Raw genomic sequence first — 144,179 nt, forward strand, 5'->3', positions numbered from 1 at the left:
GGTTGAGTTATAAAACAAAACGGAAACCACCCATAGTATATATTTTAAAACGAATGGAATAGAAATGTACTTACTGTTACTCCCTCCGTATATCTATACGCATAGTAAACGGATGTAAAAAAAAAAAGTTAAAGTGACTTATTATAATTTGGAATAGAGTGAGCAGTAAACAGGAAAGCTCATGTGTATAAATATAGGCAGCGCGAACGATCGAGCAGGTAGCTAAGCAGAGAAGAAAGAGGGAGGGGGAGCGGTTGGCACGGACGGACAGGCACTGCGCGCGCGCCTTGCAATCCATCATTCCAGAACCAATCATCAATCAAGCACATGATGGCGCAACCGGGCGGCCCAGGCGGGGAGGAGGAGGTGGAAGGCGGGGGCCGGCATCGGCAGCAGCAGCAGCAGCGGAGGAACGACGACGAGGCGTGGCGGCGGTGGGCGGTGCTGGTGGCGACGGTGTGGATCCAGGCGCTGACGGGGACCAACTTCGACTTCTCGGCCTACTCGTCGGCGCTGAAATCCTCGCTGGGTGTCTCCCAGGAGGCGCTCAACTACTTAGCCACGGCGTCGGACCTGGGCAAGGCGCTGGGGTGGTCGTCGGGCCTGGCGCTGCTCCACATGCCGCTCCACGCCGTGCTCATGGTCTCCGCCGCCATGGGGCTCGCCGCCTACGCCGTCCAGTACTACTGCCTGGTCGCGTCCGTCGCCGTCCCCTACCCTCTGGTACGTGCGTGCGTGCGTGTCGTCGTCATTGTCATTGCTTGGCGGCGTGTCCAGCTGATGTTCGATCGTTGAGGTTGAGCCGTGCTTGGCAGGCAGTGCATATACGAGTATATGTCGGTCACCCTCATCAATTACCGGCCGTCTCGATCGTTTCGTTTAGTCTATGCGACAGAAAGAAATAAATAACCAACAAAATAATAAAAGAAGATAGGAATAGACAGAGACGACGATGGAGACTGATGAGGATTGGACCGGAGGGAGCAGCAGCAGCAATAGCTAATGGCCGGTGGAGCAGAAAAACGATGCCGGGTCCGGCCGTTCGGGTGGTGCTTGTGCATGCCGCTCGTCCTGGTCCTTCCCTCGGTCGCCACGACCATGCCGGCCCCGGCCTTTAGGCTGTGACGGTGACCGACCAGCAGTCCAGCACCAAGGAAGCACGCTACTCCACTGTGGGCTGTGGCTGGGAGCTACCTCCGTCTGCCATCTGCTCCTTTTTGCTTAGCTGCACCCATCGGTCTCCATCTCCATCTTCTTCGGGAAAAAATTCCGGTTCATGCGTTTTTCCTGTTAAATTAAACTAATTCTTGTGAAATTCCTATGAAATTCTTAGCGTTCCAAACAGGCCCTTAGGTCTCTGATCCGATCCCATCCTCACCTTCCCTCTGCTTTGTTTTCCCTTTCCTTGCGTTTATGCAGCCTGTTCGCTTGCTCGTAAACGATCGTAAATTTCCAGCCAGGAACAGTGTTTTTCTCTCACATCAAACCAGCCAGCAGTAAATAATCCACGATCGTTTACGGCCTCCCGAACAGACTGATGATCCATCATCAACCGGCAGAGTATCCAGCAATAGTTAAGATATATACTTCATCAACAGCCACCCAACCAACCAGTATATATATTTCAAAGTCTGAACTGAATGTTATCTCCAACTAACTGGACTCTGCTTTCCTCCTACCAGTCTACCTCTGCTCTGCTTTTGACTGCTAGATGAGCCACCTGCACAACACGCGCGCACCCACACACTTCTGCTTCTTTATTTGTCTACAACAACAACAACAACAACAAAGCCTTTAAGTCCCAAACAAGTTGGGGTAGGCTAGAGTTGAAACCCAACAGAAGCAATCAAGGTTCAGGCACGTGAATAGCTGTCTTCCAAGCACTCCTATCTAAGGCTAAGTCTTTGGGTATATTCCATCCTTTCAAGTCTCCTTTTATTGCCTCTACCCAAGTCAACTTCGGTCTTCCTCTGCCTCTCTTCACGTTACTATCCTGACTTAGGATTCCACTACGCACCGGTGCATCTGGAGGTCTCCGTTGCACATGTCCAAACCATCTCAACCGGTGTTGGACAAGCTTTTCTTCAATTGGCGCTACCCCTAATCTCTCACGTATATCATCGTTCCGAACTCGATCCCTTCTTGTATGACCGCAAATCCAGCGCAACATACGCATTTCCGCGACACTTAGCTGTTGAATATGTCGTCTTTTCGTAGGCCAACATTCTGCACCATACAACATAGCAGGTCTAATCGCCGTCCTATAAAACTTGCCTTTTAGCTTCTGTGGTACCCTTTTGTCACATAGGATACCAGACGCTTGCCGCCACTTTATCCACCCTGCTTTGATTCTATGGCTAACATCTTCATCAATATCCCCGTCCCTCTGTAGCATTGATCCTAAATATCGAAAGGTATCCTTCCTAGGCACTACTTGACCTTCCAGACTAACATCTTCCTCCTCCCGAGTAGTAGTGCCGAAGTCACATCTCATATACTCAGTTTTAGTTCTACTAAGTCTAAAACCTTTGGACTCCAAAGTCTCCCGCCATAACTCCAGTTTCTGATTCACTCCTGTCCGGCTTTCATCAACTAGCACTACATCGTCCGCGAAAAGCATACACCAAGGGATGTCCCCTTGTATGTCCCTTGTGACCTCATCCATCACTAAAGCAAACAAATAAGGGCTCAAAGCTGACCCTTGATGTAGTCCTATCCTAATCGGGAAGTCGTCCGTGTCTCCATCACTTGTTCGAACTCTAGTCACAACATTGCTGTACATGTCCTTAATGAGCCCGACGTACTTCGTTGGGACTTTATGTTTGTCCAAAGCCCACCATATAACATTCCTTGGTATTTTATCATAAGCCTTCTCCAAGTCAATAAAAATCATGTGTAGGTCCTTCTTCTTCTCCCTATACCGCTCCATAACTTGTCTTATTAAGAAAATGGCTTCCATGGTTGACCTTCCGGGCATGAAACCAAATTGGTTCATAGAGACCCGCGTTATTGCTCTCAAGCGATGCTCGATAACTCTCTCCCATAGCTTCATAGTATGGCTCATCAACTTAATTCCCCGGTAATTTGTACAACTTTGAATATCCCCTTTATTCTTGTAGATCGGTACCAATATACTTCTCCTCCACTCATCAGGCATCTTGTTCGATCGAAAAATATGGTTGAACAGCTTTGTTAACCATACTACAGCTATGTCCCCGAGGCATCTCCACACCTCGATTGGGATACCATCCGGTCCCATCGCCTTACCTCCTTTCATCCTTTTCAATGCCTCTCTGACCTCAGATTCTTGGATTCTCCGTACAAAGCGCCTATTGGTGTCATCAAAAGAGTCATCCAACTGAAAGGTTGTGTCCATATTCTCACTATTGAACAATTTGTCAAAATACTCTTGCCATCGATGTCGGATCTCATCCTCCTTTACCAAGAGATGCTCCCTTTCATCCTTAATGCACTTAACTTGGTTGAAGTCCCGTGTCTTTCTCTCACGAACCCTAGCCATCCTATAAATGTCCTTCTCTCCTTCCTTCGTACTCAAATGTTGGTAAAGATCCTCGTACGCTCTACCCTTTGCCACACTTACAGCTCGCTTTGCAGTCTTCTTTGCCACCTTATACTTCTCTATGTTGTCCACATTCCTGTCATGGTACAAGCGTCTATAGCATTCTTTCTTCTCCTTAATAGCCCTTTGGACTTCCTCGTTCCACCACCAAGTATCTTTAGCCTCGCGTCCCCTTCCTTTGGTTACTCCACATACCTCTGAGGCTACCTTCCGAATGTTGGTTGCCATCTTGTCCCACATATTGTTTATGTCGTCTTCTTCCTTCCAAGAGCCCTCTTTGATAACCCTTTCCCTAAATACCTCTGACGTCTCCCCTTTCAGTTTCCACCACTTTGTTCTTTCAATCTTAGCTTGTTTATCCCTACGGGCACGCACCTGAAAACGAAAATCTACCACCAAAAGCTTATGTTGAGAAACAACACACTCCCCTGGTATCACCTTGCAATCCAAGCATGCTCGTTTGTCCTTTCTTCTTGCGAGGACAAAGTCAATCTGGCTACAGTGTTGTCCGCTACTGAAGGTCACTAGATGAGATTCTCTCTTTCTAAAGAAAGTGTTGGCTATCATCAGGTCAAAAGCTACCGCGAAGTCCAGAACTTCCTCCCCCTCCTGATTCCTACTACCATACCCAAAACCTCCATGAACTGCCTCGAAACCTGCGCTTGTAGTACCTACATGCCCATTAAGATCTCCTCCTATAAAAAGCTTCTCACTACTAGGTATAGCTCTAACCAGGCCATCTAAGTCTTCCCAGAACTGTCTCTTAGCACTCTCGTCGAGGCCTACTTGGGGGGCATACGCACTAATTACGTTCAAGACCATATCACCAACGACAAGCTTGACTAAGATAATCCTATCTCCTTGCCTTCTCACTCCCACCACACCATTCTTGAGGCTCTTATCGATCAAAACTCCTACTCCATTTCTATTCGCGACTGTCCCTGTGTACCAAAGCTTGAAACCTGTATTGTCCACCTCCTTCGCCTTCTGACCCTTCCATTTAGTCTCTTGAACGCATAATATATTTACACGCCTCCTAGTCGCGGTATCAACTAATTCTCTTAACTTACCTGTAAGTGACCCTACATTCCAACTACCTAAACGGATCCTAATTGGTTCGACTAGCTTCCTTACCCTTCGCACCCGTCGACTCTGATGCGAAGACCCTTGCTCATTTTTCACTACACCCGGGCGCCGATGTAGCGCGCCACTAAGGAAGCGACGACCTGATCCTTGGTTACTTGACACCATGCCCAGATCACGACACGGCGCGTCACGGGGGTGACGACCCGGCCCTTGCCCATTTAACACCATACCCGGGTTCCGATATGGCGCGTCGCTAAGAGGGTTACGCCCCAACGATTTTCTTTTGGGTTTCATCTCCATTTAAGTGGCTAAGTTTTTACATTGGCTCGCCACGCCTAACACAACCCTCCTCCTTTACCAGGGCTTGGGACCTGCTATGCTGGGACACCAAAGGCGCCCCACCATAGGCGGAGTTTGCTTCTTTATTTGTCTAACCTTACAAAAACACATCCTCCAAACTGTATACATTTCTCTTCTTTTTTCTGGTATATATCTTGTTCATTGACAGGTGTGTCAAATCCTAAAATCCTTCTCCATCTCTCAAACAGTGACAACATATTCCATCAACTGGCATCAGGGAATCAACATCCTGGGGAAGTGTACAATGTTCTTGCTTCTGTTAACAAGCAAACCACACAAATTCATTTCCCCACAGTACCAGCAGGACACTATCTTTATACAAACTAAAAAGTCTTGAAGGACTAGGACTAGTTCATACACACAGCTAGGTAGGTTCTCAGCCACTGCCAAAAAAAAAAAGTCACCCCCACCGGCATCACACACGCATGAGGCATGCCATTCCATTCTCACAAGTCAGAGCTGCATCATTCACCTACTCCACACCTTCCTTCAATACATTCAGGAGAAATATGTGGCATGTCACAACACATAAATGGAATCACAAAGTTTTAAGGTCACATTGCCACGGTGCCATTACAAAATACTACAGTATTTGATACCTAACCTCAATTCCCTGCTCAGCTACTCAATGCCTACCACATATCTGGGTACTGGGAATTGTTGAGGAAAATGAGATTAGATGTCCCATTCCAAGCACGTTTTAAAAGCATTCATCACTACATCTTCAGAGGAAAATAAAAAGGATGTACATTCTTCTAGTAGTAAAATGCATTCCAGACCCTATAGATAGGCCTCCCAGCATGGAAATCAACCCTGCAGTTTTCAGTAGATAGTCTATATTAGCACACCGGTTTTCTTGACAAACTGATTGCAAACACTTCACTCGAATGTATTCAAGCCAAGATGTAGAGACGACATAGGTTAAATTGTCAATTAAAGCCATAACATGCAAATGCAATTTATATTAAACTTAATTATTTCATCATATTCTGATTCATATGTTGGGCTGCAGGTGTTCTTGGTCTGCTTGATAGCAGGGTGCAGCATCTGCTGGTTCAACACAGTATGCTTTGTTCTCTGCATACGCAGCTTCTCTGCAAACAACCGCTCCCTGGCCCTCTCCCTCTCAATAAGCTTCAACGGGCTCAGCGCTGCCTTCTACACTCTCTTTGCGAATGCCCTCTCCCCTTCCTCCCCAGCTGTATACCTCCTCCTCAATGCAATCCTCCCTTTTGGTGTCTCTATTCTTGCACTCCCAGCAATCCTCCTCTGCCACACAAATGACAACCACCTCCAAAGTGCGCCCAGGCATGACAGGCGTGTCTTCCTCGGTCTCTACATCCTCGCATTCATCACCGGCATATATCTGGTGGTCTTTGGATCTTTCACCGCAACCGGCTCTACTGCATGGGTCATCCTCACAGGTGCCATGGTCCTCCTCGCCCTTCCTCTCATCATCCCTGCCTGCTCCAGTTGCTCATATGTGGATACAGATGGCCCTGACCCTGCATCACCACTAAACCATGATGATCCACATAAGCCACTCCTAATCAGTAACAATCATCAGATGGAGTCCAATGCGATGGTGCAAAAACCAATGGAGCACCAGACGCAGGGCAATTGTTGTGGAACAATAGTGGGCAAGGGCCGCCTGGCGGCGCTCGGTGAAGAACATAGCGCAAAGAAGCTCATTCGGTGTGTGGACTTCTGGCTCTACTACACAGCCTACTTCTGTGGAGCCACTGTTGGCCTGGTATACAGCAACAACCTGGGGCAGATTGCGCAGTCATTGCAACAGGAGTCACAGCTCACCATGCTACTTGCTGTCTACTCATCCTGCTCCTTCTTCGGTCGTCTTCTTTCTGCACTACCTGACATCCTTCACAGGTATCTGTTTTGCTTTATACAACATATATCTCATCATATCACATGCTTCCTAACTAAAATTTGTATACAGGAAGGTGTCACTTGCTCGCACAGGGTGGCTTGCTGCTGCATTGGTCCCCATGCCAATGGCCTTTTTCCTTATGTGGAACCAACAAGATGCAAGCACCTTGGTAGCAGGAACAGCACTAGTTGGCCTAAGCTCAGGGTTCATCTTTGCTGCAGCAGTGTCGGTGACCTCCGAGCTCTTTGGACCAAATAGCGTTGGGGTGAATCACAACATCCTAATCACCAATATCCCGCTGGGCTCACTCCTCTATGGCCAGATTGCTGCCATGGTATACGATGGAAATGGCCAAAAGATGACAGTAATGGATAACAGCACTGGCATTGTTGACACCATGATTGTGTGCATGGGGATGAAGTGCTACTCAACCACCTTCTTCCTGTGGGCTTGCATCACATTTCTGGGGTTAGCATCAAGCATAGTTCTATTCATACGAACAAAACCAGCTTATGGTGCTGCTGCTAGCCGGTCAAGTTGTAAGCACCTTCACCAAGTTTCCAGTTAATAGAGAAACTCCTTTATCAGTTCCTTACTGATTTGAAACCACAGTTAGCTTGTACAAAAAAATTGACTTAGTTCTAGGTGAAATGGGCTAGATACAATACACGAAATGAATACCATGACAAGAGACATCAAGAGGATAGAAAATTATCAGCTGGTATGTAAAGTACAACCAGTATTACCTTTACAACTGGGATTAATACTAACAAGTAGGCCCAAGGTTGGATGAAGTCGGTTTGGAATGTTTATTACTGGTTGACTGAGACATGTGCAAAATCCTCTGTATTTACTGTTGTTATGTACGTTGAAATTTCGACCAATGAAAACATGGCATTTCAAAGGAACGAATTATTTTTTTTAAAGTACTTCTCACGGTAAATCTAGTAACATCAATACCTTAAATAATCAACCTAATAATTCTTATACATTTATGATCAAAGTTAAAAAAGTTTGATTGACAAGAATATTCAGACTTGGAGCTAGTGCTACTTAACGACGTATCACATGGTAGAGTTCAGAGCAAATAACTTATCTTTCAATCTTTGTCAGGGCAATAACGTTTACATTAAATAAGGAGGGCAGCGAGTTCTCTAAATAGCAGCAAATGACATGAAAGTTCTAAATTTTGGAAGGATGTCCCAGATGGATCACTCCAGTGAGCTGTAATAAAAAAAAGAAATATAATTCAGTATGGAGCCCATGGAGCATTCGATTCAGGCAAAGAAATGGACCTTTGTCACCTTTCTGAACCTATAATTTTGTTATTATATTGTTAAATAGCACGGTAGAAAGCGAATCCAGTGTGGACACATGCCTATGAACCTTTAAACATTCCTGGAAGCTACCGTCCAGCAATTTCAGATTAGTAGGAGAGAATATTCACTGGAATGCAAAAAGAATCACATTTGTATTACTTCATTTGAGGGGTTACAACTGGAGGATGTGAATGCAAATACTTGAACAAAACAAAGATGATCGGAAAGTAACAGCTTAATAGCTGATATGTTAAAGTACAAAACCAACACACCATTCACAGTCCACAGAGCATGAATACTAACAAGTTTGCCCAAGATAGCATGAGTCAGTTTAGACTGTTGTTGCCAGTCAAATAGAATTGTGTGCAAAATGCTCCATGTTTACTGTTTTTTATGTTATACTTAGTGGCTTAAAGTATGCAGGACTTCGGAGATTGGATCTGATTGGCATTTCAGCTTTCTGCCTAAAATGAAGTCAAATAACTTCTCTTTCAACTTTCAATCTTTATTAAGGAGATACTGATACAGCAAACAGGGGATCAATGAGCTCTTCAGATAGGACAATATGACAGAGAAAGTTTAACTTTTGCAAGAATGGTCAGGTTGGACTACTCAGGTGTTGAAAAGGAACTAAACTTCATTGAGCAATAGTTGAAAAGGAACTACACTTCAGCGCGGGATCCACAGAGCATTCAATTATTGTACAAACAGACATACAACTTTCACCTCTTTCTATACCTACAATTTCGCTGTTATAATGTTAAAATAAGTAATAACAAATAACAAGTGAAATCCAGTCTGAAAGTGTATAGGTTGTCCCCTCGAAAAAAGAAATAGCTCCGTTACCTATAGGCCTTCAACCTTTCCTGGAAGGTAACATCCATCCAGGCATCCAGCAATTTCCGAAAAGTAGTACAAATTATTCACCAAATGCAAAAGACTCACATTCATATTACCTCATTCAAGGGCCTACGAATGGAGGATACAATCACTTGACAGGACACATGACTCATGACTATTTCTTCTGTTGTTCATCATGCTTGCGCCATGGGTTCAGGGCTTCCCTCATAGCTTGGGCCTCTGGACTGCTTTCCCAAGCTCGTTTTTCTGACTCCAAGACAACAACCTTATCATCTGTACATATAACCATGGAGAAAAAAAAAGATAGATATATGTAAGATGCCTTCCTATGCAGAAGACAAAAAAACAGAGAGCCTGACAGGATGAATGGTACTAGGCAATCTGAACTCATTGTGTGGACACCAAAGTATCAGAAGTTTGGATTGTTGTTACATGGGAAGATGCACTGAACCAACAACTGGTGATTCGTGGTAAATTTGGGTACTTTGGCAATTAACCAATGACTTAAACAAGCCCATTAGTTTCATCGTCAACCATCAGCTGGTCTGAATTTGGATGACGGGAAAAATGCAAGTGCCAATTGGATCTAGAAGTGCAGCAATGCTGCAGTTGAAAATTCGAAAACTTCGCAATCTGCCTAAAGCTACCTACAGGTTAAAAAAAAAAAAAAACTGGGGTCCGGATGTATGCTCTCAGATGGACAGCCAATAATAATTGATTCAAGTGTGATTGACTATTAGAAATCAGAAATATAAATTATAAGGGTGAGGGGAGTTGGATGCTGAGCAGAGCAGTGAGGGAGAAGCGTACAGAAGCCCGTGTGGATCATGAAGAGCTCCATGGCGGCGCCAATAGAGGCCCCGACCGCCGCGATCTTCAGGTACCAGCCTGCAAACCTCATGCATGCACCCTCTGAGTTCGTCCTTCGGTCAGGTGGAGTTTGCTCCTAAAAACTGCAAGCGGCGACCGACGCACAACGCGGCATGAATCAAAAGGCCAATCCCATGGATAGAATGGATGACTCTCACATCGAGAACGAGTGTGCTTGTGGGGGATAAGGTACCGTCGAAGGGGCGTGGGTACTTACGGGTCGGAACTCGGAAGCTAGTGCCTAGTGGTGGCCGGAGTTGGGCACGGGGACGGGGACGGGGACGACGGAGATCAAAGCAGCGGCGGCGGCGGCGGCGGCGGGTTTCTGGTGGAGAAGAGTGGGGGCAGGGGCAGGGGCAGTGGTGTTGGGCTGATTGAACTAATTCCACATTGGCCCATGGCGGCCTAGTAGGGAAGCCCACCACGACATGTACATACTTGTCGACATGTTTGTTTATTTATTATTTATTTTTCCAATCAACGACTCTTTGAATATTGTGAATCAACTTCTAGAAAAAAAAAATGGCACGGTTGGTTTTGTCCATAAATTTTTTAAATATTATCAATTTTATTTTTCTTAAAATGGTACGGTTAACATCCTTAATACGTTTTTTGCGATCAATTCTTAGTATTTTTTTAAGTAAAAGACAGGAGCTCTGCCGCTCAATTAAGAAAAAAGAGGTTTATGTACACGTGGTACCCACTGTGCCAAAAAGACCGGTCTTAAGACCAAAGAGGTACACACATGTCACTGCTAGTAGGGATGGCAACAGGGCGGATTCGGATCGGGTGGAGTCTTCGTGCACCCGAATCCGAAACCCGAAATCGAAACCCAAAACCGCACCGAACACCGATTCGGGTGATAATCCGTCCCCAAAACCGAACCCGCGGATACCCAAAACCCTAATGGATACCTGAAACCCACTTTGTATGGCAACATAGTAAGAGAAATAAGGATTTTCTATAAATATATGCATGATATATATACACATATTCACATGTATAAACAAGAGGCAACAAATAATAAATATTTTTATGAGTCAACTTAGAATAAATTTAATAATATAAGTAAATAAGTTATTATTAGCATATTATAAAACATGAGTTTTAATTCCAAATGATTTATTTTGGATATCCATTGGATATCCACGGGTGGAAAACCAAACCTGAAACCGAACCCGATTGGTTTCGGGGCCCCGAAACCGAAAACCGTGGGTGAGAAATCATCCCCGAACCCGAACCCGTAAGATCCGAAACCCGCAGATATCCAACCCGAAACCGTCCCGTTGCCATCCTTGACTGCTAGTTCACCTCTCCGGCCACAACCATTGCCCTACGTCTCTACGCTATGTCCTCTTTGGTCATAGAGGCCGCCTGATACCTATCTTGTGTATATTTTCGAAGATCCTCCTATTTCTCTCCTTCCACAATTCTTAGTTTGTTTATACTATTATGATTAATCGTTAGAATTAGTGTAGTGCTGATTACAGCGAGTATACGCTTCTTCATTGGAGTGTAACTGAAAATAAGATAGCAAGGGGCAATATGACTGAAATTATTTGAAATGATCGTTGAAGGCGAGTAGCAATCTCGAAAGATCTATTGGGCAGACTTGCTCCAAGAACCACACGCATCATTTGATTCATCTGAAAACCTTCTCCTCATGGGGCCATTGGAATCCAGTTGCACGGCCATGGTTCACACAAAACATTCCAAAATTGTCAGGTTGCTGACGTTTCTACATTTAAGCAGTCAGTATCAGCATCGCCAAGACCACTTGCCCAAATGAATACGATGCTTTGAGATGCCAATCGGTGGACAGCAAACGACCCTTGGTAATTCTGCACGATTGCAGTTTGCAGGGAAGAAAAAAAAAAGAGTCGTTTTTCTCTATCCACCGATTTAAATCCTAGTTCAAATATAATATGGATCATACATATAGTGCTTTCTACAAGAATTACACCGTATTTTTTGTGAAATTCATGCATTTGTGGCCACATGTCCTGTCCTGTCTGTCTGGACTCTGAAGTAACCATTTGGCTGAATAGGAGGCTCTCGCTCTCGCGCGCATGGCGACCTCGCCGCCGGTGACGGTGAGGGCGGTCGCCTGCGCTCTCACCCTGACCCCGTCATCACGGCTCAGCCGCGCCTCCTTTCGCAACTGCCTCGCACAGCGCCGCCGCCGCCGTTGGCCCCCTCGGTGTAGCGGGAAGCAAGCCGCCGTGGTCGAGGAGGAAACAGCTTCTTCGCGGGAGGCCAAGAGCGGGGAAGGGGACGAGGGGCGTGGGGTGCAGGGCTGGTTTGCTCTGGATACGATTGGGCTGGACATTCTCAGCATCGCTCTGCCCGCCGCCCTCGCGCTCGCCGCCGACCCCATCGCGGCGCTCGTCGACACCGCCTTCGTCGGTCACTTAGGTGAAGTAAATCTTTCCCCTTTTCCTCAATTTCTGCCTTTTTCTGGGGTCAGTCTGTGGACTGCTGAATGCTGATACAAGCCTCATACTGTACTTCAGATGGAAACATTTTATTGATCTTTCCTGTTTTTCCTAGTCAATGAGCATTCACTGATGTTTAAATACCCACAATTTTACTGTCAATCAGGTTCAGCCGAACTTGCTGCTGTTGGTGTATCAATTTCAGTCTTCAATTTGGTGTCCAAGCTGTTTAATGTACCCTTGCTTAACGTGACCACATCCTTTGTTGCTGAGCAGCAAGCAACGGATGATGGTTATACTGGGACAAGAGAAGGTAAGCTGCTGAAGATTTCGGAACATCTGTTAAAAACAACACCACTATTTGTGTTACACTAATCTGTTATTTAGTTCTCGCTTAGGATACGACTTTCCAAGGTCTCCTGAGGAGGTGACCACGAAAAGGAAGTTTCTTCCAGCAGTATCAACATCACTGGCTTTAGCTGCTGGTATTGGACTGTTGGAAACTGTGGCGCTGATTTTTGGATCGGGCACACTAATGGACATGATCGGCGTGCCTACTGTAAGTATAAGAATAGCTTCATTTCTTTCAATTCTCAGAACTTTAGTATCGACTACTTGACGCCCAGTTGGTTATCCGCTTAGCCAGTACTTTTTTTATCTTCATGAGGAAATGTGTCAAGTTAATATGATATTGCATCAGTTAGATAGTTTTTTTTTCTCGAAAACGCAGGAGAATTGCGCTTCATGAAAAAAGGGGAAGAAACCGCATACAACACACACCACACCAAACCCAATTACAAAGACTTACACATGCGCCTGTGAGAATATAGAGCCATAGAGGCGACCAGAACTAGAAAAAAGCCTTGTGATCTGAAACTGGCTGAAAAACACTGTTCCGGCTGAATTGTTGTGAGAGAAAAACACTGTTCCGGCTGAAAAAAGCAGCCGAAAAAGCCGAATATGGGGTAAGCCGAACAGGGCCTAACAGAATCACAGGGGGGAGGGATGGGGGTGGGGTGCCAAGAAAGACAGCCCCCAAGCCCCAGCTAAAGCCCACAGCCGACACTCCTCCAAAGCAAAACCCAAAGTACCAGCTCAGTTTGGAGCAGCCCCATCAAAAACACAACTATTACAATGATTCCATAAGGTCCAGGCTCCTAGGATCACAAGAGAGTTGAAACCTTTCTTTGTTAACCCAGCAGTAGCATTGCTTGATCTTTCCCACCACAAATCAAAGGATGAATCTGTAGGCTGTGGGGAAAACTGATGGATACCAAAATGCTGAAATAGAGAGAACCAGAACTGCCAAGTGAAGACACAAGGTACAAGGAGATGATTGATGGTTTCCTCCTCTTGATCGTAGAGAGGACACTGCTCCGGTAGTGGCAGCCCCTGCCTTGCCAGCTGATCTGCCGTCCAGCACCTATCATGTGCAACCAGCCACATGAAGAAACGGCATTTGGGTGGAGCCCAAGATTTCCAAATCCTCTCATAAGGTCCAAACTGAGTAGACCCAATGAAAAAACTTTCATAAGCAGACTTGGCCGAGTACTGTCCACTAGAAGAAAAACGCCAAATGTGAGAATCCTCAATATCTGGCTGTAGCTGAAAATCATAGATGAGATCCCATAGACAGAGAAAATCCAATATTACTTCAAACTGATAGGTCACCACGAATATCCATAACCCAAGAACGGTCAGCCATAGCTTCCTCAACCGCGCGTCTATTTGCTATTCTCTTAGGAACAACAGCAAGAAGACGAGGGGCAAGGTCCGCAATGGACTGGCCATTCAGCCACCTGTCCGTCCAGAAAAGGGTGTTTGCCCCGCTGCCAACTACCGAGATGACGGCTAATTTAAAGAAAGTTTGAACCTGTCCGGGCACTTGGACTGGTAAGTTCTCCCAGGGCCTGTTAGGTTCAGTTTTCTTAAGCCAAATCCAGCGCATCCGCAGCGCCCAACTGACGCTTTTCAGGTCTGAAATTCCCAAGCCCCCTAGCTCAGGTGGACGGCACGCCTTGCCCAAGCCACGAGACAATGCCCCCCTTTTGCTTCTTTTCTTCCCCTCCAAAGGAATCCACGCCTGAATTTATCCATAGCTTTAATGGCCCAAGGAGGGAAGTCAATGGCCATTACAAGATATACAAACATAGCAGTGAGCACAAATTGTACCTGCACTCTCCTTCCTGCCCTTGTCATGAGGTCCGCTTTCCAACCTGGCAGCTGATCTGCAATCCTATCGATAATAGGCTGAATCTGTCCCTTGGTGAGCTTCTTAAGGGAGAGGGGTAAACCCAAATATTTGCATGGGAATTCTGAAATGGCACAAGGCAGCAGGTTTTGAATGGTGAGCAGCTCCGTGTCTCCGCACCTGATGGGTAAGACGTTGCTCTTTTGTAGGTTGGTTTAAGCCCTGAAGCATCACCGAAAAGGCTGAGAATTCCCAAAACCAAATTAATGTCACCAGCTTCCGGTCTAAGAAACAACACCACATCGTCAGCATTGAGAGAGATTCTATGCTGCAGTACCCGCCTTGACAAGGGTTGTAAGAGCCCCTCACTTGCTGCCTTAGAGATCATGAGTCCTAGCACATCCATAACCAGGATGAACATCATAGGAGATAGGGGATCCCCCTGTCTCAAACCACGCTGGTAAAATATAGAGTTACCAGGAATTCCATTGAGCAGTACCTGTGTGGAGGAAGAAGCTAGCAGGCCACTGATCACATCTCTCCAAATTGGACCGAAACCCAAATGTTGCAGCACCTCGAGGAGAAAAGGCCAAGAAACTGAGTCAAAGGCTTTAGATATATCTAATTTGAGGAGAATTCGTGGCTGTTTTTGCTGGTGGAGGAATCTTGCTATTTGCTGAACCAACATGAAATTATCTTGAATAAAACGACCTTTTATGAAGGCACTCTGGTTGGGTGACACCAAGTGTTGTAGCCGACATGCAAGGCGATTGGCCAGCAATATACCTCGTATTACTTGTTGAATTGAGGGCCATGACTAACTGTAATACTAACTCTTTATTTTAGTTTTAACATTTGACCCCAAGTTTTTTTATTATCTGTAGTTCTTAAAGTATCTGTACTCACTGTCAAACCTCATGTGTTGTATATTATCTATGCAGGATTCTCCAATGCGAATACCAGCTGAGCAATTTCTTACATTTAGGGCATATGGTGCTCCACCGATCGTGATAGCACTTGCTGCACAGGGTGCATTTCGTGGGCTCATGGATACAAAAACACCTTTATATGCTGTGGGTAAGATTATAGAAACTCTTTTATCTGCTAAAATGAACAAACTGGACCATGTGAAGTGTTGCAATTTATGTATTTCTTATAAGCAAGTTCCAGGATGAAATGTCTTGTGCATGTAGTTGCCACTGCAGTGGTCTGTGCACCTAGTCCAGTGGTCATCTAGAAATTTAACAATAACAGACCTGTCAATGTTATCAATTTTAGATTTAAAGTTCCCCATTAATGAGTGACAATAAGATTTAGGAAGTGACAGCTACCACAAATGCAAGTTCTGAGAAGTTTGTTGGCTTACCAGAGTTTGTTGTACTATGACTGCTTCTGCTTCCTCTTAATGAAACACATGCCATGAGGGCACGTTCGCGAAAAAGTTCTGAGAAGTTTGCTGTATGATTCTCTTAATTATGATGCTTTATGTAATTATGTTCCTGCAAATGACAAAAGTAAATATTTAAGCACTCTGGATGCAGGTGTTGGCAACCTGGTAAACGTCATACTTGACGCCATACTTGTTTTTCCACTTGGTTTAGGAGTTAGAGGTGCTGCCTTGGCAACAGTGACATCAGAGTATGTTGAATTCATTTTAAGAATTTCATATGTTTCCTTTGTTGGATTGTCTTAATTCCTCCTTTTTCATCTCCATAATTGCACCCATGAGAACTAAATCATTGGTACAACTATCTGCCTGTTGTCAGGTATGTGATTGCTTGCATCCTCCTCTGGAAGCTGAATAGTAAAGTAGTAATCTTTTCCCGAAATGTAATTGGTGGTGGAATCATACGTTATCTAAAATCAGGTTGGTGGATGCTCCAAATTTTTACTAACAAGTATTGATACAGGAGAGGTTTCTTTTGTTGCTAAAACTTTTTGTTGCAACTTTATTAATCTTTACTAGTTCAGAGCGGAGCTCCATGAGGCCATGATAGCCACTTTAACCAGAAACTATTCTGTAGGTGGACTTCTGATTGGCAGGACTATTGCAGTACTCCTGACCATGACACTGTCGACATCGCTGGCTGCAAGAGAAGGGCCTGTTCCAATGTCCGGCCATCAGTTGTGCTTGCAAGTGTGGCTGACAATTTCTCTGCTCAATGATGCACTAGCTCTTGCTGGGCAGGTCTGTACATTTTACGTTACGTGACATTTCTCGTTTAGGGTCTTACATTACAAATCTGTATGTCTTCTGCTTTAAAGTGTCCATAGTTCAATGCAGGCTCTACTTGCGAATGAATATGCAAAAGGGAATTACAAGCAGGCTCGTTTGGTTTTATACAGAGTTCTGCAGGTTAATAATGCACTTTGAAGTTCAGAAATGCTGCTGGTCTCCAGTCATGAGCTGCTTGCTGATACGTTTTGTTATAAATGTAGATTGGAGGTGTAACTGGAGTTGCACTGGCTGTGGTTCTGTTCTTTGGGTTTGGGTCCTTCTGTGTGCTGTTCACTAGTGATCCGGCAGTTTTAGACATTGCCAAATCTGGAGTCTGGGTAATGAAGAATAATTGGAATAAAGCAACTGACTTTCAGAAGTAAAGCATGATATTGTTTATGCTCATTTTGACAATATGAACTCTTGCAGTTTGTCACTGTTTCTCAGCCGATAAATGCTATTGCGTTTGTGATCGACGGGCTGTACTATGGCGTGTCTGACTTCACCTATGCTGCATACTCTATGGTATGGATATCGTTTTCTATTGTATCCACCATTAGGTTGTCATAACTAAACGTAGCGGGATTATGGCGTGCTTACAATTTTTGGCATCTGTGTTGCTCAGTTCTTTGTTGGGGCTGTTTCATCGGCATTCCTACTTGCTGCTGCTCCTAAGCTTGGTCTTGGTGGTGTTTGGTCTGGTCTAGTTCTTTTTATGAGCTTGAGAGCAGCGGCTGGATTTTGGAGGTAGTGCCCGATGTTCCAGCTGCTCCTTTCTAGAAATTTGGATAGCGTAAACCTTGGTGACTCATAGCATTTTGCTGCTGTGTGCAGGTTAGGGAGCAAAGGTGGACCATGGAAGCACATCTGGTCAGATACTAAACTGATAAATGACAAGAAATGACCATGTCTAGGTGATTCGACGGGAAGATGGAAACAAAGATCATTGACAGCTAACGGCAATTACATGTAAATAACCAGTAGAAGTTGTGTATGAAGTAGAAGAGTATTAACTGTCTAGGTCCTTATCTTACAATCATATAAATTGTGAACTACTACTAAGTTCAGACTTGAGGAAAAGGAAATATTCGTGTACTGGAGTCTTGGGGCACGTTTGGTTGGTTTGCGCGGCCAGCTCGCCTCGCCTCGCTCGGCTTTGCCAGCTGCGGAGAGCAGTTTTGGCTTGCTTGTGCTGGTGACGGAATTCTGGAAAGCGCATGAGGCTGGAAGCAAACCAACCAAACGCTGTGTCTTGATGCCCAGCCAAGCAAAAGGCAGAGCGAGACATCCAAACGTGCCCTTGAACAGAAGCAGCACGGAAGTCTTAAATTTTACAATTGTTTGTTTTTTCCTTGTTTTCAGGTTAGGGAGCAAAGGTGGACCTTGGGAGTCTATCTGGTCAGATAGTGAGTAAAGCACAGATATGACCATGTGGATTCGATTGTTCAATTGATCTCCCACACTCCCACAGCCAGCAGGTAAAGGGTAATGGTAGCAAGAAATGTGCATACTGCTGCAGGTCATATATAGACCTCCGTAACAGGCAGCTGATGTAGCTCTGTCGAAGATGTACACTTGTAGTTGGTGACTTGGTGTTGGATGGCTGGGCTGTCTTGTTCTGGCTGTTGTAGGAGACTAGTAGGAGCTCACAGCTTTCAACTGTACTAGGAAGCTTAGTTATATTATATAACAAAAAAGAAAGAAAGAAAACTGTGTTCAATAGAAAATCCCTTCCTGTAAATTTCGTTCCGGAAATCCTCCCTGTAAATGAAATTTTGTCCAACATTCTAGGATCTGTAAATCTGTAATCATTTTTGGCACTATATAAACTCAGTGATTATCTGAAATAGAAGAATCTGAGTTGGTCGTTCCAATATTGTGCACGTGCATCTGTTAGGTACATGGGCCTGGAGAGACATAACGTCAATCTTATAAAAACAGGCAACACTGCTAGCGTTGGGGGCATCGAAGATTCAGGAGAGAACAATTCGTCTTCCTCATACATCTCTCTTCACTCAAAGCTTCCTCTTCTTTACTTGGAACCTTCTAGGACCTTCTTGGTGTTCTTCTCTAGATCCTCCATCCCCAATTGCTTGCTGAACCCCGAACCTCCCTCTTCACTCGAAGTTGTTTGTGAACCAATCGAGAAGGGATCATCGGACATTGCAAATTTGCTACGATGGGCTCTGGACCGACAGGATGCTAGACCGACAGTAGGCTAGAGGCCCATAGTGAAGTCGAAACAAACAGGCCAACCCAAACAGCCAATTATTAGCCCAGGCAGAGCAGAGGATATTCCTTTTCCGTGTAGCAGGATAGAGAGGGAGGGGAGCCGCAGAGACCAGAGAACAGTGAGCGGAGCAGAGGAGAGGAGAAGGCGGCCAGCCGGAGGCAGACGCGGAGAGGAGGAAGAGGAATCGAGCGAGGATGCCGTGCCTGAACGTGTCGACCAACGTGAACCTGGAGGGGGTGGACACCTCCGCCATCCTCGCCGAAGCCTCCAAGTCCGTCGCCAATATCATCGGCAAGCCAGAGGCTGTAAGCCTCCGCCTTTCCCTTCACCCGGACTTCTCTCTTCCCCTCTGGTTCTGCTTCCCCTTCCGTCTCTTGTTGCTTGTGTAGATAGGCTCTTGTAGATTGTGGGTCTATTTGGTTGGTGGAGATTATGCTTCCTTTTTTTTAATTGGCACTTGACACTTGGCAACCTGTTAGGGTTTTGAGCAAGATGTGCATCGCTGTATGACACCTTTCTGTACGTTATCAATCAATTGACCGTGTTTATTGATGCTAGTTTAAAGAGAATTCGTGTGAATCAGTAAATCTCCCAATTTTTCTACATGGGGAATTTTTTTTTACCTCTACTAGGCTTTTATTTTGGGGGAATATCCTCTAGGTGCATTATGGACGCCCCGATGTTGATTTTCACTGAACTCAGTGGAAAACTTTGTTAATATTCACATTACAGCCTAGAATCCCTAGGATGAGACTGCAATTTCCTGCATATCCTGGCCATGCTTAAATTGAATTCATATATAAATAAATCGTAGTTTTTTTTTTCATTTTAATAGTTTCAGCATTGAGGGAGACAACTATAGATAACTCAAGTATGAGACTGAATCCCTAGTCTCTATCTAAGAACTGATATACTGACCATTGTCATCACGCAGTACAAGGAATGCCAAACCATTTGCCTACCATTTTCACTATCCTACCAATCTGATTATGGAACGGAAATGCGGTATATTAAGACATTGAGAACAGATGCATTTACAGCAAACTAACTGATGAAAGTTTATGCTCACAGTTTTCTGGAACAGATTTCTATCAACCAGCAACCCCTTAGTGTACCATTCTTCAGCACTAATCTCTAGTTCTGTTAAATATGTGGACCATGGGCTGCGTGTGCTTTTCCTTTATGTTACCCTAGTACTACAGCCATCAATTTTACATAGATGAAATTTGAAAGTTCATGTTTATCAGTCACTGTGTTACTCTTACTCAGGCAGCTGCTTTAGTTCAGTACATAAATTTTTATGCCCTGTACTAGAGGTCACATCTTTTCATTTTCTGTTAGCCGTTTAGTCCATTTAGTGTTAGTCGGGCAGCTGCTTTGCTACTATCAAGGGCAAAAAATGACCTCTCTGAATACATCATATTCATAACCTGACCATGCTAATCTCATTCTCATAGTAACAATTGTTGGATTCCTTTTTGGGTGACCTGTGGTGCTAGGCTCAAATTACTGAACTTTAGCTTTTATTGTTTCTCTGTCTTGACTTATTTGGATGAAGCCATTTCTCTTGAGTACTATCATCTTGAGGAACTAATATCAAGTAGGCTGTTAAATATGTAGACCATAGGCTGCATGTGCTTTTCCTTTATGTTACCCTAGTACTACAGCTATCAGTTTTACATAGATCAAATTTGAATGCTCATGTTCATCGGTCACTTTGTGTTACTGTTACTCATGCAGCTGCTTTGCTATGTAGTTCAGTACCCAATTTTTTATGCCCCGTACTTGAGGTCACAGATTTTCATCTTCTGTTAGCTGTGTAGTCCATTTAGTGTTAGTCAGGCAGCTGCTTTGCTACTATCAAGGACAAAAATGACCTCTCTGAATACATCGTATTCATAGCCTGACCATGCTATTCTCATTCTCATAGTAACATGATTTGGATTCCTGGTTGTTGACCTGTGGTGCTAGGCTCAAATTACTGAACTTTAGCTATTATTGTTTCTCTGTTCTTGACCTATTTGGATAAAGCCATTTCTCTTAGAGTACTAACATCTTGAGGAACTAACTGGAATGGTTGTCCTCCCACAGTACGTGATGGTTGTTCTCAAGGGTTCGGTGCCTATGGCATTTGGAGGTACCCAGGAGCCTGCAGCTTACGGTGAGCTAGTTTCCATCGGAGGCCTGAACCCTGATGTGAATAAGAAGCTTAGTGCTGGCATTGCTTCTATCCTGGAGTCAAAGCTATCCGTGCCCAAGTCGCGCTTCTATCTCAAGTTCTATGACTCAAAGGTAAGCGACCACTGTTTCTTATTGAGCAAGTGCTCGCTCAGTCATGGGTCCTTTTAACCTTCACCAACGTTCTCATATTAATTTTGTTGTTTGTTAGGCTCATCCAGCACAAGAATATGCTCAATGTTTACATGCTTTGCATCAAGAATAGATGGTTCATTCCATCTTCTTTGTTTTGCATCTTCTTGCCTACATAGATGGCATTAAGATCTTCACCGTCCAGCATATTTTCAATGTCATGCTATCCATGAGCACTCATTGATACATTAATTATGTGATGATGCAGCGCTCGGACTTTGGTTGGAACGGCTCCACCTTCTAGACTTGAGGTCTGCAGCTTAAATAAAAGAAATCCGTGTTACCTACTGCCATGGCTATTGCCTATTAAGAACAATGTCATAAGATGTGTCTTAATTGGTGCTGAACTGAGAATCAGTAACTGCTGTTGTGGAACTCGAAGTGGGATGCAGACGTGTTGAGTGCCTTCTAGCATGCTTGTGCTATCTTATTGTTGGCTTGAGATCAGTCTATATTATCTTGGGTTGGTTCTTTCTGTATTGTAACCGTATCTTAAAATGGCGTGTTCTTTGTTAACCTAGCGAAAATCTGCCAAAGCTACGGTTACAGGGGACATTGGCTGGTAACTGAAATTTCTTCATAGCCACTATTTGTTTCAGACTAGTCTTTGCCGTTGTGATTTGCTGGCCTAGACGCCTAGTGGTAGTAGTATACATTCAAGGAACAACGCAAGGGAGGTTTGGTCAAGTATGGTGCAAGAACTTTGCTGGTGTGCTGGCTGTTTCTTCTAGATCCAAGCAAAGTACATGGTGGACTGGTGGTTGATTGATATTGAAAAAGGAGAAGGAAGATGCATTGTAAACTTGTTGCTGTTGGTGCTGGACCTACTCTTTTGCTGCCTAACCTGGAAAAGGACACTTCCTTGCTGCCCGAGCTTTCTAGTGTGTCACAATTTCAGAGCACATTGCGTCGTTACCTTACCTAACCATCAATGTTAGCTGCATCTGCATAAGCACTTTGCTGTTTTTCCTGGCAACTGGAGCCTGGAGTACTGCCCAAGTGCCCATGCGACATTGCTCGTATGAATTTTGAATGAATGTAATAAAAAAGGAACTTTTGATGGAGCCAAAGGAAAAAAAAATCTCTTCTTTTTAGCTGTTATTACAATTGTCGTCCAGCCACAAATTCTAAGTGTAAAATAAGAACTTCTTGATGGACTGGAGCCAAAGAAACCAACAAATTATTTCTCGACAAAAAAAGAAAAGAAATAAAAGGCAGATTTTTAGGCCATTTTTCACAAGAAAACGTGCAGCTGGTAACTGTTGACCCGTGTGTCGGTGCGGTGCGGCTTGTTTGGCGACCATGACGGACGGGGTCGGTCAGGCCACCATTTGTACTCGCGCCCATCTCCTCTCACTCCGCGTCCTCCCTCTCTCCTCAGATCCGCCAAACCCGCCGGGACAGAGAGATCGCCACATCGCCATGGCCGCGGCCTCGCCTCCGATCCTCCCCACCACGGTGGTCCCGGCCGCCGCACCATCCCCCGCGCCCACGGCCCTCTCCTCCGCGGACGCCACCGACACCAACCCAGCGGCGATCCGGGCGTTCCTCTCGCGCCTCCTCGACACCACCCGTCGCGCGCTCTCCGGCGCGCGGCCCTGGTCCGAGCTGGCGGACCGCTCAGCTCTCTCCCGCCCAGACTCCCTCGCGGAGGCCACGTCCCGCCTCCGCAAGAACCTGGCCTACTTCCGCGTCAACTACGCCGCGGTCACCGCGCTGTGCCTGGCCGCGGCGTTGCTGGCGCACCCGTTCTCGCTGGCCGCGCTGCTGGTGCTGCTCGCCGCCTGGTGCCTCCTCTACGTGCTCCGCCCCGCCGACGCGCCGCCCGTCGCCGCGTTCGGCCGCACCTTCTCTGACCGCGAGGTGCTCGGCGGGCTCGTCGCCGCGTCCGCCTTCGTCGTCTTCCTCACGTCGGTCGGGTCGCTCATCTTCTCCGCGCTGGCACTGGGTGCGGCCGTCGTCTGTGCGCACGGCGCCTGCCGCGTGCCTGAGGACCTGTTCCTCGATGAGGTTGTTGACCAGGGTGCTGGTGGCGCTGGTAACCCGCTGCTGTCGTTCATCGCCTCCGCCCCCGGGGGGCGTGTCTGAGTCTCTGTGATCTAGATGCACACCCTCACGAGTGTGAGAGGTCATTATCATTTCTTTAATTTCTTTCGATTATGCGAAACTATACTACAACACAAAAGATACCTTAGCTAGAGCACACAAGAAAATGAAACATTGGGTTTACTAGTCTAGTCGATCTAGTGGTGTCCCCTGTATGAGAAACCAGAAAAGCAGAAAAATCTTCTTGTTATGTTTTTTTTTTTTGACAAATCTTGATGGCTCCGTTCGGCTTGCTGAAACTTGACTGAAACTGACTGAAAAATACTTTGAATTGGTGTGAGAGAAAAACACGGTTCCGGCTGAAAAAACAAGCCGACCAAGCTGGTTTCTGGATAAGCCGAACGGGTATGTCTTGTTATTTATAGCATTATTATATATCTGTATTTTTATGATTACCTATTATGATAATAAATAATCAGTAAACATACAAATTTTGTGTTCAACTCGCACCAATAAAATATATGGTTGCCAGGGCGGTTTGGTTTGCCTCGGACTTAGGGCGTGTTTAGTTTCTAAATTTTTTTTTTGCCTCCTACAGTAAAAGAGCATGTTTGGATACATGCATGGAGTACTAAATATTGACGAAAAAAACTAATTGCACAGTTCTCGGCAAAATCGCGAGACGAATCTTTTAAGACTAATTAGTCCATGAAAAGCCTTAAGTGCTACAGTACCAACATGTGCTAATGACCGATTAATTAGTATCATTAGATTCGTCTCGCAGTTTCCTGATGGGTTCTGTAATTTGTTTTTTTATTAGTATCCAAAAACCCCGCCCGACATCCTTCCGACACATCCGATGTGACACCCAAAAATTTTCGCCTCCCTAACTAAACACACCCTTAGAGTTGATGCCTTGCCTTCGTGGGACCATGGACTACACTTAAATTGCTACTGTTGTGCAATAAGGACCCTCCCATGCTGCCTCAGGTATGATTTTCTCTATTATGTGGTGTCTTTTGAAAGCACACAATGATCATAGATTCAACAACATAAAGGCCCCGTTCGCTTCGCTGAAAAAACAGCCGGAACGCTGCTCCGACTGATTTGTTATGAGAGAAAAATACTGTTCTGATTGAAGTACGGATTATAAGACAAGTGAACAGGACCAAATTGGTCGGTTTCTAGAGTCCTACATGAGGCAAATGCAATTGACAAACTTAGAGCGTGTTTAGTTGGGTGAAAGTTGAAAATTTGGCTACTGTAGTACTTTCGTTTTTATTTGGTAAATAGTGTTCAATTATGGACTAATTAGGCTCAAAACGTTCGTTTCGCAATTTCCAACCAAACTGTGCAATTAGTTTTTTTTTGTCTACATTTAATGCTCCATACATGTATCGCAAGATTCGATGTGATGGCTACTGTAGCACTTTTTTGAAATTTGGGATGGAAACTAAACACACGCTTATTGTATGGCTATTGAAGAGGACCCTGTTACCCATATTCCTCCACAACCTAGGCCCACGTGCTTACAGATTTCAGTTGGTCCTAGAATTATTTGTGATGCCTCTGTAGGCATACAAGGAGCCACCACGCCAAACCAAAGAGACATTGGGATTTTCATTCTCACAGCCCTTGCAGAAAGTGTTTTCCATTGTCGGTGTTTTGTAAACCTGACTAGTAAATTTATATGATTGCCACGCTGTTTTAGAAAGATGATGGTAGCATCTAAATGACACGAGGATTTATACTGATTCAGGCCGGAGCCCTACGTCCAGTCTCAGAGATGATCGATTGCGTGTTCCTCTCTTAAATGCTCTGAAGTTCTTACAATGGGGATATAAGAATGGTGGAAAAAGGTTGGAGAGCTAGAGCTAGGAGATGGACTGCCTGAAGGGAAGCTTCTAGAGCCCTACTACGATAGAGAATGAGTAAAATGGTAGAGGATCAGAGTATCCCTAGATAGGTGCCCTGACTGCCTTTATATATAGTTCGGAGCCAGGACGTGTACAGAGAAGGAGGTTCTCCTGACCGAAGGGTCGTGAGCCTGAGGGAGGTCCTAGCTAACTTGGCTTGCAAGCTACGCCGTCTTGTGGTGCACGTTTGGGCGTGGTTGTCGTCATGGTCCTGTGGCCACGTCGCGGCATGGTGTGGCATGATGTTACTGTGCCGGCCGTGGCGGCACTGTAGGCACGGTGGTGGTTCGTCAGCCGTCCTGTGCGACGTGGTCTCCGCCATGGTCTTCGTCATCGTCTCCTGATTTCCTGGGCGTCATACAGGAGTTGGTAGCCGCCCCGGGTCATTGATTGCCTCGTTGGCTTGAGGAGTGAAGGGCCACGATCCCGATCATTGGGGTCGTGGCTTCCGCCGGTCTAGCTGACCTCTAAGTCAAGGCCCTCATCGTGGATCCCATCCCCTAATGGGTAGGATCGTACATGCGTCTTGTCGAGCCATATCTGGCTGGTGGTCATTGTACCAGCCGTCACCGCTTTGGGCGGTATTGTCTTTTCAGGATTGCATGGTGCAGGGGTGGCGTCTGACCAGACCGAGGTGGCCGATGTCCCCTCGGTCCCTGCGAGGTCAGTGCGGCGTGCTTATTCTTGTCAAAGCAGGCACACTTGGCTTCGCTCGACCTCTCTCTATTCCTCCTAGGGGTTGGGACGGGGATAGGTCGTGCGCCTACCAAGCGTTGTGTGGCTAAGGCAGGAGGAAGACGTCGTAGCTGGCCCTAGCCTTAGTGTTCGGCCTGGTTTACTTAGATTAGCTGGGCCTTGGTCGTTCAGGCCTTCGCTAGCTGATATATTATAGGCCACGTGGCCTACTAACTAATCAGTGTCTTGAGATACCTCGGGGTTATAACCCTGATAGTAGCCCCCGAGTGTTTTTGCGATCATGAAGTGATCGTGAAAGCACTGAGATGTGTGTGCGTTTGTGCGCGGGTTCGTAGTAGTGGCCTGCTCGAGCTTCGTCGCTCGACCCCTCGTGGGCTAGCGCGTTCAATGCAGTAGGTGGCCATTGCGTCTCGCCACGTCAAGATGCCCTGATGATGCAGTACGCGACTGCAGAGCCCGGCCATGTCAGTGTGCCACGTTTCGGGGTTAGCGACCCAGACGGATCCGAGTGGTCACATCGACGCTGTACTGGCCCTGCCTTTGGGAGGGTCTCGATTTCCCCAACCTCACGTGGGCATCTGACATTGGCTATGACCTTCCGTAGTTCGCCACATGGCACGGGGGTCTCAGGCTGCTGAAAGCTCTAGTTTGGTTTTGGTTAATTGATGAAACCCTAAGTGCTAACCTAGTTTATCAAAGTAACTATGAGATAGGTAGCACTACTCCAAGTGATGAAGCAATGGCGAAGATCATGACGATGGTGATGATCAAATGCTTGAACTTGGAAAAGAAGAAAGAGAAAAACAAAAGGCTCAAGGCAAAGGTATGAATAGTAGGAGCCATTTTGTTTCGGTGATCAAGACACTTAGCGAGTGTGATCACATTTAGGTTAGATAGCCGTACTATTAAGAGGGGTGAAACTCATATTGAAATGCGGTTATCAAAGTGCCACTAGATGCTCTAACTCATTGTATATGCATTTAGGATCTAGTGGAGTGCTAACACCCTTGAAAATGTTTTGTGAAAATATGCTAACACATGTGCACAACTTGGTGGTTGGCACATTTGAGCAAGGGTTAGAAACCTCACCGGTGGAGTGTCCACCCGTAGAGTGTGGACAGTCCGACGGTGCCACCGGCACCCTAGACAAAAAAGACGAAGGTCACTGTAAGTGACCGGACGCTGGTCTTGGTTGGACCAGCGCGTCCAGTCAGTGGTAGCAGAGGGCACGTGTTTCGGTCTTTGACCGGACGCTGGTGCTAGAAGTGACCGGACGCTGGCAGGGTGCGTTCGGTCAATGCTGACGTACGCTGACGTGTGGTGCAAAGTGGAGACATTGAGTGACCGGACGCTGGGTGAGTCCGATCGAGCATGACCGGACGTGTCCGGTCGTGATTTTGCGCGAATGGAACCTTACTGGAAACGACCGGATGCTGAGGTCCAGCGTTCGGTCACCTCGCAGCAGCGCATCCGGTCATCACTTAACCGTTGGGATCGGGCGCTCAGTATTTGAAGAGAGGGGACACATGGCGTGTATCGCGCGACCGGACGCTGGGGTCCAGCGTCCGGTCAATCTGACCGAAGCGTCTGGTCGGCCCGTGTTCAGTGCAGTGAGTAGCCCAACGGCTCTATTTCGCAGGGGCTTCTATTTAAGCCCCATGGCCGGCTCAAGCTCACTCTCTTGGCCATTTGCATTGATATAGCAACCTTGTGAGCTTAGGCAAAGCCCTCCCACTCATCTCCATCATTGTTTCATCATCATTGTGAGATTGGGAGAGAATCCAAGTGCATTGCTTGAGTGATTGCATCTAGTGGCACTTGGCATTCATGTTTTGCTATAGGATTCACTTGTTACTCTTGGTGGTTGCCACCACCTAGATAGCTTGGAGCAGCGAGGATCATTGAGTGGAGGTTGGTGATTGTCTCTGGCTCCGATTATGGTGATTGTGAGGGGTCTTGTGCCTTCCCCAGTGGAGAGCCAAAAGGTAACTCTAGTGGATTGCTCATGTCATTGAGTTACCTCACTTGTGGGTAGGTTCTTGCGGTGTCCAATTGTGTGGACGAGGTTCGTGCAACACCTCTTAGCCGCTGAACCACCAAGTGTTGGTCGACACAACGGGGACTAGCGTGCCGACAAGCACGTGAACCTTGGGAGAAAAATTGGTTGTCTCTTCCCCTTTGGTATTCTTTCGGTGATTGATTTAGTATTCATCTTGTAATTGGTTCACTCCTCTACACGGCGGTATAATCACCCTACTCACTCATTTATATTCTTGCAAATTAGTTGTAGCAAGCTCTTTAGTGTAATTAGAATTGAGAGCTTGCTTTGTTATTTTAAGTTCATCTAGTGGAGCTCTTTAGAGTAGCAAGATTGAGAGCTCTTAGTGAGTAGTAACATTGCAAGTTGTGTGCCTAGTAATCATTGCAACTAGAATTGTTGGATAGGTGGCTTGCAACCCTTGTAGAGCTAGAGCAAGTTTGCATTTCGCTATTTGTCAAATTGCTCTAGTTGATTTGTAGATTTTTAAATAGGCTATTCACCCCCCTCTAGCCATATTAGAACCTTTTAGCTGCTCAGTCCGCCCTTGGGCCTATAAATATAAGCCTTCCTTCTGTTTGAACCACTCATGGTTGTAACTTCGAATCGTTCCCTACCTTCCTACTAAGAGAGTGAGAAAATGGGAGAGAAACGTTCATGGGGAACTATGTGGTTCCCATCATACATCATACTGGAGGTCGCAGGTAGCGCTCGAAAGCTAGTGGTGCCCCTTCAACAACTGGTACTAGAAGGAATCTTACAAGCAGGGAAGGATATGCCCGTGGTGCACATGTACTATGGGGATCAGGCAATCCCATCATGGGCGAGATGGGTCTTGCTTGATTCCAAGGCTCTCTGCCTGTGCCCCGTTGGTGCTTGTGTAAGCCCATGGGTGCCCGTTCAGGCGTCCTTGAGTTGGTGCAACCTCCTGCCCCCTCCTATGCTCTCGTGTCCTAGGAGTCGTGTTGCTACAGGAAGGTCGGCGCGATGCCTGTCCTTCCGTGGTAGTAGCAAGGCCTCCTAGGACTTACTAGAGATGTCACCGGTGTGGTGATTTCCATATTTGTATTTTGGTGCATGGCTTGGCCGTGCCCATTTCTGAAGTTTGATAATAGAGACCCTTTCTTTGAGTTTACTTGCTTCTCCGAGGTCTCTTGATGGTGGTTAAGTCATGGTCGCTTTTCCTGATAATGGCATGGGCCAGGATGCCCTCATCAGCCGAGGATTACCATGTGGGTTTTGAAGCATCTCTTGTCGTGCGTAATTAGGGAGCAATCCACATAAACATGGGTGCGTCCCTTGTGGAAGTACTTTTGTGAGTCTTTTTTGCCATTCATTTGGTTAATCTCCCGCAATGGGGCTGCCAGCCTCCACTGGTTCACGAGATTTCGAGATGGCAGCGGGTCGGCGGCCCAAGACGCGGGGAGGAAACGATCGTAGCTTGGCCACGGTCCTTATTGGGGCCGCATGGACCCTGTTCCTTTTTCCTCCGGTATCTGTCTCGACCCTAAGGGGTCATGATGCCTGGTCGCAAGCAACTTTGGTTTCACCCCACATGGGGAGAGGCTTGTCCACCGTAACCACATGGTCAGAGCAGTGCGCCTCATCGAGGTCAATGGGTAATTCGAGTGGGACCCGATATCCTTCCCAATCGATGTGGACCCAATACATCATTGGCCGTCAAGCCGGTTGGTCCCCCACCTCCTCCATAGCGGCCATAGGGCAAGATGCCTCCCCCCAGAGGGGGTCAACTCGGGCGACTTCGAAGCGAACAACTCGGACACGGGAGGAAATGGTCGCAAGGTTCCACACCACCGATTAGAGCCACAGGGGCCCATCTCGTCCTGCCCCTATCTCTTTTGTGGCCAAGAGCCCGTCTAAGGGCCAGCCTAAGAGTGGATTTCCTAAGTACGACACGGGGGCATGGTTATGATGGGCTCCTCTACGCGTGGACTTAGGGGCTCATTGCCTCCTCGGTCATGACGTGACTTAATGGCGCTCGCCCACGCGTGAATACGTGATGCGCCACACTGCGTGGTTGCTGTGGTGCGGCGGCTCGCTTGTTAAGGATCCGTGGGACTCGTTCCAGGATGGATTCCACAAGGGCATGGTTCGCACTCCTAGTCGCCACCACATATACGACCCCTTTGACTCAAGTTCCCTTACCTTGTTTTCGCCTTCTACTGTTGCGCGCTGCAATCGAGAGATGGGTGTAAGGGAATTGCACTCAAGGGATTTACCTGGGAAGTGCGTAGTCGCTAGTGACCGCTCGGCGCCGTCTTCCTCCACCACCACCTCTGCCTTTGCCCTCGCCTTGTGCCCTGCTTGTGTTGGGGATGAGTGAGTGGGTACATTCGACAGTGACGGAGGTGAGGTTGCTACGACTCATTGAATATGGTCTTCTCCTGCCGAAGGAAGTCAGCAGGTGAAGGGCCGCCGTCAGTGTTAGGGGATTTAACTTCGCTAGGAAAACTCAGCCCCTGAAACTTTGGAGTTGAAATTATGATTTATAAAACAAAGTTTACTTGCAGGAAAAAGAAGTAAAGCGAAGGTGGAAATTTGACTTCGTCAGAAAGATTCCATCTTCGCTGAAAAGATCTCGACTTCGCTAGAGAAAAGAAGAAAGAAAGATCAGGGGAATTCAAAAGTTTGACTTCGCCTAACATTCTGAGAGAAGAAGAAAATCAGAGCATAAATCAATTAAGTGTAGAAGACGAAGACATCGATGAAGTTGATGTACAAAAGTTAAAGAATGAAGACTCAAAAGGGAAAAAATACCACTTCACCCTTGTAGTTGAAAAGGGTTGTAACTATTTGAGTTGGGGGTAAAAAAGTCATTTTATATAAAGTACGAAGACTAGGACCCCTATAAATACCCCCTCTGATATGTACAGCACCACCATGAAATGAATACGACTTTGTCTTGTGTTCAAACTTTGATGCTTGTGTAATTTCTTACCCAACATCTGGCGCCCACCATTTGTGTGTGCTCGAAAACTCTCACGACCACGTGAAGCTAATGGGCAGACCTAACAAGAAAGTTACCACTAGGGTAACCGAAGATGACCCACCAACAGTCGAAGACCAAAGCCTCAAAAAAGATGCACCCCAAGACCCAAACTCTTCAAAGGCAAGCAAAGCCAAAGAACAAAGACTCAAAGAATTAGAAGAACAAGTACTGAGAAAGCAAAAGGAACTTGAAGAATGTCACGCAAGAGCAAGAGAAAAATATCTCAAACAAAGAATAGAAGAAGCCAAAGCCACCCTTCGTGAGCTGAATGAACAACTTCAAAGCGCAAGCCACGAAGTCATAAATGTAGAAGAACCAAATTCAGCAACAAAAGCCTCTCAAGAAAAGAACTCCCAAAAGTCATTCATATCAATTGACACAGGCTCTCCCCTGTCAATAAACTTGCAGCTAGCACAATGGCCTTGGAGTACAAATTTAACATGATACCAACTTTCGATGGCCAATCTGACCCAAGGCAATTTTTGATGAGTTTTGAAGCCGCAGTAATTTCTGGAGGCGGCGATGAAACCACATTGGCAAAATCTCTTGTCATGGGAGTTAAAGGACCGACACAATAATGGTACTCTTCGCTAAAAGCAAAATCCATACATTGATGGGATCAACTTAAAACAAACTTGCTTGTTGACTTCAAGGATTTCAACTAGCTGGCCTCAAAGACATAGATCTGTTCAATTGCAAGCAGCAAATCAAAGAACCCTTGAGTCAGTATTTCAAAAGATTCATCCAAATCAAGGCATAAATTCTTAATATCCCAGATGAAGTGGTGATAATAGCTGCAATTAAAGGGCTTCGAGTAGGCCATTGCGCTTCTCATCTCGCTTGAGAAAAACCAAGAACAGTTGCTAAGCTTTATGAAGTCATTCAAAAATATTGCAAGTCAGATGATGACTAAAGAAAAAGAATTGAAGAAGAAAACAACTTCAGAGCTCAAATCAAGCAAAGCAACAACAACTTCCATCCTCCAAGACCAAACAACTATGAGCGAAGACCATTTACACCACACAATCAAGTCAATCAAATTGAGAATGACAACAATTCAACAGTCGGAAGTGATTGGGCTTTCCGATTCTGATTCCATTTGGAAAAAATCTTATATCTACTTTCACGACCGTCCCGTTTCCCTCTGTTATTTATAAAAAAACTGGTTTTTGACATCCATATCAATTTTTGAAACCATTCCTTTAGATCCTATATATATAGGAGGTTTTGGCGGTGGTTTTTGCTGACCTGACGCAAGTCAGCCAAGAGGTAGGGTCAATCAAACTACGTTGATAGTAAACATTTTTTTTTGAAAATTATGTAATAAATAAATCTTAAAATCTAGTTCAACCTTAAAGAATTATAGAAAATTTTAATCTAGCTACAAATATGAAAATAGTTTAATATTTTACATAAAATCATTCTCTATCTTATGGTGTCTAATTAAATTAGAATTATTTGAATCTTATATGGGCTCTTTTTGTTGCTTATATATAATTAGTTTGTGTAGATGTCCTAGTGTCGGTGCAAAATGTAGCCAACAAGTAAATATTTATAGTTTTGCCGTGCGTTGTAATCGGATGTGGCCTAGCACTCGATAACACAGGATTTATACTGGTTCAGGCAAGCCCTACGTCCAGTTGAGGTCGGTTGGTGACTTTATTCCTGAACTCAAGTGCTCAAAGTTTGTTGTGGGGTTACAAACGAGTAAGGAATGAGAAGGGGGTGTTAGAGGCCCGGTCGGACTCTGAGCCGAGTGGAAGAGAGTGACGAATGCTCAAACGTGCGCTAAGTATCAGAGCATATGCTCTGTATGTCCGAGCTTATCAGCTGTTGAGAGCGTGTAAACTGTGTAGCTGTCGAGCTCTAGAGCCGCTGTTGTCCTCAAGTCCTCGAGTCTTTGGGGCTTCAGAGCTTCGGAGCTTCTGTCCTTCTGGTAGAAGAGAGCGCATCCCCTTTTATAGTTGAAGGGGATGGCCTTACAAGTCAGAGAGGAAGAGAGAGTTCATATGGGCGCTGCCTAGTCTTGTTGCCCACGTCATCGGGTAGGGGATGGTCGTCGACGCCCATAATACTGTTTATGTTTAGACGCGTCTAGCAGGCTCTACCATGTTCGCTTGGTACGGCAAACGACGGCGCCCACAATACTGTTTATGCTCGGACGCGACATGCCCCGATGGCACCGTCCTGCAGGTGCGCAGAGCATGGCAGGGTACAGTCCTCGGTATTGCGGTTGGCTTGAGCGCCTTACCTTATCTGCTCCACCTACTCCCTGGGCCCATATCGAGCGGGCGTCCCCGGTTGGTCGGTCGCTCCCAGTCGTCCCCAACCGTGTCGGTCCGGAAAGAGCAGCGAGCAGAGGTTCTGGCGTATTCTCGGTCAGAGAAAGGGGGTCGGAGTCGCACTGCGGTCCCACCATGGCCAGGCCTTCCGGTCACACCTCCGATCAGATCTCCTGGCCGGAGGTGCCGGTTGGGGACCGGATCGTGGTCTTGACCTGTCATTGTGTATCTGGGCCAGCCCAGGCACGTGCTGTCGCTGCGCCGCCTATTGGGCCGAGTTTTGCAGGGAAGCGGGTCCATTGGGGACCCCGGTTTATGAACCTGACACCTAGCAATGTTGATGACAACACAAGTGTCATATAATTGTTTCATACTTAATGCTATTTAGTATGAACATAAGTCTCAGCCAGTCATGTTCGTGTCATTTGATCCTATCTGTACAAACATCATGTCCCGTGTGCTACCATATATATATTTTCAGGGTGCATGCATGCATATGGGTGGCAGTGTGCATGAAGTCACTCAAACTAACAAAAGTATTTTTAAAATTTATCTTGGGGATTGGCGCCCACTATGGTCCTAACAATGCTTCACTCGTGTTTCTATATAGTCCGGACAATCAACATCGACTTACTGCAATATATTGATTATGACAGCTTCTACTAGAAAATAAACACCAAAATAAGTCCATGAAGATTCGAATAGTTTTAAGCTAGGCATCATAAGAAAGAGCATGGTTTTAGAAAAAAAATTCTAAAACTAGTGTAATCATCTTTAGAGGGCCAGAGGGGGTGAATAGTCTAGATTAAAGTTTCTACAAACAACACACTTGGCAAATACGGTTAGAAAATAAGGAGGCCCTAATAAACTCTACCTCTAGCAAGTCTTGCAAGCATAGAGTGAAAAATTACACAACCTACTCATCAAGAGTAAAGCAACCACGGCTATGTCACTAGGAAGATAAACACGCTAAACAAGAACACTAGCAAAAACAAGTACACAAGATAAGCACACTACTGTACAAAACCAATATTTCTACACTATGAATTGAATGCGCAATAGCAAAACACAAGTGTAGAATGGGAAACCACAAAGGTGGAGACAAATTACCCTTTTCGCACCGAAGCACAACTAAATAAAATCCACAATCTTATTTAATATTTTAAAGAATTTATAGGAAAACCATTTAGCTTAGAATTTATTTTTACCATCAATATTGTAAGAGGGGACCAGGACCAAAAACCACCGAGAGTTAGAGGAGAAACTGAACTTACAAGAACAACAAAAGCGTATGGAATCTAAGTAATTGTGTCGAGTGAGTTACTAAGCACGTGTTTGGTTTGAGGGTTGAGATTAGACCTGAGCAAATTTGGCTATGTTTGGACAACTTAGCGGACAGGGCCTGGACAGATTCCGCTGCCTAGAATTTTTTTCTCTGGTTGACCCTGGCTCGAAATATTTATTTTAGTTAGTTGTTTTACGATAGAAACTGCACAGGCAGACAGCCCAGGCAGCTTGGCCCAAAAAATCTGGTCCGACTCGTCCAATGGGAGGGTCATGGGCAGGGGTTTTCAATCAAAAAAAAAAAAAAACGGGTGACCTTTTTTGGCCCTGTCCGGCCAACAAGATGCTCGGGCCTAGTTAGGATGGGTGAAAGTTTCAGATTAGTTTTAGTAACCGAATAACAGTCTTAGGTGGACTAATATGCTAAATATGAGATGAATAATTATTTAGTCTATAGGTACACCAGTGTAAGCAAGACCTAGAAGCCACGGTGAAGAGGTGGCTTGCTCAACTAGTGAAAGTTGACATGCAAAATCTATCATCTTCTAAAACTTATACGAACACTGCAAAAGTATAGCATGTTCTATCACTATGACATGAAACTTATCTGAGACGGGCAAAACTGCTTAATCGAGGCGGGCAAGCCGTCCGCCTCCGCTCAAAGGTCACAGTTAATCCGGCCTTACCGAGGCCAACCGCCTCGGTTAATAGGTTAACCGAGATGGGCTGCATAAAGCAATCGCCTCGGTTAATATGTATTAACCGAGGCAGTTACCCTAAGGCGACCGCCTCCGTTAAAGTATTAACAGAGACGGTTTGGTAAAGCAGCCCGCCTCAGTTAAACAATTAACTGAGGCGACTGTTATTATTTGCCCGCCTCCGTTAACCATTTTTAGATTTAAAAAGGTACTTTTTCGAATTCGGTTTTGAATTTGAATTTGAAATTGAATTTTGCAAATTAAAACACATACAAAGCAAAAAAAAAAAAAATAGGGTATAGAGGATAAACATATATTACATTCATTCACATGTCGTCCATATTGTTGCACAAACAAACATTAAGTTATTACATTACATAGGATGTCTTCATTGTCGTACCACAAAAACACATCACATTCGTACATGTGAAGCTAAGGTCACCTAATCAAAGACGTCTGGCAACTTGTAATCCGTCATGTCTAGAATGGTTCTCCAGTTTCGTAGCCTCTCGTATTTCTCCTCCATCGCCAACTCGTTGTTCGTGTTGAAGAACGTTCCCCCAACGTGCACGCAGTCGTCCGTGACAAATTTACAAATATCGGCTATTGTTTGAGTGGTGCTCTTATTGTCGACCTTTTCCTTTGTCCACCATCCTTGTGTTTTCTTGAGCTGCCGCCAGCTTTTGCTGAATTTGTTGCGCCCTGAAGTACTCACAAGCGTAGTATCCACACAAGACTGTTGCAGGAGGTTGTTTGGCGCACTGCACGATATATGTAATACACAATCATTAGAACATATAGAGAGCATATGCATGATGTAGTAGCACATATGACTTTTGATACGTACCGGGAATTGTCGCTTCACTTTTAGTTTCATGCCATACTTCTGCTTCTTCTTCTCAGATCTTCGATCGAAACACTCGGGATCTTGCACGTACTTCCTGTAAGCGCTGTATGAAAACCACTAGTGTCAACGACAAATTTAACACGTACGTTAAGTGTGTAAAAGAATAAGTAGCGTCACTTACTATCGCAAACAATTTTTGAAATCTTTGTACCCTTCTTTGTTTGTTTCCCCCAAGGAGTCGAATATACAGGCCATTCCATCCTGAGGATAGATTATAAATACAATCTAGTGGCCCATGATGCCCAAGCTGCACCATTCAAACAATACGGATTTAAAATCTTGAAATATGAAAAGTGGTGATCCTAGTAGCTATTGCAAGTATCTTTTTGACTTACCCGAAATGGTGGGTGGCAAGGATACACCCATTTCCCCGGACCTTCTTCATGGCTCGGTAGATGTACATTCCCGCGTTGTACTTGATTTCGTTGCGCATTTCTATTTGGACTTGCACTCTCACTATCGGGTCCAAGTTCACCGGCCTATGATGCGTGTCTGGTACATCGTAGCCCACGATGGCCCTCTGGGTAATACGCATTGGAGAGAGGTAGATAATATTTTTGCCCAGTTCCTTGCATACATAGGACTGCATCCTGCAAGCACAAGTCATAAGTCATTATTAGTTTCATCCTAATTAAAGTACCTACAATGATGCAAAGGTGTAGAAGTTGTAATTAACTTACAAGGCAAACAAGGTGATTTGGGTGACGTCGAGGTCCTTGCGCCACAGCAGCCTATGCATGTCGTGGAAATCTACGGAGACTTGAGCATCTTCGTCCAAGTGGAAGTACTCCGCCGGGGCCTTGACAATGAAAGTTCGCATGCCTAATTTCACAGCATGCATGTACCAGAGATGGAACCTCCATACTTCCCATGGCTCCTGGACAAGCTGGCCCAAGGGCAACATGAACTTGCCATGCTCATAGTTGTTGGGACAATCTAGAGAAAGGGGCCAAACCACCACCGGTGTTCGCGGCCTGTACTTGAGACTAGGAGGAGTGAAAAAGTCTGCTAGCATCTCCGTATACATTATCTATTGACTATGCTTGCCAGTAGCATACCTTTCAAACGTCGTTGAGCTTTGGTACTCCTTTGCTATTTGATAGGCCGCCCAACTCGTCTTGGTGTGGTTCCAGGGTACGGTCTCGTCTTCTTTTGTAGGCTTCCTCGGCGCGGGAGGACATTGCCCTTTGCCCTCCTTCAGACGACTTGCAGGTGGTGTAGCTTCGCTCGATGCTGCCCCTGTACCTCCCTGTGGACTGCTATGCCTAGAGGTGGACTGCGTCGAGGACTGCTGCCTTGGCCAGCATTGTCATTGTCATTGTCATCATCACTGCCGTAGTCATCGTTGTCATCCGCAGGAGACGACGAGGGCTCTAAGGGCTGTGATACCGGTGTCCGGTCGTCCAAGATAATGTCATCCTTATTCCAGAGCACTTCTTCGCCCAAAACAGCTCGCATGCACCTTAGCCCATGCGGAGTGGGAATGTTGATTTCATGATCCTCAAACTCTGGGTTCGTCCACGTCATGAGCAACATGGCATAGTCGGGTGGCATCGGCTTGTTGTCGTACATGGTGCCGCTTCTGGGTGGCATTGCCACTCCCCTGCCCACTTCCTTCTTCCTCGAACTCCTGCCGAAGGGCACCAATAGCGTGCAGGTTGTTTCTTTCACGATGTCGTCAACTGGGTACCTTGGGAGTCCTCTGGTCAGCGGCACCATCTTCCCTTGTATGGAGGCTTCACCTTGTGGCACTAGCACGCCAGCCTGATGAAACGTCTGTGACCTCTGCTCCACCATCTTGGGGTCAGTGCTAGTGAAAACGTCTTTTATCGACCCCATGATCATGTCCTTCATTGCCTCATCGTGGCCTTTCTGGATGAGCCCTTCCTTGTACGCCTGCCTCATGTGGTACGAGCTCACGTCAGATTGCCAGGACTTTACGTTCTTCCAGCTTTGTCTCAAGGAAATGCTACGAATGCGGCCACGGTGCTCGGGGTTTCCCAGCACTTTGGTTAATATGTCCCTCTCTCTGTGAGGGTTGAATGACCTGCTCTTCTCGACCGCAGCGACCGCCAGGATCTTCTTTTCCACCTCCTCTGTCTATGGCTCAATGTACTTGGTCATGCCCTCCTTTAGCTTTTTGGCCGATGGGCATAGAGGTAGTGACGTGACCTCTCATCGACATCTGCTAACGGATTCAACCACCCGACTATAGCTGCCTCTCTTTCTTCCTGCCGCCACTTCTCCTTCTTAGCGGCGTGTCATGCCCAGGTGGTGGTGGAGCATGTTCCTCTTTGCAAGCTCGGAGAACTTCTTGCCCTTGGCCTTTGCTTCTTTGGTTTGTTGTTTTTGGACGAACTCTTCCTAGACGTCACGCATGATGAAGTTGTAATCTTCGAAGGGTGTCTTCCCTTTCTTCACGTATTCGGTATTCAGAAAGGACCTAAAGTTGCGAAGCGCTTTGCCTGCAACATATAGCGCATGCCCCTTGCACTTCTCTTCATCATAGCCCTCCGCTAGATACGTGAACCGCCTCTTCACCTCTCCCCATATCGCACCCTTGTGGTCTTTTGGGACTTTCTTCCAATTATTATATGTGATAGGCACGTTCTCCCTGACTATACAGGAGCATTGGTTGCTGAAGGTGCTGATGATGGTATCTTGCTCCAAGGGCTCTCCATGCGGCCCTATCTTTTGTATGGCATGCACTTTCTTGCGCAGCTGGTAAGTCCCGTGTTGGCCCCTCTTCAAGTCTGACTAATTGCCACTGGCCATTGCGGATGAAGAAGTGCTTGGGGAGGGATCGGGTGGTTCCTGCACCCCTTCTTCCTCCGCTTTGAACTCGAAACAAAGAGGCACCACCGGTATCTGTCGAGGACAAGAACTCGCATTAATTATATACTTGCGCGAGGCCCTCGAACGTTGTGTTAATTAATGTGCACTGCACTGCAAGTACGTACCCCGAGCCTTTGTGTCGTGATATCCTCATCCAGATTGATCACTCGTGGCTCCACACGAGAACCTCGTGTCTCGCCCCTCGGATCAAAGTCCGGATCATCTTCTTCCTCTCCACGAGGCCTCTTTTGCGGCCTCAGTGTTAGGGGCTCCTCGCTCTCGTACTCGATGCTCCCGTCCGAGTCTGACGACGAGCCTTCATCACTCGCATCAGGAGTAGGCTCGTGCCATTGTTCAGTAGGCTCGTTCGCCATTGGAAGATATATATATATATATATATATATATATATATATATATATATATATATATATATATATATACACATATATATATACATGGAATTGTTATATGGATATTTCATAATTATAAACACAATGTTATATATAATGGAATTGTTATATTCATCTCAAAACATATATAATGGAATCATTATATTCATCTCAATACAAAATTACATGCTTTTTCAATTACATTGGGAGTAGGGATACAAAAATTGTACAAGAAAAGTACAAAATTGTACAAGAAAATTGCAAGAAAAGTACAAAATTGTACAAGAAAATCACAAGAAAAGTACAAAATTGTACACAAAAATTAAAAAATTTTAGAATAAAAAAATCATTTATATAGTTGGCTCAGATTTGCCCCATTGTCATCATATCGCTTCTAAACTGGTTGCTTGCGTATGGTATACAAGACATCCTAGTTTAGCAGCTTACAAGTAGGAGGCATTTCATCATCATAGCCGCTGCCTCAGCATAAATGGGTTGACATCATTGCATATGCCACTGCCTCAGCACATTTTTAGAAGTTAAAAAATTTCATCATTGCATATGCCGTTGAGAAGTTCAAACATTACCAAAACTTGTAGTAGTAGGAGTACAAGAGCAGCAACCACTTAGATACAGTAGTAGTAGTAGAGTCGTAGTAGTAGATAGAGTAGTAGTAGTACAGAGGTAGTAGAACTAGAGTAGTAGAGTAAGAGAAGAGTAGTAAGAGTAAGTGTAGAGTAGTAGTAGGAGTATTGAGTAGCAGCAGCAGTAGTAGTATAGAAGTAGTAGGAGTAGTAGGTAGCAGAGGTAGTATAGGACAGCTAGCAGCAGCCAGAGCAAGTAGTAGTAGGAGCAGCCAGCAAGTAGTATAGTAGTAGTAATCCAATCACAGCTAGCAAGTAGTAGTAGATAGAGCAGCAGTAGGCAGTAGGCAGTAGGCAGCAGCAGTATAGGAATAGTAGTAGTACTAGGAGTATAGTAGTAGCGGAGTAGTAGGAGTAGAGTAAATAGTTCTAGAAGTAGTAGTACCAGAGCAGGCAGCCCCCAGCGGAGCTCGCAAGGGAAAGGGAAGCTGCCTGCCAGTGCAAGCTCTAGCAGCCAGCCATCATTTGGGCCAAAACCAATTCAAAGCATCCAAACCTTTTTGTTCTAAGAATCACAACAAAAGCATCCAAATTCCAAAGCGGCAGGGCCCAAAAGCTGAGGACCCGTGAGCACAGAAAATTCCATTCACTTTACTACTGGCACATTACATACATGTGGTATGGAAACAACAAAGCTAAATGAGAAACGTTGAGCTTGGAGCTGCCATTGCTTCAAGCAAAATGAGCACAGGCGGATGGATCGATTGAGCTGACACAACAAGGACGAGGAGAGATCTCCAACAAAACTTTCCCCAAATAAAGGAACTTTCAACCAATGAAGTAAAGATACATTGATTAGTGATCAACCAGCATTATCTCCAACCCCACAGCAGTTTAACCACACTCCACAGAGTCTAGGCAACGATGCAGCAACAGGCAAGAACACAATTGTGAGTACTTCTTGGTTCTTGTGGCCCAGATCAAGAAGCAGTCCCAAGATCAGAGTTCAGAGCAACAGAGCAAGAAGAAAACTAGACTCCAAGAACAAGAGAGAAGTAGTAGGCACATATCCAGCAACAGCCAGCAAGCAAGTAGTGACATCATCGATTAGTAGGAGTAGGATATAGGAGTAGGAGTAAGTAGTAGTTTAGTAGATAGGGTAGTACTAGTAGTTAAGTAGAGTAGTAGTACATAGAGTAGTAGTAATTAAGCATCAAGACAGTGATAGTGGCACTGCTAAAAGTAGTCAGCATCAAGACAATGGCAAATATCCAGTGACAATGTATCCAGTGACAGAGCAGCTTACAACATATCCAGTGACAGAGCAGCAGATAGAGTAGCAGCAGTGAACTTAGGCAAAAATCCAGTGAACCATTGAACTTAAGTAGTGTAGCAGGCAGCCCCATAGTAGACAAAAAAGACATTGAAACGATCCACGATTTCCTTGAAGGGAAATCCACAGATACAAACAATAATGCGATAGTCCCCGAAAATCATGTCATCACATTACTGAATCCTAGTCGATATCACAGTACATACATCGAAAACCTGTCTTAGAGAGTACATTAGAAAGGTTTACTCATTATTACATTGCCACTTGGCGGAATCACTCGGAGCACATAGCATCTTGAACAGCATCAAAAGGCACGATTACGGATGCAGACTTCGACTTCTCCGACCAACTTGAGTGAAGGACAAGACATCTAGTCCTCCCCACCATTGCCCTCGAAGTCGTACTCGAGCTCCTCACCTATCATATGATTATCAGTACGATTTGTATTGGCCACTGGCTCCCACCCTATGCTTCGCGTTTGCTTTGTGGTAAGTGGTATGCAAAGGTAAGAGAAAAGGCCTACTATTTGGCTATAGTTTTCCTATGCAAGTTCAACAATTTTTTATAATAGTTTCTCAAGTTTTAACCCAAATCCATCCATCCATCCCATATCCAGCACCATCACACCACACTCTCACATCTCTCTACCACGCTCTCTAGGCGACAAGGACAACTCCCTCTCGTCCTTTCCTCAGCGGCTAACTGTCGGATCCAAACCAACCCAGGGGCGAGAAGAGAATACACCTCTCACTAATCAAGGGAAGCGTAGAACATAGGAATGTCGGTAACCGTGGACACGGCTATACGTATAGATCGATCAACTCTAAAGAGCGTGTACACCTAGAACCACAAGATCGCCATCATCGACACTGTACATCATCTCGGCTGATGCCGGGCTACCTTCTAACCAGTACGATGTCACCCTACCACTCAACCCTAGGGCACACCAGAGTCCACCGGCACGCTGAGACTATGAGACTTAGTACCGGGCCACCAAGGTCACCACACTGTCTTAGGAGGGTGTCGGTCACCAGCCCGTACCTCCCTACACTATCCGCTTCCAACCTAGTAGTAGTGGCATCGCCCTAGCTAGACAGCATGCCATTTCCTGCCCATCAGGAACGAGTGGCGTGCACGAAGGGTCCTATGAGCCGGTTCTCTCGACATACCAGTCCTTAGGGGGACCAGACATGACATCTTCTCAAAGGGGATAACCAACACCCCATGCCATGATAGCACCTCCATCTCGTGGATTCGTCCCACAAAGGCACTCCTCCTCGGGATCTACTCAACTCACATATACCCGCCACAGGTACCTCACACAGGGGATGCCCAGGTCACACCCCCTGGCAAGACTCATCCTCAGACTCATCATAGGATTCTGCCCAGTCGACTCAACCCTCACCACACACCCAAGACTCACGCCAAGATCTCCTCATGTTGCTTACCATGTTCCCCGCTCCAAGTGCCTTAACCACTCACAACAATCCTCCACGCAGCATCACATCATAGATATAATGCGAGTAAAAGTAAGTAACAAGTAGTAAGCGAGCGACTATTCTAACAACGGGTGTACAGGGGTATGGTTGCATCAAGGTAAAGGCTTCACAAGCAAACTACCATGCAACCTAATCACAACTTAATTGCAATAAAGTAAAGCACTATCCACTACATATATCATGCCTAATAGGTTTCTACGAGGTTGGGTGGGACGTGGCACCTGCTGATTGGTCGTCTCCAAGGTCCTCCGAGTAGTCGTAGTCCTCCTCAGGCAGCTGCTCCTCCGGGGCTAAAAACGGGACATACAGTCGCTATAAGCGACTCCTATATACATTCACAAAGAAGCAACATAAAACTAGAGATCCAAATGCACTCAAACATAAGCCTATGACGTAGAGCTCATTTTAGAAAAATTTGGACACTTGATTCATATTTTTCTAAGGTCGGATGAATTTATTATGAATTTTCAAAGTTTATTCTATTTTCTAAAAAAAGAAAAAGGAAATTTTGCACAGTGCTTGACACGTGTCAGCACCTGATTGGTCGGGTGGCTCGGGTCACTGATAGGTGGGTCCCGATCAATGATCAACGTGGTCCGGGCCTTGGCGAGCCGGGTGAGGCCAAATATGGGCCGGGTTGGGCTGGCCCGGCCCTGACATGTGGCGGCCAGCTGGGCTATCCACATGCCCTTGCTGGGCCAAAGGCGAGCTGCTGTTTATGGGGCTCAGTCCATGGTGAACCGGCAAACGTGGCTTATGGACTGCAGAGTGGGTCTACGGTGGACCACGCTCATCTTTCCTCCTCCTTCTCTTGGCTCATGGTGCATCGAGCACATGCGAGGCTAGACAGGTTGTGGCTGCTCCTTTCTCTCTAGGCTATGACCTTGCTGGTGGCTAGGTCACGTGGTCGGGTGCTACGGCGGCTCAGGGGGATATCTAAGAGCACCTCCGGCATCGTGGGGTCTCGGCGAGTGCAATGAGGGGCTAAAGGTGATGGCTTGAGGTCCATGGCGGCTAGCAATGGTGACACAGCGGCTCTCGGCATCACTGCGATGGCGATGCCACTCCTCGAAGCACTGGTAGGGCTTCGGCTAGGCTCCTATAGCTTCCCTGAGCTCCGACGAACACGACAAAGACATCAAGGAGAGGCAAAAGGGCTCAGGCGAGGCTGGCCATGGCGATGGTGTCACTACGGTGGCGGCGGGCCTCGGTGGAGCGGCATGCGCTCAATTGAGCCCAAAGGCGGCTTTTTTCCTTCAATTAGGGTTGCAGGCAAGCCACAAAACTGGTCCACGGTTACCATAAGCCACGGCGGAGTCTACACCATGACAAGGCACACGGCAGAGCTCTGGCGAGTTGTCGGCGATGGTGGCTCAAGGGCTAGGGCTCGGTAGGGGTTCAACCAGTTAGGCAGCTAGGTGCGCGGGGTCACGACGGACATCATTGGCCCCTCCTTGATGAGCGAGGAGGCCGTCATCGATGGGAATGGTCACGGCACGGTGGTGGAAAGGGGACGTGGTAGCACGGTGAGGCGGTCATGGCTAGTAGTCCCCAGGGTTCTCTTCCTTCAACCTTCTAGCGTGGGGTACGTCTCTCGGCAGGAGGAAGCTCACCGAGGTGGTCACGCTACCTCTACCGGTGGGGTGAGATCGGAACAACTCTTGCCATGGCCATGCTCTGGCCATGGTGGCATGTGCGGGTGCACGGTGAGGACACTGGTTTTCCTGAGCTCAAAGATTTCGGCAAGGCTGTGCCTTGGCATGTGCGTGTACACGTGGGTGCGTGTGACAGTCCCAAGGCACTGCCTTGAGCTCCTCAAGTGGAAGCTCATGGCTCGGCGGCCATGGTGTGTCTATGATGGCGAGAAGAGGGGTTTGATGGGGGCTCACCATGGTGGTGGTGTAGTTAGGGTGGCGGTACAGTGGCGAGGTGAGGCCGTGTTGAGTCGAGGTTGTGCTATGCCGAACTGCAATGGCGAGGAAGACAATCGGGGTGCTGTCTTCTTCTCCGATTGGCTCAGGCAACTTCGGTGGCTTGGCTCCCTTCCTCCTCCCTTGTCCGCCTCTTCTAGGGCTCAATGGTGGTCGTGGGTTGCCATAGAGTGGCGGCGGGGGTACGGGAGAGGCGCTAGGGCACCTAGGGAACCCTTTTATAGGAGACCACAGCCATGGCGAGGCGGTGGACTGCGAGGAAGGGCAGAGGGGGTACATGTAGGGTGGATAGGGGGTCTAGGTTAGGGTTTTAGTGCTCAGCACGGGATCACGAGCGATTTGGCGCTCCCATTTCCAAATGCCGATAGTCAAGGGGAAGGACGGGTGATGTCAGTGCCATGGGGCCTCGACGGTGATGTCACCATGGCACAGCGTGAACTGGGGTGGGCTGGCAAGCCATGGATTGTGAACATGGCATCCATCCGAGCACTAGCGCCCAATGCCTCAAAGACAGATGGCTCAGGGTGAGCTTCGTAAAAGTAGAGGAGGAAGCTAGGTGTGGGGGATGATAAGCGGGTTCCACGGGCCCACGTGTCACCGATGCTGAGAGAGAGGGAAGCGACATGGCATGCGGGAGCAGGCCGAGGCGCGAGCAAGCGCGCTGTTAGGCCGCGGGCATTGCTGGGCAGGTGGGGCACGCGTGGGGAAGCAGGCTGAGGTGCAGGGGCATGCGAGTAGGCCGACACTGGGCGCTGGGCTGCTGCTGCTGCGCTGGGCCGCTTTGGCCTTTCCCCATTTTCTTTCTATCTTTTCACTTTTTCTATTTTCTATTTACTCCTTTGAGTACCTATGCATGTATACATGTGTTGCCAAGCACATATACATCCTTGTGGGGTCCACTAGGCATCATCTAGGGTTCTAGGATCCAAGCCAAGGGTTGGCAACACACAAGCATCAAGTTTGTTTAATAAAGGTTGTCAACTTTTAATTTCATCACATGAAATCATAAAGAAGCAACTCACAAGTTCATTAATGCATATGCTCACACAAGCTAAACTTAGGGTCTACTTGTGCATCTAGGGTGTTTTCCTAGCATGACACTCACCATACAAGGGTTTTTCAAAAAAGTTTTTGAAAGTTGTGATTTTGGGGTATGGGATTTCCAGGGTTGTTACACATGCTCAATTGAAACATAATAGAGGCATCATAGTCATAATAGAGGCATCATAGGCAGTGACAATCATAGGAAATGACGTATGCTCAGTTGAAAAAATAATGAGGCATCATAGGCAGTGGCACATGCTGCTAGGGTTCATCAAAGGCATCACATGCAGCTATAGGGTTCATCATAGGCATCATAGGCATCACATAGGCAATAAGAAAAGGGGAGCCAAAACCTGCTGATTGGAGATAGAGCCCATGGAGGTCGGCATGGAGGAGCTCGGTGTGGAGGATGGAGCTTGTGCCGGAGGTTGGCACGGAGGAGCTCGATGCGGAGGTCGGCATGGCAGAGCTTGGTGCGGAGGAGCTCGGTACGGAGGAGGAAGAAGACGGATGCGGCCGACGACGGATGGACGGATGCCAGGGAGGAAGAAGATGGCGCGGCGGAGGAAGAAGACGGCGGTAGACGGGGGAGAGGTCGGCTAGGGTTCGGGATCCCCGGCGGATGGCGCAATGGAGCTGGGTCGGGGCGTGGTGGACGGTGGGGGGAGAGCTTGGAGTCGAGGGCAGGGACGGGGACGGTGGGGAGAGCATGACATCAGCAGTGGCAGTGGCGGAGTCAAAGTTTTGGTAGCCCTTCGGGGTCGGAGTTGAGGATGCCGAAGGACTTAGTCGATTCGGGGTTGGGGTCTGCCTTATATAGGCACTGATTAACCAAGGCGGGCAATTAACAGCGCCCGCCTCGGTTAATATTTACCGAGGCGGGCACTTAGGACGCCCGCATCCGTAAATGTTAACCAAGGCGGGCGCTGTTATTTGCCCGCCTCAGTTAAGTTTTTAAAATTTATATTATTTATTTGTTATCTAAATTTGATATTTTTTATAAAATTGATATTTGTTGTCTAAAATTGATATTATTATCTAAAATTGACATTTATTATCTAAAATGGATATTTGTCTAAAATTGATATTATTATCTAGAATTTATATTTATCATCTAAAATGGATATTTGTTATCTAAAATTGATACTTATTATATAAAATTGATATTATTATGTAAAATGGATATTTGTTATCTAAAATTGATACTTATTATCTTATTATCTAAAAGTGATATTTATTATCTAAAACTGATATTTGTTATCTAAAATTGATATTTATTATCTAGAATTGAAATTATTATCTAGAATTGATATTATTACCTAAAATTGATACTTATTATTTCAAATTGATATTTCTTATCTAAGAGTAGTGTAGAGTAGGACTTGTTAATTAAATACTTTTTTCATTTGTTTTGAACATAAATCACATAATTTTAAAGAATCAACACTTAACACAAATGATGCTGCATACATAAATTAATTAGGATCTCCCACGATCATATATATATGGTTCCATTATAATAATAATAAGTTACAAAACTTCTCGTTAATCCATAAATCACTACATTAATACATATATATGTGGCATACATATCATTTTGATGCAGGCGCTCCCACGGTCTTCTTCTAACTGTCGGGGCGGAACCAGGGCATCATCTTGGTCGTGTTGAAGCGGGTCTCGATGGCCTTCATCTTTCGTGGATGATCGGTAAAGAGTGCAAGCTCTGTGTAGTTGTTGTATTCTTTGGGACTCTGGACTCCATCCGCTCCCATGATCCTTTGCTTTCCTGACACAACCACGTGCCTCTTGCCATCATTGGGTTTCACGTAGTAGGCTACTTGTGCGATGTGGCTTGCTAGTACCCACTGACCACCTTTGTAGCCGACACTTTGGAGCTCTATGGTGGTTAGCCCACACTTGTCCATGACAACTGCCTTTGGTTTGGCCCACTGACATCGAAAGATGGGTACCTATAGGTCACTGCCATAGTCTAGTTCCTGTAGCACCCGGTTTTAAGAACAAAACCAGATATATACCATATGTGAGCCTAGGAAGTCAAATCTCACATATAGCTATAAATATGGGTAATATCAAAAGATAATGCTTAAATACAGCGCATAGATAGCGGAAAGACAACTCCGATCTTCAGGCGAAGACTCCAAATCTACAGGGACAACTGGCTGGTTGATCACAAGCCTAATTCCTCCAAACTCTAGCAATCTGGTACCCATCAGGGATTTTTATCCAAATAATTGAAAAATAAAGCAAGCGTAAGTACATGTCGTACACAACAAATATAACATGGGGTTCATGAGGCTCAAAAGGCTGACACTAGTTCAACTATGATTAGCTTTTATTGAGTCATGTTTTTAGCAATAGGGTGGCAGCAAAGTTTATTCACAAGCCCATAAACACATGATCAGGTAAACATGAATAATGAATATCATAAATAGTAATCATTAGTGAGCATCTTTATCATCAGTATCATCAGTGTTCATCATCTATTCCGTAAATGTTCTAAGGCCGCTCGTGACCATGAGCACGGCTGATATACCAGTTTTATACTCTGCAGAGGTTGTACACTTTCACTGTGAGTTGTTATTTACCCTTTCGCCCGAGGTCGCGAGCCTCTTAACCCACTACCATGGAAGGTCAGTAGGGTTCACTATGAAGCCTTTCAAAGGTTCATTTAACAAGTTAGGGCCGCTAAGGTTTCCCCATTAGTAAGCACGAACCCCCTCCAAGGAGTGACTAACAAAATACAACGAAACCAAAGTGCACCCTCTTGGCAGGTCGAGATCATACAAACTAGAGCCCCTTTTGCGCCATAAAGGTAACCACTAACAAGCTAGAAAAGGTCCTTATACTGAGCTAAAGCCAGAGCCATATAGCCCTCACAGCTGTACTGTAAGTACCGGATGATCTCTTACAGATAAGTCCTTAGGGAGAGGAATCTAGAGCATTTAGAAAGTAGCTAAACACTCCAGCCCCCTATTTTCATGTTGCTAAAAAGCATCTTTTAGTGTTTATTGCATATACCATTAGTCAAGTTACAAGACCATAGTTGTAGTTGAGCACTAGCAAAGCTACCCAATGCAATACCACAAAGGCATCAAGGTACAAGTACAAATTACTAGGAAATCCTTAGTGGCAGTCAAGGTAGACACATGTAATATGAATTAAATGATTAAAGGTGTATAGGAAAACAAAAAAGATCCCGTACTATACTTTGCTTAAACTTAGTTCCTTCTTCAAGTTCAAAACTTCAATAGAACTCCTTGATCAATCACGTAAAGCTCACCGACTGGACATGATCATAAAGCACCACACAAGCATCCATGCAATCATACATGAAGCAAACAATAGATCTAAATTAGAACAGTACACCAAACATAAAATCAAGATGAAAAGTTTGTAAAACTAATCTATGTCTTGCTACGAACACACAGTCGCGAAAGGCACTCTAATCGGAGCAACGGTACAAAAGATGCATCTACCGAAAGATCTACTTATAAAAGAAAATATAAAACTATTAGCTTCATGTGTTTTAACTATATAAAAACATATATAAGATATTTTATAGATAATATAAATTAAGTCAAATTTGGATCTAAATTATAAAACTAAAGTAAAACAAATCATATTTTATTTATAAAATCTAGTTGCATAATTATTAATAAAGATATGATTTAAACCATGAAATTTCAGAAGTAGTGACATGATAAACATAGTCACTAACACGTAGATCTCATTGTAATGAATATAGCACAACTTGAATGGGTCAATTCGGAGCTAAAACGTAGAAGATGTGAATTAAACAATATTTTCTTTAATAAGATAATAGATTAAATCTAGCCTTGGATTTTAAAAGTTGAAAACCTACTTAACAATAGTATGAACACGTAGATTATGAAATTATGAACCTAACGCAAGTTGAATGGATCAACTCTGAGTTAAAACAAAGATTTTATGGCTAAAACAAGATTAGTGGCAAAACTGTAAATAGGTGAAAACGTATTTTGGATCTAAACCGATCAAACTATGCTTTCCAAGAAGAAAACAGAATCTAGAAAGTCGCTATGGACTCCAGGTTAAGACTCAAGTAATTATAAGGGTATTTTTGCAAAAACGCCAGCGAAGGGGTATGTTCTAATCTGGACTCTTCATTTAAGATCGGACGGCTGAGAGCGGAGAGGAGGAGAGCTGGCCGCCGGAACAGGGAAAGAAGACGGCGACGCCATTGCCGGTGTTGAGAAGCTCGGCGGCGTTCATGGTTTCCGGTCTACGGTCCACAAAAACGCAAGGCGAGGACACCAAGAGAGAGAGGGAAGGAGGGCGAACTCATCGAGGGGGATTTTGGCGGCGCGGAGCAAGAGGAGGCGGCGCTGTGCTTGGCTGGGCGATGGCGGACAGCGGCGCTAGGTCGTGGCGTGGTTGCGGGCGCTCGAGCGATGCGGTGGCATTGCAATCAGGTTAGGCGAGGGCGGTACGAGCTCAGGCTCATTATTTAAGAGACCAGACTGCTTGGCGTGCACGACAACGACGTGGATTCTGAGTTGGGCACGGCGGGGAAGAAGGAAAAAGAGGCTGACAGCCAAGACCCGCCTGTCAGCGACTATGCTGGAGAGAAGGAAGGGAGCGGTGTTGTAGGGCCGACCGGTCATCAGTGAGATAGAGCAAGGAAAGGAGGAGACTGAGGTGCGTCGGTGCTGGGCTGCGGCTTGGGTCGCGGGGATGGCTTGCTGGGCCACGCGGGAGAGTGGGAGCGGGCCGAGATCGAAGGAGCGGGGGAAGAAAGCAGATAGGCCAGCCTGCTGGGCTGCCTGCGGCCACGGGCCAGAAGAGAGAGGGAGAGTTTTTTCTTCTTTTCCTTTTCCATTCTCAAACCGAATTCAAATATGAATCAAATCAAATTTGAATAAGGTTTCAAATACACTTTTCAATTTAATTAAAAATGAGGGATTTTGGTAAGTTCTCCAAAAATAAATTTTACACCTTTTTAAATTCTTTTATTTTTCTAATTCTCTTTTTCCCTCTTTTCTTTTACTTCAATGCCATTTTCAAATTTATTTTTCAAAAGCATTTTGAATGTTTTCAATTTGAATCAATTCCACACAATTCAAAGAAACAAATGCACGGGCATGTATGCAAAAACATGTTGCTAAACCTTATGATGAATTTTAATTTAATAAAAAAATTTCTTTTTCCTATATTTTATGAGCACAAAATTCAGAAACAAATCATTTTAAACCTATTTTTAAAAGAGGCAAATTTTAGGGTGTTACAGTTCCCATATCTCTTCATCATGCCCAAAGTATGTCCTGGTCTCCCCCGTCGCCTCGTCGATGCCCTCATATCGAACACTGTTGTTCTGTGCCGCACTCTTCTTGTCCTTCTCTTTTGTGTGGAACCTATATCCATTGATGTCATAACGTTGCCACGAGGTGATTTGGGTGGACGGGCCAGACGCAAGCCTCGCTTCAACGGATTCTCCATGGGGTATGCCCTGCTCTTTGATCCACATTGTGAAACTGATCTTGTGCTATTTCTGGACCCATGCCTCTGTGCGCACTCCATCGTTAGCGGCACGGATCGCCTCCAAGTGCTGCTGAACATAGTGATCCATGACCACTAACTTATTAAGGGCGATGTGATAAGCTTCTTGCACTATTTTGTACTCTACATTGGTGCGTACTTTCCTCCCCGTGCACCCCATTTCCAAGGTTCTTCCTTCATGCGGAGGGACGGGCAGGCCAATCGCCCTTCCGTCCCAGATGTATTTGGTGCAACAGTTAACGACCTCCTCAGTTGTGTATGCCTTGATCATAGAGCCCTCCGGGTAGGCACGATTAAGGATGTATCTGTTGAGGGTTGACATGAACTGCTCGTACACCCACATCTAGTGTAGGTAGATGGGGCCCGGTTCCTATATTTGATCGATCAACCATGTGCATCGTCAGGTGTAGCATAATATCAAAGAAAGATGGCGGGAAGCACATCTCGAGCTGGCAAAGAGTCTACGCGATGAACTCTTTTAGGCCAGGCAACTCAGCTTCATCGATGACCTTCTGTGTGATGCGGTTAAAGAAGTAGGACATGCGTGTGATGACCATCTTCACGTACTCTGGATCGATAGCCCTGATCACAATTGGAAGGAAAACCGTCAGCATGACATGGCAGTCATGTGAGTTGTAGTTGGTCAGTGTGAGGTCTTTCATCGAGACTAGGTTCTTGATGTTGGAAGAGAAACCGGTCTTCTCATGCCCTAAGCCACTGACACACAACCCTCTTCTCATCTCTCATCAGGTTGTAACTCATGCCCGAAAGGTCGACTTTCCCGCTTTGCGACGCTGGTGTCGGGTGAATTTCAGGCCTGATGCGCTGGTTGACAAGATCCATCCTTGACTTCAAACCATCCTTCATCTTAGTCTTGATATCTAGCAGGACCCCAATCGTGCTTTCAAAGACATTCTTCTCTAGGTACATGTAGTCGATGACATCGGGCGTATCGAGCTCCTTCCAGTACGACAGGTACGAGAAGAAACACAACTACTTCTTGAAAGGAACAGGGGCGACAGGTGGTTCCTCCATCGTATCATGCTTTCTCTTCTTCCTTGTCATGGTCCCATCGTCCTCTTTCTTTTTCTTTCTGAACTCGACGTCTATGCCCTTCACTATATCAAACACCTTTTCCCCATACCTCATATATTCCAGCTCATCAATTTGAGGCTCGTCCTGGTTGTCGAAGTACCTATTCATCGTAGGATTTCGGTACCTGTGCTTTTTAATGAGGAATCACCTATGCCTCATGTACACCATCGTCTTGGATGCATTAAGGTAAGTGTAGCAGGTACCATCAATGCAAACTACGCAATCGGACTTACCTTTGATCTGCCCTGACAGTGAAAAAAGACCAAGGTAATCGGTGATGGTGACAAAGATGATGGCTTTTAGAGTGAACCCTCCTTTAGGGACGCATCCATCATCTTGACCCCTTCTTCCCATAGTTTCTTCATGTCCTCCATGAACGGCTCTAGAAACACATCTATATCATTGCCGGGCTACCTCGGTCAGGAAATAATCATGGTTAGTAAAAGATACCTGTGCTTCTAGCATAGCTAGGGAGGTAGGTTGTAGATGGTGAGGATGGTCAGCCAAGTGTTGTGTGAGCTATTGAGGTCACCGAACGGATTCATCCCGTCGGTACTCAACGCGAACCTGACGTTCCTCGCCTCTTTGCCAAACTCTAGAAACTGGTCGTTGAAACACTTCCACTGCTTGCCATCGGCGAGGTGTCATAGCTTGCCATCGTCCTTTGTGCGCTCATTAGATGCATGCTAGGACATCAGCTTGGCATCCTCTGGGTTTTCGAATATAGCACGTAGGCGATCGATCACAAGTAGGTACCACATCGACAGGGCAGAACTTTTCCTCAGCGTGTAACCCTCTTCTTCCTCGTCCTCAGGAGACGGGATCTGCTTTGCACTACTCTTCTTGGTCGTCTTCTTCTTCTTTGGCCCTCTCGAGGCTCCCTCGTCGTTCGTATCCACGTGACAACTGACATTCCTTTTATACTGACTCACGCCGCAGTGCAGACATCTCTGCAAGTTCTCATACTTGCCCTGATATAGGATACAGTGGTTAGGGCATGCGTGGAACTTTTTAACCTTCGTCACCACTGGCCGGATCAGCTTCTTCGCCCGATAGGTATTGGCGGGCACCTTGTTACCCTCTGGGTATGTGGAAGCAAGGATACGTAACAAGTCGTTGAAGCTAGTGTCGGACCACCCATGGCGAGCCTTCAGCATCAACATCTAGAGGTTAAAACACAGTGTCGTCCACTCCTTCGAACAGTCCTTATACAGGGGATCAATTGTCGCCTGCTTCATCTCTCTAAAATTGTCCAAACACCTCGAGGACCCAAATAGAACGTCGTCGTGGTCGAGACGGTTAGAAAGTTCCTCAAAAAGCTCTGCATCCTCGGGCTCACCATCCCAACCACCATTGTCATCTGCCATGTTTTGGAGCAGATCATCCATCGTGATATAATCACGATTTGCATTGTCACCAGCAGTAGTGCCGTGCCTACTGGCTGCTGCTACTGAAGAGGGTTGTTGTCCTCTGTCATGTTCTGCATTCACCGCCGTCGTCGATGTCATCGACGAGTTTCGTCCAGATGAACCAGTGGCACTCGGATCTGCTTCGCCATGAAACTTCTAGACGGTGTAATCCTTGACGAAACCATACAACATCAAGTGAGATTGCACCACGTTATCTTCCTGGGCAAGCTTGTTCTTGCAGCTATTGCATGGACAAATGATGCGCTCCCGATTCAGACTCAGACGATGCTTTTTTGCAGCGGCAACAAACTTTCTCACATGATCCAGGTAAGACAGATCCAGCCTCGATGTCTTGTACATCCATTCCATGTCCATGACCGCGAACCTAGCTTGCACACACAGTGAAAATGGCATATAATAAGCAGAGAAGTATGGAAAAAATGCAGTCGGGTAGCTATAGATAACCAAGGCAGTTTCTTTGAACCAATCACCTCGGGTAATGTATTAAACGATGCGGTTGGCTTAGGGAAACCGCCTAACCGAGGCGGTTATGTTACATTACCCGCCTCGGTTAAGTATTAACCGAGGCGGTTATTGGGCCGGCTACCCTGCCACGATTAACCGAGGTGGACAACCGGCCCAACCGCCTCAGAGCCCATTTTGCAAATGCCTTGTGAAAGTTTTTTTGTAGTAGTGTATTTTGATCAATAATATACTAGCAACGAGGTACATTAATTAATTAACAAGTACAGTATAATCGACTGAAGATCTGTTTGATCACCTACAAGGCTAGAACTAAAGTTTAGTTGAAATAACGTTTAGGTGGCTAAAAGTTTAGTCCAGTGCTGCTCCCCGCCGCTATCTGATTACATTTACGTTGCACCTAAAAGCATATAGCTTTAATTTTCTGGACAAAGACTCTTGTGCACCTTTAATCTATATTAGTTAACCTTTGCCAACTAATAATAACACTACGTCAGAAATGGTTTTTAGGGGCGGCTAATAAGCATTTGTAGGGGCGGTTCGACAAGCCGCCCCTACCATACCGTCTCTACAAATCATGCATTTATAGGGGCGGTTCCCAGACCGCCCCTACAAATCGATTTGTAGGGACGGTTGGTACGGTAGCCGCCCCTACAAATCGATATATAGGGGCGGTCTGGGAACACTAGCCGCCCCTACAAATCGATTTGTAGGGACGGCTACAGTACCAACCGCCCCTATAAATCATTTTTCCGCCAAAAAAAATTAAATTTATAATTCAAATTCGACCAGAACATATATTTTTCATGCACAACTCCATCGTGACTTATCTTCTTCTGCGATTGTACTGAAACTCAATGACAATACACATTTATTTATACCAGATTATAACAAATATTCCATGACAATACACGGTGCAAATTATTGTGCTTGTTGTTCATTTAAACTATGAGACTGCACATAGGTATATGAAAAGTAATCTGAAAACCAATCTTCGCTCGATGCAAGTAACACAACAGAGAACAAGACACACCGCAACAATTGATGGTATATCTGCTCGACCTGGAGAACCATGTGAAACATCCATGCCAAGAAATAATGTTGGTTTTTGGAGTCACAGCTGGTATCATTTGACGATGTTCCAATGATAGTTTAGAGTTCATTCCACCAAGCTAGTCGACAGGAAAAATCATATTAGTCAAGAAAAAAACTAATAACAGGATATATGTTCCAACAAGCTGCAGCCACAAATAAGATGCTGACAAATGTATACCTTAGCATTAATTTTTAGAAGAACATTGGTGAAATATTGATCATTCATCTTATTACTGGGAGCTGATGAAAGATGTTAACTGTTACCGCACATATTTGTAGTAGAGCAGCATGATGATAAATGCAAGAACATGGAACATGACAGATCTAATGAAATTTAGTGAAAAAGCTGAATCTATATAGTACCTATTACCAAACAATTTGTAGTAAATCAGCAAGATAAAATGCAGGTACATGGAAAATGTCAGATCCAACGAAATTTGAGTGAATAAAAAAACATTATAGTATCTGTCACCCCACAAATTATAGTAAAGCAGTAGGATAAATGCAGGTACATGGCAAACGACAGTGGTAAGCAATTATAATCAACATAATACAAGCGCTCAGTAGTTTGTATTCATTTTAGGTGCTGTAAGGATTAATTTTGGAACAAATAAAATTACAGAAAAAATATTTAAAGTTGCAAAGTTATACGAAATACAAATGTGATGCTTCAAGATTTTATCAAATCACACAGTTACCCTTATAACCACAAATCCAGATGCAAGTCGTGAGTTTACAATCATAAGAACAAATAGGGAAATAAAATTGCAAGTTTGCTTCTTTGTTCCACGTTCTCCCATACCTTACGTTGCTTTAGTTGGATCCATGTAGTGGTGATGGAGCAAGATTTCTTCAAATCCTACGGCTTGCATCAAAATCAGAAATTCAAATCAGGACCTCCGAATCATAGGAAAACAAAAAAAAAGCAAAATTTCCCTTTTTTCCCACCTTCTCTCTCACCTTGGCTGCTCCGTTTGCATCCAGAGAGGGGGAATGTAGCACGGATCTGCAGTGAAGGATATGATCTATGGAGGTGGGGATTAAAGAGAGAGGGAATCGGAGGGGGCTAAGCAAATTGTAGAACGGGCCCTGTGATTTGGGGGAAAACTGAAACTAGGGTGTGCGGCTTGGTGCTGCTAGCTTCTTGCTCATGGGGTGGCAGCGGGAGCAGCACCAGGGGCCGAGACGGGTGGGAGTGGGATACGGTGGCGATGGGTTCGGAGACGAAGGCGACGACGGTGGCGATGGGTTCGGAGACGGTGGCGACGACGACAGGGGCCGAGACGGGTGAGAGCCGGATCTGGTGCGGCCCCGTTGGATCCGCCTCCTCGCCGTAGATCCGCCGCAGATCCGACTCCTCATCGTAGATCCGCTGCCTCCGTTGCCGGCGTGCCCTCCGCAACCGTTGTTCGCCGGATCCACCGGGGAAGAGGAGGGAGGGAGGGCTCGGGAGAGCGGATCCGCCCTGGAGGAGGAGATCCGTGTGGCCTCGCGCCAGATCAGCACCGCCCATGCACGGAGATGGCCGCGTCAGTGGAGAGCCGTTCTGCTTCGCGCCGCCCCTGCCCGATGAGGGGCGCGCCGGAGGAGGTGCCAAGAGCCATCGCAGCAGCAGCCGGGGGCACGAGGGCCCTCGCCGCCTCCCGCCGGGGCCAGTCCCGTGCCGCTGCCCGCGCGTGCCAGTGGCCATCGCCCTGTCGGCGTCGGGAGAGCGAGGGAGGGAGAAAGCGAAGAGAACGGAGCGGTGAGCAGAAGCCTCTAGAAGGAGCTGAGCCGAGTATTTATTCGTCGGAGCATTTGTAGGGGCGGCTGGTTATTGAGCCGTCACTATAAATCTCAACATCGGGGGCGGCTGGTGAGTGAGCCGCCCCTATAAATCCGACCCATTTGTAGGAGCGGCTCGTATGACCAGCCGCCCCTGCTGTTTCATTTGTAGGAGTAGCTGGTCTCTGGGCTCCCGAACACGCCACTGTAGAGGCGGCTCCATCGTCAGCCGCACCTAAAAAAAATTGTTCTGTTGCTAGAAACCGTTTTTTACGTAGTGTAAACTAGCTAATTGCTAGTTGGGTTGAAAACTAAAAAATTAATCAGATTGCTTTTAGTCACTGGCCCTGATACTACTAGCATGGAGGTACATTAATCCAGTATGGCTGCGTGCGCACGATCTCCAAATCTTGTTGGTCGTGAACCTGGACAATCTCCATGGTTTGCTCCTTAACTTCATATAGATGCATAGATCCTCCATGTCGCCATCCACTAATTCCTCTCTCTCGAGTATATACATGTTGTTAGCACTGCAATGAGTCAGTCCTATCTCTTCCTTTGACGTGGGAGGCCTTGATTGCACTGATTCGGTTGGCTGCTTCTCTCATGGTCATCCGCTCACTTGGGAACTGACGCGTACAAGACAGTGCTACTTCTACTAGAGACAACAAGCATTGGTGAACTATTGTTGAGGCGGGCTTGCATTCATCCTGTAGTGAAGCGTCAATCACTTGCAGTATCTGATCTGGGAAGCTCCTCTCAACGAAGCTAATAATGCTTTGTCCGTTTTCAAACATAGGGTCCGTTGGTCTTTTCCCAGTCAACATTTCTAAAAGTAAAACTCCAAAACTGTATACATCCCTGCATGTTGATGGGCGCCCACCTCCAGCGTACTCTGAAAATAAGTAAGACATATAAGTTCATGTATGTAAGTTCAAGTATGTAACTCTTGCAGTAATGTTATAATGCCATAAACCTTTTGATATGATGAGTCAAGCAAGCAAGCAAGGTACCTGGAGCAATATACCCTATAGTTCCCTTCACACGCCCAGATGAACTACTGCTGTATGCATGTCGTCGGCCAGTTGTCGAACTAGAACGATGATAGAAGCTTGCAATGCCGAAGTCCCCTAGACGAGCGTTCATGTCATCATCGAGGAGGATATTACTCGGCTTCACGTCACAATGGATAATAGGCTTCCCACTGTCATTGTGTATATAATCTAAAGCATCAGCTATGTTAACAGCTATGCATATTCTTTGAGCTAAGCTCAAATTATTTGGACCTTCCCCATCTCCTTTTTTATGCAACCATGTGTCTAGATTTCCATTAGGCATATATCCATAAACTAGAGCTTTGAATGTATTGCCTCCAGTTTGAACTGACGAGCACGCTGTTATTATAGGAACTATATTACGATGCCGAATGCTTCTTAGTGCTTCATATTCTGATAAGAAACTTTTCTTTGCTGCCCGCGTGTCGATATCAAGAACCTTCACAGCCACTTCCAGTTTATCCTCCATTAAATTTCCTCTGTATACTGAACCGTAGCTTCCTCTTCCAATCAGGTTAGATTCAGAGAAGTTTTTTGTGGCTTCAGCTAAATCATTGTAAGACACTTTAAGGAACTTATCACCAAAAGGAGGCAATAATGTTGAATGCGCTCCTTTATCCTTCACCTCAGCTATAAAAAAATAGCCCAATACTGTTAGAGACATCAAACCAAATATTGGAACCAGTATCTTGATCAGGTAATATTTTCTTTCTCTTCCCCGAGAGATAGTAGTAGTAGGGCATGTAGGCATATGTAAATGTGGTACACCTCCACAAAGTCCTTGGTTCCCCACAAATGAGAGCGAGCTAGCATTTCCAAATACTCCAGTTGTCGGTATTTCACCTTGTAGATTATTATATGATAGATCCAGTTGGGTCAGATGCTGAAGCTGGCCTAAATCTGTCGGGATGAAGCCTGACAGATTGTTATGTGAAAGATTGAGCATGCTCAAGCTCTTTAGATTACCCAAAGACATTGAAATATTTCCTGTGAGAAAGTTACGATCCATTTGGATGACTAGTAACCCTACACATCTTCCCAAAGTATTAGGAATCTCCCCAGTAAGCTTGTTTAATGAAAACTGAAGGTCAGTAACTTGTTGAAGGTTACCAATCTCTAGAGGTATCGGTCCTTGTAAATTATTGTAGGACAAAATACATTTGACCATGGTGGAGCCAGAATGAAATATCTCCTTAGGAATAGAACCCTTTAGATTGTTATAACTAAGGTTCAACTCTAAGAGAGGGAGGCTTCCCAGACTAGGAGGTATAAGACCTTCAAATTTATTTTCCGCCAGTGTGAGATATAACAATTGAGTAAGATTTCCAATGGAGGAAGGAATTGGCCCAATTAAATTATTGGTCTCAAGAGATAACTTTTGTAAGTTTTTTAACTTCTCGCACCATTCTTCAATTGTACCAGTCAGATTGTTGTTAGCTAATTGAAGTGTTATTAATCTACCGAGGTTCCCTATGCTTGTGGGAATTGTACCTGATAAGTTATTTGTATCAAATATTAGTTGTGTTAGATTGGTGGACAGGTTGCCAATTGTATTTGGTATAGCTCCTTGTAAATTATTTGCATGTAAATCGAGCACTTCCAAACTCCTACAGTGGGACAGCTTGTCTATAAATTCCCAGCTCTGGCTATCTCTTGCTTGGAGATGGTTTCCCCCAAGGTTTAGATAAGTCAATGCCTCGAGATTACCAAAAGAACTAGGAATTTGGCCTGTAAAATTATTTTGTGACAGATCTAGTGAGACTAGATTTGAAGCATTGCCTAACGAAGGTGGAATATGCCCCTCAAACATATTTTGGGACATGTGAAGAGCCAAAAGACTAGGGAGTTTATCACCAATGTAAGATGGCAATTCCATGCCGCCTAGCTTGTTCACAGCAACGTCTAGTGTTTGGAGAGAAGACAGGTTGAGGAGGGTACCCGGGATTCCACCTGATAGCATATTCCCACCGAGAAATAGAACACGTATACTTGAAAGTTGTCCGAGCTCACTAGGAATGCTTCCTGTGAGCTGGTTTACTGCAAGATTTAGAAAAAATAGGCGGCTGATATTTTTTAGGTTTGATGGAATAATTCCGGTGAGATCATTGTTGGACAGTTGTATGGTGAGTAGATTGGGCAGAAGGCCCAAACTGGAAGGAATTTCACCTTTTATGAAGTTTCCAGATAGGTCTACTCCCTGTAGATTGGAACAATTTGTAATGGAATCCAGAATGGTGCTTTGAAGTAGGTTGTTTCGCAGCAGAAGGAGCTGAAGTCTTCGTAGACGGTTGAGAGGAGGCAACCCGCCCGAGAAGAAATTTGTGGACAGTTTCAGTTTGTTAAGAAAGGTTAGGTTTCCGAGGGAGGCTGAAATCGGCCCTGACAAGCCATGGTCACCCAGGTCCAGCACTGTGACTCGCCCTGGGTGCCTTAGGCTGCAGGTCACGCCGTTCCATTGACAATAGGGGGTGGTCGTGTTCCACGATCTCAAGGCTCCATTTGGATCAAATGTGGCCTTCTTAAAATCGAGCAATGCGAGCTTGTCTGTTTCATTCCCGGGGACCTCTAAGCAACGGGTTCGATCAACTCCATAAAGCATAAGCAACGATGCTATGAGAATAAGCATGGCAAGTTGCGCTGTTGATTCGGCAGACATTCACCTGCAAAATGTAATAAAGTATAAACATTGCGACATGCCTAAACTCCCACCATGGTTGCCCTCAGTTACTTCCTATCATAATGGCAAGTTTGCAGTATATTTCTTTCTGTTTCGTACAAAAAGATAAAGTATGCGAACCCATAGAAATTTAAATCACAACTGTTAAGTTCTTTTTTTTAGATAAAAAAGGTTAAGTTATCGCTTGACTAAGTGCAACTCCACCAAACTTAGAATAAGAATCCCCTCTCCCTAAACATGTAATATGGTAGGAGATAGTAGGTAAAAAAAATGTTAGACATGTGTCGAATATTATGTACGAGTTCGGTTATACTAGGACTCTGAGTTATATTTGACAGTATAGAGTAGAGTTGAGGTGAGCTATGTAACCTGGCTTCCTCATAAATATGAAAGGACGGTTGTTGTTGTGACCATGACGACATAGCGACATGTTCGTGGGAGGGCGGTGCCATGTTGCCGGTACCCAAGAGCGGTCGGTGTTGCTGGTACTGAGGAGGAGCGCCCCTAGTACTCATGCATGCCCTGTGGACGTAGACTTTGGCTGAACCTAGTTAACAAATATCGTGCCTCTGGTGTCATCCGTGATCTTGTATGTTTGTCTTGGTAGATTTAACCGACGCGTGAAGATTAGCATCGCTGTGGGGCTAATTTCTAACAAAACACTCTGCAAACAGATTGAAAAAACAATCCCCTTTTCTATTTTTTTTCTCAATTGAGAAAAATAATCTCTCAATCCCCTCTAGAAAAAAGATGCTACATCCATCATCTTTCCCTAATTTTTCTCGTAATTAAGAAAAATCATCTCTCAATCCTTTTTAGAAAGGGGATGCACGCTAGTTACTTTTTGCACGCCACCTCTGCCACGCCAGGGGTGCAGCAGCCAGCAGAGCGTGCTGGTCGGGCGAGCAGGCCTGCCTCGTCACGTGCCGAGAGAGGAAGAGAAACGAGAGCATGTTGGCTGGTTCGTATCGTTGCTGGTTCGTTTATGTGAGAGAGAAGTACTGCTGACTGATTCATTGGAATAGTGTCCTTATGAGGGGGCTGGCCAGCCCTGCCAGACAGCCCTAGCCGAACACGGCGAAGAAAGGAGACGAGCTAGTGGGCCTTGTGCCATGCACCAACAGAGAAATGAGAAGATCGGAGAAAAGAGATTTCGTTCATATGGGTCCTACATATAAAGGAGATGGTGAGCTTTGTCAATCTGCTACAGGGCCTCTTTGGTAAGGATTCCAGCGCCTCCTGACGCATTCACTATTTATAAGAGCTAGTTTTCTCTCTCTTTTTGCTCCCTCTCATAGAGCCAGCAGGAGACGATGAAGCTAAAAATTTTGGCTTCATTGGCTCCTACTGCTTTGTGAGAAGGAAGACAGAGAAAACTAGCTCTAATGAACGGTGAAGCTGAATCCGCTAGAATCTATACCAAAGAGGCCCACAGAACACATCTCTTATATTTTGCAATTCAGTTTTTTTTTTCTAATCTCCTATATTAAATTTTAAGGGAAAGAAAGAAAGGAGATAGTTGCCAAGTCCCAACGAAAGAGAGGTCGATAGCAGGACATGGTAAAAGCCTAGGCCTTGTTTGGATCAGTTTCAGATTCTTAAAAAACAGCTTTTATCTTTAGTTTCTAAAATCTGGATTCTAAATATAAATCGGTGGGGTGTTTGGATCCCTCAATTTTTGAAAATTTGACTCTATTTATTGCTCTATGGGTCAGAAGAAATTGGTAAGATTCATGTTTTTTTTTAAAAAAAATCCGGCAAAAACTGGCCTGTTGAGTTGCCACCTAGTTTTCAAAAGTGAGATTCTTAAAAACTGGCAAGAATTGGAGGGAACCAAACAGAGCCAAAACGATACATATATATTGTAAAACAGTAGGAGAAAGAAGAGGGCACCTAATTAAACTGCCCCGGAGGCCGGAGCACAGAACGAGGCAGCCTTTTGTGCTTGATTGATTCTGCCGGATGGTGCACAACTTTGAGTTGGTTTGGCTGGTCAGCTGAATGAGGCACCATTGGGGGTTTAAGAATAGTTTTACAGCCTCCTCACGTCCACATACTTGCCCTGTCATGCCTTATCTTCTCAGCAGTCTACTGCGCTTCCATCTTCCGACAAAAGGCATCGCTATCTGAGCTGGACAAGATTGTTGCCACGTTTTGTCCAGTTCTTTAAATGAACAGAGAAAGTTGGCGCTGATGTCACACCTGTCTCGTGAGGTTTCAATGCTGACAATTCTCGGTTTATGGAATGGTTTACGGCCTATACCTGCTAGGTTCTTCGAATGTGTCGTGTGGGCATGATTCATTTATGGGTTATTTTCACAATGACGGGCTAAACGGGTCAAGTTTTAGATTGTACGTATCCGATCGAACAGAAAACAGTACCGTACCGTCTCCGTCGAACAAACAAAAAAAATCAGAGGATGCGAAATCGAAAGCCTGACCTTGTGGATTTATCCTGTTCGTTTCGGCTGAAACGATCGTGGATTATTACTATTGACTGGTTTGGTGTAAGAGAAAAATACTATTCTAGCTTATAATCCACGATAACTATCATAAATTTAATTAATTTTAAGTTGCTGTTGTTGGGCTCTCCATCTCCGGCTCGCTGCTGAACTGCAACCCGTTATAGGAACCCCTCGGGACGCCGCGGAGGTCGATTCCGAACGTGTAGTCGCCCGGTGATGGGTCGCCGGGGCTCCGCCACGTCGCCAGGTGCCGGTCGAGCCCCGTGGTCAGGTCCCACCCGAGCTTCATGCCGGAGAGCAGGGTGTCGGACGGGTAGCTCTACGGACGGTGGAGCGAAGAAATTACCGAACTACCCTTTATTTTCAATAATATCTGAAAATTACCTAAAAGTTAATAGACGCTGATCCTACATGTTTTGGTACTAGTGCCACGTGTTTTGGTACTTGTGGGTACTGGTACTTTTTTATTGGTATTTTTTATTTTTCCAACGTCCAATCTGAACCAACAGACAGTACATATTTTTTCCAACCATCGTAGAACTTGTAATAAAAGTATCAAAATTTACGCTATTTAAGTAGGTACATTATGAAATTATATTGCATGATAAATCAAATGATACTAATTATTATAGATATCGATATTTTTTATAAATTAGTCATAACTTACAAGATTGTTGCAACATGTCCAGCTTCATTAGCGATATTTAAACTTATCACAAAAAACAGCACAGCCCAACGACGAGCCCGTACAGGGCCAGCTGTCGAGCCCAACCAAGCCTGCGTCATCTGGATCTGCCGCCACCGCCGTCCTCGTTGTGGATCTGCCGCCGGGGCATGGCCCCCGCTGGTGCGACCTTCTGGATCCGCCACCAAGGCGTGGCCCCCGCCGGCGTGGCTCCTGGATTTGCCGCCAAACCCTCCACGCCGTGTGCACAGGGAGGCGCGCCGGATGCGCTGTTGTCCATGCCGGATCCACTACGTCCTCACCGGATCCAGGTGGATCCGCTTCTCGGGTGGCGGATCCACGTCGGAGGCGTGCAGTCGTCCGCTCCGTGCCCTCCGCCGCCGTCGGAGACGCCGGTGGTGCGCGCTCGTCGTCGGACGCCGGTGGTGACAGTTCCGTGCGTCCCTCCATCACCGGGGCATGTGGCCCAATGCCACCGAGAGAGTGAGGGTGAGAGAGATGGAGAGAGGCACAGATGCCTGAGGTGAGGGCAAGAGAGAGATGGGTGGGAGAGAGTGGAGGAGAAAACCCTAGTCCCTGTAAACATATGAACCCGGTAACGTGGAACGGGCCGCGATTTCTTTGGGCCTCGGGATATTTACCCATGCGGGCCTCTCAAAGGCGTCCACGGATCTCTTAAGAGGCCCACCTTCGTAAATCCATTTTAGGAGGCGGATATTTCCGGACCACTCCTGTAAATAAAATAACCACCTCAGTAAATCGATTTTGTGAAGCAGTTATTTTTTAGTGTCTCGATAAATAAAATGACCGCCTCAGTTAATTCTCGGGCATTTTGCGAGGCGGTTGGATTTTGTGACCTCCTCAGTTAATGTTTGGGCAGTGTGTCATAAAATCATTTTTGTAGTAGTGTTAAAAGGCAAACTGTCACGCTTGATTAAGCCTATAAAAACAAGAGTTAAATTCACCAAAGGTCCATTAATTTATACAGATGTTTTATTTAGGTCCATCAAAACTAAAAGTTGATTTTCGGGTCTATAAAATTTTTAAGCGGTTCACCGTACATCCATACCCTTTCGTTTTATCCTTAGGTTGAACTTCCCGATCCAAGTTTTTAAATGGTTCACCATATGTCCATTCCCCTTCGTTTGACCCTTAGATTTGAGGTAGCATGTTGAATTAACGTTTAGGTGGCTAAAGGTTCCATTGTCATTTAGATATACAGGACTAAAAGCATATAGCATACTTGGACAAAGACTCATATGCACATTTTAGTCCACATTTGCCAAGTAATGAACAAGCCAATAATTGCTAGTTAGGTTGGAAACTAAAAAAAGTTCACTTTTAGTCCACCTCAACAAGCCCTAATAATACTGGCACGGAGGTACATTAATCCAGTATGGCTGCGTGCGCACTATCTCCAAATCTTGGTTGTGAACCTGGACAATCTCCATGGTTTGCTCCTCAATATCATAGATGCATAGATCCCGGTCGGTGCCAGCCACTAATAATTTCTTTTGAAAACAGATGGTGTTCCCTTTAAGGTTACTAGTCCATCAACCTGTGCTCTCGCACGGGTTAGAATTCTAAGAGATATACTACTTAAAATATTTTACTAATAATTTTTTTTATACTAAATTATATGTTTTTTCTCTTTGACACAATAGATACTTCGTAGTCTATATCAAATTATTATAAACTAATTATTTTTTTTGGCAAAGGACTGATTTATATGTTTTCCATCCATATTCATATTTTTTACTTTACATGATACCTCTGTATATTTTGAATATGAAATTAGTTTGAAACCTTGAGATTAACTATGGTGGTCCTCCTTGCATCACATATCTTATGAAGTTCTGAATCTAAATTTTTATTATTTTTATTTTTTTCTTATTGATTGTTACTGATTTTTTGTCCTCAAGTTAAAACTCTTGTGCTCATTAAATGTTTTATTAACTCTCATTTTTGAACTTTTTTGAAATATGGATTTTAGGTCGTAGAGTAAGTTCTTAAATACTACAATAGCATAAGCAATCATTTGAATCCTGTACCAAGTTACTTAAGATAAGTGATAGAGCTTGAAGTGAGATCTTGGATGGGGGTAGTAGTGCTAATCTCAAAAGAATTTTAATAGTTAGGCCTTATAATGATTGACTTTTTCTCTAAAGTAATCTTAAAGGGTCAGAAAAATATAGCCACTAGTGGTCTCCCACAGTTCTCAAGATGAATCAATTTTCCTATATGTTGATAGTCGTTAACGTCAACATAAACCATTAACATAAGGATTAATCAACATAAAAGTATTCAATAAGTAACAACTTATGTTAAGATTTCACTTGGTTCCACCTGTACTTGGAGAATTATGCTTGCAGGGTCAAAATAGCGAAGATTATGCAAAAGAAGGCCATCTAGAAACATCCAAGAATTCCAGTTTACTTCACAGGATCAACAGGCCCATCGTCATACACTTCAAGTATACAAACCAATGTCAAACAGTGAATAAATCTGCGAAACCCACTCAAAGACAGAGCATTGGACCCACCTACCAGGGAGGAGGGCCCATATGACATGAGAGAGGGTCGGCCGACCTAGGGTGGGGTTGACCAACCATCCTATGGGGCCCACCTTCATCCGTAGCGTCATGCACGTCTCCAAGATCTCCTTCCTTGATTTTAAGGCGGTTTTAAGTCGGTTTATCCAACGGTGGATGATGAAAGTGACGCGGATCGATGACGTGGCGATTGCTTGCCCCTTACTCCATCTCCCCCTATAAAAGGACCCCCAGACCCCCTCCAGGAAGCCATCTCATTTGAGATGAAGACACAACAAAACAGAAAAATCTCCACAACACTCTCAAGATGTAGAAGTAGAATAGTGGAGTTGAGAGTTAGGGAGAGTTGAGACATACTTAGGTTCTAGAGGAGTTCTCTAAGGTTTGGTATATCTTTGTATCTTACCTATGCAGGATATATGCTTTAATATAGTTATCTTCTCTATTTACTTGTATGCCTTTCATGTGCATGGTTAGTATAGTTGTAGCACCTGGTTTTAAGAATAAAACTAGATACACACCATATGTGAGCCCAGAAAGTCAAATCACATATATAGCTACAAATAGAGGTAATATCAATAGACAATGCTGAATATATAGCGTACTTAGTACAAAGAATATAATCTTAAATAGTAGATAGTGGAAAGACACTCTGATCTTCAGGTGAAAGCTCCAAATCCACAGGAACAACTGACTGGTTGATCACAAGCCTAACTCTTCCAGACACTAGCAATCTGATACCCATCCAGGATTTTTTCAATGTATATAAAAGTAAAGCAAGTGTAAGTACATATCGTACTCAACAATATAACATGGGGCTCATAAGGCTCAAAAGGTTGACATCGGCTTACTGTGATTAGCATTTTAGTGAATCAAATTTTAGCATTAGAGTAGTAGCCAGTTCAGCTTAAGCCCCAAATAACCACATGATCATGTAAACAAGAATAATGTATAGCAAAAACAATTAATCATAAGTGAGCATATGTATCATCAGTATTATTAGTGTTCATCATCTATTCAGTAAGGAGCCCAGGCCACTCATGACCGTGAGCACGACTGATATTCCAGTTTTACACTCTGCAGAGGTTGTACACTTTCACCATGAGCCGTTATATCCATATGTCTGGGTTACTTACTCCCAAAACACTTTCAACGTGAGCAGGCAGGGATCACTATGAAGTCTTTCAAAGATTCGTCTAACAAGTGTAGCCCGCTAAGGTTTCCCCATCAATAAGTATGAACTCCCCTCCATGGGGTGACTAATAAAAATACAAAGAAACCAAAGTGCACCCTCTTGGCAGGTCGAGAACATACAGATTGGAGCCCCTCTTGCGCCTTTCGGTAAGCTACTACGAACTAGAAAAAGGTCCTTATACTTGACTAAAGTCAGAGCCATGTAGCACTCATGGTTGTACTGTAACTCCTGGGAGAATCCACTTACAGACAAGTTCTTAGGGAGAGAAACTAGAGCACCATAAAAACAGCCCAATGCTCTAGCCCTCTTGAGCCATTTTGCTAAAAAGCCTCTTTTAAACGTTTATTGCATATACCATTAGTCAAGTTACAGATCATGGTTATTTAATTCGAGCACTAGCAGAGTACTACCCAAATGCAAGTACCCAAGGTGTCAAGGTACAAGATATAAAGTACTAGGATATCCTTAGAGGTAACAAGGTAGACACATGCATATGAATTTAGTGTATTAAGGTTAATAGGAAACAAGGATGATCCCATGCTGTACTTGCTTTAAACTCTGGTCTGCTGCTGATTCTCAACCTCCGAAAGATTGCTTCTTGATCACCAACACAAAACTCACCGACTGGACATATTCGTAGAACACCACACAAGCATCCATGCAAACATACACAAAACAAAACAATAGAACTAAATTAGAATAGTACACCAAACATATGAAATGGCGAGTGAAAAGATTTTAAAGATGTTCTATACGTTGCTACGAACACACAGGCATGAAAAGCACTCTAATCGAAACAACGGTGAAAGAGAAACAACTACCGTAAGATTCACTTTATCTGAGAGAAAGAAAATTATAGGCTTCATTTATTTTAATAATTATATAAAACATGTATAGGATACCTTAGAGAAATATCTAAATTTAATTAAGTTAAATTTATATTTGAATTAGAAAAAACAAAGTAAGATTAATCATATTTTATTTATCAATCCCAGTTGCATAATTCATTATAGGATTATAAAATTCTAGATATGGTAAACATTATCACTAACGCGTAGATTACGTCATTATGAATCTAACGTAATTTGAATAGGTTAAAACAGAATTAAAACAAAGATTCGACAAGCAGACGTACATATACTCCATGGACAGTCTACATAGCTAGGGGACATCAAAAGATGAATTTTTGTTGAATTGAGGAATAAATAGAGAATGATGATTTATTATGCAGGAATGACATATATATGACATCAGCATAATCTTTAATCACTAAAATAATGCACATCTTTAATCAAGCATGCATGCATGACGCTCATTACTGGTGCGCCGTTGGAAGATTCTGCTGTAGGACGAACTGGGTGGCCATGACTCGCATCTACTGAACATGAAACATCACGGTGTCCAAATGAACTTGCATAGTGGAGCGCTAGGTTCTCCATTTGGAGAAGATGGTGCTACACGTAACAGGACTCCTCCACACTACTACAGATTCGCGCAGTAGGAACGGAGCCATTTTTACTGTAGGGGCGGCTGGGGTTGGGGACGCCCCTACAGTGGGCGTCCTCGGGCTCCAGCAGCCCAGCCGCCCCTACAGATGGCACTGTATGGGCGGCTGGTAACCTGAGCCGCCCCTACAGTTGGGGGTGATCTATAGGGGCGGCTCAATCACCAGCCGCCCCTGCAGTGACCATTTTGTAGGCGCGGCTGCCACCAGCCGCCCCTACTGTTCTACTATAGGGGCGACTGAATCACCAGCCGCCCCTACTGACGACGCACGAATAAATAGCAGCAGCCACCCCTTTTTCCACCTCGGGACATACTCTTCTATCAAAAAAAAGGTTGGGAGGCCTTTGGCTCCTTCTAAAAATTACTCTACTAAGGAGGGAATGTTTTGATCTCAAATCCTTTGATGAAGAGGCTCTAAAAGGTAATGAAATGCTTCTACAACCCTTTATTTGAAGTTTAATTTTGGTTAATGAGTAATTTGATTTTTGGTTTTCTCTTTCTTCCATGGAGCTTGAGCTAGTTATGAGTGAAATTGGACTCTAATTTTCACTATACTAGGGTAATTAGGTAGGGAAGTAAGATTGCACCCTTTGTTAGTACATCTTTGTTGATTTTAGTGTAGTATTAGTGAAGTTTGATGCATGTGTCATGAAACCCTATATCTAGATCTAGATCTAGGATTTTGTTTTTTTATTCTTTTTTAATTTTAATCTTTATGTGACTAGGGTTTGCATGTAGGTGAATGTGTAAGATTTTAATTGTTGCTAATGTGTAAAATATCCTCTACCATGGCTACTAATTATCATTTAATATTTATTTTGATTCCTTTCTATAATGTGTGTTTTTAATTAGTTATGGATAAATAGGCCATTAATTAATTATCCTCTACCATGAAATTGGAATGGAGTTTGCATGAAAGGTAGTGGATGAAATATTAAATGTTGCTAATTGTTTTCTTTGAAATTGTTTATTTGAACCTATCAATTTATATTTTAAAATATTTATGCATTAATAGTCAATTAATTAACTATCCTCTACTATCATGGTGCGTGTCTCAGATATATACAATTATTCTCAAGTAATATTCTTTTTTTGGTTGTTTTGTTTCTATAAGATGGACTACAGGAACTCTTGGATGTATGGTTCGTTAAGACACGACGCTCTTTTCTGTGATGAGGTGGACAAATTCATCAAAGCCGCAGAGAAGCATGCAGCGACGTTGAAAGAGAATAGTGACACGATTATTTGTCCCTGCAAAGATTGCAAGAATCTTATTGCATTTCGAGATGTGAGTACCATCAAAGAACATCTGATTAGGAGAGAATTTGTTCCGGACTACACTGTGTGGATTCATCACGGTGAAACAGTGGTTGTTGATGACAGCGACGATGATCTAGCTGATGAAGCTGAAACCCAAGCATACTTGTCCCGATTCACAGACGATCTTGAGCAACAAATGGATCATGACTATGGCAATCAACAAGGTGGTGGCTTTGGCAATGAACAAGGTGGTGATGATGCTGGTGGTGTCAGCAATGATGACGAAGCACGTGAGGGGGATGCAGATGACGTTGACAACTTGAACGAAATGCTTGGGGCCTTTGGACCAGAAATATTAGAAAAGAGCAAGAGAGGTCTAGAAAATCTTGAGAGGATGATAAAAGCATCGAAGAAGACTGTGTATGGTGCTGAGAAGGGCTATCCGACATACTTCACACTGCTACGTTTTGTGCTTGAGCTACTCATCCTGAAGGCTAAGTACGGCTGGTCGGACTGCAGTTTCAATGATCTGTTGTGCCTCATGTCAATGGTGGGCTAGCTAGTTTATGTAAGTGTGTCAGTGTTCGTAAGACTACATTCATGTATGTGTATGTGAGACTACATTTATGTATATGTGTGAGACTACATTTATGTATGTGTGTGTGAGACTACATTCATGTATGTTTGTGTGAACAATGTGTACTAAGAATTTAACAAATTATGAAATTACCAAAATAAAAGTTGTAGATCTCCATGAGTTATTCAACTTTGGTATTCATTACTTTTTTAGTTGAAATGATTTGGGGGTCCAAATTTTGGTTCGAACTTGTCATTTTTTCAAATTTCAAATTTGAAAGGTTCAAATTTTATCAAATGATAAGATGACTAAAATAAAAGTTGTAGATCTTGATGAGTTGAACAACTTTTGTATTCATCACTTTTACATCTGAAATCATTTAGGGTTTGAAAATTTGGTTTGAACTTGTCAAATTCCAAATTTCAAATTTTAAAATGTGTAAAACATTGTCACATCCAAATTTGATCAAACTTAAATGCTGAAGCATGATTTTAGAAATTTTTAGGAAAAGAAACCATCACATTTGGAGTTAGTATGAGGGAGAACAACTAGTTACAAAGTTTACCCACAGATTAAAAAGAGAAATCACACTGTTCTAGATGATCCTTACATGATCATAGTGAATAGTGTGATTTCTTTTTTTAATCTGTGGGTCAACTTTGTACCTAGTTTTTCTTCCTCATACTAACTCCAAATCTGATGATTTTTTTCCTAAAATTTTCTAAAATAATTCTCTATCAATTTATTTTGTTGGTTTTTGTCAATATATACATATGAAAAGTATGAGCAATTTAAATTTTGAATATCAAAAAAATGCAACTTCAGACAAGATTTTGGTACCCCAAATGATTTCAGCTGAAAAAGTGATAAATACCAAAGTTGAATAACTCATCAAGATCTACAACTTTTGTATTGGTCATTTCTTCATATGATAAAGTGCTAATGATATTGTTCACAAATGTGACACATCTCTTATAAGGTTTTATAAACTATATGAGACATGTGTAAGATTAGTGAACAATGTGGGCTAAGGATTTGTCAAATGAAAAAATGACCAAAATAAAAGTTGTATATATTCATGAGTTGAACAACTTTAGTATTCATCACTTTTTATGTTGAAATCAATTTGGGTCTCAAATTTTGGTTCGAACTTGTCATTTTTTCAAATTTTAAATTTGAAAGGTTCAAATTTTGTCAAATGACAAGTTGACCAAAATAAAAGTTGTAGATATTAATGAGTTGAACAACTTTGGTATTCATTACTTTTTATGTTGAAATCATTTTGGGTCTCAAATTTTGGTTCGAACTTGTCATTTTTTGAAATTTCAAATTTGAAAGGTTCAATTTTTCTCAAATGACAAGTTGACCAAAATAAAAGTTGTAGATATTAATGAGTTAAACAACTTTGGTATTCATCACTTTTTATGTTGAAATCATTTTGGGTCTCAAATTTTGGTTCGAACTTGTCATTTTTTCAATTTTCAAATTTGAAAGGTTCAAATTTTGTCAAATGACAAGTTGACCAAAATAAAAGTTGTAGATATTAATGAGTTGAACAACTTTGGTATTCATCACTTTTTATGTTGAAATCATTTTGAGTCTCAAATTTTGGTTCGAACTTGTCATTTTTTGAAATTTCAAATTTGAAAGGTTCAAATTTTGTCAAATGACAAGATGACCAAAATAAAAGTTGTAAATCTTCATGACCTCTACAACTTTGATTTTCATTTGAGATCATTTGGTGTCTCAAAATTATTTTAGTAGTTTTGATTTTAATTTTTTAAAATTTAATTTTTTCCCATTTTGATTTAGATTTTTGAAAAAAAAAATCAACTGTAGGGGCGGTTTATAACCTCAGCCGCCCCTACAGTTTCTTTGTAGGGGCGGCTTATAACGTCAGCCACCCCTACAGTGCTCTGAGGTATATCAGTGTCGTCGCTGTGGCCACCCGTTGAGTGTTGGGCGAAATCTCCTGTGGACGCCGTCAGGCTGCCCAATTCCTTGGCGGCTAGGGTTCCCGACGCATCTTCGGTGGCCGGCCCCCTCCCTCTCCCTCTCCGCTCGCCCAGATCCGGAGCGAGGAGGCTAGGGTTCCCACGACACCGAGGAGGCGAGGACCGCACGCGATCGCCTTATCCCTGAGCCAGACCAGTGGCGGCCGGAACCGGGAGCCCCGTCGCCGGCCACGCCCCACCGCTCGCGTGCGTCGAGCGCCGTCTCGTCGTCGTTGAGCCTCCGCTTGGCGCCCACCTCCGCTTTCGCTGCCGGGAGTCCTCCCCTCGCGCCGCCGACACCGGCGGGTAGGATCCCCGCTCGACCCACAGATCCAGCCGTGGCCCAGGTAATCGAAGCCCCTGAATTCTAGTATGGACCTCTGGTAGGAACAGGGAGCATAAGAGGTGTGGGGGCCGCTCCGGCTTCACCACGGTGATGGTAGACGGGTCCGAGTGATTCTTTTTAGGAGTAGAGATACTGCGTAGCCACACCGTAGAATATTGTAGATGTACACCTAAAAACTATATAGCCGAATAAAAGAAATCATATTTGTAGGAAACAGGGAACTATTCTGCTCCATCTTTTGATTTTGTACTACTTTTGAGGAGTTCTTAGGTCAGAAGTTGACAGGTCTGTGTCACGCGATAGCATAATTATCATCGACTCTTTGAATAATATTAAGGTGAGGTAGTATCGAGTTCTTCATCCTATTTTTTTTTTCAAACTTGCATTGAGTGATGGTTCTTGATCAATAATAGAATGCTGCTCTTTTCTCTGTCAGTCTTATCTTTTAGTTTACTCCTTATCGCTGTGGTGATCGGGGTTCCAGAAGACATAAAAGTTTCCCAGACCTTTGCATTGAGTGACGGTTCTCGATCAATAATAGGATGATGCTCTTTTTCTGTCAGTCTATCTTTTAGTTTTACTCCTCATCACTGTGATGATCAGGGGTTCCAGAAGACATAAAAGTTTTCCAGACCTTTGAAGTGTTGCTTCTTCCTATCTTTATTGACTGACTTTCATTGAATCAGTGATTTGACACTCATAGTTGCAACTGTGTGCTGCTCTTGTTATTGCTACATCGGTACTGTTTTGTATAAACTCTCACGTTAGTTGTGATACAAAATAGATTCTGCAATTTGCCTTGCATCATTTTACAGTTACGATGCCTCAAATGCATTAGGGTCTTGCAATATTATTGCACACCTGTGTCTTTGTCTTGGATACAATTAATTGACTTTCACTTGATAATATGCAGGGGTACCGGTATGAGTTGTGGTGTCTTGCACGTGCATCTGGAGTAAGATATTGTGTGGTAGGCACTTGCTCTCTTGTTTATGTACTATGTACTTAGAATGATGGCTTTCCTAGCATAATACAAACAAACTGGAGTTGTAGACGACATTACGTGTTCTGAAAGTATGGATTTAATTAACATCGCGAATCAGATGGTAATATTGTTTGCATGATGAGCTACCTTTTTAGGCTATTCTTGGTACCTATCAAAGGATTAACTAAGTAAACTTACAAGATAGAGCCTCACCTAAACAAAGTTACAAAAGTTCTTTTAATTCAACAAGTAGGACAAATTGGAACTCATGACTATGTCCTGCATGATCCTTTTATCAAGAGCATCTATAGGAAATAATGGAAACTTTATTTTGCTTTGAACAGTTCAGAACAATAAATCATCCATTAGAAAGTGATTTCTTTTATACTTCCTCTTTTATGTTTCAGCTTTTTTGTGATACAGAAGTGGACCATTGTAGGGAATGGAACAGCAACCGCCAGGAGAAAGGAGAACCAGCATATGATAGTAATATGTAAGTCAGATCTAATCTGTATGGAGCTCATTGACCCGAAACACTAATGGGGTCAGATGTTGGCATTCTTATTTTAAACAAACTTGTATTTCATAGGTTATAAATCTTTAGTAGTTCAGCTACTGTATTGAATTTTGGGGTTGTCGGAATAATAACACAACTGTGCTTTTTCTATTCAAGCACTGCTCTATCAACTATCAGTTACAATTGCCCTCTCATTGGCTTTTTCTTCAATGATGACAGATTTGAAGATCTTGTAAGGAGATTTGAGAAGCCAGAGAGGCGTAATCGTTGAGATTCCCCTCTTTTTGAATTGTTTCCATCTAGAGGTAAACAAACTTGCTTCTTTTGTTATTATTATTTGTAATTTCTTCACATGATCTTGTATGAGTTATCCCTATTGTCTGCTGTTAATTTCTCATAAATCCTTTTCTAGATTTGCATATGTCCTCAAATTTTATAGCCGCTTCACTGCCCTATTTTTGAGTCTTTAACTATGCGATTGTTTGTTTCCTTCATAACATGTTTCTTGACTGTTCCTATTTTAATGTGTTCTAAAGTTGGTTCAGAGCATCATATGAGTTCCATTATAACATAACCATTACTACTTATGTTAGTAGTGATGAAAGACACTATAGTCTTCAGGACTAGCAAATAGCAAACATGTATGGCGATACCAATTGTTTTTAATTTTTTTTAGTTATTTTAAGATATGCCGTTTGAACTCAATATTCATGACTTGTGATCGAGACTGATAAGGTAGACAGTCATGTGTATTGTGGTTGGAATCTGACTAGCAGTAGAGACAATTATTGGTTTCTTGTTATCTTTGTTCTTTCTGTGCATTTTGATTGACTGGCTAAGTGCACAAGGTAACTTATCAGGTGACGTTTGGATTGTGTGAAATGGATGCTGGTGAATTGAGGGATTGGGAAGAAAATGAGGTCTTAGAACAGGCATGGACGATCCCCATGTGTTAGGATGAGGATGTTTTCCCTTCTTGTCATTGTTTCATGGTCATTGAAGTTTTGTGAGCCCCATAACTAATTACTATTGATGGGACTGGTACTCTCTACTAGCGACCCAGTGCCTTTGCCATCCTTGACCACTGGTACCCCTTTTGCCCTCATCCAGATCAGAGCCCCTTTGGAATCGTCCTTGAGCCTGATCCCATGGCTGCTCTCAAGCCAGTGGCCATGGTTGTCCTGCTGTCCCATTGAGGCATTTGTTGTACCTTTGCAAGTGATTGGCTTAATTGCTATTGGCCTTGCTGTTTATTCGTTCTGTGGGGGTCTTTATCTAAAAACAGGATGGGTGCTTACCTGCAATTTCGGTCATGGAAACTTAACCATTGTCCCAAGGCCAAATTTTCCAAATGTGGCAAGGGTACCAAAATCTTATATTCGAGTATTTTGACCTACCTCATCTTCCATCTCTTCCAATCTTATCAAATGCATTATCCCAATCCTACCTTAGGAAAAGCTACCACCCCTGCAGATTTGAACTATATATATGTGTTCTGGCTTTCAAAACTATATGACTCCATTACAGGCGAAACAAAACAGGAAGAAAATTGTGTGGATCCATTTTGTTATTGAGGAGGATTATGATTAGTTGTATACTGTTTTTTAAAATTGTGGTGTTTGGTTAGCCTTGTTTCTAAACTATGTTGCTAAACTATTCTGATCCATCTGTAGAGGTATGGCTGAGGGTTGCAGGTTTGTTCGCCGGCCCGGTAGCGTGCGGAAACGCGAGGCGGTGGTGGACAGTGGTTGGGCAGGCATGGAGGCGGGGGCATTGTGCTCGAAGTGGTTAGTGCCGTCCGTGGTGGAGGGCAGTGGAGGTGGGGGAGCAGGATCCATGGTGAGGGAGGGAGGCACTGTGCATGCGGTACATTAGGCGAGCAGGGGGTCAGGACAGACGGAAGAGGTGTGGGTGGGGATCGAGACGATGACAGCTTTGTTTCCCTCCTACGATGAAGACCAGGATGTCCAGTCCAGGATGCTCATCCTAGTGGACATAGAAACCGGGATACTACACATGTATTATGATGAGTACCATCGGTGGCTACAACAGAAACCCCAATCTGGTAAGTTTGAACCTCTTCGCTCGTAGTATGAAAAGTTCGCATATGTTGTGATATAGTAAACCTAGACTTATTCTCTTGTAGTTGGAGAAAGATAAAGACACGAGAAGGAACCCATACAAGGATGACGAGCTCTTAGAGATGGTCGGCGACCTTTGCAACTTTATAATGGACCAGATTGTGTATCATAAAGGCACTTACCATCATCTTCTTTCTGACTTAGGTAGTAATCCTCTATATCAACACCTTCGGGAGACTGATAGGTTAGCCCTAGGTCGTTGATGACAATGTGGACTTGTGGTATGATTTGGATCAGACTTTGGAACGGTTTGGACTTTGTTATAATGATGGACTTCATAATGGACTATGTTGTAATGATGGACTTTTGTGAATTATGATTTGTGATGATGGTCTTGTGTTTGTGGATGTATATATGTATATTTGTGGCGGTCAGATTTGAATTTGAATTATTTTTTTTTGCTGGAAAATCCACTGTAGGGGTGGTTCTTGATTGAACCGCCCTTATAAATACACACAGTAGGGGTGGCTGGTGATACAGTCGCCCTTATAAAAGTTCACTACAGGGGCGGCTGATATTACCAACCGCCCTTACAGAGGTAACTATAGGGTGGCTGAAAACACCAGCCGCCCCTACAGAGGGCACTACAGGGGCGGTTAGAAAACCGCCCCTACAGAGGCACCCTCTGTAGGAACACCCTAGGAAGGGCGGCTGGCGCAGCCGCCCCTACAGAGGCTCTAGAGCCGCCCCTACAGTAACATTCTGTGGTAGTGCCATGGACGGCGACCAAGTATCTCTGGCGACCTCGGGAAAAAGGCCTACAGCATCGGCGCTCTATTAATAGGGAGGTAGCATGGATCACGGGAAGATTACCTAGGGGCTCGACGCGATCGGAGAGAGCTCTGCAGCGGCATTGGGCTCGATGGATGGACGATGGCTTCCTACAAGAGCTTGGCAATACCACATGTGGTGTGAGCTACAGGGCAAAAAGAGGAAGGAAGGGAAGCATTGATGGATTCATCACCTGGACTCGAACCTCAGCAGCGGTGTCGCGACCGGCGGTGAAGCAGCTGGTGGTGCCAGCGGTGGCGGCGTGTCTTCACGGACAAAGAGCTCCAACGATGAGTAGAAGAACCATGACGTACAGCTCGACGGGGAGGCAACGGGCTTTCCTTGACGTGGAGCTTGTCAGCGGTTTGCAGACGGTGGGCACGATTGGGGCGGTTGTAGGTCCGAGCTCGGCGAGATCGCGATCGTGATGGCGCAAAGCTGGGGCAAAAACGACGGCAGGTAACGTAGATGAAAAGAGGGGCACGGTTTGGGACCTCCGAGTTTTATAGGACGTTGGATGCGGAAACCAAGCCGTATCCCACAAGATCGAGCGACGGTGGCATCGCTGCCACCAGACTAGAGTCCGATTGCTGCATGGGAGGTAGGAGAAGGATGCAGTTGACATACGACCGGGTCTGAGCGTAGCTAGCTAGCTGAGCTTGCGCAGCAGCTGCTGCTAGGCCACTTCGGCCAGCTGAGGGAAAAGGCCACTCGGGCCAAAAAGAGTAGAGGATGGAGGATTTCTCTTTTTATTTTATTTTATTTTATTTCAAAGTCATTTTCAAATCCTTTTTAAAACACAGTTTGAATTATTTTGTGTTTTGGTCAAAACCACACATTATAAAAATACAAATGCACCAGCATGTATGCACAACAATGTTGCTAAACCTTATGATAAATTTTAACTTAATGAAATTATGATTTTCCTATATTCTAATGAGCACAAAAATTAACAATTAAATCAATTTATCTCTATTTCAAAAGGAGCAAATTTTAGAGGGTTATAATAGTTATCGCACATTAGCATGGGATCTCCGCTCGCATCAAGTGCTCTAGTTATAGATCGTGATTAGAGTAGTAATCATTATCATAGACATGGTGTCTAGCCTAGTGTTTACCTGATATTGCGCCCAATCCCATGGTTCGTTGTGGTAGCCCTAGAGGTGACAGCTTTATCAGGCCTTTGTAATCCACCACGTTCGGGTTGGTGTTCGTAGAGTGTTTGGCAACCTTCCCCCAACCACTCTTTCACACCCCCTCGAGGGTCGGAAAGGTACTGCTGCTCCATAGTGTTATTATGTGTGATTGCTATATTTATCCATGCTTTAGTTATACCCTCTAGTCTAAACTAGAATAGAACCAAAGTAATAGAGAAGTATTCAGGAACCTTAAACTCATCTGTTGTTCTCTCAATTTAGCTAGACTACTCATTTATTTTACCATGAAATTCTCCTATGTGTTTGTTATTATTCATAACTCTTATCATTGTCATCACTTACCCTCACTTTAGTCTAGTCGGTATACTAGGTAGTAGATACATGATGGTGAACTATCAACTTCTTTAACCATTGTTTCCCTGTAGATAAGTATGATACTCTGGAATACTCCTTGGTAAAAGCTACATCGGTATCCGTGCACTTGCAGATTTTTCTGTGTGCGTTAAAAAATACCAATAAGACTTTCTAGCGCCGTTGCTGGGGAACCAATTGGCGTAAAGATTTTGATATTAACCTTGATGTAAAGTTGGACAATCCTTTATTAGGTTAAGCAACTCGTTCATGCTTATCCTTCTGATCTTGTCACCTATGTTATAAGAATGAACAATGCACATAATATCAACTTTCTCATGTTCAATGTGCCTAAGGCTAGAGAAAAATAAATGAAGTTTGGGTTCTGTTGGTGTTTTTCCACCAACAGAGCCTATGCACTTGATTTCTACCTTGTTTTTATGAGCAGAACACACTTTAAGTAAAGTGTGGGGGAGTTAGTCGATTCCTCAATTTTTACAAGTGAAAATTCTGAATCTACAGCAGTGATGCACACTGAACAAGATGCTACCAGCTTCCACTACTAAAGCTTAACTTCAAAACGCTGGTTTGACATTTCCTCCCATCTTCTTGGTTCAATTTTGATGCTTTGACATGCTTTTATGCAATCTAAAATGAACCAAAACCACACTTTGATTAAAATTTTGAAAAGTGACATATTTATGACATTCTTTGAGATAGAAGCTTGCATAAAGATTGTTTCATATATATATATATACTTATGCTTGTGGCAAAATAACTTTATAGGACAATCATATTGACTAAGTTGTTGTGAAATGTGATATAGTTCTATCTTTGAAATCCTACCGGTTCTAATCAAGGTGCTTGGACATTTTGTTTTTGATAAAACCATAGTATCACATACTCCTCAATGGTGAGAAATTCCTACCAAAGCCATATATGTTCTTTTAGGATAGAAGCTTTCTACATAAGCTACTTGCTTTGTATTGTGTTTTGTCAAGTCTTGTGACCCTTGTTGAGAGATTTATCATGCTCTCAAGATCAAGATCACACACACCACCAAAATATGCACTACTCTACACTGGAGTAGGCACAAAAACATGCTTGTTAGGATTCCAGCCAAAATAAACGCTCCAAGTTCTTGATAGTATCTCTCTCAAATTTTTGTTGCAAAAAGAGACATGGGCTATGCAAAGTATTTAAAAAATGGACAAAAAGAGGTCCGAGTAAAAAAAGACAAAGAAGAGAAGAAAAAAATGAGAATAAAGGTAGCCCATGTTCTCACAAAAATATTCTTCAAGAGAGAGGTTTGTTTCAATGAGCATAATGTATTTTGTTTATCCTCCATATATATCCACTATATATCCACACACATGCACATCTTGATCTAAGAGTATGGCACTTTTCTCCTTGGATCCGGGATTTGACTTTATAATACATGCAAGGTAAGTATGCTACATCGTTGATCCCTACCTAAGCTCCACATAAGCCTTTTAGAAGTAGGATAAAACAAAAGAAGACAAAACAATGATATGCCTTGGTGAGGAATCATACACCATTGAGTGATTTGAGAGTACCATTTGAGGAGTATAAGTGAACTATGCTTTTCTTGTGAAAACTTTAAAAACTCTAAGTTGCTAAGATGTGAATTTGGGAAGATGACTTCGCTTCGATAACTATTCCACTTTTCAACCACCCAAGGATATATGTTAGCTAACGTCACATATCCCACCTATGTAAGGAATGATTTGGAATAACTTTTATGTTAGTTGTATATCTCAAGATGTTATAACTATGTTTACTTTTATCTTCAACCTTTACTCGAGGACGAGCAAAGAACAAGTGTGGGACAACTTGTTGACGGTCATTAACATCAACATAAACCATTAACATAAGGATTAATCAACATAAAAGTAATCAATAAGTAACAACTTCTGTTAAGATTTCACTTGGTTCCACTTGTACTTGGAGAATTATGCTTGCAGGGTCAAAATAGCAAAGATTATGCAAAAGCCGGCCATCTAGAAACATCTAAGAATTCTGGTTTACTTCATAGGATCAACGGGCCCATCGTCATACACTTCAAGTATACAAAGCAATGTCAAACAGTGAATAAATCTGTGAAACCCACTCAAAGCGGAGCATTGGACCCACCTACCAGGGAGGAGGGCCCACATGACATCAGAGAGGGTCGGACGACCTAGGGTGGGGTTGGCCGACCACCCTATGGGGCCCACCTTCCTCCACAGCGTCGTGCACGTCTCTAAGATCTCCTCCCTTGATTTTAAGGTGGTTTTAAGTTGATTTATCCAATGGAGGACGATGGAAGTGACACAGATCGATGACGTGGTGTTTGCTTGCCCCTTACTCCATCTCCCCCTATAAAAGGACCCCTAGACCCCCTCCAGGAAGCCATCTCATTCGAGATCAAGACACAACACCAAAGAGAAATCTCCACAACACTCTCAAGATGTAGAAGTAGAATAGTTGAGTTGAGAGTTAGGGAGAGTTGAGCCATGCTCAGGTTCTGGAAGAGTCCTTTGAGGTTTGGTATATCTTTGTATGTTACCTTTGCAAGACTTATGTTTTAATATAGTTATCTTCTCCATTTACGTGTATGCCTTTCATGTGTATGGTTAGTATAGTTATCGCACATTAGGATGGGATCGCTGCTCGCATCGAGTGCTCTAGTTATAGATCGTGATTAGAGTAGTAATCATTAGAATAGACATGGTGTCTAGGCTAGTGTTTACATGAGATTGCATATAATCCCATGGTTAGTTATGGTAGCCCTAGAGGTTACAGCTTTGTCAAGCCTTTGTAATCCACCACGTTTGGGTTGATGTTCATGGAGCTTTGGGCAGCCTTCCCCCGACCACTCTTTCCTACCCCCCTCGAGGGTCAGAAAGATACTGCTGCTCCAAAGTGTTATTGTGTGTGATTGCTATATTTTCCATGCTTTAGTTATATCCTATAGTCTAAACCAGAATAGAACCAAAGTAATAGAGAAGTATTCAGGAACCATAAACTCACCCATTGTCCTCTCAATTTAGCTAGACTACTCATTTATTTTACCATGGAATTCTCCTATGTGTGTGTTATTATTCATAACTCATATCATTATCATCACTTACCCTCACTTTAGTCTAGTCGGTATACTAGTTAGTAGATACATGATGGTGAGCTATCAACTTCTTTAACCATTATTTTCCTATGAATAAATATGATACTCTGGAATACTCCCGGGTGAAAGGTACATCGGTATCCATACGCTTGCGGATTTTTCTGTGTGCGTTAAAAATACCAACACTATCAAGGAATTATATATGCAGTCATTTGGTGGCTATATCCATAATTGCAACACACAATGTTTCATTGCAATAACTTATGTTGCCATGTAAATTTTTTGGTTGCCGTAAGTGGTGTTGCAACGACACATTGGTTGTGGTTACTAAGACTTATGGCATCACACAACCTACGTTGCAAAATTGTTTATTGCGACAAACAACAATTGATGCATTTTAGTCTATTGCGACGAGGAGATTTTCGTTGTGTACACCTATTTCGTTCGATATTTGTATATTAATTTATTGTTGCAACATAGATACATCGGAATGAAAGAAAAAAAATTCAATCATCAACACACATATATGAAATCAATCGTTCAATAACTAAAAAATTATGTCTGAGCCAGAATAAATATGTTTGCAATAACAAAAATATCCTCTCAAACTACAAGTCTTGAACTATGTTTGCAATAAAAAAAGAAATTGTTCTTCATTCACTCGAAGTATTGCTTCACTTATTCATCTAATGATGTTCCATTAGCACCACTTGCTTGCATGACATATTCCATTGTACTTTAATTATTTTGCCTCTCCATGTTTTCCTGCATTTTATAAGCAGGAACTTAATTAGTCAATGCATAGTGGGCAATGAAATTGGCAATGTACAATAGGCAATGTACAGCAGGAACATAATTCGGCAATGAAATCAAGGCAATAGTAATGCTTACAACATAGCATATATGACTCACCCACCGTTTCCAACATGCGGCACATAATTTGATTGAAATGAACAAACAAAATTCACATATAGGCATTCATACCTGTAGTTTTTGCTTTTGCCTACGAGTTTTTGCAGCAGGCCTTATTTGTTGCTGCAAAGAATTTGAATCTGTTGGTGGGTCGTTGTCTGTTGGGAAAAGATTTCTTGTTACAGTAGTATAGTTGTAGCTGTGGTGCGAGTAGGTGGATCAACTTGTTTTACTGTGGTCATCATGCTTGCTGGTTGAATCTACCAACAAACAAATAACAACATTGTGCATTAATACACATGTGTACAAATGCATTTTGTATGTGGACATGCTGCATTTTTTTACCTCTTGCTCTTCATCTTCTATACGTGGTCGTGTGATGTCATTCATGCCCACAGTTGCGCTATTTGGAGGCTGTGAACAGGTGGTGTTTCCTGGGTTAGCCTGCACCATATAAAAGGCAAGCAACATTAGGGGAAAAATCGACAAAAGAGTATATAATATATTTACTACCTGCAGCAGTGCAACTTGCAAACGAAGCTCTTCTCTAAGTTCCTGCATTTGTCGGATACTTTCTTCCTTATCTCTTTCCCTTGCATCAACTTCATTTGCAAGTTTTTGTTTTAAATCTTCAGCCTCCTCTCGGTGTTGTAGGGCTGCAGCTGAGCTACGGGCTAAATTCTCTTTTCTCTCATTCAATAGAGCCGTTTGTGTTGGATATTTCGCCATATATTCATGACCATAACATCTGTACGTTTTGGTTCCTATGGTTTCTTTGTAGTGTTTCTGGAAAAGTGCATTTTCTTCTTCAACCATAAGACATTGTTTATCTTTCGATAAATCTGCCACAACAATTTTGATGCGTGCATTTTCCTAAGCGAAACATAATTAACACATTAGAAGGATAAAAATTAGGTGTTCCAAAATTTTATGAAGCATGAGCCAATTATAAAGTTAGAACTATATATATATACACACACACGCGCGCGCGCGCGCGGCTATTCTACACCAAACTGTTATACTGAATAGAATTCAGTATGGTTCAGTACTCGCATTTCAGTATTGTTCAGTATTTTGTGGTCCTGTGTGTAGTACTGAGTGATACTGAACGCGGTTCAGTTGTACTCAGTATTTTTTTCTTGTCCGTTTTAGCCTGTGGTGTAGAATAATATTCTACACCTAGGACGTAGAATAGCACTGCCGTGTATATTATATATATATATATATATATATATATATATATATATATATATATATATATATATATATATATATATATATATATAGAACAACTACTCTATAGCTGGCTACAAAATAACATATTTTGTAGCCACCTTGAGTTACTATAATTACTATGTTAATTTATGAGATTATAGTAACTCCTTACTAAGTGGTTTACTATAACGTTATGGTAAATATCCCTATGTGTTATAGTAACCCAACTATAGTAAATATATATTGACATTATCGTAAATTAGTATATAAAATTATGGTAAATGGAGGTGGCTACAGAATAACTTATTCTGTAGCTGGCTACTGAATAGCCTCTCCCTATATATATATATATATATATATATATATATATATATATATATATATATATATATATATATATATATATATATAGAACTACTATTCTGTAGCTGGCCATAGAATAACTTATTCTGTAGCCACTTTGAGTTACGATAATTACTATGTTAATTTACGAGATTTACAGTAACTCCTTACTAAGTGGTTTACTATAACGTTATGGTAAATATTCCCATGTGTTATAGTAACCCAACTATCGTAAATATGTATTGACATTATGGTAAATTAGTATATAAAATTATGGTAAATAGAGGTGGCTACAGAATAACTTATTTTGTAGCCGGCTGCTGAATAGTCTCTCCCTATATATATATATATATATATATATATATATATATAAACACTTCCAGTGTATCTGGGTTTGACCATTGCCTGCCCTTGGTGTGAGTAACCATCCAAAGATCCAAATCAGTAGGCTCCTCACCAGTTGTCGGGTCTCTTTGAGATGGCAACACATGTAGTATGAGGTATTGACTGCTGCAAAAAATAACTAGGTCAGTAAAGCTTGTCATTACCTGATCATAGCTTATTTGGGAAAATGGTTTGGATCCCATGAGATGTTGTGTCTTTTGCTTCTTACAGTTTTCGGTGTTCTTGGTGCTCTTCTTCTGTAAATGGTTTACAAATGATGTGATTAAAACACTGAATTGATCATTTGTAAAAACAAAAGGATATTTAACCATTTTACAAACCTGAAAGCTCTCACTTCCAAAGTACTGGATCAAGTAGTACCACTCAACATTGTCTAAATCTTCAGGCTTATGTTTCATTCTTTCAGCGTTAGGGCAGTAAGCCCTGTATGTAGCACTAAATGCAGCACGCCATCCTTTGTACCTCTCCTTGGCAATGGCCAATATCTTTTCTTTAGGTTCTTCAACATTCTGTAAGTCCTAGTTAAGCTGTTCCAATGCAAAGACAAATAGAATACAAAATTTCAGCTAGTGACAACAAGACATATGGACAAAAAAGATAGTGTCATACCAGTATGTCATCTGCTATTGACATTTTGACTTTTGGATGCACACTCTTCCACGTTTTCACTCCTATAACTGGAGCCTTTTTCCTGGTAAACGCTACCACCTCATCCACGAACGAACGACGGTTCTGACCAATGGGGCCACCCAGCCTAGGATTATATTCGATTTTTAATTTCTGAGTCCGATTCTTCATTCTCTTGTTGGTTACTGTCAGACCTTTGCAACATCCTCTTCCATGTTTTTTGGAATTTTCTCCTATTTGAACATTAAGAAATAATGGAACATCCATGATCAGCAAAAGAGTTAATATAAAATATAAAATGGAAGGACCAGCACATACTATCTCCTAGATTTTTTGGTTTCCTAGCATGACTTGGCCTATCATTTTCCTCCCCTTCAGTTATGTCATCATCATTTGTATTTTCTTCCAATAATGATACTACAAAAAGAATGCAATCAACACATGTTGGAGGACCAACACATACTATCTCCTAGATTTTTTGGTTTCCTAGCATGACTTGGCCTATCATTTTCCTCCCCTTCAGTTATGTCATCATAATTATTTTATTGTTTGCAGAACAGTAAACACACATGTTTAAATCAGTAAAGATATTTAATTACGCATGTGTCGACGACGGCCTGTATGCCTTAGCCATTCCTTATATGTTTCGATTGTTTCATCCCTGAAGGCATCCCTTAAATCTGCGAGTGATGATGATTATACAATACCACTTGTTAGAGCAACACTTTGTTATAACAATTTGCATGAGTGAATCATCGATTGGATTGCAGCTTTTTTAGCGACAGCTTGTAGGCATCAATGTCTTCAAGCGTACTTGAGTCATCATTGTTTCCCTTCTCCCTTGGTCGCTTAATCGGTGTTATGGCGACATCTACCTCATGTTCCTGCTCCTTCGACAGTACCAACCTGATTTCCCTCTCAGCCTCAATTATACGTAGCACTGTATCTGCATCTCGTGTATAACCCATGGCTTCAAGTTTTGCTACATCCCTGCCACAACGCATCTTGTAGTACATGAAGTCCCTAGGTCGGTACCCAAGTTGTTCTTTAAAATATGTGACATCAGCTTTATCTAAATGTGCATCGACAAATTCGTTTTCTGGATCCTTCCCCTTGCATTGGAAATATAATGTCCAAACCTCTCCAGTCTTTGGTCCATTGCGTGTGTGTGTGCACGCGCGCATATATATATATATATATATATATATATATATATATATATATATATATATATATATATATATATATATATATATATATATATAGAACTACTATCCTGTAGCTGGCTACAGAATAACTTATTCTGTAGCCACTTTGAGTTATGATAATTACTATGTTAATTTACGAGATTATAGTAACTCCTTACTAAGTGGTTTAATATAACATTATGGTAAATATCCCCATGTGTTATAGTAACCCAACTATCGTAAATATGTATTGACATTATGGTAAATTAGTATATAAAATTATAGTAAATAGAGGTGGCTACAGAATAACTTATTTTGTAGCCGGCTACTGAATAGCCTCTCCCTATATATATATATATATATATATATATATATATATATATACACAAATCAATAAAGCAGATGTATATTGGAAGATTCAAAACAAAAGGAAATATAATGTGCAGTTGTCATTTCAAAATAAATCTACTAACTGATAATTGGGTTCTGCATGTGCCGAGCGAGATAATAAAGTATACTGCAATAGTAGAAAATTTGACACAGTAGCAAATTAGCCAGAAGGTCGAATCTAACTAAACTCTCATCTATCAATTTGTGCAAGCAACCATAAGAAACTCTGGCGAACAAGAGCAGTCGATGACTCGATGGTACGTCGTTTCCGTGTGTTTCAGCCCTCAGGAAGGCAGCATCAATCAGAGGGTATGTAGGAACTAGTAACAACGAACGTGACAAATAAGAATCTCTAATGATTTAAGTCCAGGAACGAAACTATACATATAGTAATATAATATGTGTGAGCTTTTATACACTAGTGTACCCTAAGATGTAAAGCATATCTCTAAACAACTATACTACTCATAAACCCTAACCGACGAGCAGTACTGTAACATTGCACTACCGGAAACAGTAAAATTGCCGAGTGCATTCTATCGGGCACTCGACAAATATATGATTTACCGAGTGTATTTAATGAAACACTCGGCAAACATACAGCACTCGGCAAAACCCACCTTTGCCGAGTGCCTAATAAAAAACACTCGGCAAACTACAACAAAACGCTCGGCAAACACGGACACTTGGCAAAGTGGAGTCACGTGCGCTGGGCGTGCGGCGGCCATGTGACGGCCGTTGGGTGCGCCGCCCTGCCGTTAGAACTTTGCCGAGTGTCTGTTAGAGACGATGTCTATATTGTGGCTCAACAGGCCACACAAGTTTACTATCTCTCGTACCCATGCCAAACCGACGACCGTCTTAAGGGTTGGGATGTTGTGTACAAGGTATCGCCACACGGTAAACTACCTATACTAAACAATGAAGATTACAACATAGACCCCAACACATATGATGGAGAGTTCTTCCAAGAAGATGGTCTCGAAAGGAGTTTTGAGATAGACTTAACCGAAGCGATCGGAATGGAAGTAGACAGTAAAAGGGTTGCTGACGAGGACGCTGGAGACGAGGTTCAGAATGTGAAGGACTTAGAATTACTTCAGCGATTACATTTAGGCAATGACAGTGATGACGACATTTCCAATCATGATGATTATATCGACACGCGTGATAGTGATGATGAGACATATGATCCAGCTAATCCCAATCATGATGATTATTTCTAATACATGTATGAGCTGTACTAATTTATTTATTATTTGCATATCTTTCTAAGTATGTTTTGTTTATCTGTGCTGATTGGTTTACTCTTTTTAATTGCAGGTGATTGAACGATGGTGGGCGGTACGAGGAAAATTGTGGCGCTTTACAAAAAGATCGGAGCTTCAGGGTCAGCTTCAGGGAGGGATCGAGGCAAGGGTGGAGGGAAGGGTAAAGGGGCGAGGCCCCCGTCACCTATAGCTCACTCGTCGTCGTCTAAGGAGGTACCTTCCGCCCACGCCTCTGGTGACGAGGAGAAGGTACCTTCCGCACATGCCTCTGGTGATGAGGACGAGGTACAGGAGGAGCAGGAGCAGGTGGAGGAGGTAGTGGGTTCCTAGGTCTGGTTGCGAGGTCTCTCGACCCTCCCGAGGTGACCGATACCTCTTGAGAGGCGACCGATACCTCTTGAGAGGCGCCCGATGATTCGACCGTCTGGGAAAAAGTAAGTAACTTTAGATGTTGTCAATAATTTTTCGTTTGATATGTTGAAAATTACAATGGAAACTAATAATTTATCTTAATCACTTGGGCAGGGGTTGGATTAAGGTCAGTGGGGGTGATCACAACCACAAGGTCAACGGCATCCTTGGCCTTTTGTGCACGCTAACTTCCCTGGCTTAGTGCGAAGAGCTGCAGCCGGCCTACACGTGGGACCACTACGTCACCGCCCTCGACGCCGCTGATCGTGATGGTAGGGTATTCCCCAACAAGGCGGAGCGGGTGAAGGGCGAGCTGTGGGTAAGTATTCCTTGCACTACATTGCTCAATACATCACATTCACTGGACATTCTTGGAGTAATGACGGTATACATCACGTCTATATGCAGGACTTCTACAGATGCCAGGAGGGGTACGAGGCCAAGGCGACCTCCATCTCTGAAGAAGCCGCCAAGAAGCTCGTGAAGGACATGCACTACGAGGTGCGCGTCCAGGCCATCATCGACTACTATGCTCAACACAGAGGGATGAAGGTTAAAAAAGAAGAGGCAAGAACAATGAACCTGACCCAGGAACAATTCTTGCAGGTAAATATAGAACATTAATGCTTACTTTTTATGAGATTAATTACGCTTAATTTTATTTTTTTATATATCATACACTTGATCACGTAGGTGCCTCCGTACTGGTGCGCCCAGCATACCCAGTGCTGGGAATACATGGTGGACAAGTGATTGGAGCCCGGGTGGGTGGAGACGCACACCGTTTGCTGGGACCAGCGTTTGCTAAAGCCACGTGCATCACACCATCAAGGCAGCCTGAGCCTCGACGAATACAGGGAAAAATGGGTACGCAAATTTATTTCTTTATTCTAACACTCAATTCTGCATAATTTCTAATCATTTTGCATTTTTACCGCAGTCGTCGTCATATGATGGCCAGCCTTGCTCCCAGTTGAAGGCATGGGTTCTGTCCAAAAAGGGCAAGGCGACGGCAAACATCGACTTCAACCCGGAGGACCCGCCCGAGGCGTACAGCGATCCCAGTATCCACAGCTGCGTCAGTGAGTACACAGCGATGGCAAGGCAGGTTCATGGGCCACAGTTCGATTCGAGCACCCAGGATCTTGATGGAGAAATCGTGATAAGGGTGGGAGGAAGCAAGAAGCATGGCCGGTACTGGATTGGCGACAGTACACTCGACACGTCCTCTACCCCCACTCTCTCCTAGAGAGCAAGGAGCACGAGCTCGAGCCCGGCGATACGCCCACAGCCAACCACTACACAGTTCCAGATGAAGGCTCTCTAGGTTATTTCTGTTTTATTCATCATTCGTTGATTGTTACGTACTTTAGCTTTGCATTGTAACATTGGGATGAAATGTTATAGGCCCGGGTGAAAGTAGAAATGAAGCAACGGGAGGAGATGGAGGCGAGGATGGAGGAGAGGATTCGGCAGAGGATAGAGGCCGAGCGACAGAGGATGGAGGAAGAAAATCGGTTGAGGATGGACCAAATGTTCCAATACATGCAGAATTTTGCATCGAGTATGGGTCAACCTTTGCCACCGCCACCGATGCTATTCCCTTCACCTCAGCCACCCACAACTACTCCTGTGAGTCACTTGACACTTCAGTTCTTGAAACTTCATATCAATACATAATGCTAAAGTAAACTGTATTTCGGGGATCATATATAAATAAAAGATCCGGAAAATAATGACTTCTTACAAGAAAGATGAACAGAAACCAACCACAACAAACATTTACGTTATATGCATGACTGTAAGTTTCACAAGCATGTATTTCTTCAGTATGCACTTAGCGTCAAATGAAACATTTACTGCTGATATAGCTCATTGTGTCTGCAAGTAGATTTGTTTTTTTTATATAAATTGCTTTTTCATGGACCAGCTAGTATTTTACTGCTTTTTCTTGGACCAGCTAGCTAGCTACTCGCTATTAAGTAAGCTTAACCAGTAGGCACAGAACTTTGGCAGATCACCATCAACTGATGAAATTCCCTCACTCTCACCAGCTACAACAATAGCTCTAGAATAGAAAGATCCACGCAGATAAGCTTGTGATATGGCTGCATTGCCTGGTTCAGTGCTGAGTTCAACCTTGCTGAGTAATTTTGATAAAAACTTCAAAGCTACATTATCCATGAAAAGCTCATCACCAGAGACATTTGAGTAGCTAGGGTTCTGCAACTCCTCAAGTCTATTGAAGAGAAATGATGCACCCCAGCTGAGCAGACAATGGCTCAGGCTAGGGGTTATATTCAGGATATTGCTATCCAGAATATGATCATGCTTTGCAAGAATAAGAGTTTTTTCCTCCACTGTACAAGACGAATAAAAACGAAAAATAGGCACAGGTTTAGACTGTGACTCCATGCTGACCTTTTGAAGGGCTCTCAAGTCATTCATGGGATTCCAGTCACTACCATATATGATGATGGCATCAACAGATGATAGCTTGATGCTTGGACCACATGCACGACTATCAATCAAAAAAATAAATCGCCCCTTAGTTTTGTCAGTGAACATATTAATTGCTGTCTGTTTCTTTTGCAGTAGCAATCCACGTTCCACATGTTCATATGACTCGTAACCAAATCTCTGACGAACAAAGTCATCCAAAATGTCACCCATAGGGTTGCCAGATCCACCACCATGTTGCTCGAAATTAACAAGCTGTGCTTAACACTATGTTGCAACTGGCAGCAGCACGTAGCCTGCTGTGTGCTTAACACCATGTTGCAACTGGCAGCAACACGTAGATATGTGGATGCTTGCGAATTCCCTTATTTTTAACATGCAAGTAGCCTGCTGTGTGCATAGCACGAATTTAAGTGTTGCATTAGTGTTGAATGTTGTGATTACAATTACAGTATGTTGTAGATGCACACCTTTCGATACTGAAATTCACTTTGCAATATGAAGTCTAACACTGTTAAAAAGGAACCTAACACTGTTTCAAATACTTCTCTTTTGTGTAGAATCAATCGGCGGCATCAAATAATCAGTCTCAAGACCCGGATTTGTCACAGAGGTTCCAAGGGCCTCCGCAGTGATTGTATTTGCATTTGTGGCTTATTGTGACTTAGTTGTGACTTGTGATGATGGTTTATTGTAAATTGTGATGATGGTTTATTGTGAATTATGATGATGGTTTATTACCTGTGACATATAATTATGCCTGTGATGATGTTTTATTGTGAATTGTCATGGTTTTTTGTGAATTGAGAGGGGTCCGTTATATGTGACAGATTAGTAAAAAAGGGGGAGTCTTGGTCTCTTTGCCGAGTGTAAAACTCGGCAAAGAGAGGAGTTGCCGAGTGTCAAGGAAAAACACTCGGCGAAGAGACCATTTTCCGTTATCTGGGAACCTTCTTTGCCGAGTGTATTATACTGGACACTCGGCAAAGTGACCATAAATCTGTTCGTTGCGCGGTTGTTTGCCGAGTGTTTTGAGCGCGACACTCGGCAAAACCAAACTTTGCCGAGTGTTATGACCCTGATACTCGGCAAAGTTTATAAACTTTGCCGAGTGTTTTGGGCTGGACACTCGGTAAAGTCTAGAAACTTTGCCAAGTGTTTTGGTCTTGACACTCGGCAAAGTTGAGAAACTTTGCTGAGTGCTTTCGTCTTGACACTCGGCAACCTTGAGAAACTTTGTCGAGTGTTTTTCCGTCGTGCACTCGGTAAAATCACCGTCACCGTGCCATCCCGTCACCATTTTTTTGCCGAGAGTTTATTTTTGCCGAGTGTTTATTGACACTCGGCAAACTATTTGCCGAGTGCTAGATAAAAAACACTCGGCAAACTACTGTTTGCTAATAAATTAATGTTGTGTGTTCTATGCCGAGTGTTACACTCGACAAATCATTTGCCGAGTGTGTTTGGGCCTTTGCCGAGTGCCCCTGACACTCGGCAAAACTACCGTATCCCGTAGTGTTGTCTGCATACCCGCCTTGCCGAAACCTTAGTGACCCGGTGTGTTCCATCTTCATCTTCTTCCTCAACGATGGCTTGAATATGAGGTTGAGGCCGCCGTTCAATTGATCTGGCGTGCTATTTCCTGAGTTCTCCAATGCCATCGCGTTGTGAAGCAGACGATGGCGTCTTCTTGGATGGAGGCTCCGTCATTGCACTCTTGCTGGGATCTCGAGAGACGGTGTCCATGGAGGGATGCCCCGTCCCGGTGTCCGGCAGCGACGACGCAACGGACTTGAGGTAGGGCAAAAATGAAGGGACCTCCGATCCTCTCCCTCACGGTTTTTGGAATAGATCGCAAAACGTGGGACGCGTGCATGGGGGGCACTGATTAAAACTAATCCTACCGCGGGTCCGCTGATTAAAGCTAATCCTACCGTGGTGGCGCGGGATTTTTTTCGCGGCCTTTCGTTTTGGTGCATGGGCCTGTGTTTGAAGGGAAAATGTTTGGAGGGAAAACAAAGGGAAAATGTTTGGAGGGAAAATATACGCGGCCTTAAAGCAGACAAATTTGCTGAAGGATTTTTTTGCTAAATCAAAGTAGTTGGTCCAATCAAAATGAAATTCTGTCAAAAAAATTACATAATGAAATTATGATATTAGTTATATATGTTTTCATGGGTCCTTAAAGGAAATTGTGAAACTTGATATTTAACTCTAACGACACATGCATGGATAGTGTGGAAACTAAAGTTATGTAATTTTTGGTTATATATTTATGTACTTTGCTATGAAAGAAAAATCTATCAAAATTCTATTTTAATTTGATATGGATTTAATAGAACAGTGTCATATTATTACCAATATTAATATATATTATGGTTGTCATGGACATTAAATAAATTATGTAAAATAAAAATATATCAATACACATATCTTTTGATAGCTTTTTTCTCCCAACTACTGACACAGGATGTGGGTCCTACCTAGCTAGTGCAAGATGTGTTGGGGCATATCAAGGTAGCGGGGCATGAAGAACTAACAAGTAAGACATGACATGGCAATTAGGCGGAGATGACGTGGCACTCAGACGAACATGATGACCCACCCAACTATGGACTGAAGACGTGGGTCCTACCTAGCTAGTGCAAGATGTGTTGAGGCATACCAAGGTACTGGGTCTTGAAGAACCGACAACTAAGACATGACATGGCAAATCAGGCGGAGATGACATGGCAACTTAGCAGGACACGATGATCAACCCAACTTCAAGCAAAAGATGTGGGTCCTATCTAGCTAGCGCAAGATGTTGGGGCATAACGAGGTAGTGTGGGTCATGAAGAACTGACAAATAGGACATGATGTGGCACTCAGGCGAAGATGACATGACAACTCAGTAGGACATGATGATCAACCCAACTGCAGGTTGAAGATGTGGGTCGTACCTAGCTAGTGCAAGATGTTGGGCAATAACAAGGTAGTGGGTCATGAAGAAACGACAAGTGGGACATGACATGGCACACAGTAGAAGATGATGAACTAAGTTTGAGATACATTGGTAGGACAAATATTTTTGACATAAATAATTATTTTGCAAAAAAATACATAAAAAGAATGTGCAAATAATGTTTACTTAAATAATTATTTTGCAAAAATATAAATAAAAAAGAATGGGCAAATAATAGTTATACATTAATAATGAGTGTAAAAAAACCGTAGTTTGTAAAAATAACCAACCCTAAAAAAAGGGCAATAGCTTTGTCAGGCTCAACCGATAGGGAGCCCGACATAGCCAAGTTGGTCTAATACCGTGCGGAGTGTCAAGGTGATGCCAGTATCGTAGAAATTTTATACGTATATATAATGACAGAGGTGGGTAATTTTGTGGATTACAAAAATAGATTTGATAGTTAGATAGCTAGAGTCTTTTGATTTGATAGCTAAATGTTTCTGATTAATGTGGTAATTTCTAGTATTTTTTTAGCGCATCTGGTGAGGATTACCGTGGAGACTTTATTGGGCCTCTAATTAGTAATAGTAAGATAAGATAAGATTATGGGTTCTTGTGGAGCACCAAGTTGCCATATTCATCTTCGTCAGAAGAAAAGCCCTATCGTCCCCAATATCATCCACCCGGTGCCAGGCTACGGGTTTCTCACCACAGAAGGTCATCTCGTAGATGACGACGGCGCCGATGTGCTGGCGGGATCAAAATCCACGTAGCAGATGCAGACGGCAAAGAGCTCATCCATGGAATCCACCAAGCAGATAGTCAGGGAACTCGAGCTTATTGACATCGAATTCATGGAACTCCGCGGCAGGAGGATGGGCATGATGATCAGCCAACAATGCACACCTTGTACGGGTCTGATTCTGTGAAGACGAAATGCAGCTTCCCTCTCAGCGCGGTGACGTTGGCGATGACGTTCTTGGTGGGCGTAGACGGGGTGCGGAACTCGTCGGGGAGGTCGTCCTAGTCGCCAATGTCGTAGGTGTGCTGCCCCCACCCCCGGTCGCTCCAGCCGTTGACCCAGCAGAACCACATGAGAGGGTCGGCGACGTCGAGGAGCACGACGGCGCAGTCCTGGTGGGCAGCGGAGGCGTGGGTGAGCAGGCAGTTGCAGTTGACGGGGATGTAGTGGTCATCGTGGATGGGTGGGAGGACGATGGTTTCTCCGGTGAGCGGGTGCCACAGGCCACAGCTAGGCGTTGGAGGAGACTTGTCCCAGGATGAGCAGCCATCCTTGAGGCGTGTTAAAGCAGGAGTTGTTGCCATCCATCATCATCTGAGGCTGAGGTTGAGGCCTGCTGTGCGTCGCGTAGACGATGCTCCGCTCAGGCAGTGGATTCAGGTTCTTTGTCGAGTGCCTGAGGCATTCGACAAAGGTCAAATTGCACTCGGCAAAGCCTTTGTCGAGTGCGGTACTCGGTAAAGAATACACGGTAAAAAATTGATCGGTAAAGCTCTCTTTGCCGAGTGTCTTTTATTAGGCACTCGGCAAAGAAAAGCGACCGTCATGGCGTCGGCCCCGTGACGGTTGCTTTGCCGAGTGCCAACCCTGCAGGCATTAGACAAAGATTTTTTTTTTGCTGAGTGCTCTCTATCCGCCGCTCGGCAAAGTTTATTTTTTTTAAAAAAAATCTTTGCCGAGTGTTCTCTGGTCGGCACTCGGCAAAGTTTGAATTTTTTTAAATAAAATTCTTTGCCGAGTATCATGGTCATGGCACTCGGCTGGAAAAATGGTTTTCCGAGCGCCCATTTTTCTAGCTTTGCCGAGTGCTGTGACCATGGCACTCGGCAACGGGTTCCTTTGCCGAGTGCAACACTCGACAAAATGACCCAAAACGGTAATTTTTAATTATTTTTACATTCCATCATGACAAATAAATTCATACAAACATATATCACATATATATCTCATCCATCACATATATATCTCATTCATCACATATATATCTCATCCATCACATATATATCTCATCCATCCACACATCCATCCGCACATATCACATCCATCACAATATATATCACATATATAATAATAAGTGCTCAAGTCCATCCAAATAAATCCACAAGTCCATCAAAGTCCACAAGTGCATCACAAGTCTATCACCAAGTGAACAACAAATGAAAAAAATACAACGTGCACTCATCTCGGCCACTGCGATTGTGGTGAAGGCCTAGCTCCATCATTCGGAGGTGCATGAGGTGGATTATTCGAACCACCGTCAGATGGAGACTGCACAAAGGAGAAAAGATTACATGTGAGACAAGATTATTTGGATAGCTAATCTAGGAAGGTAGAGGTCATACAAGCAAAGCACAAGCGAAAGTAAAAAACTTTCATACTCATAGGAGTAGCTGCAGCTGTAGGACGCGGAGGCGGAGGTGGAACCAACAGCCCAGCTGACAGAGAGAAGCCCACACGTTGCCCAAGCCCTTGTAGGAACTCCATAATGTCCGTCAGCCTCTGCGCCTAGGCCTGCCGCTCGGCCCGCTCAGCCTCCAGCTGGACCGCCATCCTCTGCTGCCCGGCCTCTAGCTCCTAACGTTGCCTCATTTCTTGTTTTAGCTGGGCCTGCAGTATTTTCACTCCAATGTTTCAGTATTGCAAAACTAATTAAGGTGTGTAAAGATCAATGTATGACGAGTAAAACAGGAATCACCTCGAGTGCGTCGATCCGGTGCTGTGCAGCGGTTGGCCGTGTGCGAATGGCCGGGCTCTCGCTCGTGCTTCATGCTTGGATCTGGGAGAGAGAGGGAGTAGAGGCCGTGTCGATGACGCCGTCGCCAAGCCAGAACCGCCCATGCTTCTTGCCTTGCCCCGCCCTCATGACGGCCTCTCCATCGAAGTCCTCAGTGCTTGGATCGTGGTCTGGCCCATGGAGCAACCTCGCCACCTCAATGTACTCATTGATGCAGGAGTGGACGCTCGGGTTCGTGTATGCCTCGGGCAGGTCCTCTAGGTTGAAGGAGACGTCGGACGTCGCCTTGCCCTTATGGACCATACACCATGCCTAGAAGTCCGAGCAATCCTGGCCACTATGTGATGCCGACTGCGAGAAAGACAACACGATGATTAGAAATCAGGCAGAACTGAGCGTCACAATAGATAAATGAATTCGCGTACCCATGCTTGTTTGTATCCGGCGAGGTTGTGGCTGCCTTGATGGTGTGCTGGACCTTGCATCTGCAAATGATGGTCCCAGGCATCCTGTGCATCTTGAGGTACTCCTCCGTGAACCACCTCTCCACCATCATCGGCCAGCACTCGGGATATGCTTGGCACCGCCAGGGAATCATCTACACGTCATCAAGTATTGGACATATAAGAAGATCAAATTAAACCAACTTAATCTCAAAACGAATCAATATTGATGTTCTTCATTTACCTCAAGATACTGCTCCCGGGTCAGCTGCATCTCTCTTGCGTCTTTCTTGGTTTTCCTCTCTCCAAGCTTCGACCCGTAGTAGGTTACGATGGCCTAGATGCGCACCTCGTGATGCATGTCGGTGATGAGTTTTTTACAGGCTTTGGTAGTCACCTACTCCGCCCTGGCCTCAAATCCCTCCTCGCATATGTAATAAGTCTGCATACAAAAGCGATGTATCCATTCATTATTTCAAGAAAAGTCCAATGAATGCGACGTATTGAGCAATGTTGTGCGAGGGAGACTTACCCAAAACTCTGCCTTCACCCGCGCCGCCTTGTTGGGGTACTCCGCATCGAGGGCGATAGCGTAGTGGTCAAACGAGTAGGCTGGCTCCGTCTTCGATGCGTACGTGACAATGCCGGGGAAGTGTTGCCTGCAGAAGACTCAGGATGCCAATGACTAGCCATGCGCTACCACCCGACACAACCACCCAGTTCCTACACAAGTGATTAAGAAAAATTATTAGTTTTTTTCATCATATCATATGAAGTAGTGGTGATAACATATAAAGTTACTTACTTTTGCCCTTCGGAGCGAATCACTGGGCGTTGGTGAGGAAGCAGAACCTGTGGGAGGCTCGCGGGACCTCGCAAGTAGACACTCGAAGAGGAGTCGAAGGAAGCGGAACCCGTGCCTGCCGCCTCGCACTCGTCATCCTCGTACGGCCCCTCCTCATTCGTCTGCCGAACCAGCTCCTCGTCCGACTCATCCATGGGCACCACCTCCTCCTCCAGCTCCTCCTCACGTGGCGTGGGAGGAGACGACCCCCTCCTGTGGCTGGCGGTCCTCCTCCTCCTCCTCCTGTCCGATCCCTCTGCCGCCCCCTCCTGCAGCCGGCGTGGTCTTTGGTAAATCGAGTTCACGGACCTATGACGGTTGCCTGCCATCTTTATTCAATCACCTGCAATAAAAAAGAAAAACAAGACGTAATTAGAAATATGTGCAAAAATGAACAAAACATAATTACAAAAAACATAGTAATACATGTATTAGAAAAACTACACCCATATCACAGTCACACTACTAATTCATAATTACAGCTCTATATATGTGTCGATTGATCTACGCACGAAGAGCAACAGAGATGTCCAGAAATTTTGCTGATCTCTAAATTTTCCTAATTTCATGAATACATAAGCCCAAAACATATCTATGCGTGAAAGAGCCTAGAAATGGAGCTAGGCGTCGCCTTTTTAAACAGAGATGACAGGTAAGGTTGTCCTAAAAATGGAAAATTTCATGATGACCTAAGCCCAAAACATATCTTTTTAAGCCCAAAATATAGGTTCATTCATTCCGCTATTACTCTGTAGTGTGTACTAACGTCTCATGCACCGTCATTTTAATTAGAAAGATGATTACCCATTCCTTTTGTTTGATCAAAATGCTGTTCTAATTTATCGTTTGATCCTATATTTCTCTAAATGAACTTTGCCAGTGTGGTAATTCTTTTTGCCTTATGCACCAGAAAAAAAGTGAAAAAAAGAAGAGGGGCTAAAAAGCAGAGCATTGGTAGCATGATACAGGGTCACACGCCCAGCACATCCTCAGCATATTAAGGCATAACAAAACGCCGTGAACCGAAAACCTCATCACCATGCGGGCAACGTTCATCCAAGGCACATATATACGCGACGGTTAAATCGAATTGTTGAATTGATCCAAACAAATGACAAGCAATGGTACAAGTGTCGATCCCTCTCTCAAGGGAAGAACAAATAACAAGGCACCAAATTAAACTGGTGCGACATCAATTCGTTAAATTAAGAGGAAGAGGAACAAAGAAAAGAAGACAAAGGCGTGTCGTCGTGTCGAATCAGAACCCGCGGTGAACAAGGTTGCGGCGGGTGCGGTCGCTGCACCTGCTGTCATGCACCCATGGATTCATGCCCGCCTGCCGGCTGCCGCTGCAATGCCACATGCCAGCCGAGTGGACGCACGCCATCGCTCCAGCAAGCTTGCTCAGCTCAGCTGCTTCAGTGAGTCGTCCCACTCCCCTGGACCCTGGTACGCCATGCGCGGCTGCCGCGGGAACCGGAGCGCGCTGCGCGGTACGGCGCCCCCACGCGCGCAGGGCTGGCTGGAGGAGCAAAGCAACGACCCACGCGGCACATGTGAGGGCCTGCCAGTACGGGGCTTTTGCTGGCAACTGGCATCGTCGGGCTCCATCTCGCTCCATCGGACGGACCCGACACGCGTGGCCGCTGGAGTTCCGGCCTCCACCGCCGCCGACCTCCGCAACCATTAACGGCCCCCGCGTCCCATCACGCGCACATACACAGGTACAGGACGAGGCAGGAGGAGAAGAGGGAGAAGGATTAAGGGATATCCTCACCTGAAACAACGGAGAGCAGTGCGCGTTCGGGGGAGGACCTGTCGAGCGGCACGGCGGGCTGGTGTCCGGGGAAGAGCGCGAGGTGTCCGACGAGCTTGTCCTCCTCTCTTTCTCCTCCACCTCCGGTGGCACGGGCGCGGGCGGCGCTGGCGCGGGCGTGGACGCGGGCGGGTGTGTGTGTGCGGTGTGTGTGGGCCGGCTAGGCTGGGAGGTTAAATCCCCCTTTGCCGAGTGTCCTCGATCTGGCACTCGGCAAAGGTTTTTTTTTTAATTTTTTTAATTCTTTGCCGAGTGTCAACTGGCCTGGCACTCGGCAAATAGTTTTTTTTTTAAAAAAATCTTTGTCGAGTGCCCCCGGACTGGCACTCGGCAAAGAGGGGTTTTTATTTTTTTTTTAAATTCTTTGCCGAGTGTCATACGTCCTGGCACTCGGCAAAGCGGTGATTTGCCGAGTGTCATTTTTTTTACACTCGGCAAACTATATTTTTTTTTCTTCATTTTTGACCTCCAAACTTTGTCTGCAGTTCTCATACAATACCTGGTACTTCATGTTCCGATGTGGCACATTTCTCGGACTTTTTCTATATTTCTTTAATTTATTTCATTTAATTAAATTTTCTTGGATAATTCAAATTATAACTGCTAGTCATTCGAATAATGAAAAAAATGAATGGAAAAATGATATTCATGTTATTTAGTATAATGTGAGGCCGTATTCAGGACCAGACCACCAATTTCGAACATCTTGTTCACGAAACATGACCACGAACTTGCGGTCGAGTTGTTTTTAAATTCTATAAAAAGCAAACGAAGTCCGAAAATCATGAAACTTGTCAAGATGTCATGATATCATATGTGGAGGCTGTGATAAAAATTTGAAAAGGTTTCGCGCAAGTTGTCACGTACGATGCTTACCACCTTGTCGGCCTCTTCAGAAATCATGAAACTTCTTCGGAGATTCTTCGGTTTGCAAGCATCGTACGTAACAACGTGCACGAAATCTTCTGAAATTTTATCATAGCCTCCACATACGATATTACGACATCTCAACAAGTTTTATGATTTTCAGACTTCGTTTGCTTTTTATAGAATTTAAAAACACTTCGCACGTAAGTTCGCGGTCATGTTTCGTGAACAAGATGTCCGAAATTTCGGGTCCATTCCTAGATACGGCCTCACACTACACTCAGTAACATGACTATCATTTTTTGAATCATTAAATTCCATTATTCGTACCACGTGCAGTTCAAATTTATATTTTTCGAAAAAATTCAAGTAAACGAAATAAAGTAAATAAATATATCAAAAAGCCACAAAAAATCTCCAAATTCTAACAAGGAGTTCCTGGTACTTTAAAAGGGCTGCACAAAAAATTTGGAGGCCAAAAACAAAAAAAAACTTTGCCAAGCGCCAGGGCATGGCACTCGGCAAAGGGGGTCTTTGCCGAGTGCCAAGAATAAGGCGCTCGGCAAAGAGGTTTTTGAATTTTTTTTAGAAATTTCCTCTTTGCCGATTCAAAAAAAACTTTGCCGAGTGCCTAACAGTAGGCACTTGGCAAAAAAGGACGTGGCCAAACACCGTTACGCGGGGCAGCCTATGCCAAGTGCCGAGCTTTTGCCGAGAGCCTGGCACTTGTCGAAGAAGTCCTTTGCCGAGTGCCATTTTGTGCCGAGTGCATTTTTTTGCCGAGTGCGGCACTCGGCAAAGAAGATCTTTGCTGAGTGTCTGATTTTTGACACTCGGCAAAGCAGTTTGCATTCGGCAAATGCCCTATTTCCAGTAGTGGCAGGCAATATATGAGCATCTTCGTGGCTGTGGTAGTGGTCTGCTGGATCAACAACAGGAGGAGTAGGGTTCAGGTGCTCATCTGTGGAACGATCAACATCCCCGTATTCGTGGACGAGCAAGAGCAGGGAGCCAAGGACCTGTCTCGGTGGTTGCTGGATGCAGCTGCTAGTCCCACTCCCACCGTCGTTCACCATCATCAACATGCCCATGATGGTCGCTTCTGTATCTGCTGCCATACATGATTCAAATCACAAGTGTATATAGGAATAAACACTTATATTGAGTTTTGAATTTGCCAAAATAAACAAAGCCATGTGGACCATCGGAAAGAGACTTTATACGATGCCAACCATCTGAAAGAGACTTACGATCCTCGTTATTACGACTTACGATCCTTGTTCTTACTCTACTAGGGAGGCGCGCTTCGCCGCTCCTGTAGGATGTAAGCTAAACACATTTCGTAGAGTGTAACAAAAATGCTTTGTTGGATCTGTCGTGTGTACATAAAAAAATAACTAAGTACCAATTGTAGTTGATGAACGTCATATTAGTGTATTTGAGAATAGAAAATAAGTTTTTTTTTTGCAAAAGGCAGTACAAATGTTGGAGACATAGGAAGTAGCGTCATATACAATACTAAATTTATGTGATTTGCAAACATAAAGATCATCCATTTTGGATATGACAATAATTGCCATCAAAGCAATCCTATCCATCTAAATTAGTACATTAGGTGTATGGAAAAGCAATCTCACATCATGAACACAAGAACCCATTAAACTCATCGTGTGATGCTAGTCATCAAAGAGTCAAAAGCAGGTACATTCATCTTGGATTCACAACTGAACATCATCGCATATGGCATTGTATGACATCATGGCTACACCAGTCAAAGTAGCAACTAATATAATAGGTGTAAATAATGTAAGCAAAGCGAACATTAGCTGATCCAAAAGCTAATAGACAAAGCACTGCATTGGAGTCGTTTTACCATGCATGAGAATATATGGTAGCCTTGTAGTTTGTCGATTGTCAGTTGCCTACCCAACAGGTTGTTCAGGAAAATCTTTAACTGTAATACGAATACATGTAAAGGGGACGTACTCCCTATTTATAGTAGTTTGGAGTTGATCGATCATGGATCCAAGTGATCTTCACCTCATCCCTTGGATCAAACCGCCTTAAAATGCATGGTGAGGATATCCTAATGTTGTGTTTGTTTGCATGTACGAAGGTGGAATACGGTGGAAGCCAGGGGGTGGTCACCTAATGACTTTAGGGGGGTTGGTTAAGCCCCCTATGATAGGTGGGGCCACCCCTTCGGTGGAGTGCTACCTTACTTGATCTTGAGTGGGTATGAAGTGGTGGGGCCATTGAATACTTCGAATTCTTGACATGTGGGTCCTTCAATCCATGCGCTTTGATCTTGAGCCGTCCAGAGAAAACACAAACTTCATCCAAGGGTTGGAATTGCTTGAAAAAATGTGTTTATTCACCTCTAGGAAGATTGAGGAGGGTAGTGGGCCTATTGGGGTGATCTATCGACCCTGCTATGGTGGGCCCACTATCTCCAATTTCTCTAAAGTGTTATACTCTACAGAGAAATATTCCATGGACATGTGAAACTTGTTTGATAAAATATGCTTATTTCCTTTTATTCCGAGGCATTCTGACGGTGTTTTCAAGATGTAAAAGTATGACCATTAGGACAATGATTAGAATTGTGTATACACATGGCAGGAAGGCTCTATCAGTGCCGGTTGAAAGAGTTATGTTCTTTTTTACACGAACTCAAAGTACCAACCGGGTACTGCACGAACACGAAGAGGTTAGTGAATATGAAAGAGCTCACATTCAACATGAGTTGCGTGAAGGCCCACGACTGCCGTGTCATGATGATCCAGCTACTGCTAGTTGCCATGTCAGCTGATGCTTTGACCCAACAGTAATAACCTATTATCACGGCCAGGTCACCAAATCGGCAGCGATAGGCCACCCTTGTCAGGGTCGATTATCCGCTGCCGGCATAAGTTTCAGCAGTGTATATACAGGGGGGTTCTGGCCCGGTAGTGGTTTGTTAAGCATACATGCATGATGCACGGTTTCTTGCCGGCTGAATCAACCCCGCGGATGAGCAAAACAACCGGGACATGAAACGGGAACAAGCGCACCTGAATGCACACCTACAAACCTAACAAGTAACGACGCCATAGGTCGACACTACACTCAAACACCCATGCAAATACTCCCAGTGTCCGAAAATATAATGTATTTTCATTTGTAGTAAATCAACGCACCTCATGTTTTATTAAGAACTATGGGAAAACATATTAACTTGTACCACATAAAAAAGGTAAGTTATAAAAATACATACCATCATGTTTTTAATAAAAATAATATGATATTAAAAATATTACTGTTCTTTTTTTATAAATTTATTAGTTAAATTTAAAATGAGCTGACTTAGGATAAATAAAAATATAGTATATTAGGACGGCCGAGGCAATCGGCCCGACCGCTAGCTAGAGTACGTGCGGCCGAGTCCTACCTACCTTGGCATGCACCCCACCACATCCGTGACACAAGCCAACGGCCCATGCAAGCATGCAATTAATGTGCGTCGGTGCCGGTGCTCGCTGGGCATGTCAGGGTTGTTGCACTTGTGTTTATTTGTTCATTCGTCACGTTCCTAACAGCCCGCCTCCTACCTTAGTTCAGATCCACAAAGAGAGTGATGTTTTGTTTTTTCCCTAAGTCAAAGTATCTTGTGTTAGATTGACCAAGTTTCTAGAGAGAAGATTATCAATATTCACGACATAACATAGATTTACTTTAAAAAGTAAATATATCTCATAATAAATTTAATGATATTTATTTGGTACTCTAATAAATATTGGCATTTTTATAATTTATTAGTTAAACTTAAGATTATTTGACTTAGGACGTCAAAACTAGAACGACACCCTACGCAGGACGGAGGTTACAGGTACGTGCTGTAAGAAAGTATAAAGTTTGTGCGTGTAATCATTTGCCTTGGTTCAACCAACATACGCCCAAGGGGAGAGAAAAAAAGTAAGGATATGTGTGTCATTTTTTATCCACTAATTATTCTTGAAATGTGACTCTTTGCTTGGATTGATCTCTATATGTATGTATAGAGAATGCACCTACCGAACCAACCAACCATACACATGACCAATCCCACCAGCGCAACTAACCAACAACCAGCTCAGACCAATGCCCATCCACACATTTTTGCATGTGGGTATGGTTCTGATTGGTTCCGACCGGGTTTGTACATGGCTATATATGACTGGCATGGCATGGTTATGGCTAAGACTAGTTCCAACTAGTTTTGACTAGGCTTTGGTCATGTCTGGGATTGGTTTCGTTGTGACTGGTTCCGACTGGTTTCGAATGTAACCGGTTACAATATAATTGCTGGTTTCGACTGGGTTTGGTTATTGTTGGGGGACTGCTTTCGACTAGTTCTGACTAACTGACTTGTACTAGTTATGGCTGACACTTGTCGAACTAGGTCTAATCATGGCTAGGACTGCTTCCAACTAGATTTTGACCCATAAACACATATGGAAAGTCAAAGTCCCATCTTAAAATCAAGATTTTCCTATGGTTATGAAAAACCATGTTGTCCTAACCAAAGATAACATGGTTAAGATACGGATGGGAGGGGAACCCTCTGTTATTTCTGTGATCAGGAAGCTAACCAGTTGCCAAAAGGTAGCTGGTCAATTTTAGTACAATGCTTTGGAGCTAATGATAGGCCCGACAATCTTTGTCAAGCTTGTTACGGGCTAAAAAATCGGAACCAATTGGTAACAAGTTTCATATTTTTAGTATAGTGGTAATTTGCTGGGCTATATGGAAGATAAGAGGCAAAGCTTGCTTTGATGGTAAAGTGGTGAGACACCCTTTTGAAAGTTTGTGCTATTCAACAAAACACAAGGGCAAGGGAATAATGAGCACCAAGCAAGACCCTAATAACAAAACACAGGTTTGTGCTATCATGATTTTGGGAGTTTATGCTAAAGAATCATAGAGAATCACTTTCAGCTACAGAATCACTTCTCTCAGAGAATCAACTTTCATAGAGAATCAAAATCAGATGGAACTCTTCATACAAGTCCTAATAGCATACGCTGCTTGAAATCTATGGAAGGAAATGAGTAGACAGGCCTTCGACAACAAGGGGTTCACCACGTAGGAAATCTTGCAAGTGATTATAGGAAAGATGTAGACAAGCCTTCGACAACAAGGGGTTAGTTCACCTCGTAGGAAATCTTGCAAGTGATTATATCAATGATGTACAGATGCTACGTCTAGCGCAAGAAGAGTATGGGTAGCTAATCACTAGATCATGCAGTTTTTCTTTCTTTACCTTCTTTTTAACTCCTTGTAAATATTCAGACTTCGCTTCCTACTGAATGAAAAGGTAGCGCACCTGCCAATTATGTGGACAAAAAAAAATTGTGCTATGCTTGTGCATTCATGCATCACTGGACAGGTCTTTATCTAGAGGTGGTCAAAGCAGTTTGGTGGGTCCGATAAAATTTCGTATCAGTCGATTTTTTTGGTTGGATTTATCTTCCGCCCCAAAAATGCACCAAGCTGCCCTAAAATGACCATTCACATCCTCTACCGTACAAAAGCCCTAAATTTCTCTAAATTTATTCAATTTCCACACTCGCATGCCCGGCGCCGCCTACATAGGTAGCTTGGCGCCGCCAACATATATAGGTAGCTCACTCACCGTACTACTACTGGTCGACTATCGTGAAATGTTGTGTTATTTCTTTGGTGATATATACAATCGTGTCACATGATGGATTTTCTAGTGAAACGTTGTTCAATTTCAGCGGGCTGGTTTTCTGGTGGAGTGTGTATAACTTCTTCCAGGCGTCTCATCCACTGTTGACGGACTCTTTATCTGAATCAGATCAGAGGGTCCACAAAGAGATGAACGACGCAACCTAGCACTACTACACAAACTTTATTGGAGGCGGACGTTTTCGGTTTCCCGCGGTGGGCAAAGCCGTCCGTTGCGGCTTAGAGGCCACGGTAAATCGTGGCTTAACCGTGGCGGACGGCTTTGCCCGCCGCGGTTAACCGATTTACCGCGGCGGGCACGTTACACCGCCCGCCGCGGTAAATTATATTACCGCGGCAGACACCTTTTGTGGCCCGCCGCGGTTATGTTGATTAGCCGTGGCGGGCTTTATTATTTGTCCGCCTCGGTAAATTATTTTCTGAATTAAAAAAAACACAGAAGGCATATAAATTCAAATAAAATACAGCAGGCATATAAATTCAAATTCAAATCACATCCAGATTTCACAGATTAAACTTAAAAAGTATGCAGGCATTACACATGAGATAATATACATATACAAACATTCACTTAGTCGTTCTTGTCATCATTAATTCATTACATTTACATATTAAAGTCGTTATACATGCGCTAAGGTGTAATCCTGCGGACGCATCATCGTGGGCCATTTCCTCAGCCTCTCGTACTCCGGTAAAATCGCTAGCGGGCTGTTCTCATTGAAGAACGTGCCCCCTTCAAGCACGCATTTGTCTAAGACAAACTTACATATGTCTGCCTTTGTCTGCTTGAAGCTGTGTTGGGTGCTCTGCATGTCTCTCGACCAGTTCAATCCATTCTTGAGCACCCTCCAACTACTGCTGTACTGCTTGCACACCCTCAGGAATTCACAGGCGTAGAAGCCATAGGTTCGTGATCCTACCGGTTGTTTGGCACACTGCATGATCGATACACAAGCATTACAACACAGACATTAGAACGCATATGAACGGAAAGCACAATTAAACCTTTCAAATACTTACCGGAAAGTTGCGTCTGATTTTGATGCGGTTCTTATGCTTAGCCTTAAATTTCTCTGTTCTTCGATCATAGCATTCAGGATCCTTCATGTACTCCTTATAACCGCTATACAAAATGTACTAGTATTAGGCAGGGCATTAGAATGCATATGAGAAGACAGTTCAGTCACTTACACTCTGAGGCAATCTTCAAAGGCCTTGTACCCTTTTAAGTTTGGCACTATCAACGAATCAAATACGCAGGCCCTGCCATCCTGAGGGTAGATAATAAATGCAACCCAGTGACCCTCGAGGCCTTGGCTACGCCATTGAAACAAAATACAGGTTACGACGAGAAATAATAATACTAGCTAGCTACCCACTTATATCTACAGGCATGTCTTTGACTTACCCAAAGTGGTAGGCAGCTAGGATACACCCATTTCCCCTGATCTTCTTCATTGCTCCTAGTATGTATCTTGAAATGTTCAACTTCTCATTGTCCATCAGTTTCTTCCTGTGCGCCTCTCTCTGTCGCTTGGTCAAGTCTTTCATGGTTGGATGATTGTCATCTAGGTGGTAACCAATGATGATTCTTTGAGCAATATGCATTGGAGATAGATAGATAACATCAAGTTTTAGTTCCTTGGATATATAGGCCATCAACCTGCAAGGACAAGCCATCGTGGCATATATAAGTAGTCTTGACTGATTCAAAGGTAGGTGATATGTGAAACTCGCAATTCATCACTTACATAGAGAACAAGGTGACTTGGACGATGTCAAGGTCTTGTTCCCGCAGTAGTCTGTACATGTCGTGGAAGTCCACGGGGAGTTCTACATCGTTGCCGGGCAAGTCGAAGTACTCCGCCACAACCTTGACTAGAAAACCATGCAGGCCAGCTTTTGCCGCTTCCATGTACCAGAGATGAAACCTCCTTGTCTCCCACCTTTCCTCGTCGACGAGTTGGGCCTTGGTTATCATGAACTTCCCATGCTCGTAATGGCCGGAGCAGTCATCTGATTCAGGAAATAGATGGAAAGCTGATCTCAGCCTGGGATAGAAATGTTAGTACCATATTATGGCAAAGAAAAGTTATTAGCAAATTATGCTCACTGCTACCATACCTTTTGAACTCAAGTGAGTATGTGAGCTGCCCTTGGTCGCCTTTAGTCTTCACCGGCGGTGGAGGACAGTGGCTTGTGCTCGCAATGGCAGCAGGCAGTGTCTTTGCCCCTGGTTCCTCCGTGCCTCCCGGTCCTTTGCTCGTGCCCTTAGACAAACTGCCGAGAGGTGGAGGTGGACTTGTTGTTGGAGGAGGAGACCGAGGGTGAGGGCTTGTGCCTCCCGGTCCTTTGCTCGTGCCCTTAGACGGACTGCCGGGAGGTGGAGGTGGACTTGTTGTTGGAGGAGGAGAACGAGGGTGAGGGCTTGTGCCTCGGGGTGAGTTCCTTCCCTTGTCATCCCCGCCATTGCCTTCATCATCGCCGTCGCCGTGATCCGGATCATCGGCGGGACAAGATCCTGCAATGGATGGTTGTGATGCTGGTGTCACCGTCAGCGTAGAAGTCGGCGTCAAGAGAATGATCTCTATGTCATCCTTGTTCCACAGGACTTCGGAACCCAAGGCAGCTCCAAGGATCATTACCCATTCTGCAGTTGGATATTCCATTTCAAATTCTTTATATTCGGTCGCATACCATGTAAGTATCATGGCAGCATAGTTGGCAGGGATCTGGTCTTGGTTAAAATCTTTGATATCTTCTTTGGGGTGCATGTAACCCTCACCCACGGTCAACTTTTTTGCCCTGCCGAACGGGATCGTGAGGTGGACGTGCATGGGTTCCCGGATGTTGTCGATGGGGTGCCTTGGGTGATCCTCGATCATCGGCAGTGGCTGCCCTTGTGTCTACCCTTGTGGAACTTGAGGCACGGCCACGCTAGCCTGGCAAAGCATCTGTGACCTCATTGACACCATATCTGGGTCATTGCTCGTGAAGGCTTCTTTTATGGACCGGCTAATCATTTCGGCCATGCCTTGATCATAGCCCTTCTAAAAGATGCCCTCCTTGTACCTCTACCTTGACCGGTATGTGGCAGCATCAGATTGCCATGACTCCACTGAGTTCTAGCTCATCTTCGACAACATGCCACGGATGCGGCCACGGTGCTCGGGGTTCCTAGAGCCAGGGTCAGCAAGTCCTGGCCCCTGCAAACCTCAAAGCTGTCCTTGGATTTAGCGGCCTCGATGACAGCCCTCTCCACCTCCTCGAACTTGGGCTCATTGAACTTGCTCGCGCCCTCCTTGAGCTTCTTCGGCTTGTGGGCATAGATGAAGTCCTTAGCCCTCAAGTCTACACCGTCGTACGGATCGGGAAGCCCGGCGGTAGCTCTAGCCCTTTCTTCCTCCTGCCACTAGGGCCTCTTACCAGCAAACCCAGTCATGCCCAAGTGGTGGGGGTGCAGGTTCTTCTTCGCGAGTGTGCTGAACTTGGCGCTCTTTGCCTTTGCTTCTTCTGTTGTTCTTTGTTTGCAGAACTCTTCCTAGTGATGTTCCTTCACCATAGTGTATTTGACACAGGTTGACTTGCCTAGCTTCAGGTAGTACCTGGTCAGCATGGACTTGAAGTTTCTAAAGGCTCTTCCTACCACGTGCATGACCCACTCCCTGCACTTGTTCAGATCGGCGTCCTCGGGATAATGGAAGCTCCTCGTCACCTCACCCCAGATATGTGTCTTGTAGTCGACCGGGACATTGTTCCAGTCCTCCCAAGTGATCTCCACCTTGTTCTTGACTATACATGCCACCTGGTTGCTGAACTTGGCAAGGACCGTGGGTGGCGACAACGGGTTTCCCTCTGGTCCCACCTCATGGATCACATGGACTTCGCCGTGGGTTTCCCTCCGCTGCCTCCCGTGTTCCCCCATGAGAGTAGTATTAGTACAATAGATAGTAGTAGTAGGTTTAGTAGTACTAGTAGAGTAGTATTGTATAGTAGTAGTAGTAGATTCAATAGTACTAGTAGAGTAGTATGGTTCCATGATATTAATAATAAGTTACAAAACTTGTCTTCAATAGATCGAGCTATATTATTACATATATGTCTCTGGGATACATATATCATTTTGGTGCAGGTGCTTTCACCGTCCTCTTCTCACCATCGGGGCGGGCCCACGGCATCATCCTGGACTTGTTGAATCGGTCCTCGACGGCCTTGATCTTCTTTGGATGATCGGTAAAAAGCTTGAGCTCTGCGTAGTTGTTGTATTGTTCGAGACTCTGCACCCCATCAGCTCCCACAATCCGCTGCTTTCCGGACACAACCACATGCCTTTTTGGGTCCTCTACATATATATAGTAGGCCACTTGCGCGACATTGGTTGCTAGTACCCACGGGTCATCTTTGTAGCCGATACTTTTGAGGTCCACGGTGGTTAGCCCATAACTATCCACTGCAACCGCATTTGGTTTGACCCACTAGCAACGGAAGACGGTTATGCGTAGGTTTTGGCCGTAGTCAAGTTCCCATATTTCTTCGACTTACCCATAGTATTGCCTCCTTTGGCCCATGGACTCTTCTTCGCCCTCATATCGAACATCGCAGTTCTGTGCCGAGCTCTTCTTGTCCTTGTCTTTTGTATGGAACCTGTAACCCTGGACGTCATTCCCTTGCCACGTGGTGATTTGGCTGGATGGGCCTAACACAAGCCTCTTAATGGTCTCCGTATCTTCATGAGGGCATCCTTCAAGGGGTATGTGTTGCTCTTTGAGCCACTCTATGAAATTGCTCTTGTGATGGTTCTGGACCCATGCCTCCGTGCGCTGTCCGTCATTAGCGGCGCGGATCTCTTCCAGGTGCTTTTCAATGTATTTCTCCATGCTCACTAACTGATGAAGGATGCTATAATGAGCTTCTTGCATCGTTCGGTTTGCCACATCGGTGTGTACTTTTTGTCCTGTGCACCCCATCCCTGAGGTTTTGCCTTCGTGGTGATGGACAGGCAGCCCAATCACCCTCCCATCTTTTATGTACCTCATACACCAACTCACGGCCTCCTCCGTTGTGTATGCCTCGATCATAGAGCCCTTCGGGTAAGCGCAGTTATGGATGTATCAGTTGAGGGTGGACATGAACCGCTCGTACGTCCACATCTGGTGTAGGTACACGGGGCCTAGTTGATGGATCTGATCGACCATATGCATCATTAGGTGTGGCATAATATCAAAGTAAGATGGTGGAAAGCACATCTCGAGCTGGCAAAGGGTCTCCGCGATGAACTCCTTCAGGGCAGGCAGCTCAGCCTTATTAATGACCTTCTGGGTGATGCGGTTAAAGAAGTATGACATCCATGTGATGACCATCTTCACGTACTCTGGACGGATAGCCCTAATCGCAATTGGTAGGAACACCGTCAGCATGACGTGGCAGTCGTGTGAGTTGTAGCCGGTCATTATGAGGTCTTTCATGGAGACCAGGCTCTTGATGTTGGAAGAGAAACCAGTCGGCACCTTGATACCCCTAAGCAACTTAAGAAAAGCCATCCTCTCGTCTTGCGTTAGGTTGCAGGCCGCACCCGGGATATCAACTTTACCGTTCTGAGGCGGTCCCGGGTGAAGGTCCGGCCTGATGCCCAGATTGACAAGATCTGTTCGTGACTTGATATCATCCTTTGTCTTGCCCTTGATGTCCAGTAGGACACCGATCGTGCTTTCGAAGACATTTTTATCCAGGTGCATGCAGTCGATGGCATGGGGTGTATTCAGTGTTTTCCAATATGACAGATACTTGAAGAAAATTGACTTCTTCTTGAAAGGAACGGCGGCGGGGACTTCCTCCGTCTGGTCCCGCTTTCGCTTCCTTGTCTGCTTGGGCCCCTCATCAGGCGACTTCTTCTTCTTTCCAAACTCCACCTGATCCATGTCCTTGACCATCTCATACACCTTTGTCCCCCAACTAGTCTGTGTCGGTTGATCACGCTGCGGCTCGTCCTGATTGTCAAAGTATTTGTTCATAATACTTCTTCTATACCTATGATTTTTGGTGAGGAACCGTCTGTGCCTCGTGTACACCATCTTATTGGATCCCTTAAGGTAAGTGTAGCAGGTCCTGTCGATGCAAATTACGCAACCGGTCTTCCCTTTGATCTACCCCGACAGTGAGAAGAGACTGGGGTAATCGGTGATGGTGACAAAGATGATTGCTTTTAGTGTGAACTTCTCCTTGCAGGATGCATCCACCATCTGGACCCCAACATCAAATAGTATCTTCATTTCCTCCATGAACGGCTCTAGGAACACATCTATATCGTTGCCGGGCTGCTTCGGTCTAGAGATAAGCATGGTCAGCATAAGGTACCTACGCTTCTGACATAGATGGGGAGGTAGGTTGTACATGGTGAGCACGATGGGCCAAGTGCTGTGCGAGCTGCTAAGCTCACCGAACGGGTTCATCCCATCGGTACTCAGCGCGAACCTAACATGCCTGGGCTCCTTGCCAAACTTTGGGTAGGCCTCGTCGAAATCCTTCCACTGCTTGCCATCGGATGGGTGCCGTAGCTTGCTATCGTCTTTCAGGCGGTCAGCTGATGCATGCCAGGACATGAGCTTGGCATCGTCCGGGTTCCCAAATCTTGCACGTAGGCGATCGGTCACGGGCAGGTACCACACTGACAGTGCTGGACTTTTCCTGTGCGTGTAACCCTCTTCTTCATCGTCCTGCTGAGCCGAGATCTGTTTGGCCGCACTGCTCTTCTTTGCCCCCTTCTTGTTCTTCTTCCGACCACCCCACAAGCCTCCCTCGTCTTCTGCATCCACGCGACAACCAGCATTTTTCTTGTACCGACTAAAGCCGCAGTGCAGACAACTCGTCAAATTCTTATACTCATTGCCCCGATACAGGATGCAGTGGTTAGGGCATGCATCAAACTTTCTAAGCTTCATCGCCACTGGCCGGATCAGCTTCTTGGCCCGATAAGTATTGGCGGGCACCTTGTTAGCCGTTGGGTACGTGGTGGCAAGGTAGCTTAACAACTCATTGAAGCTAGTGTTAGACCAACCATGACGAGCCTTCAACATCAACATATGGAGGTTAAAACGGAGTGCCGTGCACTCCTTCGGACAATCGCCGCCGTCCTTATAGAGAGGATCAACTGCCGGCTGCTTCAACTCTCTGAAATTCTCCAACCACTTTGGGCAACCCAACACAACGCCGTCTTCATCGAAGTGTTTGACTAGATCGTCAACAAGCTGCACATCCTTGGGTTGGCTCACAGTATCCTGACCATTCCCACTGTCGCCGGCTTCGTCGGCCATGTCTTGCATTAGATCATCCACCGTGATGTAATCACGACAACTGTTGTCACTGTCGGCTGGCGCAGCTGCTGCTGAAGGATCTTTATTCACCGGTGGTGCTGTCGTCGTCGGCGTCGAAGAGCTCACTCCAGATGCACCGCCACTCGCACCAACTCTTTCGCCGTGAAATGTCTAGACTGTGTAGCCCTTGACGAAACCATACATGATCAAATGAGTTTGCACCTCACTGTCTCGGTGGGCTTTCAGGTTCTTGTAATGAGAACATGGACATATGGTTGTCATCCGCTTTAGTCTCTCACGGTGAGCTTTACCAGCAGCAATAAACTTCCTTAATTCAAAGAGGTACCGCATATCATTCACTCTATCGATCCGGTACATCCATTCCGACCTATCCATCATACCTGCGAACATTATCCGTCACAATCAATATTAAATAGAGAAGAATTAGGAGAAATTGATGATTTTTATGTCCAAAATCATGAAAAAGAGAGGAAATGACGATGTGAAAGATGAAGCATGCATCTATGATGAATCTAAAGTTAAAGAAATACATGACATCATTTTTTCCATTAAAATTGATCTAGATCTAGATCTAGATATAGAGAGAACTCTAGGTGATGGAAATAGAGAGAGAGGATGGAAGGAGAGAGGGAGAGCCTTTATGAACCTCTTATGATGTTCTCCTCCCTCAAATCCAAGCCCTTCAACTCAAATCAAAAGTTTCCTCAAATTTTAGGGCAAAGCCTCCCCCATGAGTTTGAGAGAGGAAGACCCGTGGAGAAGATGAAGGGGTGGTGCTGTGTATTTGTACAGACTTTACCGCGGCGGGCAAGATAAAGCGCCCGCCTCGGTAAATCAACTCTTTATCGCGGCGGGCAGTTTAAAGAGCCCGCCACGGTAAATCGTATTAACCGCGGCGGGCGATTCATACCGCCCGCCACGGTAAATAACGATTTCCTGCGGCGGGTAAGTAAGGTGGCCCGCCGCGGTAAACTATTTTCCCGCAGCGGGCGCCTCGGTGGCCGGCCACCGGTTAACCGTGGCGGGCAAAAGAGGTGCCCGCCACGGAGCGCATTTTGGCCACGCTGCGCAAATTGATTCCTATAGTAGTGTAGGCTGCTCATTTTCCCTGATTCAGGATGTGTAAAACTTTCGTATTTCCGTTTTCTATAATGTAAATGGGTCGGCTCAGCTAAAAAAAAAAAGTATGAAGCATATACGACAGATACAATTTTACTGAACACCAGGAATACTTTTTACACAATATAATGGACGTAACACTGATGAGATGATCTAGATGTGAAAGCAACACACGTGTGCAGAAAAACTAGACAACAATTACAAGGCACAAAAGCAAACCAACACACAGGCCCAGTAGTGTACGCACATGATGAATACAAAGATAAGAAACAGCCCAAAATGCCAGCGAAGCACTCGGTTGTCTCCTACATACTGCATCTGCATGCCGAGGACGCGTCTCACTCATGCAGAGTAGCGTACGTCACGTAGCTGGAGTAATCCCTGCCCTTCCTCTCCCCTGGCGGCGGCGCCGAAGCCGAATCCTTGGCAGCTGTGGTGGGGCACGTCAGCTGAGCGCTCGCCGCCGCCGGGCACGCCTTTGGCTGCCTCTGGAACGCCGCGCAATCAGCCGGACGCCTCTGGCTGGCGAGGCCCGGAATGCAGTTGTTGTGCACGTCCAGCAGGCCGTCTTTGATCAGCGCCGCGCATGCCGGCCCGACGGAGGTGAAGTAGTTGCCGGACAGCGTGAGGTTGGCGAGGCGGCCAGCCGGCGGCCCGGCGGCGAGCTTGCAGAGCGCGTCGGGCACCTCTCCGTAGAGGCGGTTTCCTGCCAGGTTGAGCTGCTCGACACTGCGGAGGCACGAGAAGGACGCCGGGATCGGGCCGGTGAGCTGGTTCATGCCGGCGTCGATCACAGCTGCCTTGTGGAGCATGCCGAGCTCGTGGGGAAGGCATCCCGAGAGCTGGTTATTAAGGAGGACCAGCTCGAGGAGGGAGTCTTGCAGGTGGCCGATCGATGGTGGGATTTGCCCCGTGAGCTTGTTGTTGGCGAGGGCGAGAAAACTCAGCGCGGAGAAGCCAATGTCTGCAGGAAGTACTCCAGATAAGCGGTTGTTGTTAAGGATGAGCACCTTACCGTTCGTCCAACCAGGTCTTGATACTAGTTCTTCTTCTTTCTGGATGCCATATCCGAAATTGCAAAGTATGCTGGCCCCGGTCTTGATAAGCAACTCTATTTCAGCGTAAGTACACAGTCTGCCAAGTGGTTGATATGTTTGATCAGCAGGGTTATCGGCAAGACGGGGGATATCACCACCAAATCTGTTGGAGGTTGCCTCGAAAATTGCAAGGTCGGGGAGCTGGTCGATGAAACCTTGTAGCTTCGGGGCGCACACGCCGAAACCATGGAAGTTGATGGATGTGATGGTGAGGTTCTTGCTGGGTACGGACGGAGAAGAGCAGGAGAAGCCGAGGTAGCTTGCCTTGCCACAAATGTCATGGCCGGCCCAAGTGGATGTAATTTTCCGGGGGTCGCATGTGATGGTCTTCTTGAAACGCTGGATGACCAGGTAGGCTTGGTAAAGCTGCTCGTTTGGGAAGTCGTATGGCTGTGGATAGTATGGCAAAGAGTTCTTCCCGCTGCCGGGACCGGGAGATTGTTCTGCTTCAGCGGAGTATGCAATTAGCAGGGTGGCAGCGCAAGACCACAGCAAGAACAAGGGATATTTGACATGGCATGCCATTGTCTTCAGTATGCTCTCGATCAGAAAGTTCTGTTAAGACATGCCCCAGGCCAGTCTATATATAGCACGCGAAACTCATATAGTTCCTTATATTATTGTTATTATTATATATATATCCTGCCTATATAAAACTCACATATAAAAACAAGTAAGATATATACTTTCACATGTGAATCTTATCACAGACTGTGCACGGGTCGGCGACAACATCAAAGCCGACGGTGCCGGAGGGGCCACCAGATCGAGGTGCAGGAGACGGCGGCGCCTGGGCCTCGGGACCAATCAATCTCCATGAGGCACGTCTTCTCGCTCGCCTTAAGCAGCTCTAGGGCTCCGCCAGGCGCCAGCTCCACCGTCGAATCCTCCAGCGAGCGACCAGGGCAAGCGGCCGGGCCATGAAGCCGCGTCCCCGCGGCAGGCCGCGCCAACCAACGCCTACTCTCACTGCGACCGCGTCATTGATCTCCGTCATGGACGTCGGTAATGACGCCGGCCTCCACGGTCCGGTCGCTCGACCTCAACCTCCTGGCGCCACTCGACGATGCCCACGACCTCGATCTGCACGGAGCTGCGGCTCTGAGCGATTCGGATCCACAAACGGGAACACCAAACACCGGTGCGCAACGAGTACTATTCTATACGCGATACGAATAGCATTAATTTTGGCAACGGTCAGAAGATCAATTCAGAGGTCACATCATCTATATTCCCTAGATTGTGGAATCGCCTGCAACCACGAAGCCGGTCGTCGCGGTGGCGGAGAGGAATCGCCGGCGTGGTGAGGAGCGCCGCCAACGCGACCGGCCACGGGACGGCAGCTTCCGCGGCGATGAAGCTCATGCACAGTGGCGCGCAGGGGAGCGCCGCCCGCACCGGCGACGTGGAGAAGTAGCTGAAGCCCCATGCCACCAGATCTTGCAGGGAGTGGAGGGGAGCGCCGGTGAGGTGGGGAACTGCCGAGCGTCGCGCTGACGGCCTGGCGAGGACGGGCGCGTCGATCTGGCGACCAGCAACGGTGGCGGAGACGACGAACGAACGCCCGTACGAGTTGCGCAGGGGAAGTCTCTTGCTTGGGCTAGCATGGGCCGGCTGCAGGCCAGTTAAATTTGTTCGTTCAATAGTTTTGGAGTCTCATGGTTGGATCTTAAATGGATGGCTATGATGATCAACTGCAGAGACAAGTCCAGGAGGCCAACTTTAGAGGATCTGATTCCGGATCAAGAGGTAATGAAAACTCATTTTTTTCATTATTTCCACATATTGTTAATGAGAGCATGAGACAATGTCTTCTTTAGATTTTGTAATACCCAGGCACTGAACACCAACGCCACCGTTCCCAGCTGACGGGGCAGGCTGGCCCACACGCCATACACACAGTGCTGGGTACACTTTAGGAAAATGCTAGGTACACCCAGTGAACGCACACAGAGGGCTATAAATCCATTTTTCTTGCTTTGAAAAAATCCTAGAAAAACTTGTAAATAAAGTAGATGCATTAGGGAATTTATCCATATATTTTACACCTATTTATTATATACCATAAAATGCATATAAAATTCCATCTAGTTCTCTAACTATAGGTTAAAATTCTAAAATGCATATGTCCCTCATCCTAACTCCTTTTCACATGAAACCACTTCTAAAATTCCTCTAAAATCCAGCTCTATTTATTTTACCTAGTACCACCATATAGTTCTATGTTTGCTTTTGTGTTTACTTTTGTGTTTAGCAGTAGTCTTATTTATTAGCAATGATCGACAGAAGACGGTGAGTATCAGGAGAACGAGGACCCAGATTATGTCGAACCGGAGGGAGAGTACAACGATGGCAAGTCCTAACCCCCCTGCCACCACCACCCTATGTTACCATAAAACCTACTACCTTAACCAAATAATTAAATAATTTAATCTATATTATCCTCTTATGCGATGATGAGAATATGTGTGATGAGGTACTGTGATATGATTAAGCTATCGTAATATGATATGAACTATGATATGAGCTGGTGTACTTTGATATGCGTAATTGCTATGCTATTGATTCTTGTGGTATGGCTATGTGATGCCTTGCGAACTTTAAAATAAGAATGAGTTTAAGAAGATCCTAACTTTGTAAACCCAAACTCGTTTCCAATGGGAGCGGGTGAGGGTAATTCATGTGGTATGAATTACCCCAGCAGGATCGCCTAGTGAGGGTTCCTGTAGGAGATACTCGCTTCAGTCATATAAGGACTGGTTCATAGGCCATCTTGCATAGCCTGATATTTCATACAGCCACATGTCTATATGGGTAGACTTGATCTCACACCCTGTTAGATAGAAGTATAAATTCGACTAGGAGGCCGGTGTGGCAACGGACTATCGGGAGACGACACGGATGCTGGGTGATCTTCCGTGGTCTGGTCGGCATGGTTGCTATGTGGTCTTCCATGTAAAATTGTTGTTGGGTCGGGTGCGAGCCCCTTTATATATTCATATCTATTGGATGCTTTGTGATCATCCAAGTCGTTGTCTACTGGATGCTGTGTGATCATCCAGGTCGTTTTCTGACTCCTAAGAAGCCGTGGTAGAATTATATAGAAATCTAAGGTCAAGTCTTTTGGGTACATGATCTCATTAGGCCTATTTCTACCACTGATCATGTTTGGGAATTGCGCCTATCATGTGGGGAAAAGTGTACACCCTCTGCAGAGCGTATTAAATCTATTCGAATAGCCACGTCCTTGGAATGGGCAATCGCTAGGATGAGGTCACTTATGATTGGTTTACTTTTATGTGTAATGAAAACTGAACTAGTATGTTAACTTGACTATTAATAAAACCTGGGAACTGGTGAGAAGGGTAATGCTCTCCCAGGACCCAAATCCACATTAATTCTACACTATACCACCTTACCATCTCCACCTCTGCCGTCATAACCCGCTTCCACCAAATATCCTTCACCATCCGCCTCACCATACCCCAAAGTTAAGGCTTGCTGAGTACTTTATGTACACACAGGTTGTTGACTCATAGATATCGACCCCGAGGAAGACTTTGACATCGACGAAGAGGGGAACCACGAGGACTAGGGAGCCACGCAAAGACCTACGGAAGGAGCTACTAGGATATAGGGTTTTGACCGCGCTCAAGCATGCCTGTGGAATAGAATACCGCTATGCTATAGTACCCGTTATAGTAGTTACCACCCCATGAAATAAATTGCCACATTGCGGTAGTAGAAATTCGCTAGGTATGTAATACCCATGACTATGCCATTCGAACCTTGGCTATTGTAAGACCATATTTACTATATCAATAAAGGTCGGTATTTTATATTAAATATGTGTGCCATTTCTGTTAAATTGTGTATATTTGTGCTGATCCTAGTGCAAATAAAGGTGCACTAGGACTCTCAAAATGAGGAGCCCGGCAGATTTGCTTTCTGATTCGCCTTTGAGCTGGTAGCAATGGAGCAGTACCGATATTTTAGTTTGCAGATGACTATTATACATGATTAGGTTATTAGGTTTGACAGTTTATTTACAGTCAGAAAAAGAAATGGTTTATACTTAAAAAGTGATTTCCTTTTTTTATTTCACCTCAGCCGTGGAACAGTATGGATACTATAATTACCGATGAAATGTTATGAATGATTAGGCCTAAGTGACCTTGAAGTGCTCATCTTGATTGGGCACTACTATAAACTAAATTGCATTATAGTTCATAAAGGATCTTGAAACGGAGATACTTTATTAGGTTGCTTGGTGCCGTAGTTTGGGAAGTCTAATCTTAAGCAAACCCTCTCTGCCTTAGAAATATCCGGTTTGGGACCGCTTAAAAGCGGATTCTCGGTAGCAGAGTGCGACAATCGAGCCAAACACGTCGTGGTTGCCATGATTTTCTCCCCCACATCAAGCCATGCACTACTACAGGAAACTTATCCGAGGCGGGTAAAATCGATTAACCGAGGCGGGCAAGCCATCCGCCTCCGTCCAAAGGTCAAGGTTAATCCGACCTTAACGGAGGTGGTTGGATTGCCCGCCTCGGTTAATACATATTAACTGAGGCGGGCACCATTAACGCCCGCCTTGGTTAATCATTTTCCAGAAATCCCGAATCTGGGCCAAAAAAATAGCAATTTTTTAATCCCAGGAGGCCCCCACCGATCAGCCACACGCCGCGCGACCGCGGGAGTTCGAACCTTTGACCTCGCCCTCGCACGTAACCCCCTCTACCACTCCACCCCATCGGCACTTGTGTCAATAATAGATTTTTTTTCTCGTCATATTATACTGAACCGAATTTGAAATGAGTGTTTGAGACAGTTAACCAATTCAAATGAAAACGTTGTCAACTACAAAGTTTTTGAACTTTTCGAGATCTACAACTTTTATTTTGGTCATTTCTCCATTCGAGGTCGTTTGCAAAATTTAAATTTTAAATGTACCAACTTTACAGGTAATTATCCTTAGATGATTTCAAATGAAAAATTTGTCACCTACAAAGTTGTTTAACTTTTTGAGATCTAGAACTTTCGTTTAGGCTGTTTCTCCACTTGAGGTCATTTGAAAAAATCAAATTTAAAATGTTACAAATTCAAACGTAGTTTTCCTTTACAAAATGATTTCGAATGAAAAAGTTGTCAACTACAAAGTTCTATAAATTTTTGAGATCTACAACTTTTATTTTGGTCATTTCTCCATCTAAGGTCGTTTGAAAATTTTAGATTTTAGTACTTAATTTATTTCCATCCGAGATTTATAGCCCCAGGCTTAACCGAGGCGGGCACTATAAAGCAACCGCCTCGGTTAATCACATATTAAGCGAGACAGTTGCATTGTACCAAACGCCTTGGTTAATTGATTAACCGAGGCGGGCCACCTAAGGCAACTGCCTCGGTTAATGCTGGCGGTTGGTTTAAAGCAACCGCCTCAATTAATAGGCATTAAGCGAGACGGTTCCGTTATGTTGCCCTCCTCGGTTGAGAATTAACCGTGGCGGTTGCTGGACCGGCTGCCCTGCCACGATTAGCCGAGGTGGGCAACTGGCCCAACCACCTCGGAACCCATTTTGAAAACGCCTTGTAAAAGTTTTTTTAAGTAGTGATGGACCGTGGGATTTGAACTGGAGTCGTGCCGCGACTCACCACGGATCGTGTACCGCATTGCGCGGTGGGCACGCACAAGCCAAACCAAACACGATCAAAGTATGATGAGCAAAATTGAAGCCACAATTACGGCAAAGTTTAGCAAGAAAATGAGACCATGACGTGTGGGAAAGAAGCTAAGAAAGTATGACACACCATAGTTATGATAGTAAACCAAACAACTACCTTAAAAAAACTGTGGCGTGACTAACCTGTGACATGGTAAGTTGTGGTCGTTCTTGAACTCTCGAGAAAAAAATTCGATTCCCGTTGTAACGTACGGCCATATGTGCTGGTAACAGCAAAAACAGCAGGGCAGCGGGCGTTGGCAGCTGACAGGGGGGCCCATACTTCGACGTTTGAGCGCGGGGCGGTGCGATTGCGTAGGGTCCATGGGCCGTGCCCTCCGATGACGACCGGCTGAGCTTGCGCGAGCTGAATGAGAGGGCCGGGCCAATACCTGCCTGTAGGACGAGAAGCTTTGGGGAAAATATTTCCCTTTTTAAACTAAGGGTTTTAACTCCAGATAAAACCAAAATCAAGCCAGACAAAATCAAGCGTACACATGCATACCCTAATACCATATGAATGCACAATATTAAGTTATAAATTCCTTTTGAAGTGAAAGAGAGATATATTCAATAAGTTTTAGGAAATATAAAAACATATATAAATGGCTTTATGTTCAAATCGAGTGAGAGCTCGAATTCAAGCCTGTTTATTTTAGGAAAACACATTTTTTAAAGCAAAGTTTTGTCATGTATTATTCTTTTGAAATCATAACACAAGAGCTTTTATTTCATAATGTTTCAAGTTGGGATTTGAAGTGAGATAAGAAGAAAAGGATTTGACTTAGTTTTGACCTAATTACATTCAATACACAATCACACACACAAAACTTGGGATTTTTGTCATTAAAATTATTGACACTGAAATTAGGAATGTTATAAATAAAGATACAATAAGCATTTGAGTTTTAGTTTAACTTAATGATTAAAAATCTATACGAATAGATAAGGTTAAAATTTGAGAATAAAAATCTTCGTTTGTACTGCTATAACATTGTCTGATAAGATTCTAGCCCATACTTCGATGGACCAGTAGAACTAATTGGTCTTTATTCACTGTCGACACGAAAATGTCAACGCACAGCAAGCCGGAAGGATCTGCTTGATGGAGCAACGCTGGAGATCCGCTTGGTTTCAACGCAGGACCAGGCGATCCTGCGAATTCCTCCCGAGGACGTGTCAGTCAATTTGACCTGCAATTGACAAGGGGAGAAAAGTCTATCAGTAATTTAGGGTGAAACATGCTGGTTTTGCCCAGACAGTTCCAAGTGTGCCACTTCGGGAGCAGCCAGACGGGAAAATCGACTAAATCGCCATCCGACGTTGTGAGAAAGATTTTGAGTGTCCTCCCCATTGACAAATATGGCCATATTGTGACCGTGCTACACCAAGATGATCTTTGCACTGCTACACCAACACAAATCTTGGGAAAGATCAATGCTCATGAGATGTACATGCACATCACCCCACAAGATGGCTCATCCTCTACAAAGAAGAAAGAGAAGGACTTAGCATTCAAAGCTAGCCAAGATAAGGGCAAAGCAAAACTTGAGTATGAGAGCTCAAGTGATGAAGATGATGAAGAAAGCCTTGCTCTCATGGTGAAGAAGACCGCCAAGATGCTAAAGAAGCTAAACAAGAGTGGCATCAAGTTTGATGGCAAGAAGAAGAAGTTCTTCACTAGCTCAAGAAGAAAGCCAATCTCCGAGATGGATTGCTACAATTGTGGTGAACTTGGCCATCTAGCTCATCAATGTACAAAGCCCAAGAAAGACAAATTCAAGAACAAGGGCAAGAAAGATGATTCAAGCAATGAAGATGAAGGTGAGAAGAAAAAGAACAAGCCATACAAGAAGAGAGATGGCAAAAAGAGGGACTTCTACAAGAAGAAGAAGAGTGGCAAGGCCTACATTGTCGGTGATTAGCTCATGGACATTGATTCATCAAGTGGATCATCCGATGATGATAGTGACAATGAGAAGGTGGCCGCCATTGCTATTGATCTTGCATCCTCACCGCCACCATCGCCATCATCCTCTACACACCTATGCCTTATGGCCAAGGGTGAACGCAAGGTAACTAAGAGTGATGATAGTAGTGATGATGAGCAAGCTAGTGATGATGATAGCGATAGCGATGATGATTCACCTACATATGATGATCTTGTCAAAATACTAAGAAAATACACTAAGATCATTAGAAAGAGTAGAGCTACAAATGAAAAACTTGATGCTAAAAATGATTCACTCTTAGCTAAGTGTGATACATTGGAAAAGGCTAATGATGAGCTCAAAGAAACAAATGATTCTATATCATCCAAACTCAAGGAGCTCAAATCTTCTAAGAAAGAGCTTAAAGATAAACATGATAAACTTGAGTGGGTGCACAATGAGCTTATCACTAGTCACAACAAGCTAAAAGATGAATACACTACTCTTAAGATTAATCATGATACTCTTGTTATTGCTCAAGAATTTTTACCAAATGAGCCATATGATGCTACTAACCATGTTGTCAAGATTGATATAGCTACATCATGTGATGATTTAATTGATGAAAGCATTGAGCATGGATCTAGTAGCAAAGGCAAGCAAGTGGTTGAGTGCAATGACTATGATGAGTATGTCAAGCTCAAGAGTGACAATGAGAAGCTCATGAAAGATCTTGAAGAGATAAAAAGTCACAACACCATTGTGCTAGAAACTCTTGATCATGACAAAGAGTTGATCCTTGAGAATGAGAAGCTCAAAGAAGAAAACAAGAAACTCAAGGAAGAGAAGAACAATGATATTCTTAAGGAAGAGAACAAGAAGCTCAAGATGGAGAAAGAGCATCTCAAGGTGGGATTGAGCAAGTTTGCTAGAGGCAAGCATCTCCAAAGTGAGCTACTCATGAATACCGTCATGGAGATGGATAGAAGTGGCATTGGATATATGGCAAGTGTAGAGAAGATGAAGGCCCAAGCTCAACATCAACAATCAAAGCCAAAGCCAAAGCCAAAGAGATGCTTTGAGTGTAGACAAGAAGGCCATTTTGCTCATGAGTGTCAAACTCCACCACCACAACCCTTGCCCAAGCATGCTAGACCCTTTGCTTTCAATGCTCACTACATGCTTAGAAAAGATTCTAGTGGAAAGATGAAAGTCATGTTCTTAGGACCCCCCAACAAGAGTAGGCCTAAGAAGATTTGGGTGGCTAAGTCACTTGTTGAGAAGGTGAAGGGCCCTCAACAAGTTTGGATCCCTAAAGCTTGAATCTCTTGTGTGTAGGTGAACTACAAGACTAGTGGAAGTCATTGGGTTATTGATAGTGGTTGCACTCAACATATGACCGGTGATCCTCGTATGTTCACCTCACTAGATGAAGAGGTAGATGGACAAGAGAAAATAACATTTGGAGATAATTCAAAGGGCAAGGTTAAAGGATTGGGCAAAGTGGCAATATCAAATGATCATTCCATCTCCAATGTGCTCTATGTTGCTTCATTGAGCTTCAACTTGCTATCCGTTTGGCAATTGTGTGATCTTGGCTTTCAATGCTTATTCACCGAGAAGGAGGTTGTTGTATCCAAGGTAGATGACAATCAAGTGATATTCAATGGATTTAGATACAACAACTTATATCTAGTTGACTTCACCTCCGAAGATGCAAACTTGAAGACTTGCCTATTCACCAAAACAACACTTGGGTGGCTATGGCATAAAAGACTTGCTCATGTTGGGATGAGCTCACTCAAGAAGCTTATGAAGAATGATTTGGTGAGAGGGTTGAAGGATGTGAAGTTTGAGAAGGACAAGCTTTGTAGTGCATGTCAAGCCGGCAAGCAAGTTGCAAACACTCATCCAACCAAAGCTTTCATGTCAACCACAAGAGTGCTAGAACTCCTACACATGGATTTATTTGGACCAACAACATACAAGAGTTTGGGAGGAAATCTCTATTGTCTTGTGATTGTGGATGACTATTCAAGGTATACATGGGTGTTCTTCCTTCATGATAAATCTGAAGTTGCATCTTGTTTCAAGAAGTTTGCCAAGAGAGCTCAAAATGAATTTGAAGTGAAGCTCAAGAAGATAAGAAGTGACAATGGCAAAGAGTTTGACAACACAAACATTGAAGCTTATTGTGATGAAGTTGGAATCAAACATGAAGTCTCCGCAACCTATACTCCTCAACAAAATGGTGTAGTTGAGAGGAAGAACCGGACTTTGATCACTCTTGCAAGGACAATGCTAGATGAGTACAACACCCCCAAAGCTCTATGGGCAGAAGCAATCAACACCGCATGTTATGCATCCAACCGCCTATTTCTTCAAAAGTTCCTTGTCAAGACACCAATGCCTACAAATGGACATCTCGACCTAGATGAGGGAGGTAACCTGGTTGATCAAACTCTCTACCGTTCTATGATTGGTAGCTTGTTATATTTAACCGCATCTAGGCCTGACATCATGTTTAGTGTGTGTATGTGTGCTAGATTTCAAGCTAGTCCTAAGGAAACACATTTAATTGCCGTAAAAAGAATCCTTAGGCATCTTAAGCACACACCAAGCATTGGCCTTTGGTATCCCAAAGGAGCTTTATTTGAATTAATTGGCTATTCTGATTCAGATTACGCCGGATGCAAGGTTGATAGAAAGAGCACATCCGGAGGGTGCCATTTGCTTGGTAGATCACTTGTGTCTTGGTCCTCCAAGAAACAAAATAGTGTGGCTTTGTCCACCGCCAAAGCGGAATACATTACCGCGGGTGCTTGTTGTGGACAAATTTTATACATGAAACAAACTTTACTAGACTATGGAGTAGTCCTAGAAAAGATACCTCTTTTGTGCGACAATGAAAGTGCGGTAAAACTTGCGAATAACCCGGTTCAACACTCTCGCACCAAGCATATAGATATCTGCCATCACTTTCTAAGAGATCATGTGGCTAAAAATGATATATCACTAGAAGGTGTAAGATCCGAAGATCAATTAGCGGATATCTTCACTAAACCGCTAGATGAGGCTAAATTTTATAGATTGCGGAATGAGCTCAATGTACTTGATTTTAGTAACTTCACAAAAAATTGAGCTTGTGTTGTCCCTTGCATTCATTGTAATATACAACATGCTTAATTTGTGGCAATGCATATAGGACTTATCTAACATGGTTAAGATAACCGCCGAAAAGCGTGTGAAGAAGCTTAACCTTGGATCAAACTTGACAAGCAACTAGATTTACTTACAAGTATTGCATATGCATTAATGTTGTTTTGTTGTTTTGTTCCATTTGCCCTCTTGTTGCCTATTTTCTTAAAAAGAATTATAGCCTAAGGCAAAATATTTTGAAAAATATGAGGGTTTGAGAGAGGTCACTCACATCAGTCCCAATTGGTGTTTATTTGGATCTTATTCAAGTTGGGACTTGATTGGGAACAGGCAGCGCAGAGGAAGTTTGTCGATTTGCTGGAAAAAGTGCACCGGACGCTGCACCGGATGCTGCTGTCCAGCGTTCGGTCAGTTCACAGGAGGTGAACTGCTGCCGAAGGAGTGACCGGACGCTGCGTCTGTGTGTCCGGTCAGGAGGACCTTCAGCGTCCGGTCGATCGAAGGAAGGAAAGGCAGTACTGACCAGACCGTGCCTGCGTCCAGTCATGGACCACCAGACGCGTCCGGTCCCATTCAGAGGAATTGGACCTCTCTAGAGTCGACCGGACGCTGGGTGGTAGCGTCCGGTCGCTACCACCGGAGTGTCCGGTCAGTGGATCTCGCGCGTTTTTAGGACTCTTTTTCGTTTCCTTCTCTGTTGCGTTCGGGACCCTCATTTAACCGCGCCTTCAGGCTCTTTTCTCTTTGACCTAATCCAGTTAGCCCCCAGCGCCGCCACATCCCGCCGTGCCCTAGCCCGAGCCGCCCGCAAATCGTGCCGCCATAGCTCATCGCGCCGCCGCGCAGCAAGCTCCGCCCGAGCCTTCCCGCGCGCCACCGCGCCAGCACAGCCCGCGCCGCCGTAGCTCGTGCACCACCACGCTCGCCCGGCCCTCTTGCCACTGCACCGCCTAAGCCGAGCCCGCTGCAATCTTCCTGCTGGTCATCTCACGCCGTGTGCCCTAGCCCTACCCCCTCCATCGTTGGTAAGACCAGATCAATGCTCCAAATTCAATTTACCTATGAACTTAGATCAACTGCATTGTTTTGATTCCAAATCATATTCAGGGTTTTCGACCTAACCCGAGCCAGTTCCGAGGATCCCCCGCGTGTCGCCTTTTCTTTTCTCGGTTCGCCGGATCGTCAGGTAGCTTGCCCGTCGTCTCAATTTCGTGCCTACATTGCTTGCTTCCTAGGTTTTCGCATCTATTAGATATATTGTATTTATTCGTATATCCATCTATTCTATCATGCAGCGAGTCGGTTCCGTTGTGGTTCTTCTGGCAGTTGGCAGTCAACTCAGAGCCAAGCTCATGAGTAAGGATCGAGGCCAAGCCTCGAAAGTGGCAGTTTGATAGTTGATCTTCATCGGCGGCAGTTCATCATCTTGTCAGTTCAGATGGCTCGCACCAAGAACGTTGGTGGTGGCCCAGGTGATGATGATCGGAGGCCCTCGCCTCGCCAGCCAGCAGGATCGAAGGGCAAGTCAACCAAGCAGGTGACATTCAAGAAGCGGAAGTACCTCGACGCAGAGACAGCGAGAGCAGCTGTTGTAGAGGCCGTAGAGCGTGCCGAGAGAGGTGGTGCCCGCAGTGGAGTTGTCATTGCAGATCAGCCGGTTTCACCAGCAGTGAGAGCAGCGCTTGAGGCGGTTGAGCGTCGTCATGGTAGTCCAGCTGGGACTGCCACGCTTGTAGGACGACGGGTTGCCATTGAGGAGGGTCAATTAGTAGAGCAGGAGCCAGTTTAGCAGTCTTAGGAGGCCGAGGAGATAGAGCTGGCACCCCAGCTTCGCCGCTCTGGACGGACCCATGTACCAGTGTCGCCGAGGCTACCGACACAACGGAGGGGATCACATCCACCACCTAGACCACAGGGTCCACCTCCAGTGGTTCACCTCGACTTGAGGGCCACCACAGCTAGACAGGTTCAGCAGCTACGATTTGTAGAGTTTGAGGTTTGGTTTCCTCCGAGGAGGGATGAGAGAGCAGCTGAGGGTTTCTACACGCCACTGCAAGAAGATTTCTACAATGCTTATCTTAATAGTGGGGCAGTGTTTAGATCTCAGAGAGTCTGCCGCATAGAGTCTATTGTGGCAGCAGCCGAAGAGCACATTCGGCCTTACTTATCATATCTGCCAGGCTTGACAGATTTGATTGGATGGATGGGAATATATGTCCCATCTTGGGTTCGTCAGTTTTATGCTTCACTCTTCATTGATCCACATCATAGATTTATTCACTTTGCTTTCAAAGGCAAAGACTACAAAGTGACGAGTGGTAGGGCCAGAGAGATACTGAGGCTATAGGAACAGCCTGTCAAGATGCATGAGGTTTGTTATGGACAGCAGGAGCCTCCTAGATGTCCTCATAGAGGGCAGGTGCCCCCTACAGATTTAGTGCGACATTGCTTCAAGGAGCCCTTTGGTGAGGGGTCAAGCAGGAACCCTAGTGACTTGACTCCTACAGCGAGAGTGCTAGAGGCCATCATCAGGAGGACACTGCTTTCCAGGTTGGGACACAGGGAGGGCTTGACTCGCTTACAGCTCTGGCTTCTCAATGCCCTGATGCAGCAGACAGTATTTGATATCTGGGACCTCCTTCTTTCAGAGATGGAGGATACAATAGCTGAGGGATTCAAGGGTCACAGGTAGCTTCCCTATGCTCACTGGATCACGTTTCTCATTCGCAAAGTAGTGCTTGATAAGCCCCTAGGTATGATGGATGAGTATACAGGTGCCACCACAGAGTTCCCAACTTACACCCTATCACAGAGGATCAGACACTACACTCCTCAGGCACCCAAACAGCCTAGCCATCGTCTCGACATGCCAGAGTCCACCGCTCAGTAGGATGAGATTATCAGAGGGATTGCAGCCACTGAGGAGGAGGAGCTAGAGGCATAGTAGGAGGTGAGCGAGTATAGTGACAGCTCTGACGATGACTACCAGCCTATTCCTCAGATGCCTCCACGTAGACACGATGCAGAGGCCGGTAGCTCCAGTTCTGCTCCACCTGCTCCGCAGACAGACCCCGCTCTCATTGCTATTCTTGAGCGGATGTAGCAGACACAGGATAGACAGGCATAGGAGACAGCTGCTACTTTTGCCTAGTTTCAGACTCGACAGGACAAGTTCCAGAGGCAGCAGCAGGCCATGCAGCAGCAGTAGCAGCAGATGCATCAGCAGCAGATACTCTTGCAGCAGCAGCTTATGGGTTTCATGCAGCATGTAGTGACAGCTCTTGGGGCCCCACAGCCACAGTCTTCGCCCCAGCTTGCTCCACCTGCCACCACTTCAATGACTCCAGCTATACAGCCTAGTGGGCTCTAGAGTCAGGGACAACCTCCAGCTTAGTTTGCTTCACCTCTTGTACAGGTGTCCCAGTGGTTAGCCTCACCCATGGTAGCCCCGCAGTTCACTCCACTTCAGACGGGTTCACACCAGAGCAGTCTTCCTCGCTATTTGTGCCTGACATGTCAGTCTCCAGGAGTCTTGGAGCATCCTTCAGCGAGTTGACCGGCATGCCTACTCCGCCTCATATGCATACCGCCGGTCTGTCTACAGCAGCTCCAGTTGCAGTGACTACTCAGAGGCTCCCCTCATCTGTCACCTCGTCAGATCCTATGACAGATATACTAGCAGCTTCACAGGCAGCACTAGCCCCAGCTCAGACCTAGACCGCTTCAGTGACACTTCCTGCCACAGAGGGTCAGTCAGTTCAGAGCTCAGGGTTAGATGATGATGGCGCTCAGTTCTAGCTTGCTCCATGCACTTTAGCGCCCGGCTCGTCCGCTGCAGCCCTGCCGACTGATCCTTAGGTTTTGGTGTTTGACGCCAAAGGGGGAGAGGGAGTTCGAGTATGTAGTCTCAGGGGAGCTACATTTAGGGGGGAGCTAGTTATATAGTATTAGCTTATTATATACATTTGAAGTTTTATTTGTGTGATACACTATTACTTTTGCATTCGTGTGTTTACTTTCACGCATATTATTCTATCTATGTGATAGTGTTATCTATGTGATTGTGATATATGACGTGTGCTTTCTACTTCACATTATTTATATGTCATATCACTTGTGTAATGCTCATTTACTTTTGCTTCCGCGTTTATACTTCGAAGCAAATGAGCTTTGTTATTAGTACTCATGCTTAATTCATATCATTTGAGTACATTGTGTTGGCTTGGGTAATATAAGCTTGACTAACACTTTTGTTCTTACCGACAAAAGCTTATATGAACCAAGCCCGTCAAAAACCTCACTCTTTCACATACTCGAGGTGATATTGTCATCAATCACTAAAAAGGGGGAGATTGAAAGCATCTAGGCCCCTAGTTGGGTTTTGGTGATTAATGACAATACAAGATTACTATGACTAACGTGTGTTTTGTAGATGCAATTAAGTTAGGTCATGGTAATGGAGATCAATTGGGCAATCGAGTTGGTCATGCCCCTACGATGGAAATCGTTTCGGTTTTCAAAGGATTGACGACAAGGTTAAGGATGACTAGTTCTAAGTGTCGATTGGAGTTGGAGAGACACTTAGAGTAGTTTAGGACTTTGTTTTTCCTTTGGCCATACTATTAAGGGGGGTATGGACAGGTAGCTTGACCTAGTTGAGTCTAGTGAGTTAGGTGTGGTGCACACTTGTTAAACTAGCTCTAGGTAGCTCCTATGAATGCCTAAGATCCTTTGGAGCATACTTTATTCACATATGATTGAGAGTTGGAAGTGAATGAAGGGTCAAACACTGACCGGATGCTGGCTCCGGTGCGACCGGACACTGGCTGCAGGGTCCGGTCAGTTCATTTGACCGAGGAGAACAAGTCTGGTGTGACCGGACGCTGGAAGGTCAATGTGATCGGACGCTGAGGGCCAGCGTCCGGTCGACTCCAGTAAGGGTCCAGATTTGAGAAAGTGTGACCGGACGCGTCCGGTCAGTACTGATTGGACCCTGAGTTTCCAGTGTCCGGTCGAGTCCAATAAGGTTCCAGTAAGGGTTTTATGCGACCGGACGCGTCTGGTCAGAGCTAACCGGACCCTGCCAGCGTTCGGTCAACTCATTACTACTGGTTCACGGGTTGAACTGACCGGAGCGTCCGGTCAACACGACCGGAGCGTCTGGTCAACACGACCGGAGCGTCCGGTCACCCCGCAGAAGCTCATAACGGTTCGTTTTTCAGGCTGCCTTATAAATAGAAGCTCCACTCGTGTGTGGAGTAACTTTTGCTCGTTTCAACAGCTGAGAAACACGTTTGTGAGTGCCAAGAAGAGCAAGGTCCTAGTGAGGTGTTTGTGATTTGAGAATCCAAGAGAGTAGCCTCACTAGCAAATCAAGAGTAGCAAAGTGTGCATCCATCTTCTCATTAGGCTTCGCGTGGTCAAGTGAGAGTTCATGCTTGTTACTCTTGGTGATCGCCATCACCTAGATGGCTTGGTGGTGATTGGGAGCTTGGTGTTCACCCAGCAGAGCTTGTGGGTGACCCAACTCAAGTTGTGAGCAGCTTTGGGTGATTCGCCGCGACGGAGTGTCAAAGAATCAACCCGTAGAGAGCACTTGATCCTTGTGCGGATCAAGGGGGAGCTACACCCTTGCACGGGTGCTCCAATGAGGACTAGTGGGGAGTGGCGACTCTCCGATACCTCAGCAAAACATCGCCGCGTTCCTCTCTCGATTTACTTTGAGCATTTACTTTAAGTATTTACTTTGAGCAATTCAATACTTGTCTTTACATTCATAGAATTGCCATGCTAGAGTAAGTTTGGAACATAGGTTGCAAGTCTTTTGTGCGTTAATTTGATAGAAACACTTTTCTAGGCACAAGGGGTTAATTGGGCTATCCATAGGATTTGATTATTGCAAGAAAATTTAGAATTAGCCCAATTCACCACCCCTCTTGGGCATCTTGATCCTTTCAGAGCCGATAAGTTTAACGAGAAAAGATATAACATGCGAACAAATCGACTGTCTAGTACAGATGAATCTACAAACGATCTGAATCTATCTGTTACCATCAATAGTGAGGGTCGACCGAATCGATACAACTATGATAATGATAACAAACCAAAGCCAAGAAATTCATAAACCATCTATATGTTGATAGGTTCATGAAAACATGCTATATGTGAAAGCGCAGGCGAATTGGCTAAAATAGCCGATTCATGTAGAAAATGGATTACAGCATGAAAATAATCGACTATTCAATATGGACAGATCTATAAAATCATCGGGCCTAACCTGTTATCTTTAATAGTGGGCTTCGACCGGATTGATGGTAGCCATGATAAAGACAACAAATCAAACATTTAAAATGAACAGATCTATTCACATTTAATAGAATCATGAAGACACATTGTAAGCGTTAAAGTGCAGGCGCTCGGCTATTTAGCCGATGTAGGCATAGCAAACAGTCAAGGTCACGCCTAGTCGAAAGCAAATCTACCAACTAGCATACTCCGATCTAAAGTACTAACAGTGGGGATCGACCAGATCGTTACATCCATAATAATGAGCCATAGACCAGATTCAACTAGCTAGTAAACCTTCTTAAGATCAGACATGCCTTAGCCACGTTCTATGCACGATTAAGATCAAAGTAGAAAAGCCAATAAAACATAATCCGTCATTTAAAGTAAGAATCATCGCAATGTGACAAGATAAATGATGGACTAAAAGGATGTGAGGCCGATCTCGATCGGACAGATTGATATTGCTGAAACTAATAACAATAAGAACATTAGCAAGATCGATAACTTAATGAATCTACCCGAAGGATGCCACCCTTAGGCAGAGCTGATAACTTGACCTTAATCTAATTTGAGTAGTGGAGGTCGAACTTAACCGATGCAGCCGTGCTTGAACTAAATAAGGATCGATAACTAGCTTATACTAGAGCTCGCAAGCGGTCGGCCGGACCGATGTAGCCTTACAAACAGAAGTATAAGCCATGATGGTACTTACAGACAAGCCGGAGGTTGGCCAGACCGATGCAGCCTTGCTTGTTGAAGAACTCGCTGAGATCTACAGTACTCCAACTCCTAAGGGTTGGCGTAAAGCCAAAAAAAGTAATTGGTATTGATTGATTGGATATTTTTTACAATAGCCGGGGTCCAATATTTATACCCGGAACCTAAGCATTAATCCTACTCAAATACGACTCATTACAATTTTTGGCATTAGAGAAAACATTCCTAACTTAAGATAACTTGGACCCTAATCTTTCCCTTTTTGCAGAGCCCGACATGTTTCTCCCGACGCCAATCGTAGCTTATTGACGTTTGTTGACACCGTTTTTTGCACGTGTCAAAATGATCGGAGTGGACTAATCGGCAAGGGGAAAGTTACTGTATACTTGATAGCCGATGAAAGCCAGCTTGTAAAGATGGTTGCCGATAGCTGGTGATGGTCAATGGAGAGGTTGATTTAGACTCGGGCGTTGCCGATGAGGTTGAAGGTGTCATTGTCGATGCCGATGAAGGGAGGCTTGAAGACTACTGCCGATGAAACAGGGAGTATGCCGATGAAGGAAGACTTGAGGACTACTACCGATGAAACAAGGAGTATGCTGATGAAGGAAGACTTGAGGACTACTGCCGATGAAACAGGGGGTATGCCGATGGGAAGGAGGACGGTGAGATTTCCATCGTAATTGAGGCGGACAGGGAAATAGATATGAGTTGATTTCCTTTTCTATATTTGTTAGAGTATGATTCATGTAAGAGTCACGTGTTTCCTTAGATATGGGCTTGGTGTCCTAGTTGTGTTTGGTTGTGTCTCTTTAGATCAGGGTATAAATATGGAGTGAGAGGCAATGTAATTAGATATATCAATCAATATCAAAACCAATTTTTACTCCCATTTGCATCTACTTACTTTTCGGTGACTTCGTCAATTTGCATTATTTTCTCTTTACGAGTTCTCATTGATTCGGCGAGCTACATCGCTTCAGTGCGACCTTCGGCGATCCTCGAGTTCTGTGTGAGTACCTCTTGGCCGTGACTTCCAGGCGTATCGCTGTTGTCAGGACCAAAGTGCTCGTATCTTCATCCTTGTCAATTAACAGGTCAAATCGACTGGCACGCCTTGGATATCGATTCGGGTATTAGCCCTTTGTGTTTGCAGATCCACTTTTGCATCAACACATCTTTTGGCATGCCTAGTGGGACAAACCAATCCGATCAATATGTTCAATTCTGAGATCGATGCGGGGAACATTATCGCGGTATCAAAAGAAGATCTTAAGGAAGAGCAGAGGCAGGCTATGGAAAAGGCCATAGAAGAATACAGGCAGCTTTGTCTAAAATCGTTTAGCCTAAACAAGAGTGGACAAGTCATCCAGAAGTAAGATTTGTCGTTGCCTCGGCAGGTTACCTTTGACTCCAATCCTGGTAAACTTCAAGAGATGGTTAATTCCGCAGTAAATCATGCTTTGATTAATCATTCCAATGTGTTGTCCAATACTGTTCATAATGCTGTGGTTCGAACTCTCAAAGAAGGACAAGCGTCACCGCATTATGTTGGGCCTGCCTATCACCAACCAGAGCCGGCATCTGTCAATACTCCATCGGCTCCCTCGGCCGTTGTGGGTATAGAAGTTACTTCTTCTCCAGTATCGGCAGGCTTACCTAATATTCAATCTACACCGATACGATCAGATCCGGTACTACAAGGAGGACGAATTCAGCTTAGTACAGATCTATCGGCATCAGCTATGTCAGGCCCTGTGTCTCAGAATAGCCAGATTCCTACTAATTGGTGGGGATATGGTATGCCTCCGGAGTCATCTGCTTTCAATCCTGGATTACCTCAAGTGTTTGACGCAGTAGGAAAAGCTCCTATACCATCGGCTGTTTCGCCGATGGCCCAAGTGCCTCAATATGCCACAGCAACTACTGTGCAACCAACTCTAGGGGGTTTCTAGATGCCTTTGGTTCAAACGCCCAGTTCAAATCCATCGGCAAGCTTACTGCCGATGCAGCAGAAAGCCCCTGTTATGAGTCAAACTGGGGTTCAGTTTATGCCTCAAGCTGGTTATAATTATCCAACAATGTCAGTAAATTACCAGCCATCGGTAAGTTTTGTACTGATGGGTTCAAATAATGGTTGGTTAGGACAGTTACCTGTTCAACATACAGTTCAGCAAAATCAACAGATTACAGGGATTCAACAGGGTTATATGCAAGCTGGTGTCCAGAATCAAGCATCGGTAGCACAGCCGATGAATCCTTTCCAACAGGTTAATGGACCACAAGTAACGGCGAATATGCCGATTGCTGGAGATCGTGGGCCACAAAGATATGTGGAGGGATATCAGCAGGCACTTCCTGTAGAAATTCAGCCAGTTCGTCATCAGGAGGCTGATGCTTTTTGGACCGATAGGATAGCAGAAATTATGAAGGATCAGTTTGGGATAAAGCCCAAGGTCAATACTTATTCTTATCGGACTCCATATCCTCCTGCATATGATTTAATTCCTCTCCCAAATCGGTACAAGGTACCAGATTTCACTAAATTCTCCGGGCAAGATGACACATTAACAATGGAACACGTCAATCGCTTCATTATTCAATGTGGAGAGGCAGCTAGCAGAGATGAATTAAGAGTTCGATTATTTTCATCATCTTTGTCTGGATCGGCATTTACGTGGTTCATTTCATTACCACCAAATTCTATTATTACCTGGGCTGATCTAGAAAAACAATTTCATAAGTATTTCTTTGCTGGAATCCATGAAAAGAAGCTTACCGATTTAGTAAAATTGAGACAGCGCAATGATGAATCGGTAGAGAGCTTTGTGCAAAGACTACGAGATGTAAAAAATAAGTGCTACAGTCTGGTGCTAGATGATCGGCAGCTTGCCGATCTGGCTTTCCAAGGGTTATTGCCACATCTTAAAGACAGATATGCTTCTTAGGAGTTTGAAAGCCTCAGTCATCTTGTGCAAAGGATCTCTGATCAATATACTAGGGTTTTTTAACCTAAAAAGAATTGGAGTAAAAAGGTATCATTTGTTGAAGAAGTAGAAGATTCTGATTCTGATGAAGAACCAGTTGTCGGCTTAGCTGAGTGGGTTAAGAATAAAAAGCCGATATCTTATCCCTTTGGTCAAAAAGAGCCAGAAAAGTTTACCTTTGATATCACCAAGGCTGACAAAATATTTGATCTTCTGCTTCAAGAGGGCCAAATTAAGCTGTCACCTAATCATGTGATCCCATCAGCAGAACAGTTGAAGAAGATCTTGTACTGCAAATGGCACAATGCAACTTCACACAGTACAAATGAGTGCAAGGTGTTTAGGCAACAGTTACAATCGGCTATTGAATCTGGGAGAATTAAGTTTGGTACTTCCAATGCCCAAAGGCCGATGAAAATTGATCAACACCCTTTTCCAGCAAATACGTTGGAGGCCAAAGGGAAGACCAAGGTATTGACGTCCGAGGCTGCTGAGAAAAACGCATCAGTGGATCCCCAACATCGGATAACTACCGATGATGCAAAAAGTAAGGGTTTGCTGGGAGAAAGCAGTAGTTCCAAAAAACCTCCTCGACCTGGCATTGTGATTACTCATCGAAGGCAGCAGGAGGGTTGGCGTCAGCGTAATGATCGATATCAACAATAGCAAGAAGAAAGACGTTGGGAAGAATGGCATCGGCATAAAGATCATTGGAGGTGCCTGTTTTTTATCCATTGCTGGGAAGAAGGTATTAAATTGCCAACTGTTGAAAATTGCCCTGAGTGCAATGGTTATTATGGGGTCAATCGGTCAGAAAGAAGATTTCAACCTGGCAATCAGGGTTTATTTATCAATGAGCCGATCAGAAGCAGAGCATCAGTGCATGATCGGCTGGGGGGCAGACTTAGTGTACATGAAAGGCTTGGTAAACGCGCTGGATATTTTCTAAGGAATCAAGAGGAGCTTGAGGAAATGGCAAATGCAAGAGTTCCCGATGAGGAAATATTCTATAGGGACCCTAATATATGCCATGTAGAACCGAATAGGACCTGTTATCAGCCGATTTGGAAAACCAAGTTTCCTCGATGGTGCCCGGAGGGTCTAACAAAGACACAGAGAAGGAGGATGCAACGTGAGCGTCAGGAGGATTTATACCAAGAGCAAAATTCCTCCAATGAGAGGTCCGGTCATCAGCAGTGGCAGGTAAAACACAAAAATAAGGGTCCATCGGCAGATGTTAATATGGTATTCATGTTGCCGATGGAATTTTTGGCACTATCTGATAATGAGGAAGAAGTTGTTCTATCTGATCAAGTAGCTCAGTTGACACTAGATCCAATGATGGCTGTTTTTGAGAAACCTACCGATGACGAGAGACAGCATCTTAAGGCTTTGTTTGTGAAGGGCAGAGTTGATGGGCAGCCTGTGTCTAAGGTACTTATTGATGGAGGGGCTGCGATTAATATTATGCCTTATGTGATGTATCGGAAACTTGGTAAGGGAGATCAAGACTTGACCAAAACCGATATGATGCTGAAAGATTTTGAAGGCAATGTGTCACCGGCTAAAGGGGCAGTATGCGTTGAATTGACCATCGGCAGCAAAACCTTGCCGACGACGTTCTTTGTTATTAACGGCAAGGGTGCATATAATCTGCTTCTAGGGAGGGATTGGATTCATGCTAATTGTTGTGTTCCTTCTACAATGCATCAATGCCTCGTACAGTGGATTGGGGATAAGATTGAGGTTGTCCCTGGTGATTCTTCTTATATCATCGCATCGGCAGAGTCAGATACTTATGAGCGAACTAAATGCATATCAGGAGAAGCTTGGGAAAAAGAGTTCCTTAGAGTTGCTGATTATGAAATTCCACCGATCCAAGCAGTCGATTCTGAAGAAGAGTTTTAATGGATAGGTTTGCCGATGATGGAAAATTAGGTCAAGGGTTCACATCGGCAGATGATTTAGTAGAAGTAGATATCGGTGATGGCGATAGGCCAAGACCTACTTTTATTAGTGCTAAGTTAGATTCCAAGTGTAAGCAGCAAATAATTGATGTGTTAAAAGAGTATAAATATTATTTTGCTTGGGATTATACTGAGATGCCTGGGTTAGACCGATCGGTAGTTGAACATCGGTTACCTATCAAATCTGGATTTCGGCCACATCAGCAGCCAGCGCGCCGATGCAACCCTAATATACTTCCTGATATTAAGGCCGAAATAACTAAATTAATTGAGGCAAAGTTTATTCGGCAATGTCGATATGCAGAGTGGATCTCTAATGTGGTTCCTGTTTATAAGAAGAATGGAAAGCTTCGTGTTTGTATTGATTTTAGGAATCTCAATAAAGCCACACCGATGGATGGCTATCCAATGCCGATTGCTGATTTGTTGATTGATGCTGCAGCCGGACATCAAATTATCAGCTTCATGGATGGTAATGCAGGCTACAATCAAATATTCATGGCTGAAGAAGATATTCCCAAGACTGCTTTCAGATGTCCAGGTCATGTGGGGTTGTTTGAGTGGATAGTTATGACGTTTGGTTTGAAAAATGCCGGCGCTACTTATCAGAGAGCTATGAACTTTATTTTTCATGAATACATCGGCACATTAGTAGAGATCTACATTGATGATGTGGTGATTAAGTCTGGAGATATCACAAAACATCTAGCCGATCTACGAAAGATACTGGAGTGTACAAGGAAGCATGGATTGAAGATGAATCCTAATAAATGTGCATTTAGTGTATCGGCAGGTCAATTCTTGGGTTTTATGGTGCATCAGCGGGGCATCGAAATCAGTAGGAAGTCTATTGATGCAATTAACAAGGTGGTTGCTCCTGCCAATAAGACTAAATTGCAATCTTTGATCGGTAAGATTAATTTCATTAGAAGATTCATATCTAATCTGTCGGGTAAGATCAAGGCTTTCAGTCCATTACTTAAATTGAAGGCCGATCAGGAATTTGTATGGGGAGCTGAGCAGCAGTTAGCCCTCGATGAAATTAAGAAATATTTAACAAATCCTCCAGTGCTAGTTCCACCTCAACACAGGAAGCCTTTCAGGTTGTATTTGTCAGCTGATGATACTATTATTGGTTCAGCTCTTATTCAAGAATTTAAAGGGAAAGAACGTGTTATTTATTATCTGAGCAGAAGATTAGTGGATGCTGAGACAAGGCATTCGGCCGTCGAAAAATTATGTCTATGTTTATACTTTTCTTGTGTCAAATTGAGACATTATTTGTTATCTGCCGAATGTACGGTCATATGCAAAGACGACGTAGTCAAGTACATGCTGTCAATGCCGATATTAAGTGGTAGAATCGGCAAGTGGATTTTAGCATTATCAGAATTTGAACTACGTTACGAATCGACCAAGGCAGTTAAGGGGCAAGTTATGGCTGATTTCGTTACTCAGCATTGTAATACAGTGGACTCTCTGGAGATTGCCCCTTGGACACTTTTCTTCGATGGTTCCACATGCGGTGAAGGAGCAGGTATCGGCATTGTGTTGATTTCACCTCAAGGAAGGAAGTATGAGTTTTCATTGCCGATTGTTGCTACATCGACAAACAATCAGGCTGAATACCAAGCCTTGATAAAAGGGTTAGAATTACTGAAGGAGATACGTGCCGATGCTGTTGAAATCTTTGGTGATTCTATGCTAGTTATAAATCAATTGACTGGAATTTATGAATGCCGAAGTGAAGCTTTGATTTCGTATTATGAAAGATGTTTGCAATTGTTGAAAGGATTTAGAGATTTTCGTCTTGAACATATCTCTCGGTTGCATAATGAGGAAGCTAATCGACTAGCTCAGCATGCTTTAGGGTATCAGCCTATTCAGGAAGTGCTAACATCGGCAGTTGATACCGATGATTGGAGGAAGGAGGTTGTCGATTATTTAAAGGATCCATATAGAAAGGTTGAGAGACGTATAAGGTTCCAAGCTACTAAGTATGTGCTCCTCGATGATGAATTATATTATCGAACTATAGATGGAGTTTTACTTAGATGTGTTAGCAGTGATGAATCGAAAAGCTTGATGGGTGAAATTCATGAAGGAGTGTGTGGGGCGCATCAATCGGCTTTCAAGATGAAGTGGATGATCAGAAGGAATGGGTACTATTGGCCGACTATTCTTGAAGATTGTTTTAAATATTTTAAAGGATGTCAGGGGTGTCAAAAGTTTGGTAATATTCAAAGAGCGCCTGCATCGGCTATGAACCCTATAATCAAACCGTGGCCGTTCCGGGGATGGGCTATTGATCTCATTGGTCAGATTTATCCGCCATCGAGTAAAGGACATAAATTTATTCTGGTTGCTACCGATTATTTCACAAAATGGGTTGAGGCAATTCCTTTAAAAAAGGTGACATCGGTTAATATGATTGATTTTGTGAAAGAGCATATTGTCTACCGATTTGGTATTCCTCAGACTATCACTACCGATCAGGGCACTATGTTTATATCAGGAGAATTTAATGAGTTTGCTGTAGGTATGGGAATTAAAGTTTTAAATTCTTCTCCATATTATGCTCAAGCTAATGGTCAAGCTAAGGCTTCTAACAAAGGGATCATCAAACTCATTAAGCGCAAAATTGAAGAAAATCCTAGGAGGTGGCATACAGTATTAAATGAAGCCTTGTGGTCATATCGGATGTCATGTCATGGTGCAACTAAAGTAACGCCTTATCAGTTAGTATATGGACACGATGCAGTATTGCCTTGGGAAATTAAAATTGGCTCTAGGCGAATACGTTCTCAAAATCAGCTGACAGCCGATGATTATAATACCCTTATAAAGGATGAGTTGGAAGATGTGGCGGGTCATCGGTTAAGGGCTTTAGTTAGCATCGAAGAAAATAAGAAAAGAGTAGCCAGATGGTATGACAAGAAGGTGAAGATAAAGGAGTTTGCCGATGGAGATCTGGTCTGGAAATTGGTTTTACCGATTGGGACTAAAAGTTCAAAGTTTGGAAAGTGGTCTCCTAATTGGGAAGGTCCATATCGGATAAATCAGTCTATTCCTGGTAACGCATATATTCTAGAAACCCTCAAAGGGGTTGTGTTTCCTAGAGCATTAAATGGAAAATATTTAAAGAAATATTACCCTAGTATCTGGATGGATGCATAAAAGTATAAGTGCCGATAACAGTCCTATCGGCTAGAATTATGCAAGGATGTCAATGTCTCATAAAGTGCCGATACAATAAACAAGATTAAAAGTTCAACAAGGATTGGATAGCTAATATCGCACGTAGGCGAATCTGCTTGGCTTCCTCCATTTCTTTGATATCATCATCGGCAGTACCCTCCACAGGCTTGAGTTTTTTCTTCATGGCCAAAGCTTTGCGAGCCTGGATATCTCTTTCTTGCTGAAGGGCTTTGATGGCATTGGGTAGCTGGCTTTCTTTTTGTTGAGCATGAGTTAAGGCTGCATCGACTTCCTTCAATTCAGCCAATAGAGCCATCTTCCTTGCTGATAAATCCAAGATTTTCTGCTTAAGTTCAGCACCCGAAGTCTGCAAGTTGCCGATGCCCTTGTGCTTCTCATCGGCAATTTGTTTCAGTTGTAGCATCTCTTCTTTGAGTTGAGCCTGAGCTGCTCTATCGGCAATACGTTGAGCAGCCCGTTGATATTGTAGTTGGCGACTCTCTAAATGGGCTGCTGGGAAGAGTACTTCTTCAACATCGGCAGGGACCTAGCCACGGATTGTTTTGAAAATTGCCTTTGCGGGGTCCGAGTCATCTACCAGTTGGGCGGTATCCTGCTATAGCAAGTTCAGGAGAGCTTCCAACCTGGACTTAGTTTCTGCCGATATTGTTCCCAGTGCAAGGGAAGAACTTGTTTCTTCTCCATCATCGTCAGAGACGTCAATAGCGAAGGAGAATAGGCTGTTTGGGGAGTCTTGTTCCTGAGGAAAAGGAAAGGAGGTCAGTTAAGGATAAGTATGAGTATTGTAAATCAGCTAGGTTAATCGGTTTACCTGTTTCAAGGCGATTTCCTGTGCTTGACTAGAGGAAGCAACCTAGAGTATGTCGTGTGGGGGATCGGTTGAGCTTGCCGATGGGATATACTCTGTGACTTCATCGGTGGTTGGCTCTTGAGGTATGATGACCGATGACATTGGGGCAGATGTAGGGATCGGCATGGACCTTTGTCGTTTTGGCTGTGCTTCAGCATCTGTTAAAGCTTTGCGCTTTGCTTGGGCATCGGCAACGATTGGCTGGAGGGCATCGGCACTTGTTGATTGTGAAGCTTGGACATCTGGTACGCTTGCCGATGTACCCAATTGTTGCTGCAAAACAAGTGTAAGGTATGATATTTAACAGATAAAATGTAAAGTTAAGAAGATACCTCTGAAGGTTCGTCAAAAGAAGTGGTGCTTGATATCGGAGGAATTACCGATGACGATCCAGCAGCAGCTCTTACCCCCTGGTGATTAATGTTAATATAGTTTGTGATCGGCATGAGTAGAAATAAACAAGGTTGTTACCTTGAATGCCTTGACCAAGGTTGTAGCAGCAGCCGAT

At 44.4% G+C, this 144,179-nt stretch overlaps 5 protein-coding genes, 1 long non-coding RNA gene and 1 pseudogene across 14 annotated transcripts; 4 read left to right on the forward strand and 3 right to left on the reverse strand.

Moving 5' to 3' along the window:
* The first annotated feature begins 243 nt into the window (after positions 1–243).
* LOC136483415 (protein NUCLEAR FUSION DEFECTIVE 4-like) lies at positions 244–8,134 on the forward strand. The gene is given in 4 exon segments (XM_066480478.1): positions 244–723; positions 6,039–6,913; positions 6,984–7,446; positions 7,448–8,134. Coding segments are annotated over 4 exon segments (1,800 nt in total). The 5' UTR covers positions 244–327; the 3' UTR covers positions 7,514–8,134.
* Positions 8,135–11,817: 3,683 nt separating this feature from the next.
* On the forward strand, positions 11,818–23,756 carry LOC136479231 (protein DETOXIFICATION 44, chloroplastic-like). The gene is made up of 14 exons (XM_066477165.1): positions 11,818–12,379; positions 12,566–12,712; positions 12,798–12,958; positions 15,532–15,667; positions 16,132–16,228; positions 16,357–16,457; positions 16,615–16,778; positions 16,875–16,946; positions 17,030–17,146; positions 17,238–17,333; positions 17,434–17,555; positions 17,643–17,709; positions 18,171–18,206; positions 22,678–23,756. Exons 1-14 carry the CDS (start codon positions 12,034–12,036, stop codon positions 23,497–23,499), a joined length of 2,484 nt encoding a protein of 827 aa, XP_066333262.1. The 5' UTR covers positions 11,818–12,033; the 3' UTR covers positions 23,500–23,756.
* LOC136483416 (uncharacterized) lies at positions 18,848–21,884 on the forward strand. The gene is made up of 3 exons (XM_066480479.1): positions 18,848–19,346; positions 21,133–21,333; positions 21,620–21,884. Exons 1-3 carry the CDS (start codon positions 19,236–19,238, stop codon positions 21,653–21,655), a joined length of 348 nt encoding a protein of 115 aa, XP_066336576.1. The 5' UTR covers positions 18,848–19,235; the 3' UTR covers positions 21,656–21,884.
* A 31,533-nt stretch (positions 23,757–55,289) lies between the features above and the next one.
* LOC136483417 (receptor kinase-like protein Xa21) lies at positions 55,290–63,068 on the reverse strand. Of its 8 annotated transcripts, XM_066480488.1 has the most exons (7): positions 62,932–63,052; positions 61,408–61,585; positions 58,320–61,021; positions 56,503–58,201; positions 56,345–56,401; positions 55,721–55,782; positions 55,290–55,619 (listed from the first exon to the last, which is right to left on the reverse strand). In XM_066480488.1, the coding sequence occupies exons 3-4, from the start codon at positions 61,015–61,017 to the stop codon at positions 57,831–57,833; spliced, it is 3,069 nt and encodes a 1,022-aa protein (XP_066336585.1). In that variant the 5' UTR covers positions 61,018–61,021; positions 61,408–61,585; positions 62,932–63,052; the 3' UTR covers positions 55,290–55,619; positions 55,721–55,782; positions 56,345–56,401; positions 56,503–57,830. The 8 variants fall into 8 exon arrangements, with proteins under 8 accessions (XP_066336585.1, XP_066336578.1, XP_066336580.1 ...); XM_066480481.1 differs by lacking the exon at positions 61,408–61,585 and having other exon boundaries at positions 62,932–63,068; XM_066480483.1 differs by lacking the exon at positions 61,408–61,585 and having other exon boundaries at positions 56,345–56,407; positions 62,932–63,068.
* Positions 63,069–65,549: 2,481 nt separating this feature from the next.
* Positions 65,550–97,715, reverse strand: LOC136479232 (uncharacterized; annotated as a pseudogene).
* Positions 73,939–75,382, forward strand: LOC136483418 (uncharacterized). Of its 2 annotated transcripts, none has more exons than XR_010765439.1 (4): positions 73,939–73,954; positions 74,531–74,587; positions 75,010–75,095; positions 75,339–75,382. It is a non-coding gene; the product is annotated as an uncharacterized lncRNA (long non-coding RNA). The 2 variants fall into 2 exon arrangements; XR_010765440.1 differs by lacking the exon at positions 73,939–73,954 and adding an exon at positions 74,289–74,356.
* Positions 97,716–115,828: 18,113 nt separating the features above from the next.
* On the reverse strand, positions 115,829–117,360 carry LOC136481355 (uncharacterized protein At4g06744-like). The gene has a single exon (XM_066478713.1). The coding sequence runs from the start codon at positions 117,356–117,358 to the stop codon at positions 116,075–116,077; it is 1,284 nt and encodes a 427-aa protein (XP_066334810.1). The 5' UTR covers positions 117,359–117,360; the 3' UTR covers positions 115,829–116,074.
* Between the last annotated feature and the right edge of the window lie 26,819 nt (positions 117,361–144,179).

This window comes from Miscanthus floridulus, chromosome 9 (genome assembly GCF_019320115.1).
Source record: "Miscanthus floridulus cultivar M001 chromosome 9, ASM1932011v1, whole genome shotgun sequence".
Taxonomy (NCBI): Eukaryota; Viridiplantae; Streptophyta; class Magnoliopsida; order Poales; family Poaceae; genus Miscanthus; species Miscanthus floridulus.

What these genes read in the sequence shown, in the direction of transcription:
- LOC136483417 (XM_066480484.1), bottom strand. Translation starts at nt 61,017, where the DNA reads ATGTCTGCCGAATCAACAGCGCAACTTGCCATGCTTATTCTCATAGCA. An exon ending in TATAGGGTATATTGCTCCAG is followed by an intron (nt 58,202 to 58,319) that starts GTACCTTGCTTG and finishes ACTTATTTTCAG; the next exon opens with AGTACGCTGGAGGTGGGCGC.
- LOC136483416 (XM_066480479.1), top strand. Translation starts at nt 19,236, where the DNA reads ATGCCGTGCCTGAACGTGTCGACCAACGTGAACCTGGAGGGGGTGGAC. An exon ending in TCATCGGCAAGCCAGAGGCT is followed by an intron (nt 19,347 to 21,132) that starts GTAAGCCTCCGC and finishes GTCCTCCCACAG; the next exon opens with TACGTGATGGTTGTTCTCAA. An exon ending in TCAAGTTCTATGACTCAAAG is followed by an intron (nt 21,334 to 21,619) that starts GTAAGCGACCAC and finishes GTGATGATGCAG; the next exon opens with CGCTCGGACTTTGGTTGGAA.
- LOC136481355 (XM_066478713.1), bottom strand. Translation starts at nt 117,358, where the DNA reads ATGGCATGCCATGTCAAATATCCCTTGTTCTTGCTGTGGTCTTGCGCT.
- LOC136479231 (XM_066477165.1), top strand. Translation starts at nt 12,034, where the DNA reads ATGGCGACCTCGCCGCCGGTGACGGTGAGGGCGGTCGCCTGCGCTCTC. An exon ending in CCTATGCTGCATACTCTATG is followed by an intron (nt 17,334 to 17,433) that starts GTATGGATATCG and finishes TGTGTTGCTCAG; the next exon opens with TTCTTTGTTGGGGCTGTTTC. An exon ending in AACTGATAAATGACAAGAAA is followed by an intron (nt 17,710 to 18,170) that starts TGACCATGTCTA and finishes CCTTGTTTTCAG; the next exon opens with GTTAGGGAGCAAAGGTGGAC.